This window comes from Hevea brasiliensis, chromosome 16 (genome assembly GCF_030052815.1).
Source record: "Hevea brasiliensis isolate MT/VB/25A 57/8 chromosome 16, ASM3005281v1, whole genome shotgun sequence".
In the NCBI taxonomy this organism is placed as follows: Eukaryota; Viridiplantae; Streptophyta; class Magnoliopsida; order Malpighiales; family Euphorbiaceae; genus Hevea; species Hevea brasiliensis.
In genome coordinates this window covers 61,938,687-62,082,865 of record NC_079508.1, presented here as the reverse complement: position 1 = coordinate 62,082,865, position 144,179 = coordinate 61,938,687, and the positions used below count along the sequence as shown (strand labels likewise).

Below are 144,179 nucleotides of genomic sequence, written 5' to 3'. Positions count from 1 at the left end.
TATAAAAGTTATTAAATTTTAATTTTTTTATAAAGTGTACTGAATTTTAATATAGTTTCATAGAAATTATTGTCACAAAAAATTGAAGACTTTCAAGTAAGATTAATCTAAAAATCTTTAATTTTCAGTTATAGTGATTTCTATAAAATCAAATAAAAATTCTGTGAGTTTTACAGAAAAAATAAAAATTTGATAATTTTTACACAAATACTCATAAAATTAAATGAACACATGTGATAATTATAATCCTTACTTTGTCTGGCTTTAATTATTTTTTGTATATGTATTGATGTATGCCTATCTTTTGCTTTTCTTTCAAGTGAAATTTATTTTGATGCTCATTATTGTTGCTTTGATAGCAATCAGAAGGTGATGATAATTAGAAGAGCAGGCATATTGGTATGAAGAAAATGTGGCTTAATTCAGGTTAAAATCACACTCCATATATTATAAATTAATGTAACAAGTAACAACTAACAGGGTAAGCTACACTTCACCACCAAAATTAAAAATAGTTAGTCAATTATTAGTTATTATTCTCATTAAAGCAACCCGTTTTAATTAATTTTTACAATCTTTTCTATTATAAAATAAATCCTTGTATTCATTTGGTAGGATACTTTTTTTCTCAAATGGAAGGAATGTTATTTGACATTCAAATCATCATTTGGAAGAATTTTTATGAGGGAATTTCTTTTTCATCTTATAAATATTCTTAAGTGCGCAGTCTCAATAAATTAAATTTAGATTTCTTATTATAAAATAAATTCTTATTATAAAATAAAAGTATTAGAATGATAATTTTCGTTAATTGGCTCAAAATAAGGCTTTATCGAAACGCCACCAATATGTATTTTTTAGAGATAACAATAAGTAGTGTATCTGTGAAAATTAACCTATCCGAACCCGAACCCAATCAATATTATCAAAACCCTAACCCATCCCAAATCCGTTTAAAATTTATTATCAACTACCAAAATTCGTCCCAAACTTAATTATTATTACCCAAAAAAATTTGAACCTGTTTAATTTTATATATTTTAATTAATATTTTGTACAAAAAATATTTTAATTAATAATTTATATTTTAAAAATTTAATAATTTCATAAAAAATGTAAATTCCATTTGATATAAAATAAAATATATACAAATTTATAAATATTATTATAAAAATATATATTTTATATTTAATTAAGTATTTATATAAATAGGTTCGAATAACGGATACCTAATGTATAAAATCTGAAACCGACCTGAACCCATCACGAATATTATTTTTCAAACTCAAATTCGTCCCGAACTCAACTATATAATATCCAACATGTCCTATTAGAGTTTAATCAGATTGAATACTTGCAAAAACTCGATCGTTTGCCATCATAGTATTTTTCAAGGCAATGGCATTGGGCTTCATCCATGCACAGCAAAATTGACCCAAAACCTGCAACTCACTCTCCACAATCCATCCAATTAATGCACAGAAGACTTAGTAAGTGCGTGTTTGATATTGTAGTTAGAGAGTCAAAATTATCAATTTTTTTAAATATCATTGTAAAAAATAATTTAGAATTTTTTTTATTATTTTAATATTTTTATAATTAAAATTTATTAAATTTAATTTTTAATAATTTTTAATTAATATATTAAAAAAAGTGTTTTTCTTATCGATAACAACAATGTAAAACAGACCCAACAAGTACAACAATACAGGGCAATTGGAGATTATATGGAAAGGAAGGAGGATCGTACCACAATTTATTTTTACAGATTGTGCCATAAAATGTGGATATTTCATTTAACTTTGGATTATGATTTTATGATAAGTAGAACTCAAAATTTTCAACAATTTAGGTTTTGATAGCTGGCATTATGACAGAAGACACTCTCTTAAAGGATAATGTTACTGTCAAAAGTGTAGCATATAGAGAATTGTACAACAAATTATTGCAGACTGTACAAGCAACTAGTGCTTTTTCAAGCTGCAACACTTTTTAAACTGGCAGTATTACCGTTCATTCCACATTGTAAAATTATTTTATTAGAGATTGAGCATGCGCAATTATCAATTTGACTTCCATTATGAATTCAACAGACGGGGCATGTGGCTCTCCCTAGACTCATCGAAACTTCTTCTAAGATATGTATGACAGCAGAAAATGAAGGCCTTGATTCAACATCTTTGCTTGCGCAATCCTCTATCAGCCTGCAAATAATACCATGCACTTAACTTTCCTCAGATAAGTTTGTTATAGTCCTCACACCAAAGAGCCGGACAGCAACTAAATATCAAAATAACACAAATACATAAATCAAGCTGCCCCTTCTCTCAACCCTGTTGTCTTTTGCAGGTATGCAAGTGCACAAACATACAAGTTATTTTAAGGCTTGTGATGTGATTATTTGAAGATTTAGAGATGAACAGTACTCCCAGTGTAGAATGAGGGGAAAAAAATATAAGCTCTTATTTTTCTTTTCCACCAAATGAAGCATAAGAAAAGAAGTAAAATTAGTAAAATGAAATTTTAGATTAAAAAAAAGAGAGATTCACTTACTGTTGAATTCTTTTAGGACAACGGCTGATCTGAAACTTTGGTTCAAAATTGACAGATTTGAGATTTACGAAGTCAAAATTCATGTCAGTCAGGTGTCTTCCCTCTAACATCTGTAAAGTATTTAAGGATCATCTTCATGAAATTCTTAAGAACTTACACAATGGTAATAGTATTATCAACTTTAACATAAGGAAAGAAGAAACTGACAAAAAAAAAATCCTTTTATTGCTCCATTTTTTTGGCAGATGAGTAGAATTGCAAAATAATCATCCAATCCAATTGATAAAGAACTTTCTGAAGTATCCCCTTTTTGCCGCGGATAAGGAGCACATATGCAGTTCGTATTGGTTTACTTTTCATTTCACTATTTTTGAACACAAAAATAGTATCAACTAAGGTATAATTTGCAGTAATTTTCCAGATAACAATGTTATATATAGACAATTGTTGACAATTTTGTTCACAAGCGCGAATGGATGGTTTGGTGACAATATCAAAAAGTGTCATTAGATGAGGAGTCATCAAGAAGCAAGAACAGGATGGTTTGGTGACAGAGTAGCATTCAGATTCACTGCTATTTTCATGGTCAAAAACAACCTATGGGTATGCTGCTCTTACAAGATTTGTATAATTTTGAAATACATATATCTGTAGTAAGCTAAGATGAAATTTCCTCATTGCTGGTGTACGAGTGAATAGAATTGTTAAAAAAGAAAAAAAAAAAAAAGAAAGAAAAGAAAAGAATTTATGAATAGAATAAATCATCTTCAGAACTATAAAATGATGTGAAATTTCACTAAATTATTTACGTACGTACCTGATAAAATATGAGCCCAAATCTGTAAATATCTTTCTTGGTGTCATTTGATTGGTAAATGCTGGTACCACTGGGATCATCCTTTTTTTGGCCTTTGAAAATTAAAAGGATTCTTAAGATGCAGTAGCAATATTAAATGTGTGGCTGGCAAACAACAAGATGGTGATAACATACACATGTCTTGATTAGGATGAATTTGTTCATAGAATATTTGAACCCAATATTCACCAATCTTCAAGTGGTCACCTTCATCCTGTAACAAGTTTCTGCATCCAAAAAGAAGAGGCCCATAAAATCATTTCCGGATTAACTGTGTGTAAGCAAATATTAGTCTGTTATTTCTTCTTCAAGTATGATATATTGAAGTATTAACCAAAGAAATGTATGAGAGCATATTACATATACAAGAAACCCCCAGGGTTTTGATTAATCAACGCTTTGGATCTTACTATTTAATAAAAAAAGGACTTCAGGTTTTGTGTTTTGTTAATAGCATAATGCCTTAATCACTGAGGTAAAATAATATCCGACTTTTTATAAAATTTCAGTCAATAACTATTAAAATTTCACTACTACACTTTAGTCCTTGAATTTTAAAGTTTTTTTGTTCTTTGGCCCTTGAATTGTAATGTTCTCATGTTTTATTCTAATGGCAGCACAAGATAAAAGTGTATAATTTTGAAGCTGCAAGGATCTAAGTGTAAATTACACGAAACTGCAATGGTTTTTAATAATTTTCCCTTGCATAAAAGCATACTAGAGATTAAAAGCAAAGTTCTACTTCTCAACCGTAAACTCCTACTTTAGTCTGTTGATTGCTATGACTTTTAACTTCTTTATTACATCATCACTATAATCATTAATCCAAGCCTCATAAAGTAAATCAAAATATGGATTCACAGATTCCAGCAACCATTTTTTTGGTTCTTTTCTACCAGTGTTACAATGAAGTCTTCTGCCCATCCAACTAATACATCTTGCCACCATAGCTTATTTATTAAGTCAATAATTAGGAGAAGATGAGACCATGTCATTCAAATTCATCTCATCAAAGTATACCAGGGAAAAGATCAAGGAAATCACATATGGGGAATGAAGCTAACCTGGGATCCAAATGATTGTGCACTATGGGTAAGGGCTTGTGCTCATGAAGATAATTCATTCCCCTGCCAATCATCTTAGGCATTAAAGCAAATCCATTTTTGGTCTCTAACCCCAAAAAGATAAGCAAAAAGGGAAAAAGCAATTAATAATTGAGATAACTTGAAATTGCAGAATGTCATGATACTTGATATAGACAGAAGATGGGTCATAAGGACTTTGTTTGCTCTGAGCAAGGTCTAATCCATGTATTATTTACATTTAAAGAATATCGCTAATTAACATAATTGAAGATAATATTTGTCAATGTAGATGACAATATGGAGCAACTACAAAATGAAAAGGACATTATGAAGTAATGTCTGTGGCTAAATTATTAGGTGTCAAAACTATATGTGATCATAATTATACACAACTGCAATGAGAAAATTCTCTCAAAGTAAACACTGCCTGATGGTGAGGTAAACATGATAAAAGAAAATGAACCTTGGGTTTAAGAGAATTTTTGGACCAGAAAGTGTCTATCAAAAAATCTCTTCCCTTTTGCCTTCTTTTCTTTCTCTTTTTCTTGTCTTTCATTTATTGTGTGCGGATAAAATTGATAGGATGAAAATAAAATGCTTGTTCAATACAAAGAAAGCAGATATTGAATATATGAGATACACGATTTGGTTTAAAAGTTTCAACACTGGTCAAGCAATCTCTATAACATGAATGCAGAGCAACAAAACCAAATTACTTGGCAATGTCAAGTGCATAGCGAAGAGCCGCAGGTAGGTCAAGTCGACCTTTTCGGCACAATATATCTTCTAAATTCCCCTACATCAGTGTAAGCAACAAAAAGTCAGAAATCAGAACCATAAGCTCAAAAAGCTCAGCACTATATGAAGAACAGAGACTCTCAAGACCTAATAATAATTGGGTATGAAAAGCTGTTAATTTCCACATCAAGTTACAGATCAGTTTTACATTACATAATAGCCATTAGATGACTCAGGCATGGTTTCAAGTGAATGCCATTGAAATAAATCCCATCCCTTTCCAATTTTCACTCATGAAAAGCAAATCTTCAATGATGACAAACTACTTCATTTCTGTTTTTATTCATGCAATACAATAAATCTTTTAAACTACCTATCACTAAAATTAAGCACTGGAAGTCTGGAATATTCATTTACCTTGTCCAAGTTTGAAAACAATTATATGGAATACTAGTAAGACATCATTAGGATTTGTAAAGATTTTCTGCAAGATTAGTGAAAAAAGAAAGAATAAATATGTTCATAGTGGGAAATACTTTTGATAGATACTCTGTGATCAGAACCATCTCCTCTCCATGAACAATTGAACCAAGAAACTGCAAAATATTAGGATGTCGAAGTTCTCGCAATCGAGTGTTATCCTTAGCAGATAATTTCCTGCATTATGCTCAAGAAGAAATTTTCTCATAGCCTGGAATTGCACAAATTGATTCTTATCCTTGATCATAATGGAGTAAAGAAAATAATTTAAACAAAAAAGAAGTAAAGGGAAGGTATAGTTAGCACACATTTTTACAGGATGGTAAATCTGACTCCTAATAACAGTTTTAACAACCCACGTTCCACGCCACTTGACCTTGACTGATTCACCAAAGACGCCCTGATGATCATCAGAAGAAGAATTTCTGACTGGTCAATTTCACAAGGAAAAATACAATATAGATGCCTTGGGAGGAACAATTAAGCAACACTTATTACATTACATGAATTCTTAGCTGGCTAAGGATATAAAATGAAAGCAGGAAAATTGAAGTGGAAACAATTATGCAACCCATATTATATTACGGCCATTGCTTATCCAGTGGTTGATTGGCTTAATATATGGCAACAGCATAAAAAGGGTTATTTCAATTCAATATACCTATTCTCATCCACTTCCTAAAAAGTGAAACAGTAAATTTTCTCAATCAACTTTGAGCATTGCATATGGATGGAAACAACACTTTAATTTCATTATCTTCGAGCATCAGTAAAATGGTTTGCTTAGTGCATTTAGGAAAAATCCATTTGGAAAAATTTCAACCATCTTTTATGATAGGCAAAAGGCTTATTTTCAGCCTTAAAGTATAGTCCAATAGTAAGTTCTTTAAGTGTTTTGGGGTCCAAACAAGCGTTTAAATTAAAAAAAAAAAAATCAAATATGTTCTTCAAATTTAAAAATAAATTAAATAAGCTTTTTTTATTTTTTTTATTTCGGGGATAAATAACCCTCTAACTTTTAAAAATAGATAAAAAAAATATTAAGCTATAATTTGTCTCTAATACAAATTTAGCCAAGGCTGTGCACAAAGGTTTTCTAGTGCACAAGGTCCTCATCAATAATTCTGCATATCTGATTTGCAATATTCCGATAAGTATCTACTATATTTTGAAACATATTGATAAGTTATTTTTAACCGAACGATTCAAGAAGCTTCTCTATAGGTTTATCATCTTCCTCATAGTTTTTGTAGAGAAACTTCTTGAACCATCAGATAAAAAATAATTTATCAATTTACTCTATGATGCAATAGATATCCACCAGATGCTAGCAAATCAGATATGCGGGATTGTTGATGAGGACCTTGATCTTTATGCACCGCCTTGGCTGAATTTATATTAGATGTAAATTATAATTCAGTTTTTTTTTTTATTTATTTTAAAAGTTAAAGAACTTATCTATCCTAAAGGGCTTATTTGATCTATTTTTAAAAATTTGAAAAATTTATTTGATCTTTTTTAAAAGTTTATAAACCTAATTGAATCATAAAATACTTTAAGGAGTTATATAACTATTTCGCATAACTCTAAGGACCAAAATAGGCCTTTTGCCTTTATATTATCCATCTAGTTTCGAAATATTTCACAATCTTTAGAAGAAAATATATTTGATTCCCAGGCCCAGCAGTGGATTCAACTCTTCTCACATGGGTTGAAGGCTTAAAGAAGCAAAGCAGTTTTCAAAAGAGTTCCCCTTTTCAAATATAAAGATCTATTTATCAGCAGTGAAACAGTAATGAAAAAGCAATGACTCCACTGCAGTTGCACACAATGAAATAACTTTGTTATCTTAGAAATTTATAGTACTTCTAGCTCTGAAATTTTACTATTTAAAGTCGCAAGTCTGTAAGCAAAGGTTACTGAACCAGAAGGCCACAACTAAAATATTATAAGCAGACATTTAGTTGAAGTTACTCTGTGCAATGAACTTTATTATGGTTGAGAAGGATATCTCTAAAACTAACCATCATCTTCATCGGGAACCAAGGGTCAGCTTGAAACTGATACCTAGTTGACAGAATGATCTACATGTAGCATCAAGTACTTCATGTTCAATGGTGGCATCTAATATTGAAAATCTCAAATTGATTGTATAGGGTACCTTTTATGAAATTTTGTTCAAGCATAAGGGTTTTAGGATAGTTTTCTGTTTATCGGTAAAATAAATAACATTCCCACTTTAGATGATGAAATTTCTTATATGTGCATTGGAATGCTACATCTAAGGATGTAAAATGCTAGATCAAGCTACTTGAGGATGATAACCTCAAACAATCTTCTATAGCATATACCTGTTCAACTGTTGATGACCGCTCTGTGTTCAGTTCTGAAATATCAAAGTTCAGTTCATCGGAGTCTTGTTCATGTCTAACAGTCTGCAGAGGTGGAGAACAAGTAAGAAATAGAACAAGCATCTCATAATGTTAATAGCCTTTGTGTTCTTTTGATACAAGTAATATAATATCTGTAAATTAATAAGGAATGCAGCAATAGTGGGAAAATAGTGAGACTTTCTGATTGAAACCATCTATGTAAGAATAGGATCACATTTGCACCCACATAGATTTAATTGGAGTAAGTTCTAAAGTTGATGTTTGAACACTTTTGATGAAATTACTTGAATTCTTTATAAATGCATTAATCCTTTCTACATTGACAATTGAACTCTCTAGGTCCTCTCAAGTCTAAACCTCTACCCCACCACACTCCCCAACATACACACATTCACCATCTTCTTTTAATTACTTCTTGACAAAAGGAAGATGATTTGATTACCATTGGTTGATCGTTGATAAAATCCTTGCCTCCATGTACTTCTAGGATTCTACATATATCCCGATGTCCATACAGTCTCGCATCTGTCAAGGGCTTGATAAAACAAAAAGGAGATTGAATTAATGCCTGTCAAATTTCCATATAAGTTTTCATATGAATTGATTAATAGCTGTAAAAAAAAAAAGGCTGGCTTCACTGTATAAATAGACAACATTATGTTGCAATGGCAAAAAAGAAAGGAAAATTTCCATAAACTTGAAAGATATATTCCATGCCCATGTAATTTGAATTCGTAATGAAAAAACAGTTTATTAGTAGAGTAACTGCTACTGGATTTATATAACCTGTTTGGTTCTCATTGGAAATGGAAATGAACATCTAAATGCCAAGAATCATGAATATTCGGGTTAGTCAAGTTATTCAAATATAAAAATTTATAGAAAAGTTGGATTCTGAACAAAGAAAAAAAGGGACTCTATTCCAAGAATTGCATCCCACCCAATCTCGGAGTGAACCAACTTGGACGCTAATTTTTTTCAGACAAAATAAACATAAAAATAGGTTGAGCATGGGGAGGGAGAGCTTACAGTCCGTTGCCAGCGGTCCTTGAGATTGACATTAGCTTTGTAGTGAAGAAGAAGCTCAACAATAGGAGCATGGCCCTCACTGGCTGCAAGATGCAAAGCAGTCCGTTTGTCATAGTCTTGCACATTAGGAGAAGTACCAGCCCTCAACATCTGGTTCAGCCCAACCCTATCGCCCCTTGATGCGAAACTCAAGAAATTCCCTATCAGTTGCATGTCAAAATCAACTGAACTGTTGTCATCTTCTATCTGATTCATCATCTTAACCCGCTAACAACCTGTCAACCATGATAGGAAAGAAATTAATAAGTTGAATAGAATTTGAAAATGCAGGGAGTGGATTCATGGTTGGTGATAGACTACCAATTTCAAAATCTTTAAGAGAGAAAGAAAGAGAGGAGCGTTGTTGATGGCTTGGCTTCTACAGAGACGTTTTTTGGTGGGAAAATGAGCGGCTCTCTCTATGGCAACATTGTTCGGGCTCAACGGCCTCACTTGTTTTTAATTAGATTTTTTTTTTCAATATAATTCTGAACTAAGTGTAATAGTGTTGGGAATATCGCCAGGCAAAGCATTCATCGTGAAACCTCATCGTAAAGTAAGCACAGTTCAGGCGAAGAGTCCAACATTGTCCCCATCCAATAGAATTTTTAACAAACACAAGATGCAACTTATTTGAACTAATTGGAGCAAGCAAGTGCACGGACAATGTAACTAACCAGATGAATAATTGAAATAAACACAGATCAATGGTTCTAAGTCGACACAATTTGCATTGAACATGGGCCCCATGGCCCTAGCAAAGCCTTGGGCTCCAGATGTAGAATCAACATCAGCTTGTTAATGTGCCAAATTACAATAAAATATTTTAGATTTTAATTTGTTGTTTTCCTGATAGAATTTCATAAGCACTTTCTTCGCCTTGATGGATGGGTACATTTTTTTGGCGTTTTCAGGAGTTCCATAATGGATTGATCCCTTCTTTTTGTTTGTTATGGGTATGGAAGTCTTTTAATGTGTTTTCTTCCAGTATCCCTTAGATCACTGTAGTTATAGATAGTCTTCTTCAGGATTAGGACTTGCAGAGAAATCTACAAGAAAGAGACTATTGAGCGACAAATTCGGTCCCTTCGGTAAGCTTAATTAAACAATGAACTACCTTCTGGCCCAAGACTAGATGCAAATTCTCTGTTCTCCAAGTTCATTGCCATCTTGATGCATCGAACTGTGAATAATCAAACCCTGGTTAGATTATGGAGTCGTCAACTGTTCTGTAAATTGTAATTCAGAATAGGATGAACAAGGACGACGAAGAGAGGGAAAGATAAAATAAACCTCCAAGTTTCATGGAAGAAGACCCATAAATATCCTAATACATTAAAGAAAAACTTTTCATAAGATCAGCCGACGTCAATATTTCATGTTGTTTGTGGTTTGTCTTCTGAAAAATAGTTGATTCTAAAAAGAAAATTAACAGGACATAAAGTTTCAGTTAAAAAAAAAAAGGACATAAAGTTTCCGGCGGTTCCTTGACGGCAATAAAATTTTTAGCTGTCGTTGATAAAGGACAGGTAAACTTTTCTATCTCCTATAAAACAAAAGGGAAAATATCACAGCTCGTTCACGGAGAAATTATATCTCGCAGCTCCAAGCCATTTTCATGTTGGTCAAATTCACTGATTTTTAAATTTAAATTTAATTTATTTTAATTTAAATTTATATAAATATGTAATTACTTTACGTTATTATCTAATTACTTATATATTACTTTTTTACTTAATATTCTTTTTTTAGATTTCTCAACGTTAATCTACAACAATCTGTCAGTCCATCCCCGCCGCATGCTACCTGGCCAAATTCCACCCCCAATCTCCTGGAAATACTTCCATAAAAAACATTTCCTAGCGAGCTTGTGTCTTAATCTCAGTGGAATCCTAATTCTGTTTGTATTACTTCAACTTGGAGAAGCAAACAGGAATCATAAGCAACAATACTGGTAGACATCTTAATTTTCCAGGAACAAATAACCCCAAAGTCATTATAAAGCTTGGGTAAGAGTTCCTGCAAATTTGACTGTCAGACCAAGGCATACTATTTCGACATGATCGAGGCATCGCATTTTTACATTACATTTATACATTTAAATTGTTCAAATTTGTGATTCCATTTCACTCTTGCACTTATCTGTATATTAGGAAGAATAATCCCACATCAGGAGCACCGAGCATGCAGAGTCTGCCACTTGAAAAGTTGACAACAATAATATTGTAATTTTGGGGATGTTGAATTAAGTTCAAAATAATATATTTTTTTTATTTAGTTAATTCACATATTTCTATTTAATTTCAGGTAGACCAAAATTTCTTGCTAAAGAATTATTTTTTTTTTTAATTTTTAACAAAAGCATATCATTTTTATCATTTTTAAATATTAAGTGAATGGATTAATGAAGATTATATTTAGATAAAATGAATATGATTACCCACATGAATATCATACATTTACCATATACATATATACTTATTACTTTTATTTTATAATAAAAATTAAGACTATTGCGAAGTCATTTTTAAAATCTACGAGATAAAATGTTAATACTTTTCTATGTATTTATATAAAAAATATAACATTTTATTTTAAGACAAATTTAATATTTTTTAATTAATTTAAAACAAAATATTTTTGTATTTTCTGTTTTATTAACTTCACATTTTTAAGGTTTGACTATGTCAGTGCGTCTGCACGGTCATTCCCCTGTCATCACAGTCGAAGTGTCTCTCTCTCACAGTGCCACGCAAATCTCCAAAGCCGTCTGCCTTACGGCTCCTCCTCAGATTAACCATACACTTTGATGGCGGGAATACGGTTGCAACCGGAAGAAGCCGACCTCACGCAGCACCAAACCCGAGCTGCCACTGGTGATCTGGTTTCGGATGACGAGAGGTCTGTGGCTGCCGATTCCTGGTCCATAAAGAGTGACTACGGAAGTACTCTCGACGACGATCAACGCCATGCTGATGCTGCCGAAGCTCTATACTCCGCCAACTTCCGTGCCGCTTCTGATTACAAGTAAGTTCATTTGGTTAGTTCTTTTCCTTTCCTTTTATTTATATATTTATTTTTCATTTGGTCGTGCTGAAGTTCTTGGAAAGCTGTGGAATTAATTGGATATTTGTGTTCTAGGTTCAGGAATTGGGAGGATTAGAAATGGTGCTGTAGGTAATTAGATTGGTTGGGCAAGGATTAGGGATTTTATGTGTTGCTTCGTAGGTTAAGATTTGAATAAAAGTTCAGCGCATAATGCTTAATTAACTCAATTTTTTGGTTGAATTTTTATCGATCCTATGAGAACTTAAAACGTAATTAACTTCCTTTAATTTTTTATTGTTATTAGTTTTTTCTGTTGATGTATATGTTATAAAATTTTTTAACCTTTGATTGATTACTCATTGTATTTGTAAGATTCATGCACCTTTTTGCCTGAATATTCTGACCTTCTCAATGCGGATTTGCCAGTTCCTAGCACAGTGGGGATGTAATTTGTATAATAAGTATTTAAAAATTTTGTAGAGCTGGAAAAGGGAGCTAACTGGTGATGCTTATATGTTTATTATGCTCACCTCGAAAATTTCTTGTTGGATTTGGGTGCTTCTGTGCTGTTCACCTTTGCAAAAATTTGGTTCATTTGTGTGCAGCTCTGACAAGGAGGAAGCAGATGGTGAAGGGGTGGCATCAATGCTAGGTCTTCAGAGTTATTGGGATGCTGCATATGCAGATGAGTTGGCAAACTTTCGGGAGCATGGTCTTGCTGGTGAAATATGGTAACAATTCCTTTATTCATGTATTTTTTATGTTCAATAAGTTACTTTCTCCTGTTCTTTGAACATGAGAACAGAGAATGAATATCATTACCTATCAGAATGGGAACATAAAAATTCCCTAGAATGTGCATTATCTCTTCAGCATCTTTTGGATTGCTTCATATGCAGTTTTAGTTTCATGAGCGGAGAAAGTTCTTCCAAAGAATGATTTCACATAATCTAAGATTAATAGCTTCGGCTTCATCTCTTCGACGCATATTAAGATTATACTTAAACAGTAAATTTTCATAAATATATTGCTATTATTGAAGGACTAAATAAAAGACTTATGCCTGCTTTTTTTTTTAGTTTACCAGTTAGAAGATCTTAGGATTGGCAACTCATTATGCAATTTGTGACTCTTATCCTCTTTCAGTTGTTTACTGGAGTATTAAGCTAAGAGCCTCTGATCCAACACTCTCTTGCAGCATGCCATATTATCAATTGTTATGTTTTCATAATATAACTTTATCATGGGATTCTTATTAGAGTTTTTTTGGCTCTTAAAGTGTCTCCACAAGTGGTTTTTATTTGTTTTATTTGTGAGGATGTTATAAGATAAACGTTAGCACTTAATCAGATAAAAGAAGAAAAAAATTCAATTTATTTTCAATTTATTTGTACTTTTCTTGGCATTGGTTTGAAGTTTAAAACTCACCCAAGGGCCCAGCCCCTGGAATATTCTTTTGGGTTAACCTGTCCCAAATGATAAGGGCATTTGGATGCATCTTTGTGGTCATCGTTGCCACCAAAAAAAATCATTAGTAACCAGAATAAAGTGACAATTTCCTTGAATTTTCTCAATAGATTAGTTTGGTCTCACTTTCTTCAGATGAGAGCTCCGCGCTCATATCTGTGAAGATGTCATTTATTGGATATGCACCCATTTAAAAGAGTGATTCTGGGGAATATTGATTATAACTTCTATTGTTGGATTTGATATAAAAAGAAGGGTAAGATATTCAAATTTCAAAGATTTTGTCATATTTACTGTTATTATGGTGTATGATTGCTGTCCAAAACTCATGTATTTGTTATTTTTCACGTTTTTCCATAGGTTTGGGTCTGATGTAATGGGTGTTGTTGTTTCTTGGACCAAGAGCTTGTGCATCAAGATTTCTCAAGGTCACATTCCTTATCATTTTGATGATATCAAGTCTGAACCTGTTGACCAGGATGATAAATATTTGTCGAGCTGGAGTGTACTTGACATTGGAACTGGCAATGGTTTGCTCCTTCAAGAACTTGCTAAGCAGGGGTACACTTTGAGATTTTGCATGTAGTTCTGGTATTATATGCTAAATCAATCAAAATATTTTAGATTAGTTTATAAAGATGCAATATTTAATTTGCAATCATGTTTATTCAGATCAAGTTTTCCCTCTATATGAGAACAATATACTTATCTAATTTGCACTTTGGAGATTAATATTGGACAGTCCTAAAAGTCATGCCTAAGATTTTGAAAATTATAATTACTAGATAGCTTTGCCTTAGTAAATGAATAACCTCTTTTTTACATGTCTGCTAGTAAACTGCAAAGCTTAATACAAAGTTGTTACAGAACTGTGATTCAATTTTGACTATATTTTTTGTTTTTTTAATTTTTTTTATCGATTTTTTCATTTAACTAGAATAGTGAAGATATGTAGTCTTGGTGTCTTTGGCTATAGGTTCTCTGATTTAACTGGAGTTGATTATAGTGAAGGGGCAATTGATCTGGCCAGGAACCTTGCTGATCGTAATGGTTTTCCCAACATTAACTTTTTGGTATGATACAGCTTTGAGAGTTTCATGAAATAATGGCTTATTCTTTTATGAATATATGTATGTACACAATTATATGTATTAGGTGGCATTTATGAACTATACGGATTGAATAAGTTAATTAGACGTCCTAATCTACTAAGACTTTTGGATGTGAATTTAACTTTAAAAATCTGCTGACTTGATGAGGTGGATTGAATTTAAAAAATCACTTGGTAAATTGAATTTGGATGTGCCTTACTCTAGTTGGAATCATTTCAGTACTTCAGTTGCCAGCTCAGCATGAGTTATGATATGAATCTATAATTAGGTTCAAATTAGGCTTTGTGTTCTTTTTTGTTCTCTAGTAAATAGGAGATATTTCCAAACAACTATTTTAAAAGGGAGATTGCCTATTTCCTTCATTATGTATATGTATAACGATGGTCAGGGGAGTAGGATATGCAAGAATAAGAAAGTGGCATGATTCAAGATAATAAAATCAATTATTTTTTTACTAACTTGATTGATTTGTCTTTGTTTCTTGTGTTTTTACTTGTTTCTCCAACATCATCTGCTTTTGCCTGGAGCAAGTTTGAAATCCTAGCAACCACCATGCCAAAGAAAAGAGAAAAAAGGCTCCAGCAGTCTTATGTGTAATTTTTTTTTTAATGATTTTTATGCTTGTTAAATAATTATAACTTTTTCAAATTAAAAAACAAACAAGATAGAATAAATGAATTTTAACAAGATATGTGCCTCTTGAGGTGCACTCTTAATTAAGGGGGAAAGCAAGAACCTTGTTAAAGGAACCTGCCTGGCTTGTAGGGTCCTAAGCACTAGATCCATATCTCACAGTGCTTGTGCTACTAGGCAAGTGCTATGTGAGCTTTTGACTACATCGGTAACACTTGAATGAATACTTTGATAAATATGAATTAACACACAATTGACATGTTCACTTGAGTGATGTGTGCATTATTTAATGCTATTAGGTTCTAAATTGTGAACAACATTAATAATGAATCATGATCCAATCTATGTTGAACAATTATTAGAAGTTGGACATGGTTGTTGTGTATTGCTTTAGTTTTTGTGGGTGTTAGTGCTGCCAGCTACTTTAATTATGGGGTTATGGTATTGCTAGTTGTTGCTTTTAACTTTTAAGTCTGATAATTTCCCTCAAGCAAACTAAGAGATCTTGAGAGTTTATGCTTCATTACATTGTGATTTCTATTACCATTCACTAAATGTTCTGATAGCAAGAAAAAGTTTTATCAATAAACATTTGATACCTTAATCACAACATAGTTGCCTCTTTAAAGGTTTTATATAAGAGGTCTTAGTTGCTCATCATATGCATTTAGGCATGAGTACAAATTATGTTGCAAGACTTTGCATATTACTGGACTCCTGATCATTATATGTAACATCATATGTAGTAAGCATATGGACTATCATGATATATATAAACCTAGGAGTGTAGATAACAGTGATAGTACATAATGCAAAGCACAGTGAGCAAACGAAGTTCATGCATCTTAGCTTAGATGTTATATCATGTGATTTAATTTTAAACAAGCGTGTCTACTTCCAACTCCAGTGTGTCCTTTTGGTTCCCCTTGCAATAATGTATATTTCAAAGCTAGTAGATTTTTTTTTTTCAAGTCCATTGTTTTTTTCCCCAAAACTGTCTTAGAAGTTAGAACTGAACATTCAGACAATTGTATTGAAATTGTTATTTAATTTAATAAACTTTGATTTTTTGTGAATTTGGGATGGCATTGGTAATCACAAGATTTCCTATAAGTTGAAAGGAAAATTTTACCGTATAGCCATATGACCGGCCATGTTATATGGTAGTGAGGGTTGGGCAATGAATGAGTCGTACGTGTCTAAGATGAGAGTTACAGAGATGAGAATGTTAAAGTGGATGAGTGGCCATACTAGACTAGATAAAGTTCGTAATTAGAGTATTAGAGAAAAGTAGGAGTGGTACCAATTGAGGATAAATTTAGAGAAGAGAGATTGAGATGGTTTGGTCATGTGAAGCGTAGACATACAGAGGCTCCAGTTAGACAAATCGAGCACATTAGATTAGAGGATAAAAAGAAAAGAAGGGGTAGACCTAAACTGACTTGGAGGAGAGTCGTACAATATGACCTGAAAGTATTACACATTTCCTAAGATTTAACCTAAGATAGTTTAGAGCAGAGAAAGATAATTCATATAGCCGACCCCAATAATTTTTGGTATAAAAGTTTAGTCTAGTTGAGTTGAGTTGAGATGGCATTGTCTTACATTTTTATGAGCTATGATCATACTTTGTCTTATATTTGACACAAGTATTTGTTTCAAACTTTCAATCAATGACTTTCTGCGTTACTTTTGTTTAAATTTATCTTTGCCACTTCCGTTTTGTCTTTAGGTTGATGATGTTCTCGAAACAAAGTTAAAAAGACAGTTCCAGCTTGTCATGGATAAAGGAACTTTAGATGCGATTGGATTGCATCCTGATGGTCCTATCAAAAGGTAACTAATGACATTACCCACTTATCAAGGAATCCTGGGCTTTATGTTCGAATATATTTCATTGCTAATATGAGCAGATCAAATATTTTTCTTTGGCTAGTAAGTTTCCATTTCTACTATTCACTTGTTCCATAGTAGAAAATTAAATGATTTTCCTCCTTCCTAATTTTAGGATCATGTATTGGGATTCTGTTTCAAAATTGGTTGCATCTGGTGGAATATTGGTAAGCATCCTTGTTGAGGCTTAATTATTGTAAAAGTGACTCCCTGTTGCATAAAATCCAGCTGATATTCCATCCCTTTTTTTCCAACAATTTAGGTGATCACATCGTGTAAGAGTACAAAGGATGAACTGTTGCAAGAAGTGGAAATTTTCAACCAGAGGACTAGTATGTCCCAAGGATTAGAGACTCAGAAGGATCAAGTATATGGAGATCCTTCTGCATTCCAGTATCTCAATCATGTTCAAACATATCCCACATTCATGTTTGGTGGATCAGTGGGATCACGTGTTGCTACTGTGGCATTTCTTCGGAGATAAATGTTAGCTCATATTCTCATGTTTTCTCATGCTTTGAAGGTGTTAAATGTATTCGCATGATGGAAGTCATCCCCTTTCAAGAAACATACTAATGTGTTTGAAAATGAATTATTGAATCCAAGATTTGACTCGTTGGTGATAGTTTGACTAAATTTCATGAAACATTCAACAAAATTTTTCACCAACAAACAATGCTGAAATTGTGAACTGTGTCTATATTTGAATTTTATCTAGCATGTTTTTGTATTGGGTGCTGATTTGCGTATGTTGATAAGCCAAGCAATAGAAGAGAAATTATTAGTTGATTTTGATGGTGGCTGGCATAGCTGGCCCTTCAAAAATTGAAGGCGTGAGGTCTCATGCTGTAGGGTGGGCTGGGCACCACTTTGTACTAAACTCAAAGCTTGATCCTGGCTCAACTTAAAAAGCTGGCGAATTTTTTTTTTTTGGTAATTTATAATTAAGCCCCCAATGTCTAATAAAATTCATAAGTTTAACTCAAAACTCAACTCAACTAAGCATTTATCCCAAGAAATTGGGGTCGGTTATATGGATTCTTTTTCTCCATTCTAAACGATTTTGGATTAAATTTTTGAAAATGTGTAATACTTTTAGGTCATATTGTACTATTATTCTCCAAGTCAGTTTAGGCCTACCCATTCTTTTCTTTCTATCCTCTAACCTAATGTGCTCTACTTGTCTAACTGGAGCCTCCGTATGTCTACGCTTCACATGACCAAACCACCTCAATCTTCCTTCTCTCAACTTATCCTCAATTGGTACCACTCCTAACTTTTCTATAATACTCTCATTACAAACTTTATCTAGTCTAGTATGATTACTCATCCACATTAACATTCTCATCTCTGCAACTCTTGTCTTAGACACATACGACTCCTTCAATGCTCAACACTCACTACCATATAACATGGTCAGTCGTATGGCTGTATGGTAAAATTTTCCTTTTAATTTATTGGGAATTTTGCGATCACATAAAACTCCGGTGGCACTTCTCCATTTCAACCATTCGGCTTTAATCCTATGACTAACATCCTCCTCACGTCCCCCATCTACTTGAAGGATTGGGCCAAGATATTTAAAGTAATTACTTTGGGGTAGTACCACTCTATCCAAACTAACTCATTCCCTATTACCAGTTCGGCCTTCGCTGAACTTACAATGCATGTATTATGTTTTCGTTCTACTTAACTTAAAACCCTTTGACTCCAGAGTACTTCTCAAAAGCTCCAACTTTATAATAATCCTATATTAAGCAGTCTGTGCATTCTACTATTCTGGTAACCTGTGTCTGTCCGGACAGCTAGGATGTCTGGAACTACACTTAAATGATAGTGAAGAGACATAAAATGATGAAATAAATGATAAGAAAATACAAAAAAAATTAAGGAAAAATAAAAGAGATGAAATGTAACTAGGTTAAATGAGCCAGAACTGTAGCGATGGGTGACCGTACTGGAAAGTTACGGCGAAGACAGTTGTCAATCCTTGGACCGCGGGGAACCCCGAGAAATATTTTCAGGACTTAATTAAAAGTCTATTGAGGTATAATTGACATTAAAAATATCAAAAAAAATTTTAGTAAATCGATACAAACGAAAACGAAAATTTAAGAAATTGACGGATCAGGGATTAAATCGGTATTACTGAAAAAGTCCGAATATGACCCGAAGAAGGGCATTTTGGTCATTTGACACCTAGAGTTGACTTTTGATCTAAATGTCCATTAAAAATAAGTGGTATTGAATTTTGAAAATCACATGAAAAATGAAATTATGTATAAAATATAATTAGGAAAAAATAAGAGATGATAAATGGAAATATTGAAACTTGATTTAATTAATTAATTAATTAAAGGATTAGTGGGGTATATAAGGCCATTAGAGGACAGATTTCTCCACTAAGTGTCTTCTTCTTCTTCATTCTTCTTCTTTGCTGAATTGATTCTCTCTCAAGCTTCCTCCATGGCCGCACCATGCAAGAGCTTCATCTACCCATCTTCAAGCTGTGATTCTTGCAATTGTCTTCATTAAAGTTGATCATTACACTTGGGGAAGGATATTGGTAGTAAAAAGGAAGAGATTTGATGAAGTTTTTAGCAAGCTCAAAAAAGGGTAAGTGTCCATTTTCTTTTTCTCGCTTAACTAAGCCTTCAATTAAGGTTATAGTGAGTTGAATTATTGAGAAATTTGGGAAATTTGATGAATATTGGGTGAGACTTAATTTCGGCAGCCATGGAAGTTCAAGGTATTTGGTTTATTTTTACATGTAATTGATGGGAATTAATATTGATTAAGGTAATTAGATGTGCTAGTAATTTAACTTCATGTGTATGTTGAGATTGATCATTTGAATTAGGGTTTTGAAAGAAGAGTTGAAGACTTTGGGAAATTGTCCAATTCGGCAGCCTTGATGAAGTTAGAAGATTAATATTTCCATGAATTTAAATATTGAATTATGGTATTGATGCATTAGTGGAAGGGTATTATATATTACTTATTGAATTTACATGTACTAACAATTTGTTCCATGTGTATTATGTTGACTTTGATCATTGAAATTAAGGTTTTGTATTGATATTGAGGACTTGTGTAAACTATTGGAAATTGACCAATTTGAGGTTTGATGAATGACATTAGAATGCTATGAATGTAGAATTGTAATATGGGAGATGGTGAAATTCAATTAGAAGTGTAAATGTGTATGTAAGTTGAGTAATTCTTGAGGGCAGTATGTAATTTGAGCTATAACCTAAATTGTGTGATCCTAATTGGTATGAGACCAATTGGAGGTAAAATTAGAAATATAATGGACCAACTTTCATGTAGAAATCTTGCCAAAATTCTGCTTAAAAAGTGACCAATAATTTGACCTAATCCGGAATTGGCAATTTGCAAACCCAGAATTTGACCATATGAACAGTATTCAATCAATTGGCCATATCTCACTGTAGACAGGTCCAAATGGCATAAAATTTATACCATTAGAAAGCTTAGACATTGGACTACAATTCTTGTGAAGACACCAAAGCCTAGAAATGTCATTAACCAAGTCAAATTGCTTGCCCAAATTGGGTTACCAAAACTGTCCAGTCCCCGATGCTGCCCAGAAATTCTGGGTAGATATGAATCCGACCAGTCATATTAAATTTAGCATAACTTGAGCTATAAAACTCCAAATGGAGTGATTCAAAAAGAAAATTAAAGAAGACACAATAAGGAACAACTTTGAAGAGGAGAGTTTAGCCAAATTTTTACTGTAACAATGACCAATGGAATAGTGAATTTAAGGCATGAAATCTAAAAAATTGAAATTGTAACACCTCTTATTTTTTTATATATTATTATTGGGCTTCGTGTAGGTATCCTCAATTCGCGAAAATTCGACAGTTGTCCGGATCTGTGAATTTCCGGCCAGACAGACCAGCTACCGGAAAAGTCTCCGAATTGGATCGAGGTTTTGGCTACCCCACCATTGTCAGGCATCCCGAGCGCGTTCCCGAAGTCGGAATCGGCAAAGGTGAGCCGGGACAGCCTTCTTCCTCCGCCCAGCCGCCACAGTGATTGCCGTCAAGTCTGTGAGTAAAATATTAATTTTAATTGTAATTTCGATATTATTATATGTTCAGCATGCCCATGCATCACTTATATGCATATATTTATGTAGTTAAACTCTAGGCACGATTTATGATGCATTGATAACTGTTAAAGTGCCATGATGTTGTTGCGGTAATTTGGAGCAGTGTGCGTGCGTTGGTGTGCGTGTGATGTGGTGTGGACTATGGATAGGACGGGTAGTCACGGCTTGAGTTCTTCGCTGGGACCCGATCCTTCGAGGGGTAGTCACGGCTTGAGTTCTTCGCTGGGACCCTCGATTTGGTTTATTAAGCGAAAGTCCGGCTTGAGTTCTTCGCTGGCACCAGGTTGGATTTAAGAGAGCTGTATAGGGGATCAGCTCCCATATGTTATGATTGATGCTACAGGGTGCGTGAGTGCTCCAAATTACCTTTTTGATGCTATGATGTGAATTTATTGCTGATGTTGCATTTCATTCCACAGGTTGCATTAGTTTTAGATAGTTATAGAGATTATGGTTAAAATTGATATTTTACTCTCTGAGTCGAACGCTCACTCCTGTTCAATATTTTTCAGGCCACAGGAGGATATTTTATTCTGGGTTAACCTGCTTTTCTACCTCGCAGGTTGTTTATCAATATTTGTGTAATTTTATTTACTCCTAGAATTTCCGCATGTGTTAGCAGTAATTATTTGAATTTGGTCTGTAATATTATTATCATGTTGGACCTGTAAACTTAATATTCTATGTCTGTTTGATGGATTGGATGAGGGAGCTGAGCTCCCATTTCTTTTATGATGCTATGAGTATGTGGAGGGTGAGCTGAGCTCCCAAATTGAGTATTTATTATGTTTACAGGTCGGGTGAGTCGAAAACTCCCCGTTGGAAAGTCCATTTTATGGCCGGACTCTGTCCGTTTGTTTTCTTGATATTGGGCCCAAATGGGCCTTAGAGTTGGGTTAATGAACAGTTAGGCTTACTACGGGCCTCGGGGGCTTTAGACTGGCCCAGGTCCTAGTGCCGGTCCGGCCCATAGGTTGGGTCGTGACAGAAATAAAGTGCAATAAATTTAGAAATGGAATTGGTAACAAATGCCAACAAATGTGAAATGTAAAATGTGACATATTGTGATATTAGAACCAACTTACCTATTATATATGAAAAGTCAACATTTTACCCAATTAGTCAAATGAATAGTAATTCCATAACCCTAAATACAAAAATTCAACTTATAAGACCTAATAGGTAAATTTAGTATGCAAAAATGAAATTATTGAAATTAATTATTAGAAATGGTTCGAATGGATATTGAAACACTTAAAAATTATGTGTTTCAGTTGGAAAGGGATCTTTGAAGAAATAAAAAAAATTGGATTAAATCAAGTCAACAAAAGATGTTTGTGCACAACTAGCCTATTTCTACGTTTTAAATTTATAATGGGTTTGAATAAACTTGACAATTGTACTTTCTCTTATGTATGATTTAATTGTGTTTTCTCCTATACATTTAAGGATTTGTTGCATGGTTTTGACAATTACAAATTTTGAATTATACACTTGATGTATTGACAACCTTATGCATGAGTTTACAATTATTAAAAATGTTTAGGGATTTGTAAAGATGCTTATGAGTAAAAATTGTTTGAAATATGTTTTGAAACCATAGTCAGCATGGCAATGTGATTGAATTCCTTATTGGCTTGTCTAATGGAATGAATTGAATTCTCTCTCTAGCTGAAGTGTTGAAGTGTGTGCCAGTTGATGAAGAATTGAATGAATACTCATATTTGCTAGCTAGCCCGTGTATATCCCTTTAGCCTTTGGTTATTGGGAGAATTGGCTTTGTCGTGGTGTACAACCCAATATTATTTTAGTGTCATGCTCTAAGCTATGTGAATGTTTTCAACATCCTCAAATTATGCATACTTGATAAAATGTGATTGAAACAAATATTTGTTAGTGGTTGAAAAATGATATATTGTTTCATGGTTCAAGAAAAATATAAATAATACAATTGTTTTATTATGAATTGGATAAATTGTTATTACTAGATCAAACACTATTCATCAAATAATTTGTATGATTGAAACTATCAATTTTTATTTTATTGGGTTTTGAAAAATTTAAATATTATGAGCCTTTTTGCTTTGGTTTGTCAAAGTATATTATGTATTAAATTTTAATTTATTTGTTGTGCACCGCTGAGTTCACCGCTCAGCGATAGTTTTGTATGCTATCGCAGGTGAAAGAAAAGATAGAGCAGTTGAGTAAAATCACTTGAAGCTGTGACTTGAAGATAAACTGGGATTATATTGGGTACAATGTAGATGTATTTTTAAACATTAGATTTTGATGTAAGCATGTAACTATGTGTATGTAAGTGCTTTTGAGCAGTTGTACAAAAACTCTTATAATATTATTTTATTATGTAATCAAATTCAAATAATTGTAATAGTATCTGGAGATTTTAATTATCTGTATATTTTTGTGAAATAAATTGTATTATCCCAATGAATACAGTACTTAAATTTTCTTTTGAATTTTCAAATTAATGAATTATTTCTTTTATGATGAGTTTGTTAAAAATGAATTGAGATGATTATTGGAAATGATTTATCAATTGTTGAGTTAGATTGGGACATTTTTTTTTGTAAATTGCTTTTGCAGGTAAATTGAATAACTGTTTTAATCTAATTTTAGCCGTAACCACACGAATTTTCTATAAAATTTTAAAAATGTCAAATTATTACTAAATAAATTTATGACACATCCTTGAGTTTAAAATACCCAAGATAAATTTTTATCACCACGTTAGACTTAAAAACGAAATTTTTTTGCCAAAATCTCTTGTAGTATATTTAATAGATTATTGGTAGGCGAAGTACGGTAATTTATTAGGTATACTACGTATCATGTTACATCATACGAAGGGGTAGGGTGTGACATGTTTTAGTGGTATCAGAGCAAGTTTTTATGTAAATTTAGAATAGTGAATTTGGAATATTTTTCGATAAGTATAACAGCTCAAATGTTTAATACATATGGTACAATTATATCATGAATATGAATTGACGGGGAGAAATCTCCTTGTGTTAGTTGTACAGGAAACAGAAAATCTTGTGAAAAAATGTGAAAGAGAAAAATAAGACAATAAAACAGTTAATTGCAGTTGAAGTACAAGGTGAGGCCCCAACTCCTCAGAGTGTTAGAGGCCCGGCGGCACCAGCCCCACCTATACAAATTACTGCACAAATGACCCAGCAAATGGCCACGTTTTTCAATAAATGGCTGATAATCTGTCGACCCAAGCCTAAGTACATACCCAACCCTCACAAAGGTCGCACGAAAAGGGGAAGGGTGTGAAGCCTGCTAGCCAAAGTTCAGGCAGTAGTTTGGGGAAAAGAAAAGATTTTGGGGGACCCCAAACTCATAGATATGATAGAGATGAACCAGTAGGACAGAGGCCACCAAGATCTAATCGACAGGTAACCAGGAATTTCTTTCCTATCCATACCTGTGGCATTTGTGGTAAATTACACGGGGTATTTGCTATAGGGCCACTAAAGCCTATTACAATTGTGGTAGAATCGAGCATTTTGTCAGAGATTGTACTGAAGCACATCGACCTGTGCCACATACTACACCAGAGGAATCAGTCCAAGGTTCTGATTCTAGAGGTACATCGATAGTCAATAAGAGTAGAGACAGAAGTAGAGACAGCACTTCGGGTAATCCTAACACAATGGACCAACCCGAGTAGAGGAGTACACTAGACAGAGTGTACGCCATGTCTCGTGGGGAAGAAGCAGAGATTTCAGACATAGTTGCCGGTATGTTCTCAATTTTTGAAAAGAATAATTATGTACTATTTAATTTCGGCTCTACTCATCCGCATGCTAGTATTAAAATTATATGTTTTACTGCTATCCCCTTGAATGGAAATAAATTTTGATTTGTTAGTGATGAATTCTTTAGGATAAGAGCCACGACAATAAGTGTGATTGTAATTTTTTTTAGAAAAGTTGGCTAGTTAGAGACATCTCTTAGAATACGGTAAAATTGTAGAGCTAATTAGTGTGCCTGTTTAGTGTAAGGCAAGAGGACCTAAACATGAGTTATAGCAATATAGCTACCTAGAGGAGGGCAAAGGTATTACTGTTGATAGATATCAGTGGATACCATAATTAGAATAAGTTTAAGATATTAGTGGACTTGAGAAGGAAAAAAAATAAAATAAAATAATAATAATAAATAAATAAATAAAAATAAGGAAGTGTGATCTATTGAGATGTATCGTAGTAACTATGAAATGTTCTTGATGTTTGTGCTGTAAGCTGCAGATTACAGTATTGACTTGGGATTTATTGTGTAGAGCTACGTATTACCCGATAGTACACCAAGATAAGAATAGTTGCAAGTGGCTTCTGCTTTGGTACAGCTATGCCAGAGCGGAATTCTATTAATGGAAATGAGTTTGAAAATCCTAATTTAGGATTTAAAACTCTATAATTAGAATATTCAAAGATCATGGTTGGAAGGTAGCGAGAGTCAATGACTTAGTTACCCTAGCACGAGTTACAATGCATTAGGAATTGCTATAAGACTAGAGATTTCAGTATAGTCATAAATTAAAGATAACACCTATAGGGTGAGGTCATCCGGTCTCTGATATGGGGTTTATAATTGTTTTGGTATTGCAATGGACATTTTGCCTAAAGTCTAGTGAAAAGTAGTATTCTATTTGTGTAGCAGTAGGACACAAAATATGATTTTATTCCCCTGAAGGAGACAAGATGCTATGGATGATAATTATAACTTATAAAATGATTAAGAAATGATGTTCTAATGAGAACAGTAGTGTGATAGAAAATCGTTAACTCAGATATTCCTTATGAAGAGCACAACCCCCATTGTACAGATTATAATGGATTAGATCATAATCATGCAGAACTTTTGAATGGTAAGAGAAAAAGGACAATTCTGTAGACTCCCTTCTTAAGATATTAAATGATAGTTTATAGTTAAGTAGAAGAGAAAGTAATGATTACAAAATGGTGAAAAATAAGCTATAGAATATCGGTAGATAAAAGAAAATATAGAAATGAAAATTTGAATAGTAGATTTAAATGTGATAAAGAAATATCACGAATATTGAAAGTATTGGCCAGAGTGGTTAGAGGACCAATCCAGAGTAATATTGTAGTGTAGTTAATTTATTGGGAATGGTAAAAAGGTACAAACTTTTGATATGACAGTTAGGCTAAGGAATAACATTTGGGAATAACAATTATTGTGACATAGAACCCAGAAATTATTCAGTAGACAGAGGAGAAGATTAAGCTTATTAGAGACTGACTCAAGGCTGCATCAGACCGACAAAAGTCCTATATTGATTTGAAGAGGAGAGACATCGAGTACACAGTAGGTGATAAGGTATTCCTTAAGGTTTCCCTTTGGAAGAAAATTATGAGATTCAGCAAAAAGGGAAAATTGAATCCTTGCTTCATTAGACCATATGAGGTTCTGGAGAGAGTGGGTCCTCTGACATATTGATTGGCATTACCTGAAGTGCTAGAAAGGATACATAATGTCTTTCATGTGTCCATGTTGAGGATGTATAGATCAGACCCATCTCATGTTCTACCTATTGAGGAGATTGAGGTGAATCCAGACCTTACATATGAGGAAGAACCTATAGAGATTCTGGCATATGAGATGAAGTAGTTGAGGAATAAGCAGATACCATTGGTTAAAGTGTTGTGGAATCATCACTCCGGCCAGGAAGCTACTTGGAAGCGTGAGGAGGACATGAGGAGACAACACCCACAACTATTCAGAAACTAAAATCAGGTAAAATTTTAGGACAAAATTTCTTTTCGGGCGAGAATTATAACACCTCCATATTAAGCAATCTATGCATTCTACTATTATGGTGATCGGCATCTGTCCGAACAGCTAGGATGTCTAGAATTACACTTAAATGATAGTGAGGAGACATAAAATAATGAAATAAATTATAAGAAAATACAAGAAAAATTAAGAAAAAATAAAAGAGATGAAATGTAACTAGGTTAAACGAGCCGTAACCGTAGCGATGGGTGATCGCACTGGGAGGTTATGGCGAAGACAGTTGCCGATCCCAAAACCGCAGGGAACCCTGAGAAATATTTTCAGGACTTAATTAAAAGTCTATTGAGGTATAATTGACATTGAAAATGTCAAAGAAAATTTAGTAAATCGATATAAACGAAAATGAAAATTTAAGAAATCGGCGGATCAGGGATTAAATCAGTATTATAGAAAAAGTCCGAATATGACCCGAAGAGGGGCATTTTAGTCATTTGACACATAGAGTTGACTTTTAACCTAAATTTCCATTAAAAATAAGTAGTATTAAATTTTGAAAATCATATGAAAAATGAAATTATGTATAAAATGTAATTAAGGACAAATAAGAGGTGATAAATGGAAATATTATAACTTGATTTATTTAATTAATTAAATAAAGGATTAGTGGGGTATATAAGGCCATTAGAGGACAGATTTCTCCATTAAGTGTCTTCTTCTTCTTCTTCAATCTTTTTCTTTGCCTAATTGATTCTCTCTCAAGCTTCCTCCATGGCCGCACCATGCAATAGCTTCATCTACCCATCTTCAAGCTATGATTCTTGCAATTGTCTTCATTAAAGCTGATCACCACACTTGGGGAAGGATATTGGCAGCAAAAAGGAAGAGATTTGGTGAGGTTTTTAGCAAGATCAAAAGAGGGTAAGTGTCTATTTTCTTTTCCTTGCTTAACTAAGCCTTGAATTAAGGTTATAGTGAGTTGAATTATTGAGAAATTTGGAATATTTGATGAATATTGGGTGAGACTTAATTTTGGCAGCCATGGAAGTTCAAATTATTTGGTTCACTTTTACATGTAATTGATAGGAATTAATGTTGATTAAGGTAATTAGATGTGCTAGTAATTTAACTTCATGTGTATGTTGAGATTGAGCATTTGAATTGGGGTTTTGAAAGAAGTGTTGAAGACTTTGGGAAATTGTCCAATTCGGCAGCCTTGATGAAGTTAGAATATTGATGTTTCCATGAATTTAAATATTGAATTATGGTATTGATGCATTAGTGGAAGGGTATTATATGTTGCTTATTGAATTTACATGTACTAGCAATTTGTTCCATGTGTATTATGTTGACTTTGATCATTAGAATTAAGGTTTTGTATTGGATATTGAGGACTTGTGTAAACTACTGGAAATTGACCAATTTGAGGTTTGATAAATGACATTAGAATGCTATGAATGCAGAATTGTAATATGGGAGATGGTGAAATCCAATTAGAAGTGTAAATGTGTATGTAAGTTGAGTAATTTTAGAGGGCAGTATGTAATTTGAGCTATAACCTAAATTGTGTGACACTAATTGGCATGAGGCCAATTGGAGATAAAATTAGACATATAATGGACCAACTTTTATGTAGAAACCTTGCCAAAATTTTGCCTAAAAAGTGACCAATAATTTGACCTAATTCAGAATTGGTAATTTGAAAACCCAGAATTTGACCATATGAACAGTATTCAATCATTGGCCATATCTCACTGTGACAGATCCAAATGATATGAAATTTATACCATTGAAAAGCTTAGACATAGGGCTATAATTCTTGTGAAGACACCAAAGCCCAGAAATGTTATTAACCAAGTCAAATTGCTTGCCCAAGTTGGGTTACCAAAACTATCCAGTCCCCAATGCTGCCCAAAAATTCTGGGTAGATACCAATCCGGCCAATCATATTAAAATTAGCATAGCTTGACCTAGGAAACTCCAAATGGAGTGATTCAAAAAGTAAATTAAAGAAGACACAATAAGGAACAACTTTGAAGAAGAGAGTTAGCTAAAATTTTACTGTAACAATGACCAATGGAATAGTGAACTTAAGGCATGAAATCTGGAAAATTGAAATAAAGTGCAATAAGTCTAAAAATGGAATTAGCAACAAATACCAACATATGTGAAATGTAAAATGTGACATATTGTGATATTAGATCCAACTTACCTATCATGTATGAAAAGTCAACATTTTACCCAATTAATCAAATGAATAGTAACTCCATAACCCTAAATAAAAGAATTCAACTTATAAGACCTAATAGGTAAATTTAGTATGAAAAAACAAAATTATTGGAATTAATTATGAGAAATGGTTCAAATGGATACTAAAACACTAAAAAATTATGTGTTTCAGTTGGAAAGGGATCTTCGAAGAAAGAAAGAAAATTGGATTAAATCAAGTCAACAAAAGATGTTTATGCACAACTAGCTTATTTCTATATTTTAAATTTATAATAAGTTTTGAATGAACTTGATAATTATATTTTCTCTGTGTACAAGAATTTTAATTTATTGAATGACTTTATATGATTTAATTATGTTTTCTCCTATACATTTAAGGATTTATTGCATGGTTTTGACAATTATAAATTGTGAATTGTACACTTGATGCATTGACAACCTTATGCATGAGTTTACAATTATTAAAAATGTTAATGGATTTGTAAAGATGCTTATGAGTAAAAATTGTTTGAAATATGTTTTGAAACCATAGTCGGCATGGCAATGTGATTGAATCCTCATTGGCTTGTCTAATAGGATGAATTGAATTCCCTCTTTGGCTGAAGTGTTGAGATGTGTGCCAGTTGAAGAAGAATTGAATGAGTACTCATATTTGCTAGCTAGCCTGTATATACCCCTTTAGCCTTTGGTTATTGGGAGAATTGACTTTGTCGTGGTGTACAACCAGACATTATTTTAGTGTCATGCTCTAAGCTGTGTGAATGTTTTCAACATCCTCAAATTATGCATACTTGATAAAATGTGATTGAAACAAATATTTGTTAGTGGTTGGAAAATGATATATTGTTTCATGGTTCAAGAAAAATATAAATAATATAATTGTTTTATTATGAATTGGATAAATTATTATTACTAGATCAAACGCTATTCATCAAATAATCTGTGTGAATGGAATTATCGATTTTGATTTTATTGAGTTTTGAAGAATTTAAATATTCTGAGCCTTTTTGCTATTGTTTGTCAAAGTATATTATGTATTAAATTTTAATTTATTTGTTGCGCACCACTGATTTCACCACTCAGCGATAGCTTTGTATGCTGTCGCAGGTGAAAGAAAAGATAGAGCAGCTGAGTGAAATCACTTGAAGCTGCAACTTGAATACAAACTAGGATTATATTGGGGATAATGTAGATATATTTTTAGACATTAGATTTTAATGTAAGCATGTAACTATGTGTATGTAAGTGCTTTTGAGCAGTTGTACAAAAACTCTTTTAATATTATTTTAGTATATAATCAAATTCAAACAATTATAATAGTATCTGGAGATTTTAATTACCTGTATATTTTTGTGAAATAAATTGTATTACCCCAATGAAAGCAGTACTTAAATTTTCTTCTGAATTTTGAAATTAATGAATTATTTCCTTTATGATGAGTTTGTTAAAAATGAATTGAGATGATTACTGGAAATGATTTACCAATTGTTGAGATTGGATTGGGACATTTTTTTTTTTTTGTAAATTGCTTTTGCAGGTAAATTGAAGAACTGTTTTTATCTAGTTTTAGCTATAACCACACGAATTTTTCGTAAAATTTTAAAAATGCCAAATTATTACTAAATAAATTTATGACATATTCTTGAGTTTAAAATACTCAAGATAAATTTTTATCACCACGTTAGACTTAAAAACGAAATTGTTCTGCCAAAATCCCTTGTAGTATATTTAATAGATTATCGATAGGCGAAGTACGGTAATTTATTAGGTATACTATAGGATCATGTTATATCATACGGAGGGGTAGGGTGTGACATGTTTTAGTAGTATCAAAGCAAGATTTTATGTAAATTTAGAATAGTGAATTTGGAATATTTTTCAATAAGTGCAACTGTTCAAATATTTGATACATATGGTACAATTACATCATGAATATGAACTGACGGGGAGAAATCTCCTTGTGTTAGTTGTGCAGGAAATAGAAAATCTTGTGAAAAGATATGAAAGAGAAAAATAAGACAGTAGAACGGTTAATTGCAGTTGAAGTACAAGGTGAGACCCCAACTCCTCAGAGTGTCAGATTCCTGGCGGCACCAGCCCCACCGGAAGCAGAACAGTGGTTAGAAAGGATGGAATGGGTATTCAGGAAACTACAATGTGCAGAAGAGTTGAAGTTTGAGTACTCTATTTCTCTATTGCAAGGGGATGCTTATGAATGGTGGAAGATCATCCTCCACAGCCTGACAGAACCTCTAGTCCTTACCTGGTCAGACTTCTTGAGGGAGTTTCGACAGAAGTGGGTCTCTGATGCTTATGTGGATATGAAGTTATAAGAATTTCTGAGTTTGAAACAAGGGGACAAAACCATAGCAGAGTATGAGAGAGACTTCTCTCAGCTGAGCCACCATGCTAGAAGCTTAGTTTCCACCCCCAAAGATCGGTGTAAGTGGTTTGAGGCCGAGTTAAAGCCTAATATAAGAATGCAAGTTGTGGGGTTTCGACATCAAAATTTCTCCAAGCTGATCTCACAGACTTTGGACTTAGAAAGAATTGAAAAGGAAGGATCAGTTAAGAAGGATACACAAGAGAAAGAGAAGACTGAAAAGGCTACTGGCCAAGCCCCGGATAGTGGTTATGGGAAGAGGACGAATTTTGGGGGACCCAGCTCCCGTAAATCCGGCAGGGATAGATTTTCTGGCCAGAGACCACCCCGATCTGGTCAGTAAACCCAACAGACACCCCGAGGTGCACTTTTGGTCCATCTATGTGAGAAGTGCTGCAGAACACACGGTGGGGTATGTTATAAAGCCTCAGGACCATGTTTTAACTGTGGAGAGACCGGTCACTTTGCTAAAGATTGTACAAGTGCATGCGGCTTTGGACCATCTGCTACTTCAGAGGGATCAGCCCAAGCCTCTACACTGAGGGGTTCATCAGCAGTTAGCAGAGGCAGAGGTAGAGGTAGGGGTGGTATCCCAGGAAGCCAGAGCATCATGAATCAGCCAGAACAAGCCAGTGCTCCAGCCCAAGTCTACACAATGAGATAAAGAGATGAGGCTGAGACATCTGATATTGTGGCTGGTATATTCTCTATCTCCGATCAAGATGTATTTGTGTTATTTGATCCGGGTTCTACCCATTCGTATGTTAGTGCTAGCATCGTTGATTCTCTTGCCGTTCCTTGTGTAAAAATGGATTTTGAGGTGCTAGTAACTAGTCCACTAGGTTAAGAGGTCAGAGTCAATAGAATGCAGAGGGATTCTCCCTTGGTGATCTAAAGACACACCTTTCTGTTCGATTTGATAGAAATGCCCTTAAGAGATTATGATATTATCTTCGGCATGGATTGGTTGGCCAGGTATCATGCCATAATTGACTATAGATTAAAGATAGTCACTTTTGATCTCCCTTAATATGATGATGTAGTGATACATGGGGAGAGGCAGCTCTTGCTATCAAATCTCATTTCAGCTGCACTAGCTAAAAAAATGATAAAAAAGGGGTGTGAAGCATACTTGGCACATGTGGTAGACACCCAAGTGGGGAGTCCAGCATTGAAGGACATCCCTACAGTATGTGATTTTTCGGATGTGTTTCCTGAAGAGTTGCCAGGATTATCTCCTGAACGAGAGGTACAGTTTGAGATTAATGTTATGCCTGGTGTGGACCCAATCTCTATAACACCTTATAGAATGGCACCTGCTGAATTGAAGGAGTTGAAGGTGCAGTTGCAAGAGTTGCTTGACAAGGGCTTCATTCGCCCTAGTGTGTCACCTTGAGGAGTGCCAGTGTTGTTTATTAAGAAGAAAGATGGCACCTCCGTTTGTGCATTGATTACTAGCAGTTGAATAAGGTGACAATAAAGAACAAATATTCGTTGCCTCACATAGATGATCTGTTTGATCAATTGAAGAGTGCAGCTATGTTCTCCAAAATCGATTTGAGATCGGGCTATTACCAATTGAGGGTGCAAGAGCAGAGCATTCCAAAAACTGCTTTCAAAACTCGATATGGCCATTATGAGTTCCTGATTATGCCATTCGATTTAACTAATGCTCCAGCTGCATTTATGAACCTGATGAACACCATCTTCAGGCCATATTTAGATCAGTTTGTGGTGGCGTTCATTGATGATATCTTGGTGTATTCGAAGAGTACAGAAAAGCATAATAGACATCTACGGATTGTGCTACAGATTTTAAGGGAGAAACAATTGTACGCCAAATTATCGAAATGTGAATTTTGGCTGAATAAAATTGCTTTCTTGGGGTACATAGTATCGACAGAGGGCATTAAGGTAGATCCCAATAAGATTGAAGCTATCCTTAATTGGAAGCCACCCAGAAATGTTACAGAAGTCCGTAATTTTCTGGATTTAGCTGGATACTTCCACCGATTTGTGAAAGGTTTTTCTATGTTGGCTTCTCCACTGACCAAGCTGCTTCGTAAAGATGTGAAATTTCAGTGGACGGATAAATGCTAGCAGAGTTTTGATGAGTTGAAGAGATGTTTGACTGAAGCTCCAGTCTTGACTTTACCTACTCCGGGTAAAGAATATACAGTTTATAGTGATGCTTCTCACAATGGGTTAGGCTGTGTACTTATGCAAGATCGAAATGTCATTGCATATGCATCACGCTAGTTGAAACCACATGAGAGAAACTACCCTACACATGACTTGGAGCTTGCAGCTATTGTATTTGCTCTGAAAATCTAGAGACATTATCTGTATGGGGAGAAGTGTTATATCTACATAGATCACAAGAGCTTAAAGTACTTGGGCACCCAGAAAGAGTTGAATTTGAGACAGAGGAGGTGGTTAGAACTGATTAAAGACTATGATTGTCTGATAGACTACCAGCCAGGGAAAGCTAATGTAGTGGCTGATGCTTTAAGTCGTAAGATTATAGTAAGTCTAAGAGTTTCTCCTTTGTCCATGGTACATGAGTTGAAAGCACTATAGGCTAGTTTGGAGGTTAATGATGAGGGACAGACGGTAGTTGCATGGCATGTACAGCTAGTGTTGATTGATCAGATTAGAATGGCTATACAGAATGACAAGAAATATCAAAAACTGATAAAGGAAGTTTGGTAGGGCAAGAAACCCGAATTTTCTGTGAGAGATGATGGCTTATTGCTACACCAGGGCAGGATGTGCATTCCTAATGATATTGATTTGAGACAAATCATTATGAAGAAAGCACATGAGTCTCCTTTTGCTATGCACCCTAGTGGCACTAAGATATATAGAGGGTTAAAGGAACACTATTGGTGGATGAGAATGAAGAAGGACATCGCTGAGTACATATCCAAATGCCTAACTTGTCAATGAGTGAAGGCAGAGCGTCAAGTACTAGCTAATTTGTTACATCCATTGCCAGTGTCTGAGTGGAAATGGGAAAGGATAACAATGGATTTTGTGATGGGACTTCCGAGAACACAAAAGAGCCATGATGCAGTATGGGTCATAGTCGACAGATTGACCAAGTCTGCTCATTTTCTGCCAGTGAGGATGGACTACAGTCTAGAGAGATTGGCTAAACTGTACATTAATGAGATAGTGAGACTACATGGAGTGCCAGTATCGATTGTGTCAGACAAGGATCCTAGGTTCACTTCTAGATTTTGAGGTAGTCTTCAGAGAGCCCTAGGAAATAGATTGAACTTCAGTACGGTATTTCACCCACAGACAGATGGCCAGTCTGAGAGGGTAATTCAGATATTGGAAGATATGCTATGGGCTTGTGTAATTGAGTTTGAAGGTAGTTAGGACACACACTTGCCTTTGATTGAGTTCACTTACAACAATAGCTATCAATCAAGCATAGGCATGCCACCATATGAAGCTCTGTATGGCAGAAAGTGCAGAACTCCTCTATATTGGGATGAAGTGGGTGAAAGAAAACCGATTGGCCCAGAGATTGTTCAGCAGACAGAGGAAAAGATCAGACTTATTAGAGATCGACTTAAAGTTACATCAGACCGTCAGAAGTCCTACATCGATCTAAAGAGGAGAGATATTGAGTACATAGTGGGTGATAAGGTATTCTTCAAGGTTTCCCTTTAGAAGAAAATTATGAGATTTGACAGAAAGGGAAAATTGAGTCCTCTTTTCATTGGACCATATAAGGTTCTGGAAAGAGTGGGTCCTTTGGCATACCGATTGGCACTAACTCCAGAGTTGGAGAAGATATATAATGTCTTCCATGTGTGTATGTTGAGGAGGTACAGATCAGACCCATCTCATGTGCTACCAGTAGAAGAGATTGAGGAGAATCCAGACCTCACTTATGAGGAAGAATTTATTGAGATTCTGGCATACGAGGTGAAACAACTGAGGAACAAGCAGAAACCCCTGGTAAAAGTGTTGTGGAACCATCATTCAGTCCAGGAAGCTACTTGGGAACAAGAAGAGAATATGAGGAGGCAGCATCCACAACTGTTCAGAGACTAAGAACAGATAAAATTTCGAGATGAAATTTATTTTAAAGAGGGGAGAATTGTAACACCCTTATATGCATAGGTCTGTGTATTTTACTATTCCAGTAACCGGTGTCAATCCGGACAATTAGGAGGATTATAACCATATTTAAGACACTTAGAAAAGCTCTGAATGAAAATTAATAATGATTGCTAGAAGGTCAAGAATAAATAAAAAAAACAAAGCATTAAAGGTTAAATGAGCCGGGGGTCACAGCGATGGGTGACCTTACTAGAAAGTGACTGCGAGGTCAGTTCTAACCCTAATTTTAAACAGGACATTATGATACTGCAGTCCTAGAAATTATTGCGAAGCTAGTGGAAAAGAGAAAATCATAGAAAAGAGTTAATAAATAGGCTAAATAATTAGATCAGGGTTCCGGAAGAAGCACAAAATTATTGGCAAACCGGATCATATCGGAGAGGGGCAAATTGGTCAATTCACCCCTAAAGGTGACTTATGGCCTAACTGTCCAATAAAATCTGAGGAATTAAAATTATAAAATATATAATTAAATTAAAGAAGTGGAGAAAAAGAAAGGAAAATAAAAGATTAATAACATCACCATGACACCACTTAAGTGATGCAAGCATGAGACAAAAATTAATTTAAATTCTAACTTATTTATTTTGAGGATAAGTAATACATAAAAAGCTAATAAAAAGAAAAAAAAATAAAAATGCTTTTACCTTCTTCCTTGGCCAACTTCTTCTCTCTCTCTAAATTTTTCTTTGTCCACCATTGAAGCTCTCTTGTAAGCTTCTTAACCCTTAAATTCCACTCTCAATCCATTAGAATAATTATAGAAACCTTCAAATTGGACCTTAAGAAGAAGATTGAAGGAGGAAGAAGAAGAAGAAATTGAGGAATTAAGGAGTTCAAAGATTCACCAAAGAGGTTAGTTATAGATCACTTAATTTCTCTTTAAATTCATGCACATATGCTTTAATGAACTTAGAAATTGTGTAAAATCAAACAAATTAAGCATGCTAGAACCCTTGGAGAATTTCGGCCAGCATAATATGGGTTAGGGTTTGCATGATTTTGATGAAATTAAAATGGTATGTAAGCTTGATTTAGTGTGTAGGAGATGATTATACACTTTAATTGCATCAATTGAACAATTTGCATAATTAGGGTTCTTGAACCATTGAAATTGGGGAAAAATTTGGGAAAAATTAGTAATTGATGCAATTGGACCTAATTGAGACTTGAAATGGTCAATTGGGATCATTTAGAGTTTGATTGAATGCATAGATAGAATTGAAAAAGAGTGTATATATGCTGCCCCAATTAGGTAGTTTGACCTTGGTAAACTCAAGAGGGTATAACTGAAAATTAGTTGCTCCAATTGGTGTGAGGTCAATTGGGAATGAAAACTAAGACCCAAAACTACAATTTTCATGGAGAAGTCCAACCCCAAAACTGAACACAAAGTGGCGTAAAAATTGGTTAAATCCGGATAATGCACACTGCAACTGTACAAAAATGATCAAATGAACAGTATTTGTTCATTTGGCCATAACTTGGTGTAGGAAGGTCCAAATGACCTAAATTTTATACCGATGGAAAGCTAAAACATAGCACTACAACTCTCATGAAGAATATAAACCCAAATTCTAACCATAACCTATCCGAAAAGTGAGCTGCAGTCGGCACACCAAAACTACCAAAACAGAATTGGTATCCAAAATTCTGGGTTAAAACCAATCCGGCCAGCCACCTTGAAATTAACATAACTTGAGTTACAAAACTCCAAATGGAGTGATTCAAAAAGAGAATTAAAGTTAAGACAATAAGGAACAACTTTGATAAAGGAACTTAGCCAAATTCCTATAATAACTAGACCAATGGAACAGTAAAAAATAGTGAATCAAAATTGAAAAATTATAATTTCTCTTAGGAGGCTTAGAAATTGAAATGGCAACCAATGCCAACAAATTAGACATTAAAAATGTGGTATGTGGATATAATGGGAATTCACATACCTATTAAGCATGAGAAAGTCAACATTTTGACTTGAATAGTGCCATAAATAGTAACCCTAAAATGCAAAGTCTAAAGAATTCTATTTTTAGCAATTTTAGGGGTGCAATTAAATAGGCATGAAATTATTTATTGGATTAATTATGTGACTTGATACTGAAACACTGAAAATTGTGTGTTTCAGTTGAAAAAGACATTGAGAAGGATAAGGAAAAGTGAGTCAAAGCCTAGAGGCGACTCAGTCCAGCTTTGTGCACAATAATTTAAATTATCATTTTCCCATTGAAAACTTGATTAGTATGCATTGTGTTAATTATGGGTTTCGATAACTACTGTGTTACCACTTTGTGAATGGAAAATTTTACTTTGTAAATTGATTGTGTTTTGCATGAAATATTTGAATAACTTATTTTAAATTGATTTTGAATTCACACTTAGCATGACAATACCATTATATTCCTCCTCTGTTTACGGGGTTGAGATCGACTATATTCCTCCCTCTCTGGTTTGCTAGTTGAGGTCGAGATCGGATGAGTACTCATATAGCTAGCTAGTCACCTCCCTCATTGATTTCCATTAGTGGGGTTGAGATTGCTTTGTCGTGGTGTAAAACACGACATTGATCAGAAATTTTGTGTCATAACCTAAGTTGTGTATGGATTGGTAACACAGTGCTTTATAAATTATTTGATAAAATGGTATTATAAATGTGATTTGAAATTTGTGAAATGTAATTGTGAACTGCTTGAATTACTATTTATCAGTGAATGTTTTATTGTCAGCATTTTAAATTTTTATTATGCACCACTGAGTAAATCATACTCAGCGATAACTTTATTTGCTATCGTAGATAAGGGAAAGGAAAAAGCAGCAGAGTGAGTTGCTGAATTGATGAGGACTCTGCTAAATTTTTGTACGGGTATTATTTTATACCCAATATAATTTAGTTTGATGTAAATAAATATTGTTCATATGTATTGATGTAGTTTGAGTAATTGTACAGTAAACTTGTAATAATATTATTTTTTAGATTTTCTTTCTGTAAATTAAGATTTGTGTATGTAAATTAATTTTAATATAACGTTTTATGAGTTCGTGAAATTATTTTGACAATATTTTGGAATGTGAATTTTGAATTAAATTGTGGTTGACTGTGTTGATTTGAGATGTTATTGGAGGTTGGGGTTATGAAATGAATTTATTGGAAGTGCTTTCACAGGTTTTGAAGTTTTAGTTTTTTCCAATTATAGACGGCACTCTGCCGAAATTTTTATAAAATTTGCGGAAACTTAAAAATTATTAAATATTGAGATATGGTTTTAACTTCAATTAAAAGTTTTTAATACCCATCAAAAGTGCTAATCGCCTTTAAAAGAAAATAGAATTACTTTAAAATTCCTTATAATGTATTTAATAGGTTATCAGTAGGTGAAGTTCAGTAATTCATTAAGTATACTACGGGATCATGTTATGCCTTACGGAGGGGTAAGGTGTGACAGGTAATTTCTCATGCCATTCCCTCTTTCTCTTCACTGCCTTTTGTACTTCCTCATTCCATCACCATCTCTCTTTTGAGGGTGGTCCATATCCTATAGACTCTCCAAGTACTTTTCTAGCTACTTCTCTAATCTTTGATGCCATCTAGATCCACATATATTGGCCTCCACATCCAGCTTCCATGCTTCGGATTCGAGAAGCTCATTTTTGAACTTCACTTGCTTTACTCCTTTCAACTCCCATCACTTTGTTCAAGCTACACTATTTCTTCTAACCTTACTTGAATTGTTCCTAAACTTGATATCCAAGACCACTAACCGATGTTGACTTGTTAAAGCCTCTCCTAGAATGACCTTGCAATCCTTACATAGAGCTCTATTTATCTTCCTGGTTAAGAGGAAGTCAATTTTGCTTCTATGTTGCTCACTTTTAAAAGTCACTAAATGTGACTCTCTTTTTACAAAGTAGGTATTTGCTAGTATTAGGTCGTATGCCATAGCAAAATCCAGGATTCTTTTTCCCTCCTCATTTCAGCTGCCAAAACCAAAACCCCCATGAACATTCTCATAACCTTGCCTATCACTTCCTACATATCCATTCAAATCTCCACCGATGAAAACATTCTCTTCATTCGGTATGCTTTGTATTAGATCATCCATATCTTCCCAAAACCTTTGTTTACTCTCACTATCTAGTCCTATTTGTGGGGTATAAGCACTAATTACATTTATTATTTCTCCTTCTAGTACTAGCTTTACTAGTTTAATTCTATCTCCTACTCTTTTCACAGCTATTATAGCATCTTTTAATGTTATGTCTATGATTATACCCACTCCGTTCTTGTTTCTCTCCTTTGCGGTAAACCACAGTTTATACCCTCAATTACCCACTTCCTTACTTTTCTCTCCTACCCATTTAGTCTCCTGAATGTAAGCAATATTCACCCTTCTTCTTTCCAAGGAATCCACGAGCTCCATTAATTTTCCTATAAGTGATCCAACATTCCAAGTACCAATCCTGATTCTCCTCCTATCCTGTTCATTCCTAATTGATCTCTTTCTATGATATCTTCTATTGTTCTCTATGCCTATCTTGTGTTCTGTTCCACTATATGTTATACTATCTATTCTATGGACTAACTTTTTATTTTTAGTATATCCTAGAGCATATCATTTTGCATGTATCTTGTACATATTTTATTAGTAAAAGGTAATTTTACTTTTCTGTTTACATAATATATTTATGTGAAATAGAAAAGGTCCATTGATATTTTGTTAGAAATCCTATTCTTAAATTGTTAATAATATGAATGATAGTATTTCTAGCACAAAGTATCATAAACTGGTTCACAATCGAGGATACTTCACAAAGGACATGACATATCCAGAAAGATTGTAATCATGTTTGTTTCCAAGGTATTTGTATGAGATATAAATAAGGTGGAGTGGTGAGTCTCATGCTACAAAACAAACATGATAGGCACTTATACATGATAAGAAGGCCGAACCAGTGACGCATATGATAAGCACATGGAGTTTACTCTTATCAGTATATTATCATATATCATATCAGTACATATAATTTTTAGACCTGAGATAACATAGTTATCTTGTATATAGGTGATTTGAGTTTGATACTGCTTTCATACTTATACTGTGTATGGGTATATGGGCATGTGATGACTCCTATTAGTTATATATGGAGGTAGGTGTTGATCAAGATGGAATCTATTATAATGATTTTGGGTTGAGAACTCAAAATTAAAATATAAGAGTAATTTGGTCATTTCACATGGTGACATGTGGCACCAAGAGATGGTGACACATTACATCATATAAGTTTACCATTTGTCTTCCTATCATGCAAGATGATCAAAGTCAAGATTAAGTCTAGCTTTGACACTTGGCTTAATGAGATTAAGTCAATTAAAAATAAGATGCAATGTGATAGTGACGTGTAGCAAAGGGTTTAAGTGATTATTTGACCTAATTATAAAAGGGAAAGAAAGAAGAAACAAATCATTCTTCTTCCTTCTCCAAAAGTGGCGGCAGCCCATTCTCTCCGTCTCCTCTTCTTGCTTTCTCATCAATTCAAAGAGAATCACTCCATTCCCTTTGAATTAAAATTGCTAGAAATTATTTCTAGTGTCTTATATATATATATAACCTCTCTAAAAGTAAAACCCCAAATTATAATTGGTTGGCAAGGATTGAGAAGCAAAATTGGGGGTGATCTTGGTGTGGACAAGCTAGAGGGACAAAACTTGGGGTCCTAGGAGTTTCCTAAAGGTGTCAATTGCATCCATAGCGCATCAAAGAGGTTAGTGTCCAAATTCCTCTATCAAATTAGGGTTTAATTGAATTAATTTGTTAATTCACAATCTTAAATGGCAAATGAAAATCCTAATACATATTAAAAGTGTTTTAATATGCAATTGAGTATTGAAATTAATTAGGCACATAAGAGATGTGGCATGATGCATGAAACCCTAGAAGAAAAATTTTGAAATTCAATGCTCCAATTACCATGCTTCCGCTCCTTCACTTCTTTACCACCCGTCTATGATGTGGGAACCCTTGCTCATTTAACACCACACCCGAGCGCTGGCATGGCGTGTCGCTTTCGGTGAACGCCCTATACCCTTGCATATTTCTCACTACACCCAGGCTCTGATGTAGCGTGTCATAAGTAGAGGACGTCCCAACGTTTATATCATTTGAATCCATATCATAGGGTATGACGAAATTTTTACGCTAGTTGTCACCTACCGCAACCCTCCTTCTTTATCAGGGCTTGGGACCGGCTAAGTACAAATTACTTAGGCGAAGTTAAAATTCATAAGTTAATCTTGATTTATTTTTGAGTAATAATTTATTGCTAAAAGTTTAATTTCATTAATAAATTAGTCTTACATTTTAAATTGATAATTAATTTTATCAACTAATTTTTAATTTAAAACAATTTAGGGATTAAAGTTTTTTTTATTAATAAAATAGTTTTTTGAATATAATCATTTAAATATGAAATAAATAATTACTTAAACCTAAAATATGAGGATTATTTTACTAATAAAATAAAATTATAAAGATTAAATTATTTTAAATTAAAAAGTAATTAACAGCAGAAATTAAATTTAAATTTAAGAATTAAATTATTATTTAAAAATAAATCTGAAATTAATCTGTGAGTTTTGCTATATCTTAAAGATTTAATTATAATTTTTTTTTTATGGAGGTGAATCAATGGAGTTTTATGTTTATTCGATCAATATTAAATTCAATTATAGTTTAAATTCAAAAATTCACAGATTTAAAAATAATATCAGCATTGTTAAATTAATTTTTTTTTATATAATTTTATAGTTATTAAAAAATTTATTTTATAAATCCCATTAATATAAATTAAAATTATTTTCCTTAATTCTTACACATCCAAATGGAGCCTATAGAGTAAGATCCAAGGAAGAAGAGTTGCTTCTTTGCTCAAATCGTACAAAAGCACCGATTGAAGGTTTGAAAATCACACTTCTTCTCATGTCACTTCTCTCGGAATTTGCTGAAACCTTTTTTTTTTTTTTTTTTTTCCTTTCGTGGAGTCTAACCGAAGGAAGAGTTCTAACTGCCAAGTTTCCATCGGTTCAATCTATAGTTGCTCCTGTTTGACGAAGATGTATAAGAAGACAACGAAGAGGACAATTTTGTTTATATCATTTGATTAACGGCTAATATTAGGTCAAATAAGCCCACAGCGTCAAACAAAATACATGCCATCCCTAGATTTTCTATTAAAAAATAAAAAAAACTGGGTTGCTGTAATCCAGCATGGAAGATAACAATTCTGCAATTAAAATAAGACTCTTTCTCTTGTGTGTTTTAGTTTTATGGTGCTTTCAATTTTTCAAACTTCTTGGTTGAGCGCATAACAATTCATTTTATAATATTTAAGTTCTTGAAAATTAGTTCTTCTCCGAATTGGTCAGGAACTTGGACATGTCTTAGTACATTGTAGTTTAAAAAATTGACTATCTAATTAATTAAGACGGCTAATTCTGGGGTCAACAACAAATTCACTGGCTGCTAAATATGGGATCAATAAATTAATTTACAAATTAATTATATATCTTAAGTAATTACTAATGGAATATATCTATCATGGCTTATTCATCCTGTAATTGAAATGAATATAATATAGGAAGGGATGGATGGAAGCAAAATAAATTTTGAATTCTTTTAAGAGAAAGATGAATACCCACTTGTAATAATTTGGTGTCATTTGGAGGGAAGCTTTTCAACTTCTTTCCTTACAGATTTGGCAAACCATTATATATTTATTTATGGCTTTCCACAGCATCAGCCTTTCTCTATGATCTGCCCGAAAGTTACATTTGGCAAAACAAAATAAGCTTTTTCTTTTTCCTCATTTTCTTCAGCCATACTTAAAAGTCAGAACCCGGCCGTCTGAACCTTATTTCTTAAGCAAGGGGCAGATGCCATTAAACTAAATAATTAATTATGAACTTCTAAATAATCTTGAAAATTACAGTAGCTCAAGTGTCGGTCGATGATGATTTATACAATAGGAATAAAATGCACAAATAATCACCCTCATCATTGATTCAAATGAACTATGAGAGAAACAAGAACAAGAATCAAAGAACCACTAACACAGGTGAAACCAATAGTTCTGCAAACCAATCCTATAAGATCAAAAACCTGAGATAAACCCACTTGTTTCTTCAGCTTGTAATTATACCCAGATGGATAATTCCATCCATACTCACATCTGCAACACCTCTCAAGTCTTTCCTTGTTCTTAACTTCCTCTATCCTCTCTCTCAGAACCCTCAAATTCGCTTCAACCATGTCACCCGAAATCCCTAGACAAGCAAAAATCCTGTACTTTAGCTAAAGCACATCAAAGGTGGTGAAAACACCATATATATATATAGATATGTACAACTTGAATATGTATAGCCAAATGGATGCGGGGATATGTACCTTCATCTCTAAAGCTCCGGGCTCTAACTTGCAGCGCTTGACGAGTACTGATCAAATTGAGAGATGCAGGCTTGAACAGTATTGTGCAAGAAGGTAGAGAAGAAGCCATTATGGTTATAAATTATCAGTAAAAATGCCAAACCACGAGATGGAATTGCTTATGGTGAGTTGGGTTTCTCTCCTTTTAGCAAGTATTAATTTGATTATAATGTAATGTTATTGGTAGTGATCTGTATGTGCTGCACATCAGCTTACTTTCCGATGCCCTCCTTCTTATAGGGCAAGGCTACCTAAGCTACGCGAGTCTTTCAAGTGATGAAACTTCCAAACAAAGAAATAAATAAATGAATAAATGTTAGCCTTTTCTAGACCGACCATCCATACAGTTGAACTTATTGATAACTTTTAATATAATTATTTAAATTTAATTTTGACCAATAAAATTACTTAATTTTTATTTTATCTCAGGTCACTCTTATTTTTTTTTTATAATAGGGATTAGCTAAAATTTTTAAGTATTAGCTCAATAAAAAAGCTCTATATCTTATTTTTAATTAATTGCAAAACTATATTAAAAAGTTTTTAGTTGTAGGAAGTTGCACCGAAATTTAGCTTATGAAAACAAAAATTAAAAATGACTAATTTGTATAAAAAAATAATTTTGTGTTTTACTGATGAAAATTAGTAGAAATTTTAATTTTTGCGGGTGAATGTATTAATTAATCAAATATGAACTAAATTTTTTATCAACAGATGTTACAGTATTAAGATATTATAAGAAAACAATACATTTTTTAAAAGAAAATTATGACAAAGAAAATAATTAAAAATAATAAAAATAATAAAAAAATTGTGATAAATAATATTTTAACAAAAAAAAAATTATCATGTGATAAACGTTATCATGTCATTTTTCATATATATATATATATATATATATATATATATATATATATATATATATAAAGGCCATGATACCGCCATGTGATGCTGAAAGGATTTATGTGGTATTACATTTTATGTGCTATATAAAAAAAATTGGATTATTGTGGTGCTTAATTTTTCATCAAAATTTGTATATATTTTTTTCATTACATAATATGTGCGGGAAAGGGGAGTTGGGTATGTATATATGTCATTGGACTGTGCAAAGTCACAGTACAATTTCTCTAGAAAAAAAAAAAGTCTTTAAGATAAGGATAAAACTTAATTTTATGAGAATTATTTTTCATATTTTAATTGATTTATTATTTGCATGTAATTATTTTTATATAAAATTATCTATTATTTAATAATTTCTTTTATTTTTGTGCAATACTCCGATTATACCAATTAGAATGTTGATTTTCATAATAAATTACTCAAATGTTAATTAAAAAAAATTAAAAGAAAAAAAAAGATAATGGTAATAATGTGTCTCTTTAAACGATATGTGTCTCACTTGCTGCTATTTAAGAGAATTTGATTTTTTTTTTCTTTTTTATCATAAAATTATTAAATATTTTATTTTGTTATTTGGATAAGAGTCAAAAATATAGATTTTATGATATCAAAATTTAATGGTTTTCAGATATGATTTATATAAAAATCATAAAGTGAAATTGTAATATATTATCACCGATTAAAACGTATTTTCGCTAGATGACCAAATCAAATATTTTATTAACACGGTTAGGTCCTTAAAATTAAAATAATTGTCATTATATTTTATTTAAATAATTTATTTTAAATTTTTTTATATAAAATTATAATAATAGCATGATAATTTCAGAATTGTATTCTTCCTTCATTGAAGCTCAAATTATTGTTATACTAACTAGAAATTCTAGTCGTTTCAACCTATAGTTTTATCTATTTTGGAGTTCAAACAAAATGCTAACAAAGAAATGGCTAACAGAAAACAAAAATGCTAACAAAGAAACTGGCACGTATGAAAATCAACACGTGTGCACGAAACTCCTCAAGTATCCAACCTCTCAAATTGTGTAATTTTTGGAGGAGTAATGGAATTTATCTCATTTAGAGTAAGCATATTATTATTATAATTATTATTATTATTGGGTAAAGGAGTAAGCATGTGATTATATATTATGTGATATTGTGATTATATATTATTTAGCTGTTATCCATAATTACTATTAGCATATGAAGTTTTCAACCTCTATGGCTAGTGGTCTACTTTTAAAATCTTTGTAATTTTAGGGTAAATTATATCAACTGTTACTTAATTTATGTGATTATTTTATTTTAGTTATTTAATTTTAAATTATTAAAATAAAATCTTTTAATTTTAATTTATTTTAGAAAAATTCTTCTATTTGTAATAATAAGTTTTTAAGTTAAAAAAATAAAATTATTCTTTTATTTTATTTTTTTTTCTTTCTTATTTTTATGATTAAATTAATTACTAATTACTACTAATGTAATAATTTCATTTTAATTAAATTTATTAATTAAATTATTAATTATATATAAGTTGTTTATTATTAATTAAAATTTATTTTTTTAATATCCTATAATAATAATAAAAAAATATATTTTCTCAGTATTTTAGCTTTATATAAAAAATAAAAAATAATAATTTATAAATTTATTTTAATTAAATATTAATTTAGTATTGATTTAAAAAGAAAAAAATGAATCTGAAAACCTATTATTATATATTAATGGGACTTTTTTAAAATAAAATTAAAATTAAGATATTTTATTTTAATAGATTGAAGTTAAGTAACTTGTAACACCCCAAAATTTTAAATTTTATTATTTTATGAGTATTATTGATATTTTAATTTTATTTAAATTTTAAGAAATTATTTGAGATTTTTTGGATTTTAAAAATCGGGTTCGATTTTCCGAAAATATAAACTTTGATGATTTTTAAAAATTAATTTAAAGACCACGTGGTAAAACTAAAAATATATTTGGAATCTACGAATTTTTCTGAGTTTTATGAAATTTTTTCAGAATTTTTGGATCTCGTTTTCGGTCCCTAGGCAGAGTAAAAATTCAAAAATTTTGTATCCTGAATCGAACCGGTCGAATCGACACCGGTCGAATCGGACCGGCCTTTTCTTTTTCTTCTTCCCTTCCCCGCGCGCGTCCGACCTTCTCCCCTTCTCTCTCTCTTTTCTCTCTCCTCCCTCCTTCCCTTGCCGCGCCGCCACCTCCCCTGCCTCCCCACCTCGCCGGCGCGCCGCCTCAACCCTCCCCCACGGCCGGCCGCCGCCTGGAACGCTGGAAAACGGCTCCAGAAGCGACGCGCAGCGCGCGCGACCGTTCACCTTCCCGGCCAAAATCCGGCCGATCCGGCCACCAATCGAACCGGGTCTTGTATCTAAACTCATCTACTTGTCGAGAGCTTTCCATAGACACCAAGAACACCGAAATCCATCGAGTGGTTTGTCCAATTTTTTCCTGGGAAGTTTTAGCCCATTTTGACTTTCGGGCTAGATTTCTCGCAAACCGTGAATCCCACGAGAAAACCGAGAGTACCAAAGCGCTCCACTTGTCGAGAGCTTCGCGGCGACATAAATTTCGAATTTTTCCGACACCATTTTTCGATGGGTCCCACGGAACTTCGCAGTGTCTTTCCGAGCATTAAATGAGCTTAGAAAATTCTAAAAAATTTATGTACTAACCCCCGTGTTGTGGGCTTCGTGTAGGTATCCTCAATTCGAGGAAATTCGACAGTTGACCAGGTCTTTGAATTTCCGGCCAGACAGACCCGTTACCGGAAAAGTCTCCGAATTGGACCGAGGTTTTGGCTACCCCCCCATTGTCAGATGTTCCGAGCGCGTTCCAGAAGTCGGAATCGGCAAAGGTAAACCCGAACCTTGCTTTTTCCTAATTTTCTAGTGCTTAAATAGGATTAAAAATTCATAAAATATTCATGGTAGCTCAGAAAATTATGATTCTTTTTGCAATAGCCTAGTAATATTGCTAAAGACCGCGGGGCAAAGTTTTAGAATTTTTAGAGCTTGTTTGGGTAATTTTTGCAAAAATGATCAATTATAAGGACTAAATTGATATTTTACATATTGTGATAGATGACTGATTTGATGGGTCCAGGAGGGGCTGTGTGATGTGATTGAGTTGTGGATATATGGATTGTGAATATAGAAGTGTGTTTTGAGCCATTTTGCAGGTTGGGTAGGTCCTAGGTATAGGGGAGACTCTGCCGGATTTTCGGCACGACTTAGGACGGACTTGGTCTTTTCTTAATTTGTATTGAGTCATTTGTATTAAATAATTGTAATGTAATTGTCAGGTGAGCCGGGACAGCCTTCTTCCTCCGCTCAGCCGCCATAGTGACCGTTGTCAAGTCTGTGAGTAAAATATTAATTTTAATTGTAATTTCACTATTATTATATGTTCAAGCATGCACATGCATCACTTATATGCATATATCTATGTAGATAAACTTTAGGCACGATTTATGTTGCATTCATAACTGTGAAAGTGCCATGTATTGTCACGACCCAACCTATGGGCCGGACCGGCACTAGGACCTGGGCCAGCCTAAAGCCCCCGAGGCCCGTAGTAAGCCTAACTGTTCATTAACCCAACTCTAAGGCCCATTTGGGCCCAATTTCAAGAAACCAAACGGACAGAGTCCGGCCATAAAATGGACTTTTCAACGGGGAGTTTTCGACTCACCCGACCTATAAACATAATAAATACTCAATTGGGGAGCTCAGCTCACCCTCCACATACTCATATCCTCATAAAGATAAATGGGAGCTCAGCTCCCTCATCCAATCCATCAAACATACATATCATTATACGTTTACAAGTCCAACATGATAATAATATTACAGACCATAATCAAATAAATACTTCTAACACATGCGGAAATTCTAGGAGTAAATAAAATTACACAAATATTGATAAACAACCTGCGAAGGAGAAAAGCAGATTAACCAAAAATAAAATCCTCCTGTAGCCTGAAAAAAATATTGAACAGGAGTGAGCGTTCGACTCAGAGAGTAAAATATCAATTTTAACCATAATCTCTATAACTATCTAAAACTAATGCAACCTGTGGAATGAAATGCAACATCAGCAATAAATTCATATCATAGCATCAAAAAGGTAATTTGGAGCACTCACGCACCCTGTAGCATCAATCATAATATATGGGAGCCGATCCCTATCTGACTCTCTTAAATCCAACTGGTGCCGTGAAGAACTCATTTCGGACTTCCACTTAATAACCAAATCGAGGGTCCCAGCGAAGAACTCAAGCCGTGACTACCCCTCGAAGGATCGGGTCCCAGCGAAGAACTCAAGCCGTGACTACCCGTCCTATCCATAGTCCACACCACATCACACGCACGCCAACGCACGCACACTGCTCCAAATTACCACAACAACATCATGGCACTTTAACAGTTATCAATGCATCATAAATCGTGCCTAGAGTTTAACTGCATAAATATATGCATATAAGTGATGCATGGGCAGACTGAACATATAATAATATCGAAATTACAATTAAAATTAATATTTTACTCACAGACTTGACGACAATCACTGTGGTGGCTGGGCGGAGGAAGGAGGCTGTCCCGGCTCACCTGACAATTTTATTACAATCATTTAATAAATTTGACTCAATACAAACAAAGAAAAAGACCAATACGTCCTAAGTCGTGCCGAAAATCCGGCAGAGTCTCCCCTATACCTAGGACCTACCCAACCTGCAAAAGGGCTCAAAACACACTTCTATATTCACAGTCCATATGTCCACAGCTCAATCATATCACACAGCCCCTCCTGGGCCCATCAAATCAATCATCCATCACAGTATGTAATATTTTAATTTAATCCTTATAATTGACCATTTTTGCAAAAACTGCCCAAATAAGCTCTAAAAATTCTAAAACTTTGCCCCGCGGTCCTTAGCAATATTACTAAGCTATTGCAAAAAGAATCATAATTTTCTAAGCTACCACGAATATTTTATGGATTTTTAATCCTATTTAAGCACTAGAAAATTATGAAAAAACAAGGTTCGGGTTTACCTTTGCCGATTCCGACTTCGGGAACGTGCTCAGGATGCCTAACAATGGTGGGGTAGCCAAAATCTCGATCCAATTCGGAGACTTTTCCGGTAGCTGGTCTGTCTGGCCGGAAATTCACAGATCCGGACAACTGTCGAATTTCCGCGAATTGAGGATACCTACACGAAGCCCAATAATAATATATAAAAAAATCAGGGGTGTTACATTCTTCCCCCCTTACAGAAAATTCATCCTTGAATTTTACACAAGGCAGAATAAAGTACATGATTACACATTGAACAGATAAGGGTACTTGCTACGCATGTCCCGTTCTGACTCCCAGGTGCACTCTTCCACTGACTGGCTCCTCCACAAAACCTTAACCATAGGGATCTGTTTTGATCTTAGCTGTCTCACTTGGTAGTCCACTATGGCTACAGGTTGCTCCTCAAATGTCAAGTTCTCTTTTAGCTCTATTACATCTGGTTGTAGTACATGAGAAGGATCTGGAATGTATTTCCTGAGCATGGAGATGTGAAACACGGGATGAACATGAGAAAGGTTGGGTGGTAGCTCCAACCGGTAGGCAACTGCTCCAACTCTATCAGTAACCTCAAAAGGTCCAATATACGGAGGTGCCAACTTGCCCTTCTTTCCAAATCTCATGACTCCCTTCATCGGAGAAACCTTCAGGAATACATAGTCGCCTACTGCAAACTCCATATCCCTCCGTCTGGGGTCTGCATAACTCTTCTGCCTACTGAAAGCTGTTTTCAATCGTTCCCTGATTAAAGGAACTATCTCTGAAGTGTACTGCACTAGGTCTACATCATGCACCTTCGCTTCTCCCATTTCTGTCCAACACAGAGGAGACCTACACTTTCTTCTATATAGTGCCTCATAGGGTACCATCCCTATGCTGGAATGGTAACTGTTGTTGTAGGCAAACTCCACCAAAGCTAGCTGATCATCCCATTGACCTCCAAAATCCAAAACACTCATGCGAAGCATGTCTTCCAGTGTTTGGATTGTCCTTCAATTTGTCCGTGCATGCGAGGGTGGAAAGCCGTACTGAAGTTCAACTGTGTGCCAAGTGCCTCCTGCAACTTTCTCCAAAATTGAGAAGTGAACTGGGGCCCCCTGTCAGATATTATGGAAGCTGGAACTCCATGCAATCTGACGATTTCTCAAATATAGAGTCGGGCGTCTTGTGCAGCGAGAATATGTAGTCTTCACGAGGCAAGAAATGAGCTGATTGGTTAGGCGGTCTACAATTACCCATATCGAATCATAACCTCGCATGGTACGAGGCAACCTACCACAAAATCCATAGAAATCATTTCCCACTTCCATTCTCGGGATAGGAGCTCTTGCAACTTCCCCGATCTACCGTGTTCAAACTTCACCTTCTGACAAGTCAAGCACTTGGACACAAAGTCTGCTATGTCTCTCTTCATGCCATTCCACCAATAGCTATCTTTCACATCATGGTACATCTTGGTGGAGCCTGGGTGGACATTGTACAGTGTATAGTGTGCCTCTCGCATGATTTCATCTCTGAGATTGTCCACATCGGGCACACATATCCTAGAACCTTGCACTAGGGCACCATCATTGGCAAATCCAAACTCACCACCTTCACCTTCTTTGTACTCTTTCTATGATCTTCATTAATTGTTGGTCTCTGTGCTGGGAAACTCTAACTCTGTCCTGCAAGTCTGGCCTCATTGAAAAATGAGCCAACAATACCCCCTCATCTGAAAGATCTAGGATTAAACCTTGATCCATCAACTTATGTACTTCCTGAATCAACGGTCTCTTCTCTGCTGAAATGTGAGCCAAACTGCCAGAAGATTTTCTGCTTAAAGCATCTGCTACTACATTGGCCTTCCCAGGGTGGTACTGGATGGTGCAATCATAGTCTTCCAGAAGCTCCATCCATCTCCTCTGTCTCAAGTTTAAATCCCTCTGTTGGAAGATGTACTTCAAACTCTTATGGTCGGTGTATATCTCGCACACTTCACCATACAGGTAGTGTCTCCAGATTTTTAGTGCAAAGACTACAACCGCCATTTCCAAATCATGGGTGGGATAGTTCTGCTCATGCCTCTTCAGCTGCCTTGAAGCATAAGCCACTACTTTTCCATTCCGCATCAAAACACACCCTAGGCCAACTCTGGAGGCGTCACAGTACACGGTGTATCCTTCACCGCTCATAGGTAGTGTTAACACAGGGGCAGTGGTTAGACACTCCTTATCCTCGTCATTATAACTGACTCTATCGAGCTCTCTTCCTGTCCTTTGCATCTTATCCACTTCCCTTTTCCTATTTTTTGGTATTGTTGGTATCTTTTCAACCTGCTGTATTTATTCCTTAATTTTAGTCCTATCTCATCCTTACACCTTTTCCTTCAAAGACGTCTATCCCATCATCAACTTTAACTTTCTTTTTATTTCTTAGTCTTATCTTGATTACTAGTTCCATTACTTCGAAAATTCTAACCTTACGGCTTACTCCTGCCAGCACATTCTTCACCTTTTGTAACACTTATAATTAACCATAGAAAATTCGTTTTTGTAACCCCTTTCCCAACTTAACTATCAGAACATTATCATTCCCTACCAGCCTTAGTAGGAAATTGCTCATCCTGGATGGATAGGAGCTCCAGAAACTATAAGTTCCATCTGAACTAACACGGCTGTGGGAAATGTGTGTCATGCCTTAATTCTAAATAAGATACTTCATGTGTTTATTCTTTTTAATATAATCACATATCGCCCACAACTTTCCAAACTTCAACCTCAAATTACCCATTAGCAATAATTTCATCTATTGAAACTCATCCACAATTACTATTTCCTCTAGCTCATAGTTTAAAACAGTTGCAAGCCTTAGTGGCTAACTCAATTTAACTCCTGTCATTACTATGTTTGTCCTTTCATACTTAATACTAGGTATGCACTTACTGTCATTCTCATATCAGGAAATTATGTATGAATTTGTGCCTACCAAACTCTCAATAACTAGGTCTCCTTGACTCGGTTTACATTCCTTATATAACCTTCTAGAACCAAAAGCACAAGCTAAACTTGAAAAGAAAGAAAATATCCTCTTATATTCAACTACACCCGATTGTCATATTATAACGTTTCACCTAAGTTTCTTGGTCTTTCTCTCCAAATTTCATCATCTCCTAGCACAATTATGCTCTACCTATAAGGTATCATCTGTATGAACCCTTTACCGTACCATTTTCCTTCTTGACATAATATTTTATAATTTATTAACTTTACTTATACTCGACCTATGATTCATATCTATCATCGTTTTTTATTGTGCCCTTAACTTTTGTTGATTCCTGAAAGATTTCTCTCACTAATAAATTCTTCTAACACTAATTCCACCCTTATCTAGGGTCATTAATTTGATCCTTGAACTTTCTAGTGATTTATAACCATCCAGACTTGTCACTTTTCATTCTACCCCTACTATTGTCACATCGTTATTGCTTCACTACAAAGTGATTACATTGATCACACTAAAAATGTTTGCCTGACATTCATAACGAACCTCTAACTACCTTCTCACTATCTCAAAAGTCTAACCTAAAACCTATGTGTCATTATCTATCATTCTTTTCCTCTCATCATACCTATTTGATCCCTTAGACTGACTTTTATTCAACTTACTGCTTACTAACTTCTCTTTCTCTACCTATTTAGGTAGTCTGCAATACCATCGCACACCTTCTAACATTTACTCATTATTATTGTATTCCATACCTCCATCACTTTTCTCACTAATGTGGTCCCATTTTGGGTTTTCCATCCTTGTCATTCTCCTTGCCAAGAATAACACTTAGCCTTTCCTATATCTTAACTTTGTTCCTTTTATTATGCGCTCTTTAGGTTGTCCTTTCATTTATTTTCTTTGTCTTACCCAAAATAGAACTTGACTATTCTATCCCTAGTTCCATTCTTTTTCCTAACATAATAGCTGTACTTGCTAACTATATCTTTCAGAGTCTCTATCGTGTTATCATATGTCTGTGCTACTCAGATTTGGTCCTTTGACCACTCTAGCTAGTACTTCCACTAGCATTTAGATTATATTGCATCTGCAATCAATTGTCCAAACTTTCATTCTGCACTTTCTTTATCCATTGGCCTTCTGTGATTTATCTTCGCTAATTTATTACTCTTAACACTATTATAATTAGATTATACTATTGTTTTGAATAATTTGAAATTAGAAAGGAACTCAGCAAATTACAGTCATACTTTTATTGTATGATCTCTATTCTTATCCTTTAGCTTACATAATACCCTTACTACCTCGAGAACTAATTTTGCAATAATTTTATTATTATTATTATTATTATTATTATTATTATTATTATTATTATTATTATTATTATTATTTTCCATGTTTACTCAACTAGCCAAAACTTAAGATTCCGGGCACCCAAACCTGTCATCCAATTCAAAGGATTTACATCCATCATGATCTGATTATATATGATTCCTATAATGGAACTTGTATCCTCTCCAGGATACCCGAGCCAACTACTCTCTACCACACTCTACAGTCCCATCTGGGACACTATTCCATAAGTCATCATTATCAGTAATAACCTTCGATCCATTCTGAAAAGATAGGACTATATCCTAACTTGCTGCAACAAAGGTACTACATCTACCACCTTGCCAGAACCATGTCAAGTTAATGACTCTTTTATCATATCATAGCTCTATAAATCATCAATTCATAGTTTCGACCTTCTCTAGGTAGTAGAGTTGTACTTTATTCCATACTGATACACACAAGGTATACTATTCTCACTCTATAAGTGTCACCTTTACTTTGCAACTAGTCCGAAACCTCTGGTCTGATGGCAACTCTTGATGTAACTCTAGCTCATGCTGGGGTAACTGAGTCACTGACTCTAGTTATCACCCAACTGTGACCTTTCAATATTCTAACTCTAGACTCTTAACCAAGAGTTCCCAACTCCTCTGCAAATACAGAACTCTGTTCTGGCATAACTGTACCAAAACAGAAGCCATCTCAAACACCCTCATTATGGAGCACCATGGGGATGCACGCAGCTCTACACAATAATCTCATGTCGGTACTGTAATCTGCAGCTTACAGAGCAGACATCGAGAACATTGTATAGTTACTACGATACGTCCTGACAGACTAGGTCTCCTAATTTCTTATCTCTCCTGAATCTTCTATTATCACAAACTTATTACATTGGGTCATCTACGATGTTGCCGATGAGTGGTATCCTCATCCTTATCTAGGGCAACTGTACTTTTAAGACTCACTTTTATGTACTCGTGCCTTACACGAAATGGGCACACCATTTAAACCCATACTGACAAAAATATAACATTTCTTGGAGTACGTATCCTCATGATAGACCTCACATGTCTACTAACTCTATTTCACATTTCTATGTACTCCACGAAAATCAAGACACTAACTGAGGTAATCTTATATTTCCCGAGGTATAACGTAGAATCTAGAAACAAAGAATTACAGGAAAAGACGCAAAGAATCCTATACTCCGCATGTGACTCCTAGCACTCTTCCCAACACTTAGATGATTTTTCCCTATGAATCGGAGCCTAAGTTCGATACCACATTTGTCACGACCCAACCTATGGGCCGGACCAGACTAGGACACAGGCGACCTAAAGCCCCCGAGGCCCGTAGTAAGCCTAACTGTTCATTAACCCAACTCTAAGGCCCATTTGGGCCCAATTTCAAGAAACCAAACGGACAGAGTCCGGCCATAAAATGGACTTTCCAACGGGGAGTTTTCGACTCACCCGACCTGTAAACATAATAAATACTCAATTGGGGAGCTCAGCTCACCCTCCACATACTCATATCCTCATAAAGATAAATGGGAGCTCAGCTCCCTCATCCAATCCATCAAACATACATATCATTATACGTTTACAGGTCCAACATGATAATAATATTACATACCATAATCAAATAAATACTTCTAACACATGCGAAAATTCTAGTAGTAAATAAAATTACACAAATATTGATAAACAACTGCGAAGGAGAAAAGCGAGTTAACCAAAAATAAAATCCTCCACCTTTGAAAAAATATTGAGCGAGGAGTGGCGTTAGACTCGAGAGAGTAAAATATCAATTTTAACCATAATCTCTATAACTATCTAAAACTAATGCAACCTGTGGAATGAAATGCAACATCAGCAATAAATTCACATCATAGCATCAAAAAGGTAATTTGGAGCACTCACGCACCCTGTAGCATCAATCATAATATATGGGAGCTGATCCCTATCTGACTCTCTTAAATCCAATCTGTGCCAAGAACTCATTTCGGACTTCCACTTAATAACCAAATCGAGGGTCCCAGCGAAGAACTCAAGCCGTGACTACCCCTCGAAGGATCGGGTCCCAGTGAAGAACTCAAGCCGTGACTACCCGTCCTATCCATAGTCCACACCACATCACACGCACGCCAACGCACGCTGCTGCTCCAAATTACCACAACAACATCATGGCACTTTATGATTATCAATGCATCATAAATCGTGCCTAGAGTTTAACTACATAAATATATGCATATAAGTGATGCATGGGCAGGCTGAACATATAATAATATCGAAATTACAATTAAAATTAATATTTTACTCACAGACTTGACGACAATCACTGTGGCGGCTGGGCGGAGGAAGGAGGCTGTCCCGGCTCACCTGACAATTTTATTACAATCATTTAATAAATTTGACTCAATACAAACAAAGAAAAAGACCAATACGTCCTAAGTCGTGCCGAAAATCCGGCAGAGTCTCCCCTATACCTAGGACCTACCCAACCTGCAAAAGGGCTCAAAACACACTTCTATATTCACAGTCCATATGTCCACAGCTCAATCATATCACACAGCCCCTCCTGGGCCCATCAAATCAATCATCCATCACAGTATGTAATATTTTAATTTAATCCTTATAATTGACCATTTTTGCAAAAACTGCCCAAATAAGCTCTAAAAATTCTAAAACTTTGCCCCGCGGTCCTTAGCAATATTACTAAGCTATTGCAAAAAGAATCATAATTTTCTAAGCTACCACGAATATTTTATGGATTTTTAATCCTATTTAAGCACTAGAAAATTACGAAAAAACAAGGTTCGGGTTTACCTTTGCCGATTTCGACTTCGGGAACGTGCTCAGGATGCCTAACAATGGTGGGGTAGCCAAAATCTCGATCAAATTCGGAGACTTTTCCAGTAGCTGGTCTGTCTGGCCGGAAATTCACAAATCCGGACAATTGTCGAATTTCCACGAATTGAGGATACCTACACGAAGCCCAATAATAATATATAGAAAAATCAGGGGTGTTACATGTATGTTGCTGTGGTAATTTAGAGCAGTGTGCGTGCGTTGGCGTGCGTGTGATGTGGTGTGGACTATAGATAGGACGGGTAGTCACGGCTTGAGATTTTCGCTGGGACCCGATCCTTCAGGGGGTAGTCACGGCTTGAGTTCTTCGCTGGGACCCCCGATTTGGTTTATTAAGCGAAAGTCCGGCTTGAGTTCTTCGCTGGCACCAGGTTGGATTAAGAGAGCTATATAGGGGATCAGCTCCCATATATTATGATTGATATCACTGGGTGTGTGAGTGTTCCAAATTACCTTTTTGATGTTATGATGTGAAAATATTGTTGATGTTGCATTTCACTCTACAGGGTGCATTAGTTTTAGATAGTTATAAAGATTATGGTTAAAATTGATATTTTACTCTCTGAGTCGAACGCTCACTCCTGTTCAATATTTTTTTCAGGCCACAGGAGGATATTTTTGAGATTAACATGCTTTCTTCCTCGCAGGTCGATTATTAACGTTCGTATAAACTTGTTAAATCTTAGAATTTCCGCATGTGTTAGAAATGTTTATTTGATATGGGTCTGTAAACTAAATTATTATTTTGAACCTGTAAACTTAATATTCTGTGCATGTTTGATGGATTGGATGAGGGAGCAGAGCTCCCATTTATTTTTATGCTGATGAGTATGTGGAGGGTGAGCTGAGCTCCCCAATTGAGTATTTACTGTGTTTACAGGTCGGGTGAGTCAAAAACTCACCGTTGGTAGGTCCATTTTATGGCCGGACTCTGTCCGGTTGATTTCTTGAAATTGGGCCCAAATGGGCCTTAGAGTTGAGTTAAGTGAATAGTTAAGCTTACTACAGGCCTCGAGGGCTTTAGGCTAGCCCAGGTCCTAGTGCCGGTCCGGCCCATAGGTTGGGTCGTGACATAACTGAAATGAAATAATCACTTAAGTTGAGGGATGGTTAATATAATTTATCTCAATTTTAAATGATAATTAATGTGGTTGTTAAACATATTGAATTAAAATAATTTTAAATTTTTAGATGAAAATATATTAAATCAAATTAATATATGTGTTGCGATTTAATTTCTTTTGAAAACAAAGGATTGAAATTGAATCAAATTATTTAAAATCAAATACAGTTGACCCTAGATGGATAGAGAGTACAAAATTGTTTTCAAATGTTGTAACATTTGGCATTTGTTTGTGATTCGTTCAAACAAACAATAAGCATTGATATGATATATTGATTAATTAATTTTATAGAAAAGATTCATGAGGCAACAGTAATGTAAACTCACAATTTTTTTTTCTTTTTCAATGAAGAGGACACAAAATAAGTTAGCACAGGGCCAAGTTGTACATGCCTACTCCTACGAATGGCAATGGGGTAGGGGATCGCTCTCCTATTCTCGCATTATAGAAGTTTTGAAATTGGAGTAAGGACTTGCTTACCATCAAGCATGGCGAGATGAGTTTTTTTTTTTTTTTTTTTAAATCTTTTTTTTTATTTTAATTATTATTATATAATATAAATTTATTTACTAAAAATAAAATATAAGTTAAATACATAAGTTTTAAATAAAACTTTAATAATATATTTTTTTAACTAAAATTATAATATTTAAATGCATAAATACATAGAAATAAATTATTTTTTAATAAAAAATAATAATATATTATTATATGAAGCGAGTTATAGAAATTTAAGGCGGAAAAATGTTTTATCGTTCTTTCTTAGCTGCTTGCACAATATTAGGATTAAGATGGAGTTAGGAAAATTAATCGAGCTTTAAGCGGGTCGGATCAGGTTCGTAAACTTTTTTCATTCCTATTTATTCCCCAATTGATAGTGATCGGTGATTAATCCTTTTTTTTTTTGTTAAAAAAAATAAAAAGGTTTTGACATCATTGCTCTCTAGGCTCAAGGGATGTGGTTGACGGTTAATGCCTTGATCTAATTCCTATCACTAAATCTGAGATAAGTTTCAAGGTGCCAAGAGTAAGCACAATCTGAGCGAATCAACATACTCACTCAAATGGAGACAATATTTAGTCTCATGCCAATGCGAAGAATCGAACTCAGTTTAGAAAGTTTCAACACTAAACGCCTATCACCAAGCCACCACATTTGGTGGTGACTAATCTTCCATCAACATAAGACATTGAACCATATATATTTATAAAATGAAAATTTAAAGTTAATTTATAATAAACTTAAAATATAAATATACTAGCATCTATTTTACATATGAGTCTATTATATACTTATGGTTTAAATCTAAGACAAAAATTTCCCATTTATCAAAGGCAAAAATACGCATGAATGCTTCACACCTACAATAGGAAGCTACTACAAAAATTTCAATTACAACAGTGGAAGAATTACACATATTATTCCTGCCTAAAAAAGAATGACATTTTAAATGTAAGTTTCAATTACTGATATAATTCAAATGAACTAGAAGAGAAACCAAAGAAAGCAAAACTGTTCCAATAAGGCATGTAATACCGAAAGTCCCACCTACAATACCTGCAAGCTCAAACTATCCTAATAAGTCCATCTCCTTCTTCACAAGTTTGAAATTATACCCAGCTTCATAATTCCATCCATATTTGCATCTGCACCATTTCTCAACCCTTTGCTTTCTTCTGATCTCCTCTATCCTCAGTCTTAGAACTCTCATATTTGCATCAACCATGCCACTTGCTTTTCCTGCCAAGGCAAAGCAATAACATTATTACTTGTACAAATAGCTTTACATGTTATTTTTAATTGTATAGACTTGTGATATCACCTTATCATAAAATTTTAGATTATGTATACACATACCTTCATGTCTATAGCTTTGAGCTCGAACTTTGAGGACGAAATAAAAAGCCTGCTTGGGAGATGGCTTGATTATTGAAGCAGATGATGAAGAAGGTAGATAGGAAGCCATGCTTATAGCTTAATCGTACAACTTTTGAGATTTAAGAAAAGAACAGCCAGGAAATCAATTAATGTTATCTTGTCATCAAACAGGAAATATATATATATCTGGTCATCAAACAGATATGTATATAGCATAACACAGAAGTTTAACCTAATTCCAAAGAATAAAATCTGATTGCAGTCATAAAATCCAAAAGAAAAAATCAATTAACAATGATGTCGGCAATATGTTGCAACACAAAGTAATTACATCTGCATCACGACAACTTTTAGTAACCATTTTTAATTTGTTTTGATTTGATTTAATTTGCTGGCTGCCAATCATAGGTTAAATGATCAAGTCAATCATTGAACCCATAAATATTGGATTATTTACTACTGAGTTTTTTTAGTAATTTTTGTTGAATCAAAATACTAAAGAATAGTTTGTTTTTTGATGTTCTTTGAAAGGATTCAATACGTATGGATGATCTATTTTTAATGGATGAAATAAATAGATTTGATATGATATACAGATGCCAAACATGATCTGATATGTGCATTAGATAAAAATAAGAAAAAGAGTGGGTTTTTGGGGGGAATAAGAGGTTTTACTGGTGATCAAGTTATGAAAATCCAGCATCCAGGGTGTTGTTTGGATGATAATGTTGATGTAAGAAAATTGTGTACTTTATTCCCTCCTCCAACTAAAGTTGCCAGAAATTCGTGTGCTGACCATGTCCATTGTCCAACCATGTGCAAGCTCAGGCTGAGAAAAATCCAGCAAATGTTGGAGGATCCGTAATACTTGTATAGATACACAAGTATGCCTCTTTTTTTATTTACATGGTATACCTCTCATAATTTTTATTTTTCTTTGGAAAATGGAAGAAAATGTGAGTGAAAATGATAGATTTATTTCAAGAATTTTGAATTTTAACGCATTTTTTTGTTTAGCAAAGAATTAAAGTGAAAGAAAAGCTGAAACTGCCCAATGATTTAGCAAGAAATTTACAAGGGAAGAAATAAATGAGCGAATGTTATTGTTTATTAAAGCAATATAGTTTACATTGGTATTTTAATAAATAAATTTAACAAAATAAATGCGTATGCTACTGTTATTTTGATATTAAAAAAAAAAAAAAAAAGTCTAAAACCTAATCGGCATAGTTCAAAATAAAATAGCATCTCTCTCTCATTCTAACTAAGTCTTTAAAATTATAAAAAAAGGAAGATATTATAAAATTACAAAAATCAGATTTTTTTTTTACCATTGGGTCAAAATATTATTAAATTTTACTTAATAATTAAAAAAAAAAAACTTCAAACATAATTCTGACGTTGTCCATTTTATTTTCGAGACAAAATAAATAGGTCAAAAACTGATAAATTTCTCATGACATATCACACAATAAAATCTCCAATTACCAGTAAAATGCCTGGAATCACAGATTTGGTATTCAAATGTAGAGAATAGTTTACGCTCAAGTGTCAACCCTTTAACCCTTAAGCTACTATACACTACATTTTTGGTATTTTATCGCTCCATTTGATTTGGGTTAATTTTTAGTACACTGCATTAATCGAGTGCTGGTAATACCAATATGCCATTAGCTCTCTTAAAGCCTAATAATGCAGTCACGACTTTGCTAGCATGCTTACCCAGGGACAATAAATTAGGCAGCATTAGCAATATCCATTGTTCCTCTAGCAGTCGATTCTAAGCATTGTGAAGATCCCGATCTAGCCTAGATGTATTTCATGGGACTGATAAAAGTAGTTTGAATCATGTAATGCGAACTACCATTACACAAATCGTACACTCAATGAAATGTCATTTTGTTCTTTTCGGCAATATCCAAACTTTATTTCTCCGAAATAACAGAAAATTACTCATTGCCTATGTAGGTGAATAACAATCAGAATCCCTCAATAGATCAAATGGCCAATAGTAATTTCTCATTCATTTGCAGGTGCATCCTCTGATGGTGAGCTTCCTGTATCTGCATAAAAACAGGAGCATGTAAGTTTCCAATTCTTTCTAAGACAAAACATCACAAAGATTGATCATATATGCACAGTAAATGCAAATGACTTTTGAATTGAGCAACAATGACCTGGAACACCTTCACCATCTGATGGAGCGTAAGGAGACTTTCGATATCGTGTCTGCTGTTGTGTAGGCTAAACCAAAACATGCGAAAAAGAGGGAAAAAAAAAAAAAAAGGAAAATAAGCACACAGAAAAAAAGTAGAATATAAGACACAGATATATAAGAGACTCAGCAATGCACTGTAGCAACAAAATATGATTGCATCAATAACACTACATGGCAAGGATGGAGAGGGAATTATTGATCAGGTTGCCTCCCAATCATGTCTTCTTTTGAGGCCAGCAAGAGAATTAGTATTTAGGACTAAAGACCTCAAGATAGCAGACTAAATGGTCATTGTCATCCATTGCCAGTACCAAAAAACTCAAAGCCTAGAAAGAACCTCTCTCATCCAAACGTGGGATGAATTCAATGCCTTCAAGAATGAGTATAAAATAATAACTAGAAAGGATTCAAGACCCAGTAGACACATGTTGAGTTTCAACTGCACATCTTTCAGGTTCATCCTGCTGCTTTCCCAATCAAAACAGGAGTAGTGGGACATAAGCATCCAACATTAGACAAGAACTTTCTTCCGGGTCCAACCAGGAATTAAGCAAAAAAGTGAATGGATAAATGGCAAGCTTAGCTGAAATTATCAACTCAGGTTCAAATTCAACAGAACTACATCTACACCAAGTATTAAAGTAAATCCCTCTATTCATCTATCACATTCTAAATCATTCAATAAAAACAATGCTACTAAAACAATAAGATTATTTTTTCCAACATCCTCTTCCAGTCTTGAATCACAGTAGAAGACAACCTTGTATAGACCAATATTTGCTTCTTCTTCTTCTTCTTCTGTTTTTTTTTTTTTTTTCAACACTAGGTTAAATGTAATGTTAAAAAGATATATAAAAGAACAAGGACTTTGATTGAAGTTTACTAGGTCATAAGATTTGGCTTTAGAATATAATGACTAGAGACCACATATTAGAACAGGCTATTTATAGCCTTACTCATTAACATTTGGATCAAAGCAGGCAAATAGTCTCTGCATAGACATTAGTTCCCGCATGGTCATCACATTCTACATATTTTTTCATATAACCGACCTAGTTCTCATGAACCCTTTTTTTCAAAGCAGCCACCATGATTAAAAAAAAAATTGAAAAAAATCAACTTCATTAACTTTTAAGTAGTTCATTCCACTACAACTTTATATATACTTTAAATTCCTATCCAAGAAACCCATGTTCCAGTTTTCAAAGTCTCATTTCCACTAATATGCAGCTAGTTGGTTGCTTTTGAATCCATATCAACAATTAATCCCCATAATCAACAAGAATAACCCATTTCATTATCAGGCTCCATTGCTAGATAATAACTCATTGGCAGATACTGAAAACAGCTGTGCAATCCACTGTGAGGGAATCACATAATACAGCACCCATAAAGAAATTTACAAACTACAAACATCTAAAAACCGTTCCAAAAGAAGGATCATCTTAGAGTACCCAGCTGCCCACAAAACCAAGAATATAGAGTTCTTAAAATACCATACCTATTTTCATTAGTAATGATCTACTTCCTTAAGACTCCATTATTTCTCAGTCTTAATTCCCTCACATACCCACCTGATGCCACCCAAAAGAAGAGGGTGATCCATACTCTACTATTATATCCACTTTTCTTAATAAAGAAAAGTTCATCTCAAATTAAATGCATAAACAAGAAATAGATATCTTAAACCAGAATTAATGTCATTTAAAAATTCTCCTCTTCCTAAAGAACACTGAAAATTACCCCCTCTAGCTTCGCTCCATGACCCTACATTTTATCTGCTTCTACTGAAGGCAGTAAGCTTAGTTACAAAATAGCATCAAAGACTGATGAATTAGAATGTGATCTGATTCTTATTTCAATGCACCTTGTTCACTGCCTACTGTGATCCAAGCAAAACCTCTAGCATGTGTGTTTGGCTTCTTTTGATTTACATTGCCAAATGTCAGGAACAGTGACATGTTGCAAAGAGAGTGTTAAGTTCAGAAACGATAATCAGATTTAATGGAGGATTAAGGAGTGTCCCAACTTGTCTGCTATAAAGCTTGTAGAATGAGAGCAATCAGACAAACAGAGCAATTCTTCGCAATTGAAGAATTTTAAAACAGGAGTCCTAATACATTAATCTCTTCGTTTTCAGCTTCTTTTGAGCCTGCATTCTCTTTATACTTTCCAAGGTTTTGGGACGCCAGAGTTTTTGTTATTTCTCTTCTGATTTTCTTTGAAGTGTTGGAAATTTGTCTCCTATACTTCTCATAAAGGTTAATCCTTCCTTTTCTTCTTTTACGCCATTATAAATAATAAATAAAATTTTAGTAAAAGACTTTCAGTGTATACTACTAACCAGAACTCCTCTACGATAATATATATATATATATATATATATATATAGATAGATAGAGAGAGAGAGAGAGAGAGAGAGAGAGAGAGAGAGAGAGAACTAAGCCACCTGCCAAATAGTCATGAGTACTATGTATGATCCACTGACAACGGGAAAAAAAAAAAATGGCTAGGACTAAGCATAATGAAGTTCAGAAATCTAGATTAAAAAGGCAGAGAAAAGAAGGAGCAGGAAATGGGATTTTAAATTAATACCTGTAATTTTGGCCGAAGTGCTTCAAGAGGTCCTTTAGGTTTCTCACCACCTTGCTGTCGATATTGGAAAAACATGCATACATACATATAAAACGTTATTAGGTAACCATCTGTTGAGAAGTCCCACCAACTTGTCCATCTAAAGTAAATAACAGATAAATAGCAATACCTTTCCAAGTGCCCAATCAGCAGAATCAAAGTAAGCTCGTTCATGGTCCTGACATCAAAACCAAAGCTTAAGATGGAAACCAGTACAGCCGCCAAGACTCAATACACAAGTTATAGCGAATTCTAATAAGAAATCACCTTAGAAATGAGTGGTGGTTTCTTGGGCAAGATTCCTCCATATTTTTTCTTTACAACTTCTTCCTAAAAAAAACACCCAAAAAAAAAAAAGCAGCAATAGTAAGATAGGGAAGTTTCCTAAGCATTTCATTCTAGTTCTTCAATAAAAGCATGTTTAAATGAATCAGAACCTCCTCTTTCGATGAGGGCATGGAACTTTTATCCTCGGGGACATTTCCATCCACGTGCTCTTGCTCTTTGACACTCTCCACGCCTGACATTATGTCCTTCTACAGCATTTCCAGCCAAAACAAGTAATTTAAATTCGTTACCATATTAGCACACAAATAACAATGATAATAATAATAATGGAAGTTTAGCCAAATTAATTCCTGCCCATAATTTTTTCCCTTCCCTTATCCCAGCGGACAAAATCCATAAATGACTTGATTAATTAGACCAAATTTTCTTAAATTCACTTTCGAGGGCCAAGATTCTGCTAGATCTAAATGAAAATAAACACCAAAATTCCTCAATCCAAACATGATATATATAAACAGAATTAAGTAAAAGAGGGGGAAAAAAAGATCAAGATAATCGATGGAAAGGAACAGATTCAATGATTGGTATCGAATACAGCATAGCTCCGTACCTCGGATCAAAGTTCCCAAAGAAAGAAAACAAAATTTGGAGAGAGAGAGAGAGAGAGAGATGTGTATTTTTGACTAATTGAGAGATTTTTTCTGATATAAAATAAAATGCTGTGGGTTTGGAGGTGAATGGTGATGATCTGAATCTCATGAAGCGAGAAAAAGTCGCGTACAACAAGGACTATGTTAGAAAAAGAGCGCTGCTGCTTGATTACGTTCGATGAATGAAGGCCGTGATTTTCATCCGTAGTGGTTCGGGTTCACTGATTCCTTTGCGTGTACTTCCTTTTTTCTTTTGTAATAAAAATAAAAATATCTAGTTTTTAAACTTATAATAATCAGTTAAAAATTTTAAATTAAAAATTAATTTAAATATAATTTGGTGAAAACATTTTTTTTTTAGTTTTAACAATTTAATTTAATCTAAATTTGGAGAAAAGACTTGCTTGTACGGTAATTTTGAACAGTAAGCTAACATTCCTATTTTTAAAAAATAGTTAGTAATCGAAAGTAATTTTTCAAAAGCAAAAATATAGCTTTTTCCATGAGTAAAAGCTTTCCTTTTTTTTTTTTCAACTGCTTTAGTAATTCATCAAAAAATTAAAGTTGGCTTTTTCTTTTTAAAATAGTAAAAAGTAAACAACTTTATGAAACAGAATATGCATTCTTAATTTGTAATTATCTTTTCCATTTTGAGTTTCATTATTGTATCTATTGGAAGTATGTGGGGTTATTGTATAAAAGTTAAAGTCTACTTAATTCATTTGATGGCTAGTTGCTCAAGGCTACAAATTTGATCACATATTCACATGGGCTTGACCATTTTGTCATGTGGCCGAACGAGTATCGTTTGTGTTTTATTCCTCCTGTATTAACATGGCATCACTGCCCTAGGTATGGCCTTTCTTTTTTGCTTCAAGACAGTTTTTGTTTAGCGCACATATAAAATTAAGAAAGCAAAACAGTCTCTAGCACATTAACTATAAATTGATATATTTCATTTCATTTTCTGACAACAAACATCCCATTCTTTTTCAATTCTTCCCTCGATTTCTCATAAACAGCAGTTCCCATTTACTGCCTAATAGCTAACTGTACATAGTTTTCATACTTCATGATAATATGATGTTGTTGCTGCACCATTAAATTCCTCTTGATTTTTGCCATATTAAAAGCAATTCTGCTCACTTGCTATGGTGATAAGGGTGCAGCTTTCTTTGGTTACAAATAGAAACTAGAATAACTGAAATTTGATTCCCTCTTCTGTACACTTTGTGCCTTTAGGTGAGGTGGTTGTGGCAATCACTGACCGTGAAAAATGCGCGACTGAGGCTGAAGATGTGGCAACTCATTTTCTTCATCTGATGCAGCAACTGAGAAACGAGGACGCTAGCGTGTTGAAGAACAGAAATCAATGTTAATATTTTGAGTTTTAAATGAAGGATAAACTGCACAGCTTTCTTGAATGTCCATAGTACATGGAATCAAATTCAAGATTTGCACAGTTCAAGAAGTTTGGTAAGAGATGTGTGTGATAACATTAGGCACTTTATACTTCTCTAGTTTCATTACCGAACAGGTATAGAGAACTAGAAAAGCAAGCAGGCATTTCCAACTGCCTCGAAACAGTTTGAAAGACATCCAAGACCTGGCAAGCATTATCAGGACTTGATTTTCTGGAGGGTAACATAGCAAATGCTAAGTTTGGGAGCTTCTACTATGTAAGACAACAGCTTAAACAAATTTATTCAAAACTCAGAAAACATTAACCATCACTGACCTGCTGTTGACGGCGATGCTGGATAGCAGTGAATGCCTTGACCATGACATAAATGGGCAAAAGAATCCCGATGGTCCTCAATATCAGTAACTGAATATAAAAGATATATTCAGATATTTACTCTACAGCGCTTCCTAAACAGAATTTAATCCTTTTAAGAAAAGAACAGACAACATAGCCCCAGCCTCACCATGAACATTGTCGTTGAGTAATCTCCAGCTCCACTAATAATGATTGGAAGAGTGTGGCGCAAGACCAGAAGAACCATAAACTGCAAATTATGAGAATAAATGACTTTGTAGTAGGAACGCCAGCATCTTATCATCAATAAACAAATACAAGACATGGCCACACACAATTCCCACAAAGATAATGTCAAGACTAGATACTTTAGCCCTTCTATGCACTGTTTGGGTATCATACTAGTATCTGTTGTCTTGCCTCTCACATGTATTGATGAAGTCTCTTTGTGTTTTTGGTTTCATATTTGACAAATCGCACTTGATTTAGCACAATCGTTGATCATGTCCCTTAGCTTTAGGGAAAGTTTTGTCCAAACTAAGAGAGCCAAAGGATTTACCTTTGATCTCAATTGTTTATTGGTCAAAATATTCACACGGTATGACATAAAGTAATATGTGTGCACGCATGCACACACACACAAAAACACACACACACACACACACACACACACACACACACACAGAGAGAAAGAGAGCTGTACAATAATAGCAATAATACGACAGCACATCAGGCTTCTAGGAGAGGGAGCTGAATAATCATCAAAGTCAGAGTCCATAAATTCATGGTCCGTGGTAACCATTGCTATAAATCCAGGATTATTTAAGTCCCTTCGGGTTATCTCCCAATTTCCCCTGAAAATAGATATTATTATTTTCTCAAATGAGTAAAGAAAAAATAGAGAGCACTGCATTTGTAAAATATATGAAAATCTAGGATGGAGAGCATATATAGTTAAGAATACATACCTGAAGTTCATAGGAATGCCACCATAATGAAACAATGGAGGAGGTGCTGTATAACCAGGCTTAAATTGCTGCAATTTCACAAATTTTGAGGCACACAAAACTTATTTCAATTAATAGGAAGGCAACATAAAAATTGCAGGGATATATATATATATATATATATATATATATATATATATATATATATATAATGGAACACCTGGTGACAGATCTCACAGACAGTATCACCCTTCTCATTGCACCACCTCTGAACACACTTGCGGTGAGCATACTGCAACATATAACAATAATGGGAAACTAGTGACCTCATTGTTACTATCTGAAATCAGCAGCAAAACTTTAATTTCCAAAAAATGACTATAGTTTTAACCAAAATCTTCATCCAATAGTTACTTAGGCATATTATGGAAAATTAAAAAGTACAAACTATCACCAAAACTCTTCATGCAAGTTCCACAGTCAGGGATTTGCTGGGCATCTTCATCTATAGCATAACAATGCACCTTACTCAGGCTTTAGTTACTCAACAATCTCTTACTCATCATTCTTTCTCTTCTGAGAGAGAGAGAGAGAGAGAGAGAGAGAGGCAAAATGACCTCCGTGGTTCACCCGGGGGAGGGGAATTCATCGAGCCTTCTATTTATATGGCATGCTAAGACCAATTTCGGCTACTCCTTGGAACATTTTCTCAATATGATTTTTATACGCTGCATAATTCCACCTAAGCTTATAATGAACACAATGCTTAATCCAGTGCCAAGCAGACTACTCTATTTTATCTAAGACTTTTTAGTGATGAAGCATTGCCACCGTTTTCACTTAGGATATGTTTGGTCGGATGTATAAAAAAATACAATAATGTATTATAATGCCTATTACATTTTGGGTAATCACCTTTACTTTAGGAATGTAATCCCATTATGCACCAAAATCTCAGTGATTCTGATTACCATAGTCACTTTAATACCTAACTTCACTTCTATCGCTACTACCACCAGCACTCGTCGCTACCACCAATTCTTCTACCAGTAGTCCCCCCACCACCCAATCTTTTCTAACTGCATTACTTCATCGATCTATTGACCAGATTGCATTGCAGCAGTTAAAATCTTAGGCATTTAGGAATTTCATCAAAGGATCAGAAGTACTTAAAAAATTACAAAAACACAAACCATGACAACCATTTTTATTCTTAATAATAATGGTACCATTTCCCAATAATAGTTAGACCGTCAGATTACACTAAAACTGACCTTCAAGCTGCCACAGCAAGAGCATGGCACCTCCATATTTGTGTCTTCATCCTCATCATGGCAAATCCTACACTCTACCAATTTTCTTGAAGATGACATAAAATCTAAATCCATCCTCTGCGATGAAAAGTCAGAGATATTATCTTGGCTTGCCGATGGAGTGGCTTGCTGCCAGCGGTGTTTGTTCTCAATAGCAGCTTCAAGGGTGGATTCAGTTAGCAACCGATCTACCAGTAACACAAAATGATCCCCCATCCTTCAAGTTGCATAATAAAAAGGAGTTTAGAAAGCTTTGCAAACAGAACAGTTATTGATATCCAAGCCAACCATACGTGCAATCTCTTCTCCTTCACCAAAAGTCCAACAGAATAGGTACTGGAAAAAAATCCCTGCTCTGCAGTTAAAATCAGCATAAACTCTATAAAGTTATAAACAGCGTACCAACAAAATAATCAAAGAAAGATTATAAAATCCAAAACTGTTCGACAAAATATATCTGTAACCCATTTCTAGCATTTGGCTTAGTTTCTGAAAGTTAGAGATGTAAAAACGAAAAATTCAGAACAATATTTACTTTGCCTTTCTCTTGTTTTATCAGTAATCGAACAGTGTAGGAAATGAGAAAAGCAACCAACATAGATTAGAAACCTATGGCATGGATAGCTCTGACAAAAAGAGTTATGGTCACTAGTCAAAAGTGTTATACTCTTCAAAGCCAAAATAACCACATGATGGCATAAGATAAATTATACATACAAATCCAAACAACCATGAGATAAAGAGGAAAGAGCGGCACCTTTATCTACAAATGGAAAGATGTGATAAATTTACTTTCAAAGAAGAAAACCCAGAAAGCAGAAGGCACAAATGAACAGAAACAACAACAGATACAACAATGCAAATCAAAATTAAACCCACATTACAAACCATACTTGTGCATACATAGATGTTAGACAGAGGAAATAAGAGAAACCCATATACACAGATACATAAAAATGAAAACCCAGCAAGAAAAAAGTGAAAAAAAAAAAACCCAAATCAGATACGCAGCTGCGATAGCTTTACAAATGCAAAGACAGAGATGGAGAGAGAGAGAGAGACAGAGCTCAAAAAGCTATCACCTTGAAAATGAAAACAGTCACGAAAGTAAACGAATTGACGACATTTCAAGATTAAAGATTTTATATTAGAGAGGGAGAGACGCTTACAAGAATGGGAATTTCTGGAAGGGAAGAAAGCGGCAATCTTTCCCTTTCTTCCTTGCGATTGTTTCTGGAGAAGAAGCAAGAGATTGAGTGTTGTCGTTGTTGACGTCACAAATCCATTTTACCCATATCTCAAAAAACTACACCTTTTTATCAAATAAAAAATTTTCTCTCCCTTTGTTACATGGGAAAGTAGGTGAATGGAGAGGGAAAGATGAGAGATTCCAACGGCAAAACCCACGACCGCCACGATTCGAGATTTTCGAGATTTCTCTCTTTATTTAGGCTTGTTTTATGGGGCTTGTTTTATTTTTTACTCTTTTCTCTTCTTTTCTTTGGTAATTGAAATTTTGATCAAAAGTTAGATGCCAAGCTAAGATATAGATCTCATTTTGACGTCAACACGGGGCCTTTGTTTGGATCTTAATTACGCATGAAAATGAAGAGAAATTGAATAGGATAAATGTAAAGAAAAAATTAGTTTTTATATTGTTTAAATAAGTTATTATAATATAAATTTGTAAAAAAAATATGAAAAATAAATATTATATTTTTATTTTTTATTTTTAAGTTAATTATTTAAATATAAATATATAATAATTGATTTTATCTTTGAGATTTAATAATATTTTTTATCAATATTATAACATAATCATTAGAATCAAATATTGTCATACATATAACAATAAATAAATGATCTAAGTAATATAAATTAAAAGGACATTTAGTAATTTTAATATAAATAACACATGTCTAAATTAATGATCTTTCATAATAATCTTAACCTTGACTACTAGTGTACACTTGATATGCACCTTTGATGTGATTTCAAGTCGTATGGATACATCAAATATGGAGGGGCTCGATGAGCAAGCAAACTTTGATATGGCTATTGTATCCATAACAGATACTGATCTCAAAAAAAAACCTCCACTGACTCCCTCAAGAGAATAAGCAATAATTACCTAATTGCAAGACAAGTATAACATGAGACAATACTCTGCTCGGTACGTGTACCAATCCACAAATACAACACACTAATAAGCCAGGCGGCAGCTCTTTATTGAAGGAACAAAGCTATACTAACTCATTGAGGGGTGAAGTATAAATCCAACTTCAGAATCATGAACTCCCATAGCCTTGCATTTATTATTCACTCCAATATTCGCCCTCTAACTTAAGCATGAGAATGCTAAGTTAAGAAGACTCCACCTTGACTCTTACCTTTTGTTATTTTGCATACTTTACTCAATCCTTTATATAAGACCACCTCTACCTACTAAAATGACCATTATCCCCTAGTTATCGTTTCACCTCTCTCAGTATCATATAAGTCTATCCAGTGATCTCCAAACTACGTGAAAGTAATTCAAAAGTTCATCAAATTTAAAAAATAATTATAAAATTTTCAAGATTAGAAATAATTTTTTAATTAAGAGGTAAAAAATTAATAATTATAATTATTAAACAAAGTCAAATTAATATTAGAAATCAATTTTTATCTAAAAATTAAAAAAAAAAGTTTCAATCCCTCAATAAGATTTTATCACATATTTCATAATTATATCACATTTTTAGGTAAATCTACCTCTAATTTCCACTCCTAATGAAGTGGACAGGGATCATAAAAGGTCAAAAAGATTTTATATGGTAGGTCCATAATCTGTTGAGGGACACCAAGGTGCAATCCGATCCATCATGTGTCTATATCAACAGATTTGATGGTGATCAATGGCTGGTATTTTATTTATTAATTTTGTGGACCATATTCAGATCCACTAACGATATTGTTCAACATAATTCAACTAATACATATATATATATATATATATATATATATATATATATAGTAGGATGAATCTTTGATTGGATTGATTATTGAATTCCGATTAGAATTAAAATAATTGCATTAATTTAATAACAAAAAAAATTTAATTCCATTAATAATTATTATTTTTATTATCAAGTAAATTATATATTTAAAAAAAATAAATTTAATAACATGTAACTAAAAAAAAATAAAAATTCTTCATAAAAAAAAAAAAGAAATCATAAATTTAAAATTGAGGTTTCCCTTTCTATTTTATCAAAACGCAACACTTATAGGCTAATTTTCGCGAACCACCGTACAAGATTCTAATTTCACATGTGAGCTTGGATTTTCAAAATTCTAATTGTAAACTACTACCCTAAACTAATGAATTAGAATGAAGAATTAGAAAAATGGTAAATATATTTCAAATTAGATAGCTTAAAGATTCTTATTCAAATATACCAATTTTTTATTTATATATGTTTGCATGGTGTGATTAAGACATATGTCGTTTCTTTATATGCAATAATTATTGGCCAGTTACTATATTGTATGCGATTATTTATAATTTATGCTTAATTCATGAAAGCTACATGTTCCATATCAATGTTAAGATTATTGTATAATAATAATAATAATGTGTTTTCTTATATGCAGAATGCACGCTTCATTTGTATAGATTTTTTGAGATAATTTCTTTATATTAAACCTCAAATCATTCATTAAAGTCTTGTCAATCATTACAAATTCAATATACTACTTAGGAGCTATTTGAGAAACATGAGATGCAATGCTTTGTAGGCCATTGCAATCTAAGGTAGGTTAGGTTGCAGTCTTCCAGAATGAGATAAACATTACAATTCACAAGTACTTTCCTAATCTCCTTTTAATATCAACTCAACCGGAGGAGAGGCTACATAGACTGCACTTTCCCTTGCAATATATATCCCTTCCCAATTTCATAAAAACTATTAATACTCAATTGAAGGGATAGCAAAAAAGAAAGAAAAAAACTCATTTTAAGAAACATAAATGTGGAAAGGAAATGTAAATTTGTATATGAAATCGTGGGGTTATGCTGTTCATATGCATCACGTGAGATAGTTTTCATGCTGGAACTCACGATTGTCCTAAGAAAGATGGGTTTTTTCTACCAAACTTGTGTCGGTAACCTGCATTATAGAGCAGCTATTTAATGAGCACATGCATCACATCCCATCAGCAGTATTAATCTAACCAGTGGTTGTGAAGGGATTGAAGCTTGTGTGGACTATAGCTACTAGAGAGAGGAGCCAGAGTCATGGCATTGAGAAACCCACATGCGGATGATTGCAATTTGGTAAGCATGTAGCAATTTCACTTGGCAAGGCTACATGCTTATGTAGAATCTTGCTAATTATCCTAAAAATTAAAATCCCTCAAATCGTTTTCACATATATTTTCCTTTTGTAATTCCTTTTTGTGTTGCATAATTGGAATAAGTAATGTGTAGATTTTCTTAAAATATATATAAATTATTAAATTAATTGTATTTGGATTTGATATATAATAAAAATATAAATATGTAAAACTTATATATAAAATAAGTAGATTTTATCGTATATTTCATATCTTAATTAATGATAAACTAAATTTATGTCACGACCCAACCTATGAGCCGGACCGGCACTAGGACCTGAGCCAGCCTAAAGCCCCCGAGACCCGTAGTAAGCCTAACTATTTCTTAACCCAACTCTAAGGCCCATTTGGGCCAAATTTCAAGAAATCAACCGAACAGAGTCCGGCCATAAAATGGACCTTTCAACGGGGAGTTTTTGACTCACCCGACCTGTAAACACAATAAATAATCAATTGGGGAGCTCAGCTCACCCTCCACATACTCATATCATCATAAAAATAAATGGGAGCTCAGCTCCCTCATCCAGTCCATCAAACATGCATGTGATAATAATTTTACAGGTTCAAAATAACAATTTACATTACAGACCCAGATCAATTAAATACTTTTAACACATGCAGAAATTCTAGAAATTTATAGAATTACACAAACATGAATAGACGAACTGCGAAGGAGAAAAGCAGGTTAATTTCAAAAATATCCTCCTGTGGCCTGGAAAAATATTGAACAGGAGTGAGCGTTCGACTCAGAGAGTAAAATATCAATTTTAACCATAATCTCTATAATTATCTAAAACTAATGCACCCTGTAGAGTGAAATGCAACATCAGCAGAAATTTCACATCATAACAGCAAAAAGGTAATTTGGAGCACTCACACACTCAGTAATATCAATCATAATATATGGGAGCTGATCCCCTATACAGCTCTCTTAAATCCAACCTGTGCCAGCGAAGAACTCAGCTCGGACTTCCACTTAATAACCAAATCAGGGTCCCAGCGAAGAACTCAAGCCGTGTCTACCCCGAAGGACCGGGTCCCAGCGAAGATCTCAAGCCGTGTCTATCCATCCTATTCACAGTCCACACCACATCACACGCACGCCAACTCACGCACACTGCTCTAAATTACCACAACAACATCCATGGCACTTTAACAGTTGTGAATGCAACATAAAACGTGCCTAGAGTTTAACTACATAGATATATACATATAAGTGATGCATGAGCATGCTTGAACATATAATAATATCGAAATTACAATTAAAATTAATATTTTACTCACAGACTTAACAGCAGTCATTGTGGCGGCTGGGCGGAGGAAGAAGGCTGTCCCGGCTCACCTGACAATTTTATTACAATCATTTAATAAATTGACTCAATACAAACTTAAGAAAATACCAAATACGTCCTAAGTCGTGTCGAAAATCCGGCAGAGTCTCCCCTATACCTAGGACCTACCCAACCTGCAAAAGGGCTCAAAACACACTTCTATATTCACAACCCATATATCCACAACTCAATCACATCACACAGCCCCTCCTGGGCCCATCAAATCAGTCATCCATCATAATATGTAAAATTTCAATTTAGTCCTTATAATTGATCATTTTTGCAAAAATTGCCCAAATAAGCTCTAAAAATTCTAAAACTTTGCCCCGCGGTCCTTAGCAATATTACTAGGCTATTGCAAAAAGAATCATAATTTTCTGAGTTACCACGAATATTTTACGGATTTTTAATCTCATCTAAGCACTAGAAAATTATGAAAAAGTAAGGTTTGGGTTTACATTTGCCGATTTTGACTCTGGGGACGCGCTCGGGACGTCTGACAATGGTGGGGTAGCCAAAATCTCGATCTAATTCGGAGACCTTTTCGGTAGTCAGTCTGTCTGGCTGAAAATTTACAGACCTGGACAACTATCGAATTTCCTCGGATTGAAGATACCTACACGAAGCCCATAACACTGGGGTTAGTACATAAATTTTACGAAATTTTTTAAGCTCATTTAATGCTCGGAAAAACACTACGAAGTTCCGTGGGACCTACCAAAAAACGGTGTCAGAAAATTTCGAAATTTATATTGTCGCGAAGCTCTCGATGAGTGGAGCGCTCTGGTACTCTTGGTTTTCTCGTGGGGTTCACGGTTTGTGAGAAATCTAGCCCAAAATTCAAATGGGCTAAAACTTTCTGGGCAAAAATTGGACAAATCGCTCAATGGATTTCAGTGTTCTTGGTGTCTATGGAAAACTCTCGACGAGTAGATGGATTTAGACATAAGACCCGGTCCGATTGGTAGCCGGATCGACCTTGAAGACGAAGCAGCGCGCTTGCGCATCGCGTCCCTTCGGGAGCCTTTTTCCGGCGTTCCAAGCGGCGGCCGGCGAGGGGAGGTGGATGGGAAGGCGCACCGGCGGGCTAGGGTGGCAGTGGAGGCGGTGGCGCGGCAAGAGGAGGAGGGAGGAGAGAGAAAACGGGAGAGAAAAAGAGAGGGGTCGGGACGCGCGCGGGGAGGAAGAAAAAGGAAGAAGTCGGTCCGATTCGATCGGTCCGATTCGGTCCAGTTCGATTCGGCAGGTTCGATTCAGAATACAAAATTTTAAATTTTTACTCTACCTTGGGACCGAAAACGAGGTCCAAAAATTCTGAAAAAATTTCAGAAAACTCAGAAAAATTTGCAGACTCCAAATATATTTTTAGTTTTGCCATGTGGTCTTTAAATTAATTTTTAAAAATTATCAAAGTTTTATATTTTTCGAAAATCAAACCCGATTTCGAAAATTCGAAAAATTTCAAATAATTTCCTGAAATTTAAATAAAATTAAAACATCAATATTTGCTCAAAAATAATAAATTTAAAAATTAAGGGTGTTACAATTTAAATAAGAAATTTCATAAATTACTCACGAATTTAATTAACTAAATGATTCTAAAGTCATTAGGTTTCGAGTTCTTATCTCAATTAGAGTAAAATGAATAAATTAACAGAAAATAGCTCTATGTGGTGAAAACAAAAAAACATATATATAAAAAAAAATAGCATCCCTTCTCTCTTATATATATGCATGCTGATGGCAAAATGAAGAAGGAAGAGAGAGGCTTCATTTTGAGTTTTCCTGTGCCAGTGTCAGCATATTATCCTAAACCCTAATGTTGCATGGTTAGGGTGTCCTTGCAAGTGAGGTTGGGATTTGGGACCATAAGATCTTTTGCAATGCATGAACCATCAACAAGGTGCTAATTTTTCAAGGTGGGAACTTTATATGCCCCCCCAACAACCGACTAAGCAAGTGAGGCTCTTGTGTTTTGACGAGGTACGTCCTAATAATCACCAGTCACATCCCTTGTGGTCATCATTTTCTGGGTTTGTCTGTTTTTGTTCAGGGATTCCATTATTCTCCCTCTCCGCGGCAAATTGGATTGGATGCTTGGGTCAAACCTCTGCTTTCTGAATTCTGAACCTAGTGTTTTACCAGTGTTGAGATTTGTGTTGGGCCTTGAGGGAACTATGAATTCTGGGCCTAATTGTGATATAAACAAGGGTCGCTGACGCTGAGGCTGATACGAAGTTTCAGAGCTTGGTGATTAAAATCACATAAGAAAAGATCCAAGAAAATTTAGGTTCATCCTATTTAAAGTAGTTTTAATTTCTTCATATGGTACACCATTTGAAGCCATTTTTAAATATTTTTATACATAACATTTTCTTGGTAGAATTTTTATATATATATAATCTAATTATTATATGTAATTTTCATTTCATCCTACTATAATAATTAATTAAGAAAATAGTTCTTTATTTGAAGTAAACATTTGATAGATTGATTCTGGATAGAGTAGGGGACAAATTAAAGAACTTAACTACCTCACAATAAAAGTCGATTAGTTGTAATTTTATCCATTTTATATCAGGCCTCATAAAGCTAATAAGATGCCTTCACCACCTGATAAGATAATCTAATTATTTAACTACCACAAAATAGAAGGAAATTAGTTGAAGTTTATCCCTTTTATCAGGACTATCAACCATATTCTTAGAACACTAATTACCACTGCAATATATATACTGTCCTTAATTAAATCACCTGCCTGCAACTGTCAATCACAAGAAAAAAAAAAAAAAAAAAAGGCAACAACAAATTTCTGAGAGTTCAATTAACATATCTATCTCAAGTCTCAACTTTCTGAGATAGAGACTTGAACTCCTGCTGTTTGTTGTTGGAACAAAAATAATATTCCCCTTCAGAAGAAGCTTTTCTAGCTAGTTCTTCCTAGACTCTTATATACAAACACAAAATTATAACAATGGTTTTCAGTGGAACGACAGAGAAATGCAAGGCTTGCGATAAGACTGTTCATTTCATCGAAATGGTTACAGCTGGTGGCATTCCTTATCATAAGACATGCTTCAAGTGCAAGTACTGCAATGGACTTCTCCATCTCATTTTTATGTCAGTTTCAATGCATTCTGATAAATTCTGGTGTTTACAATTTTGTTGCAGATGAGCAGCTATTCCTCAATGGATGGAGTCTTGTACTGTAAACCTCACTTTGAGCGATTATTCAGAGAGACTGGCAAATATACAAACAAATACTCATCATGTAAGTTCTCCTCCTTTCTTTAATCTTTTTCTTTTTTTTTTTCCCCTGTGCTAATAATTTTTCTCTTCAATTTGTGGCTATTCATTCAGCTGGGAAAAAGAAAATTGGACAGGTGAAGATTCTTTTGTTTTCATATTCCTGATTTTTCTTATGGAAATGTCCTGCATGTTCCTTACAATTGAAGCAAATTTCTCTTCTCTGCAGGCAAAGTCTCCCACCAAATTTTCCACCATGTTCTCTGGCACTCAGGACAAGTGTGCACGCCGCAAAAAAACAGCATACCCATTAGAGAAGTTGCATATATTAATAAAATTTCTCAATAGTTTTGTGCAATATATGATAAAAAACAAAAAAATAGACAATAAGAAATTTAAAGATGCTTATCGTTTTAATAAAACCAAATGTAACAGGTGAGTGTGGTGGGAGAATAGACATGCTTCGGGTGCTCTCATGGGGGTTGCTACCTCACATCCTCATCTTATGCTGCTCTAGATGGGATTCTTTACTGCAAACTGTAAGGAAACATTAATTCTCAATTAAACAAGAACAACTTTAACTAAGTATGGAATGGTGATAATTAAATAAAATTAATTTAATAAATTACCTCAAACAGCTTGTGAAATTTTCTAACCACCGGACCGGGTTGTAGCAAATCACCAGCCGTTCAGATGTCCGGCCTCTGATGGTATCCACACAGACCGATTGTGAGGAAATTCTACAAGACACTCTTAGAGAATATATTGGGAGTTTTTATGAGTGCTAGCTCTTTTCTAACTTATGTAGAATGGAAGACAAGCTTCCCTATTTATAGGGAACAACCTCTTTTAATTATAAATTTAACCCTTTAAATTTGTTAATTATAAATTGACCCCTTATAGAAATTATAATTCACATAATTAATTCCTATAATTTTAAAAACTTTAAATTAAGTCTATACTTAATTATTAGGACATTAAGGAGTATAAATAAAATTTATGCTTCAGTCCTTAAGTCTCTAGAATTATTTTTATCAAGTCCAACTTGATAATCCAATTTAATTCCTCACTTACAGTCTTTATGTGTGTGACCTATTAGGTTCCTAATATGTTGGCAACAAATATAATTAAATAAAATTAATACTTTAATTTTATCATCAATTCACAATTGATTAATTATATTTATAGATCATTATTGACATCTAGCAATGTGTAACGACCACCCAAATATTAGAACTTGTCAAAGTGGTTTGACTAACCTTTCTATGATCAGTCTGTCAGTGTAATTAATATCCCTTCAACATAATATTTCGATTTATACATTGATGCATGGAATGTGTTTGCTATATATAAATCATTTCTGTCCTCCAAGTATGATTGATTAATTAAATAAGATCTCAATCTTATTTTACCTTGCGCAAGGATTTAATAATACATACTGACTAAGAACAATTGAAATATTTTCCTTAATTACCTAAGGTGATGAATTCTATTTTGACAAATAAATATCTCCACATAGTTCATACTATATCCAACAGCTGCCACATTCGTTATCTTTATATAAAATGACATGTGAGCAGTATCAAAATACAGTAATTCCTATATAAGATAACTTAATGTCTCAAGTCTAAGGATCATTTACACGACTGTCACATGAGTTTTCCATAGACACAGGTAAACTTCCATATGGAATCCTCATGCGGGTCAGTTCAGTAAACTTGTCACCACAAGTACTTACACATTGGTTCTAAGTATCTCACATACCTCAGCTTAATGAGAACTGCTGCTTCCTTTCATAAAAGAAAGAATGCAACGTGTATTGGTCTCAACAGTTATATCAATGTCCAATCTTGATATAACATTGACCAAGAACATTTTTGGAACAATGCTATAATGCAGTCAGAATCTCATAATTATAACAACATTATAATTTTCACTGCTATGCATATAAGTCCCATGGACTTTATCTTTATTAATTAATATTCATTAAAATTAAATGATATAATTAAAGATAAAGCAGCCTTTTATTAAGAATAAAGTATATATATATATATACACACATGAATTAAGTGATCATACTTGCAATTAACACATTGGCTACAGTGCACATACACTAACAATCTCCCACTTAAACTAAAGCCAATCACCCATGTATCTAATACCATAACCCTACAGGTGGTGATCGTGTCTTTGTTGGGACAATGCCTTAGTAAGAGGATCTGCAAGATTTTCTTCAGTGTGGACCTTTTCTATCATTGCATCTTTTCGCTCAATGATCTCTCTGATCAAATGGAATCTTCTAAGCACATGTTTGGATCGCTAATGAGACCTTGGTTCCTTAGCTTGTGCTATGGCTCCATTGTTATCACAGTATAGAGTTACTGGATCAACAATGCTAGGAACCACACCAAGTTTAGTGATGAACTTTTTGATCCAAACAGCCTCTTTTGCTGCCTCAGATGCAGAGATGTACTCAGCTTCAGTTGTAGAATCTGCTGTAGTTTCCTGTTTGGAACTTTTCCAACTCACAGCACCACCATTAAGTATGAAAATATAACCAGACTGGGATTTGCTATCATCTTTATCAGATTGAAAGCTGGCATCGGAATACCCTTGAACTACCAGTTCACCATATCCATAGACCAGAAACATATTTATAGTCCTTCTCAAGTACTTAAGAATGTTCTTTACTGCTGTCTAGTAACGTTCACCTGGATTAGCTTGGTATCTACTAGTTATGCTTAAAGCATAAGATACATCTGGTTTTGTACATAGCATCGCATACATGATAGATCCAATAGCTGAGGCATAAGGGATCCTATCCATTTTCTCTTTCTCAATCTGTGTCTTAGGACACATATTTTTGGAAAGAAAAATACCATGCGATATAGGCAAGAATCCTCGTTTTGATTCTTCCATGTTAAACCGTTTTAACACTTTGTCTATGTACACAGATTGTGACAGACCAAGGAGCCTTCTGGATCTATCTCTATAGATTTTAATTCCCAAAATATAGGCTGCCTCTCCCAAATCCTTCATGGAGAATTTCTTGGATAACCATATCTTTACAGATTGGAGTAATGGCACATCATTTCCTATTAATAATATGTCATCTACATATAAAATAAGGAAAATGATTCCACTCCCACTAACCTTCTTGTAAACACAAGGTTCATCCACATTTTTAATGAAGTCAAACTCTTTGACTGTTTCATCAAAATGGATGTTCCAACTTCGTGAAGCTTGCTTTAGTCCATAAATGGACTTTTGAAGCTTGCATACTTTGTTAGGAAATTCTTTGGATTCAAACCCCTCAGGTTGTGTCATGTACACATCCTTTTGCAAATTCCCATTTAGGAATGCAGTTTTGACATCCATTTGCCAAATTTCATAATCATGGTATGCAGCTATAGCAAGCAAAATCCTTATAGATTTTAGCATGGCTACTGGTGAGAAGGTTTCATCAAAGTCAATGCCTTGCCTTTGCCTGTAACCTTTAGCAACTAACCTGGCTTTATATGTTTGTACATTACCATCCATGTCAGTCTTTCTCTTAAAGACCCACTTACACCCAATGGGTTTTATCCCTTCAAGTGGTTCAACCAATGTCCATACTTGGTTGATGTATATGGAATCCATCTCAGATTTCATGGCTTCAAGCCATTTCACAGAGTCAATGTCACACATTGCTTCCTAAAAGTTAGTAGGTTCTGCTGGTAAGAATGACATGTCATTATCAGCTTCTATTAAAAGATCCAATCTTGTAGGAGCATGACGTATTCTACTAGACTTTCGAAGTTCCTGTGTTACTTGAGTTTCAGGCTGTGCATCTGATGCTACAGTCTCACTCATCTCACTCATCGGTTCCATTTGGATGGTAATTTGTGGTTCTTGAATTTCTTCAAGATCTATTTTACTCCCACTGCTACCTTTGAGAACAAATTCCCTTTCAAGAAAGGTAGCATGCCTTGAGACAAACACTTTTTGCTCAGTTGGATGGTAGAAATAATATCCAATTGTTTGTTTTGGATATCCCACAAATTTGCATTTATCTGATTTAGAACCTAGCTTATCAGAAATTTGACGCTTCACATAAGCATCACATCCCCAAATCTTTATATGTGACAGTGAAGGTCTCTTGCCCATCCATATCTCATATGGTGTCTTTTCAATAGATTTGGATGGAACTCTATTCAGAAGGTATGCAGAAGTTTGTAGGGCATAGCCCCAAAAAGAAACTGGAAGGTCAACATTACTCATCATGGATCGCACCATATCTAATAGGGTTCGGTTCCTTCTTTTAGAAACACCATTATGTTGTGGCGTTCCAGGAGGTGTCAACTGGTGAAGAATCCCATTCTCCTTTAAATAATCTTGAAACTCCTGGCTTAAGTATTCTCCACCTCGATCAGATCGAAGTATTTTGATACTCTTTCCAATTTGTTTCTCCACTTCATTTCTGAATTCTTTGAACTTTTCAAAAGATTCAGATTTATATTTCATTAGATATACATGCCCATATCTTGAATGGTCATCAGTAAATGTAATGAAATATGTGTATCCTTCTATAGCATGAATAGTCATTGGCCCACATACATCTGAATGTATTATGCCCAACAATTCAGTAGATCTTTCACTCTTTCCAGTGAAGGGTGATTTGGTCATTTTTCCCATTAAGCAAGCTTCACATGTTTCATATGATTCATAATCAAAAGGATCAAAATATCCTTCCTTATATAACTTTGTGATTCTTGTTTCAATTATATGACCTAATCTACAATGCCATAGATAGGATGGATTTTGATTATTTGATTTTAATTTCTTGCTATTTATGCTAAGAACAGGCCTTTCAAGATCAAGTATATACAAACCATTTGCATAAACACCAGATCCATAGAAAATATCATTATTATAAAAGGAACAACATTTGCCTTCAATAATAAATTTAAAACCATTCAGTGCTAGGCAAGATACAGATATGATATTTCTAGTTAGTACTGGAACAAAATAACAGTTATCAAGTTCAAGCAAAAGGCCCGTAGGCAGAGACAAAACACATGTTCCTACGGCTAAAGCAGCAACCCTTGCTCCATTTCCAACCCGTAGGTCCATTTCACCTTTCTGTAAAGGTCTAGGTCTTCTTAGTTCTTGCATATTATTACAAATATGAGATCCACATCCGGTATCTAATACCCAAGAACATAAATTTGACATAGATAAATTTATCTCAATCATAAACATACCTGAAGTAGAAGCTTCTTCTCCTTCAGTGCAGTAAGATAATCAGCACAGTTCCTCCTCCAGTGACCTTCTTTGCCACAGTGATGGCAAGTACCTTTGTCCTTTTTAATGCCCCCAGTAGGCTTGAGTGCTTTAGGGAAAGTCCCTTTCTTCTTATTGTTCTTTTTCTTGGACCTTTTGGATTTGGTCTTAGAAGATTGAACCATAAGAACAGGGGACTTATTCTTCTTAAGTTCCCCTTCAGCAGTAGTTAGCATCCCCAACAGTCCAGGCAATGTAGTTTCCAACTGATTCATGTCGAAGTTCATTATGAACTGTGAGAAGCTAGGAGGTAGAGACTGTAAGACCAAGTCAATACTTAACTCATGATCCATGACAAAACCCAATTGGCCTAATTTTTCAATATAGCCAATCATCTTCAGAACATGAACATTCACTGAAGATCCTTCTGTCATCTTACAGCGGAACAATTCCCTTGATACCTCATACCTTTCATTCCTGCATTTTGAATCAAATAACTCCTTGAGATGCAAAATGATTGTTTGAGAATCCATATTCTCATGCTGCCTTTGAAGTTCAGGAGACATGCTAGCCAACATCACACATGTGGCTTGCTCATCATCATCTGTATGACGAATGAAATCACTTAGTACCTCTTCAGGAGCATCAACAGGAGGAATACTGGGTTTGGCATGTTCAAGGACATATAGCCTCTTTTCTTGCTTGAGAACAATTCTCAAGTTTCTATACCAATCCAAGAAATTTGGTCCAGTCAACTTATTAGCATCCAGTATGCTACGTAGGGAATGGTTGTTACTCATGGTGATATTAGTGATCTACAGATACAAAGATAAAAATTGTATTAATTTCATGTATATGATTTTCATTAACCAAATTAATATAAGCTCTTTAATATCCATTTGGTCTCCCACTATTTTACTCAAATTAATAGCCCTCACCATTAATTCGGGAAATTTAACGCATTAATTTCCTTAGTGGGCTAGGACCCCATTTAATTTTATTTGACCTTGAGTGTGCTCAACAAATCAAAATAAAATTAAATTAGGTAGATAACTATTTATCAATCACATCTCTATGTGACTCCTAGATCAGTTAGGTGACAACTATTTGTCTAAACATAATTTTATGTTTCTCCAAACTATGCCTCTGATTCTACATGATCATGAGTGTGCTCATCCAAATCATGTAAATCAGTTAAGTAAAACCCATTGTTCACAAATATCCAATATTTCATAGCCATAAACATGTTCGAGAGAAAAGCAACCTTGAGTGTGCTCAACAAGTTAACTTTAATATAGAACTCAGATTTATACTATAACAATGGAAGGCATCATGTTCATAACATGTACTTAATATTTGAATGAGGGATTTTGGGTCTATGCCAATTTTTAGGTCTCATTAATTAACATGCTAGCAATATCATACATCACATATATATAACATACACCCTTAGCATGCATTTCTAATTGGATGATTATGGACTTTACTAAATAATTTTCTCGAGCCATTTGAGAAAATTATAGGGTCAAAAACCTAGGTAGTAGCATTGTAGGACTTCACAAGTCTTCTTAGCAGCTCCTTGAAGTATATTCATCAGCTCCTCTTTCTGCTTACATTCATAAATAATTTTCTCATCTACTCTTTCTAAAAACTATATAACGTTTACATATTTCAGAAATTGAAACCTCGAGTTTCATTCGAGGGGAGTAAGATGAGAAAAGAATTTACAACACAGAATATAAGAGAAGGCAGGGAACACAGTCCCTATTTATGAATATACAGACATTCAACCATATAAAAAGCAATCGCATTGGTCTTTAGTCCATAACCATCCATCATGCATTATAATCAAATTAAAATGCATAAATAAATTTAATCATCCTTATTGTTATTGTTGGTTTCATGTGTAATTAAAATAATATTTCTAACAATTAGAAATATTAAATAAAATATATATATATATATATATATATATATATATATATATATATATATATATATATTGTCACGACCCAACCTATGGGCCGGACCGGCACTAGGACCTGGGCCAGCCTAAAGCCCCCGAGGCCCGTAGTAAGCCTAACTGTTCATTAACCCAACTCTAAGGCCCATTTGGGCCCAATTTCAAGAAAACAAACGGACAGAGTCCGGCCATAAAATGGACTTTCCAACGGGGAGTTTTCGACTCACCCGACCTGTAAACACAATAAACAATCTATTGGGGAGCTCAGCTCACCCTCCACATACTCATCAACATAATAATAAATGGGAGCTCAGCTCCCTCATCCAATCCATCAAAACAGACTTAAAATATTGAGTTTACAGGTCCAACATGAATATAATATTACAGACCAAATTCAAATAATTACTGCTAACACATGCGGAAATTCTAGGAGTAAATAAAATTACACAATTATTGATAAACACCTGCGAAGGAGAAAAGCAGGTTAACCCAGAACAAAATATCCTCCTGTGGCCTGTAAAAATTTTTGAACAGGAGTGAGCGTTCGACTCAGAGAGTAAAATATCAATCTTAACTATAATCTCTATAACTATCTGAACTAATGCAACCTGTAGAGTGAAATGCAACATCAACATCATATTCACATCATAGCATCAAAAAGGTAATTTGGAGCACTCACACACCCTGTAGTATCAATCATAACATATGGGAGCTGATCCCCTATACAGCTCTCTTAAATCCAACCTGGTGCCAGCGAATTACTCAAGCTCGGACTTCCACTTAATAACCAAATCGAGGGTCCCAGCGAATTACTCAAGCCGTGACTACCCCTCGAAGGAACGGGTCCCAGCGAATTACTCAAGCCGTGACTACCCCGTCCTATCCATAGTCCACACCACATCACACGCACGCCAACGCACGCACACTGCTCCAAATTACCACAACAACATCCATGGCATATTAACAGTTATGAATGCAACATAAATCGTGCCTAGAGTTTAACTAAATAAATATATGCATATAAGTGATGCATGGGCATGCTGAACATATAATAATATCGAAATTACAATTAAAATTAATATTTTACTCACAGACTTGACGACAAATTACTGTGGCGGCTGGGCGGAGGAAGAAGGCTGTCCCGGCTCACCTGACAATCATATTACATTTATTTAATACAATCTGACTCAATACAAACAAAGAAAAGACCAATTACGTCCTAAGTCGTGCCGAAAATCCGGCAGAGTCTCCCCTATACCTAGGACCTACCCAACCTGCAAAAGGGTTCAAAACACACTTCTATACTCACAATCCATATATCAACAGTTCAATCATATCACAGCCCTCCCGCCCATCAAATCAGTCATCCATCACAATTCGCAAAATTTCAATTTAGTCATTATTATTGATCATTTTTGCAAAAACTGCCCAAACAAGCTCTAAAAATTATAAAACTTTGCCTCGCGGTCCTTAGCAATATTACTAAGCTATTGCAAAAAGAATCGTAATTTTCTAAGCTACCACGAATATTTTATGGATTTTTAATCCTATTTAAGCACTAGAAAATTACGTAAAAACAAGGTTCGGGTTTACCTTTGCCGATTCCGACTTCGGGAACGCGCTCAGGACATCTGACAATGGGGGGCTAGCCAAAACCTCGGTCCAATTCGGGGACTTTTGAACGGTCCGTGCATCGACCAAATTTGCGAACTTGGCCAATCGCCGAATTTCCGCGAATCGAGGATACCTACACGAAGCCCATAACACGGGGGTTAGTACATAAATTTTTCAGAATTTTCTAAGCTCATTTAATGCTCGAAAATACACTGCGAAGTTCCGTGGGACCCACCGAAAAACGGTGTCGGAAAAATTCGAAATTTATGTCGTTGCGAAGCTCTCGACGAATGGAGCGTGCTGGTGGCCTCGGTTTTCTCGTGGGATTCACGGTTTTCGAGAAATCTAGCCCAAAAGTCGAAATGGGCTAAAATCTTCCCGAGCAAAAATCGGACAATCCGCTCGATGGATTTCGGCGTTCTTGGTGTCTATGGAAAGCTCTCTCCGAGTAGATGATTTTGGACACAAGACCCGGTCCAATTGGTGGCCGGATCGGACGGATGGCCGTGGAAATCGGCGCGCGCAGGGGGGGAGATCGCGCGCGTTCCGCTCGCGTACCGGCCGAACGGCCGGAGGCGGGCCGCGGGGAGGACGCAGGCGGCGGCAGGGGTGTGGATGAGAGAGAAAAGAGAGAGAGAAGGGGAGAGGGACGCGCGCGCGCGGGGAAAGAAAAAGGAAGAAGGAAAAGGGCCGGTCCGATTCGACCGGTCCGATCCGGTCCGGTTCGATTCGGCCGGTTCGATTCAGGATACAAAATTTTGAATTTTTACTCTGCCTCGGGACCGAAAACGAGGTCCAAAAATTCCGAAAAAATTTCATAAAACTCAGAAAAATACGTAGACTCCAAATATATTTTTAGTTTTGCCACGTGGTCTTTAAATTAATTTTTAAAAATCATCAAAGTTTATATTTTCGGAAAATCGAACCCGATTTTTAAAATCCGAAAAATCTCAAAAAAATTTCTAAAATTCAAATAAAATTAAAATACCAAAAATACTCATAAATAATAAAATTTTGGGGTGTTACATATATATATATATATATATAATGTTCCTCCCACTAAATAATTCTATTTAATTGTCTTGGAAACAATTTCCTTTAATTAATAAGTAATTTAATCACAATTAAATACCTATTAATTTAACCAAACAATTAAATCAAATTTTATACTACCCAATGCAATATATAATTTAGAAACAATTTTCTAATATTATATATATATGAGTTAAACAATTTAATTCAATATCTAATCTAATTAGATAAGTAAAATCTAAAACAATTTTAGACGCTACATAATTTGCCATCAATTTTAGAAAACACATTTCCAAAATTGATATTGAATTAAACAATTTAATTCAATAAATTCCTTTATTTCAAACGCCCTAAATTAATTTTAGAAACTAATTTCCAAAATTAATATTAAATTAAACAATTTTAATTTATCTTCCAATTGAACTAAAATAAAATCATAATTTTATTTATTTTAAAAAAATAGAATTAATTTTAATAAAATAATATTATGTAATTATTAATTTTAGTCAATAGGAAATTCAAGGGCAAAACTGGAACAAGGAAATCTTAATGGCATAATTGCAAATTCTGCCAAAACAAGAACCTATTTACAGCCACATGACCGGTAGCAATTTTGTAAATAATAGCAGTGGCAGTTTTGCAATTACAAGCAAAAGTAATGGCAGTATTATACAATGGCAAAACTGTAAATATCATGAAACAGAGTGGCAGCAAACTGCTCCTTTCTCCTTCCTTGTCTAGTCTGGTTTTCCAAAAACCAGCAGCCCACACTTGAAACCACCAAGTGCAGCAGGTTCAGCAGCCATCTCCATGGCTGTTTCTGGCCACAGGAGTGTCGTTGACATTGCCAGAACCAGCCAGCAGCAGCATCAAGCTGCCATTCTCCTGTCGCACTACCAGCAGCTTCGCATGGCTTTGACGGCCATAAATCTGCTGCATTTGAGGCGGCTGGACGATGCATCACCACCATGAAGACCACCGGACGTCCAACATGCATTCCGAATGGTCCTTTGGCAGAGCCAATCTCCAGCAAACGAGCTTCCTTGCTCGATCTGGAAAACCCTCAAATGGGTTTCAAAAACAAAAAAAAAAAATCCCAGATTTTTCCTTCTTTTTTTTTTATTATTATAGATTAAAATCTATAAGAAACAAAACCCAAATCTTCAAAATTTTCAGATCCAAATTTGAGCAGAAAAAAAATTTTTTGGAAGAAACAATATATAATCACATGAATTTAATACTCAAACTAACACCAACAACAACAAACCATTCCATAATTAATTAAAATGGCTCTGATACCACTGAAAGGAAGCATTAATTCTCAATTAAACAAGATCAACTTTAACTAAGTATGGAATGGTGATAATTAAATAAAATTAATTTAATAAATTACCTCAAACAGTTTGTGGAATTTTCTAACCACCGGACCGGGTGGTAGTAAACTGCCAGCCGTCCAAATGTCCGGCCTCTGATGGTATCCACACAGACCGGTTGTGAGGAAATTCTCCAAGACACTCTTAGAGAATATATTGGGAGTTTTTATGAGTGCTAGCTCTTTTCTAACTTATGTAGAATGGAAGACAAGCTTCCCTATTTATAGGGAACAACCTCATTTAATTATAAATTTAACCCTTTAAATTTGTTAATTATAAATTGACCCCTTATAGGAATTATAATTCACATAATTAATTCCTATAATTTTAGAAACTTTAAATTAAGTCTATACTTAATTATTAGGACATTAAGGAGTATAAATAAAATTTATACTTCAGTCCTTAAGTCTCTAGAATTATTTTTATCAAGTCCAACTTGATAATCCAATTTAATTCCTCACTTATAGTCTTTATGTGTGTGACCTATTAGGTTCCTAATATGTTGGCAACAAATATAATTAAATAAAATTAATACTTTAATTTTATCATCAATTCAAATTTGATTAATTATGTTTGTAGATCATTATTGACATCTAGCAATGTGTAACGACCACCCAAATATTAGAACTTGTCAAAGTGGTTTGACTAACCTTTTTATGATCAGTCTGTCAGTGTAATTAATATCCCTTCAACATAATATTTCGATTTATACATTGATGCATGGAATGTGTCTACTGTATATAAATCATTTCTGTCCTCCCAGTATGATTGATTAATTAAATAAGATCTCAATCTTATTTTACCTTGCACAATGATTTAATAATCCAATAGCTGTTACATTCGTTATCTTTATATAAAATGACATGTGAGCAGTATCAAAATACAGTAATTCCTATATAAGGTAACTTAATGTTTCAAGTCTAAGGATCATTTACATGACTGTCACATGAGTCTTTCCATATGGAATCCTCATGCGGGTCAGTTCAGTAAACTTGTCACCACAAGTACTTACACGTTGGTTCTAGGTATCTCACATACCTCAGCTTAATGAGAATTGCTGCTTCCTTTCATAAAAGAAAGAATGCAACGTGTATTGTTCTCAACAGTTATATCAATGTCCAATCTTGATATAACATTGACCAAGAACATTTTTGGAACAATGCTATAATGCAGTCAGAATCTCATAATTATAACAACATTATAATTTTCACTGCTATGCATATAAGTCCCATGGACTTTATCTTTATTAATTAATATTCATTAAAATTAAATAATATAATTAAAGATAAAGCAGTTTTTTATTAAGAATAAAGTATATATATATATATATATATATATACATGAATTAAGTGATCACACTTGCAATTAACACATTGGCTGCAGTGCACATACACTAACACAAACCCCATTTTGCTCAGTTGTTTAAAGAGAAAGGCTCCTACAATCATATCAAAGTGAAGAAAAATGAGGCAGATACAACAGAAGAGATAAAGAAACCTGAAGAAGAAGAAGAAAAAGAAGAAGAAGAAGAAACCAAAGCGACACCAGTATCAGAACCAGATATTGAGGAAGTTCTTGCACAAGAGCAATCATAACCTGTATGAATCTACAAAAGATTAGCTCCATGTCAACCAATGAACATTTTTGTTTGTGTCCAATAGGGGCAAGGTGAAGGAATTATTGAAGTTTAGTTATTTAATTTCTTATGGCTAGGGAATTCAAAATGCAGTGCATGTTGGTCCAATAGTATTGCAAGGGATTGGCCTGCACTGTGCATTTGGAGGACCTATTGTTTGTTCATGATTTTGCATTGTTGGATTGAAATGATTTTTTAATACATATATATGTTTTGATTTTTTTTTAATAATTCAAATTATTCAAATATAAAAATATATTAAAAAAATAGTAACTTCATGAATAAATAAATAAATAGCATCATAATTGATCAGCTCTCCTTCAAGCTTTCACTTGCCTATCATTATTAATAATGATTAATTGATGTTTAGGGTTGTAATTGGATCTTAAGGCCAAGGTGAGTTCTGGGCCCATTTTGATACTCAAGATTGTAGACCCAAACAGTATCAACCCCATTAGTAAGAGCATGTTCAAGTTCTGCAGCCCCATAATACTCAGTTACCAATTGTTTCATGTTTCAAACTTCAGAGGTAGGTTTTTTTTTATCACAATTCGTGGCATCAGGCTTCAGGTCCAGGGGCCCACGCCTCATAAGCAATACTTTGTATCTGTAGTTTGTCCCTGCAAGCAGGGGTGTACGGTATGGTTTCGCTTAGGACAATGATCTGAAATCGAAATTTAATCAAAATTTTAATATAATTTCAGTTTAATTTTTTATTATTTCAATTTCCATTCGATTCAACTCCTGATTTTTTAATTTCAGTTTGAATCTTTAATTTTAAAATAATTTTTATAATTATTTTTATGAAAAAAATTATATTTGAGTTATAAAATACATATATAATTAAAAATTAAACATATATAATATAATAATAATACATTTACAATTAAAATTATTAAAATAAATAAATAAATAAAATATAATATTAAATTGTATGTAGCCCCTACACACATACATATATATTACAATTTTAATTGCACATAAATATAATAATATTTAAAGTATATAATATATTAATATATATATAGTTGATTTTTAATTTAATTCTGATTTAATATGAGTTTAATATGATTTCAATTTAATTTTTAGTAAAAAATTAAAATTAAACCATAATAATAAAATAAGTTGGACTTGGTACAATTTTTATATTGATTCCGTATAATTTTTCAATTCCGATTTGGATGTAAAAACTATGCAACCCCTAAAATAAAACCATTGAGGCCCAACCTAATTAGCTGTTAGGACGATGATTGATGAGGGCAATCTGCTTTTGGAGGTAGGAATCATATTTTTTTTAATTGGGCGTCCTAGAATTTAAGCTCTGGCCTCTGTTAGGTTTAATTTTTCAAATTTTCTTTTATTTTTTAAAATATATTTTTAGATTATATTTGGAGGATAGAAAATTTGAAAGTTCGAAAATCTGAATTTAGCTTTTACTTTGAACTAGTCAATTTGAGTGAAAAATTACACTTTTTTAAAGAAAAAAATTGCAAATTTTATAATAATAATAAAAAAAAACTAGCTTCAAGAAAATAGCACGGCAAAAGGCAATTTTCAAAGGAATAATATCATTTGTGATTTCATATAAAATAATTGATGTGAAATGATTAATTAATTATATATTATCAATAATAGTGAGTCTTATAAAATGTTTTTTTTTTTTAAATAAATAAATAAACTCTCAGTTATTTTCTTATGCATTAAGAACAATCTAAATATCAAATGTGGGTAATAAAATTATAGTATCAAATGATAAGTTAAAAATATTATTTATTATGTTTTTAGTAAAATTTTTAATAAATATATCATCTCTTTTATGTGTGTTTTATACCAAAAAAAATTTATACCTTTGAATTAATATTAGCTAATGAAAGGACAAATGACTTACTTACCTGAACAACGAATCTGATCAAAGCAAAAGTTCAAATTGGTTAATTAAATTGATTTTTTGCTTTTATTAATTTTTTACGGTAAACACATGTAAACAACTGTTTAGAATTGATTTAATTAATGACACGATTCGTCATTGCCAAAATTCTTATTTATTTAAGACCATAAAACCATTGAAAAAAAGAACACTATGCTCTAATAATTTTTGTTTTAATTAATGGTAGTCTTATAAGTAAAAGATAAAGACTTTTTTTTTTATAAATATAAGAATTTTTATTAATATATTTTCAGAAAATCCTTAGTATGAGTCATCATTCAACTCTAGTGGCATTATGTTTAAAAGATTAAAATTATTTTTTTGAATGAAAACAGCATTTTAAATGTTATTAAAAAAAATAAGTTTAAAAAAATTATTTTATTATTTTAGTGTTTTTATAAATAAAATTTATTAAATTAAAATTTAAATTATTTTTTAATATTCTCTAACTGTTATATTTAAAAAAATATTTTTTTTAACAATAATTTTAATAATAATACCAAATAAATCCTAAATAAATAAATAAATAACCCTGTTGAGGTACATCAACGGCATACAAAACAGAACAGACTGGATACAAAATAAGTCGAGGACACAAGTTCAAACAAAAGCAGAGTAATAAGATGCAACAAAGCCCAAATAATTTGGTCAAAAAAAAAAAAGCCCAAATAAAACTGATTCAAAACAAAAATCATTAGACCGAAAGCAAAATAGATCCCCAAAATCGACATACAAGCTAAAAAAAAATTTAAAATAACGCAATGAAATCAAATATGCGATTCAAGCCTTACTTTGCCGAGGAATCTGCCACAGAGTTACCTTCACGAAGTATGTGAGTCGCTTTAACTACTGGCAAGGCATTTATTATACATAACGCAGCCAAGTGCAGTTTTATATATATAATTAAAATAACAAAATTTTATGTTTAATTTCAACTTGAATGTCAAATAAAAAAAAATCAATTTCGACTATATAAAAAGAAAAAAAAGGCAATGAGGAAAATTAAAAAAAAAAAAGTAAATATAATAAATTTATTTTTATTTTTTATAAAAAAAATTTTTAAATATTATTTTTTATTGTTTAATAGAAGAAGATTTGAACATTAATAACTTTTATTACAATAAGTGGTTGTAAGTTAATTTTTTAATATGATTAAATATAATTTCTAGTTACATCATAATTGAAAAAATTTACAAAAGAAAAAAAAATACTTTATGGTTTCGCCCAAAACATTAGCGACTTTATAGAAAAGCAGAGAAGCTTTGCCTTAAAAGGACATGAAAGTAATTATCATTTGCTTAATTTTGTAATGAATGAAAAGCAAAGCATCCCTATCTTTTTGCACATCACTTATTCGTCTTCCTTCTTCCTCCTAAATACGTCTCGCACTTCTTTTAAGTAAAGGAATTGTGAGACCATCATTGCTCATAAATGTTCCTTAAAAATCATAACTTTCCAAACATAAATGAGGATCTAATAATACACCTTACCATATGTTAAAATTTAATTAATAATATCATAACAAGAAACCATTGAACTTAAATGGAGTTTTTTCATAGGTACATGGATATTAGCCAAGATGAAACCCAGACAAAATTCTCTTAGTGATCTCTATGGCATGGGAGAAAACCACCCCAGTAGAGATGAGCACACAAGTGGAAAGAAGTGCTAGAATCCCTAAAGCCAGACTTGGCCTGATATTCATCAAGAAATTTTGTAGCAGACCTACAGCTTCACAAATATCAGTATTGTAGTTATGGTGCGCATAATATTGCTTCTCCCACTCCATCCAATGGGAAGGTGGATAATCAAATTCCTCCATCATCTTCATCTCCCTCATACGTACTCTCAGTACAATCATGTTATCATCCACAAGGCTACCATGATCGTTATGGTCTCGTTTATTAAAGGCCATGGCTATGCTTAGTCGCCGACAGCACGGTTTCCTGGTGGAAAACTGTTGCCGTGGAGTTTGCTGTGGGGAGGAGAAAAGCTTTGTTGATTCCATTAGTGAAAAGGTGCTCAAGAATGGAAAGATTGTACGAATTGAAAGAGAAGAATGAACGGGGGTATTTATAGCCTGCGCAAAACCGAGTTTGTGGCATTACTGTTATTTACGCGCATTGAAGTGCAGCACTTGGCAGCAAGCAGAAGTGCCGTGTGGCTCATTGCATAGAGACGAAATTTCTGCGGATAAGCAAAGTGGTTTCTTCTTTTGGAGAAGAAAAATGAAGAAGAAACAAAGTAGTTTCTCTAGATACTTCATCGGGAAGAAATGGAAGTGTAACTTCTAAAGATGATACACCCATAATCGCATTAAATACCTTTACACAATTGCAGCACAAGTTTTTAATTTTATTAATAAAATATATGATCAAAATATTATAGCATATAACTAAGCCTCCTGACTCATCACTTTTGTTTTTTTAAGGTAAATACACACAGATGATTCAATGAAAAAATATTTTTTAATAAAATTATGACAATTTTATTAAGATATGCTAATTTATATAAATTATCTTTCAGTTGATCATGCTATTTATAACTCAAATGGATTTTAATTTTTTTTTAAATTGTTTAATATTGATTAATTAATTATTTATTACACCAAACACAGAAAATAATGACAATTATTATATCTATTAGTATTTTACAATGTCTTATATTATTCTATCGCTTCTCACCAAGCAAAACACACACTTGGCATTTTCTTAGACAAGTATAAAGTCGGTAATAAACGAAAAAAAAAAATAATAATAGTAGTAAAAGACAAGACGAATTATTCTAGTTTATAAGTTAGGTGTTTGGATTGGGTCTGGCCTTAGTTTATTTTATTATCTCATTTAGAATATTTGTGAAAGAAAGACATTTATTATTTGCTTTAACTTAGATGAAATGAAACCCGGATTTGATTCCCTTAGATATCTCTAGAGCATGAAACAAAACCACTCCAGCAGATAATAGCACAGAGAAAGTGACAAGTGCTACGGTTCCTAAGCCCAAACTAGGTCTAACATTCATTAACTAATTCTGCAACAACCCCATTGCCTCACAAACATCTGCATTATAATGCACGTAATATTTCTTCTCCCAATCCGAACAAGGATCCTGATGATCATCATGATGTCTCCCCTCTAATAATTTCATATCCTTGATACGCATTCTTAAAACGATCATGTTCTCATCCACAGTGTGACCCCAATAATCTCCTCCATTTAATCCTTCTCTTTTTGCCTTGATGACAACGGCCAGCTCACCGTGAATTTTCCGGCGTGGACTGTGGCTCTCTTCCTTTGTGTTCTTTGTTTGCTGGAGCGGTAAAAAGGGTCTCCGAGAAAGCATGGGAGATGAGAACAACTTGGTTGCTTCCATTTTTGATGATGGAAATCAGCTGAGATATGGAGATGATTAGATGTGGAATAGAATTCGAAGGACATTAATTTATAAGAGAGAAGGTGGCAAATCTTAGCGATGAAGGGTTGATCACCTGCGAATGCGTGGTGTAACCGTGTTGAGAATAGTACGTGGCAATGGCATGGTGCAACGCAACGTATGATTTTCAAATTTATTTTTGGTGATGTGGAATTGCTTTTTTTTTTTAAAGAAAAGTGTTTTTTTTTATTAAAAAAAAAGAAAATAAAGTGTTTAATTAGAGAGGAATATATATCTTTTCTGTTTATGGGGAGAGAGTGATTAGTTGCATGCCAATATTTATATGCCATCATCTGATTAATTCATATGCCAATCATATTGACATCTACTAATTATCATATAAACAGGAATTAAATACAATTAAGCTTTAGCTAATTAATTATATTGTTTATAGTTAAAATAAATAAATAAATAAAAGATTCATTCAACTGCTTGATGCACATTTTCCACGTCACTTGTCTGGCTTCCCACTAAGCATCGAAAAGTGCATCTCTTTCTCATCAAACGGTCAAGATTTTTTAAATATTTAGACTAAAATTGCCTCTATTTTTTGCGGAAATTGATAGGAATGCCCGGAAAATGGTTTACAGATAACTGTAATTTTAATTTTACCAAACTCTAATAATCATATATGTGTATATATATATATATAAAATAATGGGAAACCCCTTTTTCGCACATTCTTCCTCTAAAATGCTCTCTTTTGCCGAGATTTTTTATTGAAGACAATGTCTGTGTGCCAAAAGCGGATTGTTGTTCTATGTGCTTTAATTTTATTTTCACATAAAATCCTTTAAATCCGATAAGTAATTCAGACTTCAGAACTGCATAAGTTTCAATCTCAAAGAGTTCTTTTCATAGAGGCACAATGGACAGGACAAGAAAAAGGATTGCCAATTGCAGACCGGCAGTAGAAGGCTTCAGTGTTATGTGGCCACGTCACATGAGAATTTCAAGTAAGAAAATGTTTAACTTCAAGAAGCACACCATTTCAAGGGGCATTGCTAGTTACAGATGCTTCGTAAACAAGGGAAAATAACTGATAAAAATGCATGGTATATGATTTCTTAGTAAAAGAACAAAAAGTTGACCACTTACATGAAGAACTCGCATGTAGTAGACCAGTGAAAGAGGACATGTTTTCAAAAACTCAATGCGCTACTTTAGTTTTGTCATGTGTTCTAGCAATTATAAAAATTCATAACAAAACATAACACGTCTCCAAGTAGCATCCAGAGCTAAGCCTTTCAGTCTCAGCCATACAAAATTCTTCAGCCTAAAACTCATCAGTTTATAGCTTATGCAGTTGTTGAATCTGATTAGTTTTACTTCCAAATTGGTAAGTTCACAATATAGAGCAATCATTCATGTTAGAAAGAACATATATGGCCAATTTGAGCATCTAGGTTTTTAACTTTATTTTGTTACATTTAATGGTACGAGGGCAGGCAAAAAAGTATATGCCGTTGAGCATTTACAAATGGAAAGCACATGTAAGCAACAATGGAGAGTTTCATACCAAAGAACAGAACTTTGTTTTGTTTGTAGAAAGATTGTCAACTATATCAGTCATCATAAGAGGAGTAAGGAGCAGCAGCACACCCAGGGTCAAAAGGATCTTCAGATCCACAGCAATGCCAATACTGAAAAACGAGTCAGGAGTATCCATTATGCCACCAGTGTACACACTCTCAAACTTCCTCTTTGTTTCCCCTAAAAAAGGTAAATTCGGAGCAAGGTACAAACATTAGTAAACATGGTCTGTAGGAAAAGCAAAATTACAGGAAAAAAAACAAAAAAAATACATCTTCAAGATATTCTTTATACTGGAAACAATCGCAGAAACAAATTCATCCCGTGTCAACAATCCAATGCCCACATGCAAATCTTGAAAAACTGAACTCAACTCCACCTAATTCAGTCCTAGTGCCAATGCAGATGGGATTACTATATCAATTCCGGTACATTGCAATTTGCATGCATTCAATCCAATCCCCTTCCAACGCAAGATTCTAATTAATATCCGCTTACAGAGCGAGGAAAGCGTTAATTAATAGATCATCTGACATCACCCTAGTCAATTAGAAACTACTGAAGTCTTGAGAGCGGATGTGGGTCACCTCCAAAATGGGCAGCATGGAAGCGACAAGCGCGAGGGTGATTGAGAGAAGGGTCGAATTGGGTTTTGCAGTTCTTGCATGTTTTGAAGGTTTTGCCGCCGTTGGAATTTATTGCCGAGCACCGAATTACAGGCAATCTTGGCAATTCTGCACTCGGAACTAAGGTGAGACTCCGGTGGTGAAATTGGAGACAAAAGGATGCTTTCCGATTGGAAGTAGACAAGCGAGTGACTCCACAGTCGGAGATAGCGAAGATCGGGTGTAGAAGAAGGCAGCAACATTTTCTAATTCACATATTTAACAAAAATTTATGCCAAAGCGTTTTTTTTTTAAAGAAAAATTAAAATTAAGATTCAGATAATTTCAAATATACCAAAAAAAAAAAGGAATCGGATAAAATGTTATCTGAGCTTTAGAAAATTCTCCACAAAAACACAAGTATTTTGAAGGAAATTTGAACGTTCTTATAAATGTGTTAAATTTATAAAGATCATGTTCCCTACATTTCTCTCAAAATTTATACTCAGAAACTTCACTAATTCCAAATCTTGCAAGGCAAGACTGCTTTGAGAGGTAAAAGAAAAGTCAAATATTACGTAGAAGTAGGTTCTTCCCTTTCCTGGTCCGTTCCTCTATCCTCATCACCTCCTTGAACCCCCACATATCCATTGTCCAAAATTTTCTGCTCTGAGGGCAGATTTTTCCTAGCTTTCTTGCTCCCTTCAACTTTCCAAAGATCCCACACCCGTGTCTTTGGTGGAGGTGAAGCATCTGCAAGAGGCGCAACCAGTCCTGGTTTTCCATCATCGATGACTGCATCTACCAGCCCATATTCTTTAGCTTCCCAAGCATCCATGAAATTATCACGATCAGTGTCAACTTCAATCTGTGGATAACAAATGAAAGGTTTAGTTTAAAACAAACCAGAGATACAATTGGAGGATGAAAGAGAAGGCAATGTCATTTCATGCTTAACCTGCTCTACAGGCTTCCCAGTAGCTCTCGACAGTATCTTGTTAAGCTTAATCTTGTGATAATTCATTTCTCTTATCCGTATGCTCATCTCTGTTGCCTGAGACCAAATAATACAATTGCTCAAGAAGACATGTCAAGAAGTTTTGAGAAACCACCTTAATACCATTTAGCATTCTTCCAACACCAACATATAAACCCATATCGTGCTGAAACCTCTGAATACTACTGAAATAAAGCTTATGCAAAAAAGCAAGGATAAGTTCAGAATCTTTTAAAGGATCAAATTGTACCAGGATGACACAATGTAAATCAACACTTGTTAATTAAAAGATACAAAAATCAAGGTTATTCAACCCCCAAAAATCAAGGTTATTCAACCCCCAAAAATAATTATGAGTTTTCATCTTTAGCTATTGAAAATCTAATGATTCCAAAGGTCTAAAGTTCAGGGAAGTTTCTTCATCTTTTCTCTCTCTCTCCTTTTCTTTTTGCCCCATTATCAAATCAAAGCAGTAGCCTATAAAAAAAGTATGCGTGAGTTGGGCTTAATTAGGCATTCATACATAAAAGATAGTTCTATAGCTTGAAAATCTAAATAGGCCAACCTGATCGGAAAGAATGCAAAAAGTTCAACATTTTTCTAATGTTCACATTTTCTTAAAAAAACATTGTGTTTAATACAAAGAGATTGGTTCCTAATGTCACAAAATTATTTACTTAAACCAAGGTCAAGAAACAATTTTGGAAACACAATATGACCAAAGACCAACTATATTGCCACCTAACCTAACCAAAGTGCTAGTGGGTTGGCATGGCAATTACCCTTTCAATTTACAAGCACAACAAAACATAGCAAAGGGATTCAATTCTGGAAACCTACAATGCTCTTATTCAAATCCCAAATCCACCACATCAAAGAGCAAATCTTTAACTGAGATTAGTTATTTGCCCAAGAAAACAACAGAAACAGCACAAATGAAGACCTGTGAGAGCCAAACATCAAAGAAAGTTATCCACCACCCATTCCACCTCTATCAACTCATATGAATCATGAAAAAGAACTCAAGAGTGACAACGTATAAACTCCAACCCTTTGAACCAATACTTGAAAAACATCATAAGACAATGGAAGAAAAAATTTTTTGATACCATACAACTGAGCTTTCTAAAAATAATTGCATCAAATGGCAACATTCCTGTTTCAAATTCTTCTCATGGGAGCTTAAGATACCAAATAGAAAGGCATCATTTTGGTATAGCATTCATGTACGTAAAAGTAGTTGGAAATAGCCTCATCCTCATATAATTCACTTTCTGAGACTGAGAGTCAAGTTTTAGGTTGAATATCATAAGAGCTCTTCGCTTGGAAGGGAAAGGATTTGTAACATTATCACTGCTTTGAATTTCAAATTGAAGAAATTGAAATATCAAGTCTATGGATTGTAAACATTTGCATCTCTTAGTATAAGGACTCCTAGACAAAAGAATAAAAACACAAGCAGCAATTAAATACTTACTTTGCCTCCAGCAGTTCCAAGTGGCTGATGGATCATCACTCTCCCATTGGGCATGCAGAACCTTTTGCCTTTGGAACCAGAAGCAAGAAGAAATGCTCCCATAGATGCAGCAAGCCCCAGGCAAATAGTTGAAACATCAGCCTTGCACAATTTCATTGCATCATATATTCCCATTCCTTCATGCAGAACAAATGAAGAAAAAAAGAGTTAGAACGTAATCAGGGTACTCGAGACCCAAATATAGCTCACATCCTAATCTCAGATTAGAACATATTAATCTTGGTTGCCATATAACTCTATTTAGGGCCTTTACAAAAAGTTGTCGTGTTAGATTGTGGAGTTAAGGTGTTCATGTTCATGAAGGTTTAAGAAATGGCTTTTCACTGGCTAGGCTGACTATCCAACACAATTCTTCTCTACTAACAAATGTGAATGGTTGATTACTTGATTTGTTGCTTGGCATTTGAAACTTTCAAGTGCAACACAGAGTGCAATTCATAGTCTATGGAAGAAGCCCTATCTCCAAGATGAACAACTCATCCCTACATTATTTTTCTTCCACTAACCAGATACTTTCCAATGCTGATGTAGTGGCTGACAGTTATTTGAAGAAGGAAGTTGACTTCAAATCCTAATGATTCAAATGCATTGGTTAAACCTCCTTACCAAAAAGATTGCACAAAAATTTATAGGCATTGATTCTGTACAACTTCCTAAAAGTAATTGTGCCCTTTTGATCTGTCAATAAATCAGCTAGAGATAAGGGGATTGGAAAATTATTTTGTTTTATTACCATCCATAATGCATAGCACGAGGAAATAAAATTTAGAAGAAGACAAGAAACAATCTCAATATGTTCACCATAGTCACACACACAAAAAATTTTACTCTGGGAAAGATCTGCCTGATTTTCAGTTTGGCTGCTAAAATGAGAGTAAAAAATGCATGAGCAAGGATGCATACACACGGAAAAATGAGGGGTCAAAATAATTACCAAAGAAGAAAACAAGTAGAAGAGAAAATTTCCCCTGATATTAATTATTAACAAAAAGAAGAAATGATTATACAGGCTATAGTCACTATTTACATCTTGAAGCTGCTGCTACATGTGAAAAAGTTCCGTTGGAATTGATGAGATTTTACTTTAATTTATGGGATATGCTTATGAAAAAAATCATGTAATTGATTAGCTTAATTAGTGCTTATATTAAGGAGTGATTTAAGAAATGCCATATATCTTGTATCTTCCATTATAAATATGGACTCTTATATATTATGCCAAGTACAAGTAAATGAAAATGTAATCCTTTAAGGTTTATTTCAATTCTCTCTCTCTCTTTCTCTTCCTTTTCTTCTTTCTTTCTAAAAAATCAACATGGTATTAGAGGCCGCAGAATTCTAGGGTTTCTGCTTTCTTATTGTCCCCCTTCTTCACAGAGCAATGGGTTTTAGTCCCTAAGCTATTCATCTTTCTCTTCTTCTCTTCATGATTTGAGAGTCTTGAATTCCTACTCTTTTCTTCTCCTTCATCAAAGCCTAGGGTTTGAGTCTTGGCTATTTTTCTCCAATATTCTCAGTCTTCTTTATTTTAGCCTGGGGTTTGAATCCTAAAGCTATTGTTCTCCCAAATTCTCATTCTTGATGATGCATCCGTAACTTCAGGAAAAATCTCATCAAGGGAGAGTGTGGAATTGATGAGATTTTACTTTAATTTATGGGATATGCTTATGAGAAAATTATGTAATTGATTAGCTTAATTAGTGCTTATATTAAGAAGTGATTTAAGGGATGCCATATATCTTGTATCTTCCATTATAAATATAGACTCTTATGCATTATGCCAAGTACAAGTAAATGCAAATGCAATCCTTAAAGGTTCATTTCAATTCTCTCTCCCCCTTTCTCTCCCTTTTCTTCTTTCTTTCTAAAAAATCAACAAGTTCCATTCCCTATGGACATTCACTTGCTCTCATATTAATAGGAAGATTGGAAAAACCTATGAGAAAAGAGCCCAGCTACAAAATTAACCAAGTCAAACCAAATCAGAGACACAAACTGGCAGTTAGTCCTGAGATTCTTCCATCTGGAGATCCTGCAAAGCCTAACAACAAAATACTTGGACTATCCTTAAATTTCATGACTATTGATGAGATGGTAAAAACATTGTCAGTAAAAATTATCATTTTCTGAGGTGTATATAAATATATCGATCATTTTCCTCCATTCTACATGGTTTAGGGCTACATCTTCATAGGCCACTAAATCCGCTTTCCCTATTCTTCCCCACAGCATCTTAGGACTGCTGTCACTTTCTTCTCTCCTAAAATTCAGTGTGCACAACCATCTGTAGTGGCACATTTATTGATCTACAATGTGTGTCCAAACCATCTAAATCTTCCTTTATCAAATTTTCCTTTCAGGCGCCACTTGCATTTTCCTAATTGCATTCATAATTGAAGCCTAAGACTAATTTAGTTGATTCTAGAATCAATAAAAAGGATATTATGATGGATGACTAATATCTAACTGCACAATTTGCATACTCTCAGTCTGATTATTTTAAGTCTTCTTATCTATTAGAAAATATACATGTTTACTAATCTTTATTTCAATGTCTAGAAAGTTTCGAGTCCTTTCTCCTTCACAGACAGCTCCAATTTAAACATCAAAGCCCTGATATATGCACCACCATCTAAGCTGATATATAAAGGGGAACCACAAAAATGAGAGAACCACAAAATCAACCATGCCACATAAACTTAAGAGCATACCTGCAGTGACAGAACCACCAGGTGAATTAATAAACAACTTGATGTCTTTTGTTGGGTCTTCAGCATCAAGGAATAAGAGCTGGCTTATGATAAAATCTGCTGCCACATCATCTACCTGCCCAACATCAACGCAAGTAATTCAAACAACCTTTTTTTTTTATTATTATTAAAGCATCCATATACACCAGAAGAATTCAAATTTCACCTATAAATTTAAGCTTTTAGGCTATCATTTACACATGTAGTAGCATTTAGAAGATCTGATAAAGGACAGTCACAAAGAAAGGTCCATCTAAAATCTCAGTTTTTTAAAATAAAAACTATTATAGCAGCAGTCAACAATAAGGAAAACCCACAACCCAAACTCTGTATTTAAGGCTCAAAACCACCTATAAAATAAAGGGAGCCCCTTAGAATATATCTCTTCCACTATCAGTAACAAAAAATGTGCGGTGCAAATAAATGATACAATAGCAGTCCAAAATATAAATATTATTCACTGAGAATCAGCATCTCTATTTATCTAGATTCTTAATCCCACTATAATTGGACTTCCTCTAAGATAGAAACCTACTATAATCACTATAATCATACTCATCATCCAAATAAGAGTCTACTTGATGCCTATATAAGGGGCTCAAGCCTCCATAGTCAAGTACGCAATTCTCTCTAGTCAATTATTTTCAATCTCAGTTCCAATCACCCACTTAAGTATAGGAGAGGTTGCTTAAGGTAACCCATCTAGTGTTTTTTCTTTTGTTTTGCAAGTTCATACCCGCATAAACAATCCACGAAAAGCATGCCATTTGTGAGAACGACAAAAAAAAAAGTTGTGAACGACACAAAAAAAATAAGTTGTGACTCTTTCTCATATTATTTATATTCTAAACACGGAACAAAGGAAGAAATTAAGTGAGTGGATTGTTTGCGACAACCCAGCAAAAAAATTTTATCACTGTTGTTCAAGAATTCCTTTAAAGTATTTGTGAAAATCTCCAAAGGATATGATGCCTACCAAAGAGCAAAGAACTCAAGGCGTCTATTCGCTTGTAAAGAACCTAAGGTATAAGTCTGACCTAAAAGGCGTCAACAAGCCTATTATGGCACACATCCACTCAAATAGGCATAGGCGTCGACAAGTCACAAGTCCGCCCAAAGAGGCATCAACAAACCACTTTTTAAGGCGATAGTAGACCAACAAAAATGTTTAAGGCAATGGTTCGTCCAAAAATCTCAAAAGTCTCTATCATATTGCTAGAGTTCTATCATCTAATAAACCATTTGATATCAAACCTAAGATTTGTACTCGAAGGGGACTAATGATGCAATAGCACTCCAAAATACAAACAACCATTATTCACGGGGATCGGCATCCTATTTATCTGGATTCCTAATCCCACTCTAATTAGACTTTCTAAATAGAGGTATGCTATTTTCTCTAGTCAATTACTCCCTATCTCACTTCCAATTACTGACTTAAGTATCCAAAGGGTTAAAGCAACTCACCCAGTGTTTTCTCTATTAACTTGAAGAATACCCGTAGAAAAAATCAACAAACAGCATCAATACACAATAATGAATTAACTAAATATTTTACAGATCCAACAATTTGCTCCAAAAACCATAGTTTCATGTTTATTCTCAATGAAAGACTATATTACAAAACTAAACCAAAATCTGGAAACTAGCTGCCTGTATCTCTAACAAAACAAGTATGCTGAATAGCTCAAAAATCCCAAGCATACGTTCATTTATACATAGCATATAAAAGGGTAAAGCCCACCTCAAAAGCCAATAATCAATATTTAATAAACCAATAAAAACAAATAATATCTACAGATTAAAAAGCAAAGAAAAAGGAGTGAAACCAACCTCCAAAATCATAAATGAGTCCCAAAAAACTGAATTGACATAGAAAAACAGTTCAATATAATTTAAAAACAAGTGGAAAAAAAAGAACAAGAGCAATACCTGAGAACCCAAGAAGATGATTCGTTGACGGAGGAGCATGTTGGTCATATCTAGCTCCTCGAATCTTGGGAGCGATGAAGCGGAAGTAGCAAAAGAATAGAAATTTGCAACATCCCAATTACCTGATAAGGTCTGTCTTCTTGTACCAACATTCCAGGCCCTAACAGCTAAGGGCTTCCTTCTTGTACTGGTAATGGTAGCTTTCCCATCAGTGGTAATGACAGGTAACAGAAGCTGCTTGTGGATGAAAGTGTGACTCGAGAAGCAGAGGGGGCTTGTTGATTGAGATGCTGCTACACATGTTAAACCTCTCTCCATTTACAGTGTCCGTAATTGGTTTGATTGATGAGGGTCCTTGTAGAAAATTTCCTTTCTCTTATTATCTCTTTCCTCGGCAAATGGCCAGTGACCGAATTCATTTTAATGCAGGCCGCAATTAGGAGAAGCTGATTGGGAGAGTGCGGTACTTAATGAGTTTAAACGATGCCGTTTCATGCCTTTATTTTTTTTTTCCGAATAGTGCTGCACGGGAAATTTCCACAGTTTTGAGTTTTTTTGAGTTAATAATTAAATTTATTATTATTGTTATTAATTATATTTTTTTAAGACAATATATATATGGAGGTGAATAATCTAAAATAGGTGGCCAAATTATCCTATTGGCATTTTATTAATTATAATTTTTTTAATTGTTTGTTGATCATTATAAAATTTTATTATTAATTAATTAATAAATATTAAAAATTTTAAAAAATATATTTTTTATTTTTTTAAAAGTTAATTCATCCTCTAATTAAGATTTTATTTTCCTATTTTCTTTAGAATTTCTACATCAATTTGAGAAATTAATTTTTATTAACTTAGAGAATTCATTTCTCTAAGAGAGCAAGTGCACGACTGCTGACAGCGAAGGCTGGAAGTCGGAAGAGAGAAGAGGGGCCATGACATAAAGAGGGGATTGGGAAGAAATTGAGGTTGGGATCCACAATGGTAATGAGGTAGAGTTTTTGGAAGGAAATTTGCAGGAAGAAAGGCTTGATATGGAGGTTTTTATTATTTTTTAATTTTAATTAAAAATAATGAATATTTTTAATATTTAAAATATAATATTAATATTTTATTAATAAATTTCAAAAATATTATTATTTAAATTAAAAAAAAAAACTACTTTGAACTTAAATATAAAATTCTGTCTTTAATTGATTAAAACTGGATTTTAAGGTTTTTTTTTTTTTTTTATTTTCTGCAAATGAGGGACCAAAACTCTCATGAGACACAGCCTCATCATCTTAAGAGATATCACCATAGGCCAATGGCCCCTTACTCACCAGTCCTTAGCAACTCAATAACCTCAATAGGTGGAACATGCTCCCAACATTTGCCAAAACAGCCAAATTGGCTAGAAAATCAGCTACCTGATTGCCTTCTCCACAAACACGATGTAATCGCATTGAGGAGATTTCAACATTAAGATAACATATATTTAAATCATAAATTAGTAACTAATCCACTAAGAATCAACCCTAAAACAATTTTAGAATCCATCTCTACACAAATATTTATACAGCCTATTTTTCACGCTAACTTCAGCCTAAGAATGAGAGCCTGAAACTCGACTTGCATTTAGGTGTATATTCTCAAGTGAACTACATACTCAACAACCCACTTTCCAAGATAGACTCTAATCACACTCCCTCATCCCCCTCTACCTAGGTTACCCTTACTAGCACCATTAGTATTGAGCTTCACCCAACCCATATTCGACAAAAACTAATAAATTTCAACAACAATCTTGGCAATAGAATAACATCGTAGATTTCCTTTTTCATACCATGACATTACTACTCCATTGAAAATTTAGCATAGCCAACTTTAATTGCAACAATAACATATCCCTATTAAAAATATAATCATTTTGCCATCACCATAGCCACTATAACGTTAAATAAATAACTCAAAAGGCTATCAAAATTACTTAATTTATGACTATGACTCTCTAATTCCGATGTATATTTAAATAAATCAACTAAAGATAGTTATCAAAACTTAGTACATGAAAGCACAATCCAAATTGCTTCTCACACTATCATGGCACGCAGATAGTCCTTAAAAAGATGGGTTATCAATTTCATCCTTACACTACACATCCAATAACTTTAGTCATATTTAAACTCTCTCATCGACTAAAGTACACGAGCTCATTTAAACTTTTTTCTTTTGATTATTAAGTTTAATTTTTAAAAAAATAATATTAATTTATTCAATGATTTAAATATATTTAATCCATTAATATTACAAATTACAATTTTAATAATAAATACATTTCACTAAGATGGGAAAAGATGTATTTATTATTAAAAATATATTTTTTCATCCTAGTAGGATATATTAAACGAACCTACGTTAAATAAAGTTAATAAGTGAATATTTACTATCATTAGACAGATCGTAAAAATATTAAACTTGTAAGATATTTTATGCTTTGTTTTTTAATGGAAAGCTTTTATAATTTTTCTAAGGCTAAAATCAATGTGCATCTAGAAATAAAAAAATAAATAAATACCTTAAAAATAGACCCAAAATTGTAAAAAGTTGAACGCCGCGTTTTTGCCCATATGGTGAATGGAGAATCCATTAAGAGCGTTTTGAGTGCTGATGGGACGTGAGCGGACAGTGTCGTGTTGGTAGGAAATCAAAATTTAGAGAGACATGGCGAGATTCTCAATTGGCGGAGAAGCAGATGAAGGGCCAAGCAGTCGAAGGCAAAAGAGACAGAAGAACTGTGATTCTTCTCAACAAGCGTCTTGGCATGATACAGAAGATGAAAATGTTGAAATAGTAGAGGATGAGGATGAGGTATTGGAGGAGGAAAATGACCAAAGTGAAGAACAACAACAAGAACGAGATGAGGAAGATGACGAGGACGAGAAAGATGACGAAGAAGAAGGAGAAGAAGATGGCTTCTTTCCCTCACCGATCTTCCGACCTAGATCATCTAATCGTCCTGCCTCAGTCCTACCCAGCAGAAATGGGGCAATTTGCGTGACCCTAACAGATCCAGAAGTGCTTGATTGCCCCATCTGCTACGATTCGTTGACCATTCCCGTCTTTCAGGTATTCTTATATCTGCATGCGATGGATTTCTCTTTTATATCTTTATTGCATTCTGATGCTATTATGTTAAAAGTGTGGTGATTGATTGTTCATTGTTAGCTTATCATATTCAAGCTTGGTATTTGTGTTTGCTTTTCTTGTGCATTTTGATGATTATATAATTTTATTTTGTTTTGCAGCATCTGTGTTATATGTGAAATACTTGAAAGTTCAGGCTGGTTTATTGAATTTGTATCTCGTTTTTAGCTGTTTGTTGTGACTATTTGGTATGAAAAGCTTTGAAATTTAACTTAGCTTCTTGCAAGTGTTGAAAACATATTGAGAGAGGGGCAAAGGACTATTTAAGATCTTAAAGTCATGCTAAATAGTAACGTAAGTCCTTAAAAAGTTTTTTGGGGTCTAATTAAACCTTTCAACTTAAAAATCAAATAAGTCTTTTAAATTTTTTAAAATTGTATCAAATAAGCCCTTGGAGAAATAAGTGCTTTAACTTAAAAAAAGAAAGATTAAACTATAATTTGCCGCTAATACAAATCTAGCTAAGGCCATGCATAAAATTTTCTAATGCATGAGGTCCTAGATTTCAGTAAATATTTGCTGCATCCAAGAGTAGATTGATAAGTTGTTCTTCGATGAATGATTCAAGAGTATTTTCTATAGAAACCATGATGAAGATGATGAACCCATTTGGCAAATTACAACTTATCGATCTACTCTAGTATGCAATATGTAATTGCCAGAATGTTGCAAATAAGATACGCAGAATCACTAATAAGGACCTTATGCACTAAAAGATCTTCGTGCACGGTCTTAGCTAAATTTATATTAAAGGGCTCTGCAGCTTTTTATCAGAGAAAGAGTCTTTGGAAGAGAGTTATTGCTATTAAGTTGAAGCATGTTATGGCAAGAGGTGACTGGTGTAGGAAAATTTTCTATGGTTTATGTGGGTGATTTTGTGGATAGGTACTTAATGTGGCTGTGATACTTCTATTACGTGTTTCCTGTAATGTGAAGGATGTCAAGCTGGTCCTTTTATGGGAAGAAGTATGATGCAGAAATGTAGCTCCAGGGCATGGTTTTTACTTTTAATAATGAGGAAAATGCTGAGGTTGTTGGTTATATGGGATTGGTATAAACCCAAGTTCTGAATCTCCATTATGCATATTCAGTGGTGAACAGTTGGATTTGCCCTATAGAGCTAGGGTGAGAGTTGAAGAAAATGCTAAGCTTAAGAAGTTTGAACTCAAATTGTGCTAAAATAAGAATATTTTGCAAGGGGAGTTGGAGGTGTTATTCCCATGGATATATTTATCATTTGTGTATGAAAGCAGCACCTAAGCCAATTCAAAGGATATTATAGAGCAAGTAATGGAACCTTTTACCAGGAGAGTTATACAAGCTGGTGATATATGTGTAAATTTGGTAGTGAAGCTATGATTTACGAATCAATCTTCTTGTTTAGTAGCCAATTGCGAGGGGCAAAGGTGTCTTGCATTTTATTTGTTTGGAGTTACATGGGCAAAGAGGGTATCTATTAGGTATATACAAGTGTTGAAAGATATGTATGAAGAAGCAACTACTATTGTGCGCACAGTGGGAGGGGACACAAGAGATTTTCTGATCTCAATTGGATTACACCAAGGATCAGCTATAAGCCCTTATCTTTTTACATTAGTTTTAGATGAATTGACGAAACATATACAAGAGAGTATTCCTTGGTGCATGATGTTTGCGGATGATACTGTTCTGATAGATGAGACGCGAGAAGGAGTCAATAGAAAGCTAGAGTTTTGAAGAAGTACTCTAGAGTCAAAGGGTTTAAGTTAAGTAGAATGAAAACAGAATACATACATTGCAAGTTCAGTGAAGACCAAACTGGTGATAGGGAAGGAGTTAGTTTGGACGGAGTGGTACTGTTCCAAAGTAATCACTTTAAATATCTCGGCTCAGTCATTCAAGTAGATGGGGGATGTGAGGAGAATGTTAGTCACATGATTAAAGCCGGATGGTTGAAGTGGAGACGTGCCACGGGAGTTTTATGTGATCGCAAGATTCCCAATAAGTTGAAAGGAAAATTTTACCGTACAGCCATACGACCGGCTATGTTATATAGTGGTGAGTGTTGGACATTGAAAGAGTCGTATGCGTCTAAGATAAGAATTGCAGAGATGAGAATGTTAAGGTGGACGAGTGGCCATACTAGACTAAATAAAGTCCGTAATGAGAGTATTAGAGAAAAGGTAGGAGTGGTGCCAATTGAGAATAAGTTGAGAGAAAGGAGATTGAGGTGGTTTGGTCATATGAAACGTAGACATACGGAGGCTCTAGTTAGACAAGTAGAACACATTAGGTTAGAGGATAGAAAGAAAAAAAGAGATAGACCTAAATTGACTTTGAGGAGAGTAGTATAACGTGACCTAAAAGTATTACACATTTCTGAGGATTTAACCCAAAATGGTTTAAAGTGGAGAAAGTGAATCCATATAGCCGACCCCAAATTTTTGGGATAAAGGTTTAATTTAGTTAAGTTGAGTTGAGTTGGAGTTATATGGGCAGTCTTACATTTAGTTATTTATTTACTGGAGGGTTTGTTTGGAAAGTTTGCAAGAAGTGAATCTTGGATATTTATTTACTACAGATCCCTGAATCATTAGATATTGATGATAGAACTTGGTGATATTTTAACTTGTAGAAATATTGGATTTGGTGCTATTTTACATGTAAAGGTAAATTTGTGGTTTTGGTGCTTCAGCTTCAATTTATCTATTTTTAAACTCCTTTTAATATATGTGATTCATTTTGTATCCTATTTCTCATGTCATAACTATTTGGGTGTTTTCTGGGCAACTCAGTGTGACAATGGGCATACAGCTTGCTCTTCCTGCTGCAAAAAACTTGCAAATAAATGTCCTTCCTGCTCTTTGCCTATGGGATACAATCGTTGTCGGGCAATTGAGAAGGTTCTTGAATCAGTTAAACTACCGTGCCAAAATCTGATGTACGGCTGTAGAGAAATGGTTATATTAAGCAAAAAATTTGACCACAATAAGACCTGCACCCATGCACCATGTTCATGCCCCCTATCAGGTTGCAATTTTGTTGGCTCATCTAAACAGTTGTACCAGCATTTTAGCCGTAAACACAAGGGTTCTGCTACGCACTTTCAATATAATAACACCTTTCCTGTATTCTTTACTCTTAATGACAAATATCGTATCCTTCAAGAAGAGAAAGAAGGTGTTCTATTTGTTCTGAACAATAAAGCAGAAATCCTTGGAAATGTAATCACTATTAGTTGTATAGCTCCCTCGGCATCAAATAGGGAATACTTTTATGAGCTTACAGCAAAAATGGAGGGAAGTAATCTCAGATTTCAGTCTTTTACAAAGACTATTCAGAAGGGTAATGATGAGGATGTTCATGCAGAGGAGTTCCTTGTAGTTCCAAATAGTTACTTTGGTTCTTACGGGCAGATCAGCTTGGATCTGGTCATATGGCGTTGTGATGCATATCCTGCGAATATTCAGAGAAGAACCAGAGCAAATGCTCAAAGTATCAGTACAAGCACTGGTGCAAATGCGCAAAGAAGTACTGGTGGTGTTTAATATAATTTTTAATGTTGTTCTAAAGTAGCATATGCTATCCACAATGGCTTTGGTTGAAGTTGGGTTTAAATCTTGTGCAGATGCTTTGAATTGGTAAATAGTTTTTGTACATTGCTTAAGTTTTATTGCTAGTATTTCGTTGATGTTATGTGTGCTTTTGTTTGTGTGATGAGAGAGTAAACAAGATAAGCCTAATAAAGTTATCAGTGGAAAAAGATATCCTAAAGCATAGGGGATATATTTTATGTGCCAATATATTAAAATCATGAAAATGTATTTCTTAGCTCCTTTCTACATAATATTAGTGGATCATAACCAAGTGTTATTGGCTGTAGAATATTTTCCAAGTGAAATACACCTAACTTAGCATTATTACTTAGTTTTCATTTTTGGATCATTGTTACAAGAGTTAAAAATGAATCACATCTAACGTATCATTTTGAAAGTGATTCTTTTAAATGTGATCACATCTAACCCGTTTCTCAAAATGATAAATAATTTTCTCCCTGTTGGGCTTGACCCATCTAAATGTAGGTGGTCTTTACAATGACATTCCTGTTAGAATTTAATCAGTTCATCAAATTTAACAGAGGAGATTGCAAAGTCACTCTTTACCAGTTTAACTTAACAGTGATGGGAGTCTCTATCTCAATGTTAGAGAGAGAAAATTCTCTATTTTGGAGTTTCATTTTTATCAGAGAATAGCTCTTGTTTTTTTGCCAGTCAGTGGTCATCCTCTGCCCCTTGCGGGTAGTGGACAACTCTCCCTCAACCAGACATTGATTCTCCCTCCCCTCTTCCAGGTGGGGTTCTGTACATATTTTTTGGGGTTTTCTTTGGTTTTAGGTAGAGCTTATGGGTGAGGGTTTCTTTATTAACTTGCTGGGCATGTTTAGTTGCAGCTTTGATCTTATGTGGAGTGTAGGTGTTCTCAGGAAAAAACGGTGCCACTTTAGTAGCCATCCGGTCCTTTAAAGCCAATAAATGATGGCCAGAGCTCTACCACCTCCTCTGTTTTCTTGGCTTCCATGGTGAAGTACTCTTCAATTTCTCCTTGAACACCTAGTTGCTTGCTCGTTTCCTTTGAGTTGCTGTGAGGCCTGAGGACACTCTCTTTCAAGTGATCTTACCGTGCATGCCCCAATATCGCTTTAGCATATTGCAATCATCCTTTTGGTGCTGATTCGATCAATCAAGTTTTTCAATTGAGCGGTAGGATGAGCCAGATTCTACCAAGTTATGGTTTCAAGTTAGACCCAAGTCTGCAGGGTTTCTTTGTTTGTGGGGTTGGGCTTTCTGTTGTGCTGGGGTTGAGGTTTTGTTTAGGCTTAGGTCTGTTTGTTGACCGTGTAGGTCTTTACTTGTATTGAGCCTGAGAACCACTTTGTTATCAATAAAATATCCCAATCTTCCCATTAAAAAAAAAAAAAAAAAGGACAGTTTTGTTAGCATTTTTGCCCCACTTTGTTGTATGAATTACTAATTTGGTCTATTTTAGATTGCAGCAATTGTTACTTTGCCAGCTGTAATAAAGGGTAGGGGTAAAAGGCTTATGCCTTCGCCAGTTGCCAAGTATGTACTTAAACAGAACCTTCCTCTCTGCCCTCATTTCTACACCAGTCACAAATCCTTGAATGCGTAATTCACGGCAAGTATAACTTGATGGAACTTCATCGCTAACCTTTTATCCGGCTGTGCGAAGGATAATATTATTATATTGGGAGCTAAGTAATACTTTGCGTACAACATTTATTTATTTATTTTCCTATGAGAAAGTTTTATCCATCCTTTGCTTTTCAATTACGCATTAAACCAACCACTACATTGATTAGCCTCGTATTAAAATAATTAAAAGAATCGCAAAATGCATGTGATATCTGTAAAAGGTGGAATTAATTGATCCTTCCTTATTGAAACACGTTTAACCTATACTTAATAATTATTTTATAATATATTAAAAATAATTATAATCAGTTTCTCCATGTTTTGAAGGAACACTTTCATTTAAATTTGCTTTTCCGAACTTGAATGAATAAAATTCAAGAGTATCGTTTAATTCAATGTAGATAATTATAGATGGAATAAAATTCAAAACCTTTATGATAAATGTTTCTAAAGAATAATCCAATTAGTAAAAAAAATAAAAAAAAAAGATTTTGTCAAGATATCTCATATTTCAAATTTTATTATAATTGAATTTGAAAAGCATATATATATAAAAGAAAAGAAGAGGAATTGCTCTCATGGTGTGTGGGTCATAAAAAAATACTTCAAAACTTTGGGTATAATAGACCAATGATATGAATAGTTGGAGATTATTTAATGTAGATAAATGGAAAGCAAAGCCACAATCATTGAACAAAAATGAAAGCTAACACCAAACAACTTTACAATATTTCCATTAACCAGCTTAGACAATAAACAATCAAGGAAACCCAAAAGCATGCATGGTTTGTGGGCTCTTTCTCCTTTGCACCTAATAATTAAATACATATATACATATATGTATATATGCCCATTATTTATTCCAGTAAAAAATACACTAGTTTTTATATTATAATGAGCTGGTATCATGAATCTCTTTTTCCCATTATATATATTTGATGTCCCAAAATATGTCCAAGAGGGGGGTGAATTGGACTTTAAAAACAATATTTCGGTTCTTGTTCAAAACCTTTGAAAAATTGCAGCTTGGTTCAACCAAATTTTCTACTGTGAAATATGTGCAATACTGTTCAATTGATAAATTGATACAAGGTTGGCTCATAAGCATTCAGTATACTGATTTAACAGAATATATTGGCATTCAGTGAAAATTTAAGTAATCTGAATAAGATCACAACACAGCAAACAGAGCAGTACATCAAATATATTAGTTGACAGCAGATATAGCAATAAGCAAATTATATCAGATATCAGCAGATTCAACAGTAAACTAGTTTTCTCAGTTTGCAGCAAAGTTAACAGTAAATAGTATCAATTTTTTTATCTCAGCAAAATCACTTCAATCAGAAAGTTAAAATACATAAATGTAAGGAGTAAGGGTTGAGAAAATTGAACACTAAATTTTTATAGTGGTTCGGCTCAACTAGCCTACATCCACTCTCTCAAAGATCCCACTTTGAGTCTTCACTCCTCTAATATTCTCTTTTAAAGGCAAGAGACAAAAGTCCTTTACAAATCTTCTCACCAAAGCTTTCACAAGTAGCTTCACACTTCTACCAAGTGTTATCCCAAACACTTTTCACAATCAAGCTTCAATAGGTGCTTGAATGACCTCTCATAAATGATAAGAAAGTGTTTAAAACTCAATCTCACTCAATACAACAGAATCTATAAATAAGAGATGAGTAGGTAAGCCAATGATGAGCAATAAAAACAATTTGAGGACTTTGAATAAAAGCTTTAATGATCTTAAAAGGTTAGAAACAGTAGAGAGACTTTCATTTTTTGTGCAAAATGGCCAAGGATATGTGTATTTATAGCTTTGGAACGTTTCTGACTGTTTGAGAACTTATTTGAATATTACAATTTTAAATTTCAAGGAAATAGCTGTTATTTTGTCTTTTTCTGTAATGTTGTGCAGAGTTGAGACAGTTAGCATAACAGAAAAAATAGCAAACCAGTTAGCATACCAAAACAAGTAGCAAACCAGTTAGTATACCAAGAAAACTTTTCTGCATAACTTTGAAAACTTTAAAACTTTACACCAAATCATAATCAAATGCTTTTAGGCCATTTATGATATTCAAAAGAAAATAATTGAGGGATTAAAAATAAGTGTCATTGGCTTCTACTTCTCAATTCTTTTCACAGGTAATCCTAAAAATTAAAACTAACTTCTATACTACATGTACCTTCAAATTTGATCTTCAATGCAGCTTTGGAAGGTAACATTTTCTTCCTTTATCTCCTTTGATTCATCCTGTGTTATCTTAAAATGTCATCCTTTCTTTAAAAGCATGAATCCATCATGAATTTCTTGAGTCTTTTTCTTTGTTCTTTGAGAAGTACAATACTTAAAACAAGGTTAGTTTGATTCTAGTTGAGTTTTGGTATTATCAAAATCTATGCTCCTTTGAGCTTATGGGGTCAACAATCTCCTCTTTTTTGATGATGACAAAACTCAATTGAATCACCATGTAAGAATCAAGTGTGAGTATGTGTATGAATGTATATGTGTGAATAACTTCCCTTATGTATGTGCCTATATCAACACATATTAACAAATAACTCCCCCTTAATAATTTCAATGAAATATTCACAAGCATTTTCTGTCACAATGAGTTTTAGGCAAGTGTGACTAAAATAACTAACTAAATATGCACAATATATTTTCATAAGCTATATCAACAATATATTTTCATAAGCTATATCAATAATATATTAATCACAAGCTATATCAACAAGATCACTCATTCATTCAACAAGATATTTTCATAAGCTATATCAATAATATATTAATCAGAAACTATATCAACAAGATCACTCATTCATTCAACAAGATCACTCATTCACTTCTCCCCCTTTTTGTCAGCATCAAAAGAACATGGGAGAAAACATGCACATGTGTATAAATCAAAATTCAGTTTAAGTGCAGTGAACAAAATAGTCAAAACAGTAAATAATATAGCAAACTAATTAAAGTCCAGAAAACTAAAAATAGCAAACAAAGTAGCAAACTAAGAGACAGACTGTCAGACAAAATAAAATTAGTAAACATCCAGTATGGGGATTTATCCTTTCAGCCTAGAGCTTCTTCTGATTTGTCTTGGAGCAGCCATCTTCATCCTTTTTGGCTTTATAGGTTTATCACTCAAGATTTGAAGGATTTCAGCAACCATTGCAGTTCCAGGTGTTAAGGGAACAATAGGGCCAGCAACTAACTCAGATACAGCAGTAGTAATGGATTCTGCAGTAGGCTTTTTGCCAGTTTTAGCCTTTTTGCCAACTGGTTTACCAATTTCTTCTTTCCGCTTGCTTCTTTATTTCTCTTTAGCTGTTTTTGTCTTTCCTTTTGTAGGTGCAGCAGGAGCAGGAGTCTGTGGTTCTGGCTCAGAATCAGAGTCACTCATGTCATTTCCATTTCCTTCTTTGCTGCCTCTTTTTCAATTTCAATCATCGGAATCTTCTTCCTCTTTTTCAGTTTCCTCTTCTTCCTCTTCTTCCTTTTCCTCTTCTCCTTGTTCCGTTTGCTTTTCTTCTTCTTCTTTTTCTATTTCTTCTTCTTCTTCCTCTTCTTCTTCTTCTTCCTCTTCTTCTTCTGTTTGTGGAACAGAACCAGTAGCAGCAGCCTTACTGGATTCTCCAGCTTCAGTGCTTGAAATACTCAAATGAACTTTGATTTTGAATAGTTCTTCTATAATTTTATACATCAACATCAAAGTTCCATCAATCTTAGAATCAAGTGCATTCATAAGAATAATTTGAAAAGCTCTAAATTTCTGTATTTCTCCAAATTCAATCTCAATAAATTGCCTTAAATTATTCACTTCTTCCAGAATTTTTTCAATATCAAAAACACCTCTTGCACTATCCTTAGAACTAATTCCTTGTTCAAACCTTAGTTTTCTGCCATCATCATCTTTCTGTAGACTTGTAATTGGGATCATATTTGTTCTAAGTTTCTCAGTTTCCAAGGGTATCCCAAAGTCTCTAAATAGACCATTAAGAAGATGGGCATAGGGTAGTTTATAAGGTGGTTTCCATTTCATAATTTGTTTCAGCATAAAGTAGGTAAGATTAAACTCAATATCATTCACAATATGCCAAATTATGCAGAGATCAAGTGTGCTTAAATAGTTTAGACTACCAGTTCTAGGATTTAGCACATAAATGATGAAGCTATGAAGGATTTTGATGTGTTGGTGAGCATGGGTGATGCTAGTCTTATCTTTCACTTCTCCTTTAAATATTTCTGCCTCAAAATCTCTTTTATTGAACCCTCCAACAGCAAATACTTCTTTGTGAGAACAGATTCTATTCCCACTGTTTGGGATGCCTAGGGCTTTGGCTAACCTTTCCACTGTCACCTCATAAACTTTTCCTTTCATTTTAACCTTAAAAGATTCATCTCTTTCAGCATCATCAACTCTTAAATTTCTATAGAACTCTTGAACTAAATCCACATTTACTCCTTCAGTATTAGAGTATAATCTGTCCCATTTTTTATATTTAAATAGAGACTATAAAGGAACAGAGACCTCATTAAAAGCAGGCCAGTGAATGTACCTTGGTTCATGAATGGCCCTTTCAATAAGCGCAATTGGAGCTTTTGAAGTCTTTTTCTTCTTAGAACCTTTTTCTTGGACAGGCTCACTGGTCCTTTTCTTGGACTTTTCTTTTGATTTTCCAATTACCAGAGGAACTTCTTTATGTGGAGGAGGTGATGCAGGGACACTCGCATCAGTAGAATCTGAAGATGATGACGGTGTGGTGACCTTTCTTTGCCTTTTCCTTTTGACCGTGCCATGACCAAATCAGAAAAAGTTGGTAGTAGGGATAGAGAGCCCTAGGTTCACAAAATGAATAATGTGAACAGTCAACGTATAACCATTAGAAGCATATCAACACATTTTTAACACAATGTCATGTATTATAAAAAAAAATTTAGGACTGATAGTAAGAAATATTCGGATTGTTGAGAATCAACAATAACAAATTCATGATTTTGTCATATAGCGCATTTTGGCGTAATGTGAATACTCAAAATAAGAAAATCCATCAACTAATTTCAAGAGTGAGAGACGAAAGCGAAACAAACAAAACAGACACAAAAAAAAATGTAAAACATGTTTCCATTAATGTTTCGAATTCAATACCTGAAACTTGTAGAGAGAGAATACGAATCGATGATGACAGGAGAGAATGCGTCGGAAAATTTTAACCCAATGTGAATCAATATGAATGATTTCTTTTGGCAGATTGAGGGAGATGTCGGGGAATGAGTAGGAAGGATTTAGGAATTTTCTAACTTGAAGAATGCGGAACGATTGCTTTGTTTTAGAGCCAACGGGTTTCGAAAATTTTAAAGAATACGAAGGGAGATAATGGTTGAGAGGGTTGTGAGTGAAATGGGTTTACAATGGAGAGAGGATGCATTCGATTAAATTTCGGGAGGCGATGAGTCCGAAAAGGAAACAATTTTGAATTTTAAACTTGAAAAGACATAAATGGAGATTTTGCAGAGTGATGGATATCGTGTACCAGTGGAGAAGCAGAGAAGACTGATGGTTCTGTAAAAATTTTTTAGTCCACCGCTAGTTAATATGTAAAAGGTCTATTTTGCCCTCAAAACACATAATGAGACATTGCTTTAAATAAAGGGGTATTTAAGTAATATGCCTTGTAAAAATACAGAATAGGCGCTCAGAAAAGAAGAATAATCTTAGATTTTTAGTACAATCAGACCTGACTATTAGTTTGCCAACAAAGAATTAGGAGCAGTGGTAAAGCACTTAGCAAATAAGAAAATTAGCAAACAGATTAGTATGCCACTGCAATCAAATTCTGCAGAATACTGTTCACATCAGATCAGACCCAGAAATTTTCAAATTGCACCAGAAATATCAGAACACATTTTTAACACCACAAACCAACATATATCACTTCATTTTTATATAGGAACATGAGAATGCATCAAAGGTTAAGCAAGAGCATCAGTCATACTAAGTTCTCTTCTTATTTTGTAAAAAGTTTTCTCATTAAGTGGCTTTGTAAAAATGTCAGCAAGCTATTTTTCAGAAGGGACAAATTCAATTTGAATATCACCATTTTGAATATGATCCCTAATAAAATGATGTCTAATTTCAATATGCTTGCTTCTAGAGTGTTGGACAGGATTTTTTGACAAGTTTATAGCACTAGTGTTGTCACATCTTATGGGAATGTGATCAAATTTAATTTCAAAATCTTCAAGCTGTTGTTTCATCAATAAAATTTGTGCAACACAACTTCCAGCTACAATATATTTCGCTTCTGCTGTAGAAAGTGCAACAGAAGTTTGCTTTTTATTGTGCCATGAAACTAATGCATGACCTAGAAATTGATAAGTTCCAGAAGTGCTTTTTCTGTCCAATCTACTACCAGCAAAATCTGAATCACTATAACCAATAAGATCAAATAATTCACATTTTGGATACCACAAGCCAATGTTGTGTGTGCCAATGAGATACTTTAAAATTCTTTTAACTGCTACAAGATGAGATTCTTTTGGACATGATTGAAATCTTACACATAAACACACACTAAAATGAATGTTTGGTCTGGATGCTGTTAAGTAGAGTAAAGAACCAATCATACCTCTATAGAGTTTATTATCTATTTCCTTACCTTTTTCATCTTTCTCTAATTTAACTGTTGAGCTCATGGGAGTTCCAATGCTTTTCATATCTTCCATTTTGAATTTCTTTAGCATATCTCTTATGTACTTGGACTGATTTATAAAAATTCCATCTTTCATTTATTTGATTTGCAATCCAAGGAAGAAAGTAAGTTCACCCATCATACTCATTTCAAAATAACTTTTCATCATATTGGAAAATTTCTGACAAAAGGAATGGTTAGTAGCATCAAAAATGATATCATCTACATAAATTTGCACAATAAGCATGTCTTTTCCTAGTTTCTTAATGAAAAGAGCAGTATCCACTTTTCCTCTTTTAAAATCATTTTGAAGTAAAAATTTACTAAGTCCCTCATACCATGCTCTAGGAGCTTGCTTTAAACCATAGAGAGCTTTAGTAAGCTTATAAAGATGATTTGGAAAATGAGGGTCTTCAAAAGCAGGAGGTTGAGCCACATAAACTTCTTCATCAATATATCCATTTAAGAATGTACTTTTAACATTCATTTGATAAAGCATGAAATTCTTAAAACATGCAAATGCACACAATATTCTAATAGCTTCAATTCTAGCAACCGAAGCAAAGGTTTCACTAAAATCAATACATTCTTATTGGTTGTATCCTTGAGCTACTAGTCTAGCTTTATTTCTAATTACATGTCCTTTTTCATCTATCTTATTCCTAAATACCCATTTAGTTCCAATAATAGAATGCTTTTTAGGTTTAGGAACAAGTGTTCACACTTTATTTCTTTCAAATTGATTTAATTCCTCTTGCATAGCAAAAAGCCAATTTTCATCATTTTGAGCATCATCATATGTTTTGGGTTCAAATTGAGAGACAAAAGCAACATTACCAAAATATCTTCTAAGTTGAGCTCTTGTCATCATTCTTTGTGATGGACTATCAAGAATATCATCTTTGGAATGATTTCTATGGTACCTCCATTCATGTGGAATGTCTTGATGTTGAGGTTCCTCAATTTTTAATTCTTCCATATTTGGTTGAGAGTCTTCTTGAATTTCAACATTTGTGGAACAAGGAAGTTCTTCTTCTTTGTCATTTTGATCATCCTCTTCTAGTTGTTTTGGATCAAGCTCATCTTTATTTGAATTCTTTGAATTTAGAATCTGCTCAATTTCATCATCACAAGAATCTTTCCTTTGCAAGAAAGTGGTAGCATCATCAAAAAGTATATGCATTGATTCTTCCATGGTCAAAGTTTTTCTATTAAAAATCCTATATGCTTTGCTATTTGTTGAATAACCTAGAAATATTCCCTCACAAGATTTAGCATCAAATTTCTTGAGATTGCTGTCTTTGTTATTCAAAATGTAACATTTGCAACTAAAGACATGAAAATATGCAATATTAGGTTTTCTTCCTTTCCAAAGTTCATAAGGAGTTTTCTTTAAAATAGCTCTAATGGAAACTCTGCTCAAAATGTAGCATGCTGTATTTACAACTTCTGCCCAGAAATATTTTGGTAAACTATTTTCATTCAACATTGTTCTTGTCATTTCTTGCAGATCTGTTTTTCCTTTCAACAACTCCATTTTGTTGTGGAGTTCTAGGAGCTGAAAATGTATAATAAATACCATTTTGAGAATAGAAATTTTCAAACAAACTATTTTCAAATTCTTTTCCATAATCACTCCTAAAAAATGTAATGCAATAGCCTTTTTCATTTTGAATTCTTTCGCAAAAAGCTTCAAATATATCAAAGGTTTCATCTTTATGAGCAAGAAAGAAAGTCTATGTGAATCTTGAAAAATCATCAACAATTACAAATGTATATGCCTTGCCTCTTAAACTTCTAGGTGTGATTGGACCAAAAAGATCAAGATGTAATAACTCCAATGGTCTAGATGGAGTTACAACATTTTTTGATTTAAAGGAAGATTTTGTATGCTTACCAAGTGCACATACTTTGCATTGAAACTCTTTTTCAAATCTTAACTTTGGAAGGCCTCTAACAAAATTTCTTCTAGAAAGTTTAGCAAGTGTACTCATGCTAGCATCTCCTAATTTTCTATGCCACAACCATGCACTATCATCCGAAGTCATAAAGCATATTTCACAATTTTCTTTAAGACTTGTTAAATCAAGTAGTTAAATATTATCTATTCTAGCACCAGCAAACATAACATTATTTCCATGAATCTTACAATGTGTAGAAGTAAAAATGACTTTAAAACCATTATCACACAGTTGACTAACACTTAAAAGATTATATTTTAATCCTTGTACTAATGCAACATTCTCAATGCAAGGATTTTTACCAATAGTTCTACATCTAATAATTTTAGCTTTACTTTTATCACCAAATTTGACATAACCTTCTTCTTTCAAAGTAAGAGAGGAGAATTTGCCTTTATTTCCTGTCATGTGCCTAGAGCAGCCACTATCTATGTACCAGTGTTCTGTTTCCAGCATACTCTTTAGGCAGACCTGAAATCAGTTAACTGTCCTTAGGTACCCAAGCAGGCTTGGGTCCTTGTATGTTAGTAATATTAGTATAACGATCGGACTCCAACCACTAGAGGAATTGTTCCCTTTGGCTGTAAGCCTCACGGTTTTGTCCCATAGGTAGAATGGAGAACTTCCCAGGAGGTCACCCATCCTAGAATTTCTCTCAAGCGAGCACGCTTAACCCTAGAGTTCTTCTAACTCTCCAGACCATTCCACCAAAAGGCGCCTCTAGTGATTAGTTCCCCCATTTTATATATCATTACTTTTTGAACCCAAGACCATCTCTGTGCTTTGCAGATGTGAGATTTGCCTAAGGGACCTTTCTCCCCCCCTTTTGGGACTCAGCGTCCTCGCTGAGGTTTGCCCCACCATCGCCCAAGAGGACACGCGAGCAGCTCTGATACCAATTGTAATGACCGGGCTCCAACCACTAGAGGAATTGTCCGCTTTGGCCATAAGCCTCATGGTTTTGTCCCATAGGTGGAATGGAGAACTTTCTAGGAGGTCATCCATCCTAAGATTTCTCTCAAGCGAGTATGCTTAACCCTGGAGTTCTTTCAACTCTCCAGGCCATTCCACCAAAAGGCGCCTCTAGTGATTAGTTGGAAGAACTCCAGGGTTAAGCGTGCTCGCTTGAGAGAAATCTTAGGATGGGTGACCTTCTGAGAAGTTCTCCATTCCACCTATGGGACAAAACCGTGAGGCTTATGACCAAAGTGGACAATTCCTCTAGTGGTTAGAGCCCGATCATTACAATTGGTATCAGAGCCGCTCGCGTGTTCTCTTGGGCGATGGTGGGGCAAACCTCAGTGAGGACGCTGAGTCCTGAAAAGGGGGGGAGAAAGGTCCCTTATGCAAATCCCACATCGACAAAGCATGGAGATGGTCTTGGGCTCAAAAAGTAATGATATATAAAATGAGGGAACTAATCACTAGAGACGCCTTTTGGTGGAATGGCCTGGAGAATTGGAAGAACTCCAGGGTTAAGCGTGTTCGCTTGAGAGAAATCTTAGAATGGGTGACCTTCTGGGAAGTTCTCCATTCCACCTATGGGACAAAACCGTGAGGCTTATGGCCAAAGCGGACAATTCCTCTAGTGGTTGGAGCCCGATCATTACAATTAGGTAGGGTTCCTTTAGGCACCCATACTTTCTTTGCCTTAAAGGTTCCTTTCCTAATAGGACAAGCATTAATCATATGACCTTTATGATTACAATAAAAGCATGTAATATTTGGTTGAGAAGAAGATGAAGCTTTAACAAAATAATGTTTGTATTTTTCATATTTCATAAATCCATCATAAGCAATTCCAAATTTTTCATTTGTGGATCTTTGATTCCCAAGAAGTATATCAAGTGTTTCTTTTCCTTTTATAAATTTAGTTAAATCTCTTGTCAAAGATTTAACTTTTGCTTCAAGAATTCTGTTTTTCTCAAGAAGTTGTTCACAAACTTCTTTTGATCTTTGAAGCTCATCATTGACTTCCTTAAATAATTTCATTTGAGATTTGTAAAATTCATTTTCCTTTGAAGCCATACTCAAAGAAATATTTTCTGATCTTAAAGCACAATTTTCATGTATCAAAATTTTACATTTCTTTTTAAAAGATCTATATTTATCATATGTTTTTACAAATGTAAGTTCTAACTCATCAACATTAGAAGGTTCAAGATTTACCTCATTTTCACTATCTTCAATGTGTGAGCTTTCACCTTTTTCTTCAATTGTCATCATACAAGTATTTGAAACATTTTTGTCACTTGTTTCATCATTTGATGAAGAGTCACTATCACTCCATGTTGTCGCCATTGCCTTTTTACTTTTATCTTTTCTAAACTTGTTTTTCTTCTTCAATGTAGGACACTTTGGCTTAATGTGGCCTGGTTTGTTACACTTATAACAAACTATTTCACTTGAATGATTTGGAGTCTTTGGAGCATATTTCTTTGTGAACTTCTTGTATTTGCTTCCACCTTTTCTAAATGTTCTTTTAAATCTCTTGACTATCATAGCCATATCTTCATCATCATCACTTGAAGCACTTGAATCATCACTTGAACTAGCTTTGAAAGCAACACTTTTCTTTTTCTCATCTACCTTTTCAGATATGAAGGCTATACCTTTCTTTTTCTTTTGATCACCTTCTTTTTCATCTTTCTTGTAGATCATCTCATGTGCAATGAGAGAACCAATTAGCTCATCATAGGTGTACTTTCTGAAATCCTTGGTGTCTTGAATAACAGTAGTCTTTGCTTCCCATGACTTTGGAAGAGAACTCAAAATTTTCTTTACAAGTTATTGTTCCTCAAATCTCTTTCCAAGAGCTTTAAGAAGATTAACAAGATCTGTGAATCTGGTACTCATTTCAGTAATAGTTTCACCAGGTTTCATCTCAAATAACTCATAATCACGGATGAGGAGGTTTGCCTTTGACTCTTTCACCACATCGGTTCCTTCATATGTGACTTCTAGTTTGTCCCATATTTCTTTTGCAGTTTGGCACCCTGAAATACGATTATACTCATTAATATCAAGAGCACAATGGAGAATGTTAATAGCTTTGGCATTTGTAGAAATTTTCTTCCAATCATTATCATCATATTCAACTTCAGCTTTAGGAATTTGCACAGTTCCTTCACTGGTTTTATAAGGAATATAAGGACCATCTTTAATTATTCTCCAAACATCAATATCAACAGATTGTATAAAGTTTCTCATTCTAGTTTTCCAAAAAGAGTAATTTGTGCCATTAAAAAGTAGTGGTCTAGTGATTGAATAACCTTCAGCTAAGGGAGTAGGTATACCAGCCGAGTTTCTAGATGAACCAGCTATGTGTATGGATCACTCTAAGGTGTTTAATCCTCAAGCAAGAGAGACAAGCTCTGATACCAAATTGATGTCCCAAAATATGTCCAAGAGGGGGGTGAATTGGACTTTAAAAATAATTTTTTCGGTTCTTGCTCAAAACTTTTGAAAAATTACAGCTTGGTTCAACCTAATTTTCTACTGTGAAATATGTGCAATACTGCTCAATTGATAAGTTGATACAAGGTTGGCTCATAAGCATTCAGTATACTGATTTAACAGAATATATTAGCATTCAGTGAAAATTTCAGTAATCTGAATAAGATCACAACACAGCAAACAGAGTAGTACACCAAATATATTAGTTAACAGCAGATATAACAATAAGCAAATTATTTCAGATATCAGCAGATTCAACAGTAAACCAGTTTTCTCAGTTTGCAGCAAAGTTAACAGTAAACAATATCAATTTTTTTTATCTCAGCAAAATCACTTCAATCAGAAAGTTAAAATGCATAAATGTAAGAAGTAAGCGTTGAGAAAATTGAACACTGAATTTCTATAGTGGTTCGGCTCAACTAGCTTACATCCACTCTCTCAAAGATCCCACTTTGAGTCTAAAATCTTCACACTTCTACCAAGTGTTATCCCAAACATTTTTCACAATCAAGCTTCAATAGGTGCTTGAATGACCTCTCATAAATGATAAGAAAGTGTTTAAAACTCAATCTCACTCAATACAACAGAATCTATAAATAAGAGATGAGTAGGTAAGCCAATGATGAGTAATAAAAACAATTTGAGCACTTTGAATGAAAGCTTTAATGATCTTAAAAGGTTAGGAACAGTAGAGAGACTTTCATTTTTTGTGAAAAATAGCCAAGGATAGATGTATTTATAGCTTTGGAATATTTCTGACCGTTTGAGAACTCATTTGAACGTTACAATTTCAAATTTCAAGAAAATAGCCGTTATTTTATCTTTTATGTGATGTTGTGCAGAGTTGAGACAGTTAGCATACCAGAAAAAATAGCAAACCAGTTAGCATACCAAAACAAGTAGCATACCAGGAAAACTTTTCTGCATAACTTTGAAAACTTTAAAACTTTACACCAAATCATAATCAAATGCTTTTAGGCCATTTATGATATTCAAAAGAAAATAATTGAGAGATTAAAAATAAGTGTCATTGGCTTCTACTCCTCAATTCTTTTCACAAATAATCCTAAAAGTTAAAACTAACTTCTATACTACATGTACCTTTAAATTTGATCTTCAATGCAGGTTTGGAAGGTAACATTTTCTTCCTTTATCTCCTTTGATTCGTCCTGTGTTATCTTAAAATGTCATCATTCCTTTAAAAGTATGAATCCATCGTGAATTCTTTGAGTTTTTTCTTTGTTATTTGAGAAGCACAATACTTAAAATAAGGTTAGTTTGATTCTAGTTGAGTTTTGATATCATCAAAATCTATGCTCATTTGAGCTTATGGGGTCAACAATATTGAATTTATTTCTTTAATTTCATTATAAGTAAATCATATACACTCAATTGAAAAAATTAATAAAAAATATCTCCTTTATAATAATATTATTATGAAATTTACAATATCAATCAACAAATTAAAAGTTTTAATTTTTAATATAAAAAATAGGAGTATAATTAAGGTATATCCTAATAATATTAATTATATTTGAAATTAATATTTAGATCAAAGTATATTATTAAATATAAAATAAATAAACAATCAATCAAATAATATGAAATTAACAACATAAAATAATAATTGTTAGACTATAAAACTTAAAATATCCTTTTATTTTAATTTTATTTAATTTTATCACTAAATTAAGACTCATTGATATCATCTTAAACCCACTTGCCTGAGTAATTTTGGGGTTAAAAAATAGACACTGCTTTGTTCATTCCTCTGGTTAGACCCAACAAACAACTTCCTATATATACACCATGTCTCTCACTCTCAGCGTGTTCTTCATCTCTCTCTCTCTCTCTCTCTCTCTCTCTCTCTCTCTCTCTGGTTTGCTTGCTTTCTTTCTGGCAAAGAGAAGCCAAAATGGGTGCTCTTGATTACCTCTCTAACTTTTGCACTGTCACCAGCACAAGAAGCAAACGCAAACCAATGCAGGTACTAATTAGCAGCTTCCAACCTTTTTCTACCTCCTTTGGCTTATGATCTGTAAAAGAGATGATCGTTATTCTCACTCTGTCTCTTGCCTGTCTTGCTTCTTCAACTCCGTATCATGAACCTTTCTTTAAAATATATGGGTTGCCTGAGTCTTTTTTCCCCTGTTTTTCAGACTGTTGAAATCAAAGTGAAAATGGACTGTGATGGCTGCGAAAGAAGAGTTAAAAATGCTGTTACCACTATGAAAGGTTCGTCCATGAAGTTCTCCATCTCTTTCTCTCTGTCTGTCTTTCTTTGTTTGTTCTTGTTCCTTCATTTAAGTTTACTTCTGTCTCTCTGAATCATACATTTGCAGTGACCTGTCAGAGAAGCAATCACCCAATTAAAAGAAAAAAAAAAGTATCTAAGAAAAAACAAAAGCTTCTTTTTTGTTTGATGTATACAAAATATCGAAACTGGAAACAAATGAATCTGCTGTGACCCTTAAAAGAAAAGATATCTTCAGTTCTTTTAGCTTTAAAAATATTTATCTTTTTGTCAATATGATGACAACTTCCAATTCAATCATGTAAGAGTGGGTGAGAGTGCTCTTAGATAGCTAACAAAGGGTTAGAAAGGTAAGTCCGTTAATATTGTTATTGTCTTTACTGTGAGTAGGCTAGAATATTTTGTTGTTAAGCCTCTCATACTCCAATATTTTGAAATACAATCTCTATATATTGGGGGAAAGAAAAAGAATGGAAGGAAATTTTATGTTTTGTTCGAAAAACGAAGCCTTTGAATCTCAATATTTGAAAGATACATATCAAGCTTTCCCACATTCTTTTCGCTAGTGTTCGGTCAACTATTTTCATATTCATTTTCCAGCATCTATTGAAGACTTTAAATATTACAAAATTACAAATTTTCTTTTATTTTGTTTATAACATCACTAATTTAATCACTAGCTAATTACATATAACCCATGTCCATGCATAAGCAGGTGTAAAGACGGTGGAAGTGAACAGAAAACAAAGCAGGGTGGTAGTAAGTGGATATGTTGATCCAAACAAGGTGTTAAAGAGAGTGAAGCGCACTGGAAAGAGAGCAGAATTTTGGCCTTATATCCCTCAACATCTAGCTTACTACCCTTATGCATCTGGTGCCTATGACAAAAGGGCACCAGCAGGCTATGTTCGCAATGTTTTGCAAGCTTTTCCAGCCTCTAATGCTCCTGAGGACAACATTGTCTCTGTCTTTAGTGATGATAATGTGCATGCATGTTCTATCATGTAAGCAACTAATTTTAATTAGTCTTATGAATTTCTGAAAAATGGGTTGCTTTTCTTTTTGTAATCAAGACCAGTTCCTTGTAATAATATATGTTTGCATTGCCTTTTCTTTTTATATGTGTGTTTGAGTTGATGGGAGATGAAAAAAAATAAATTTGAATCCAGACGATTTCCTCATTCGGGATAAATCATTTATAATAAAATAATTGAATTGAATTATATTATTGCATAATCTTATGTATCCCTCTAATATGAATTTTGATTAGAAATGCATAATATTTTCTTTTTTATTTTTTTAATGGAATTAAAAAGAATGAGGTTATTTGTAAGCTTTAATTTGCACTATTTTCAAATATTATATATGATATATTTTTCCCCTTCTTCATTAAAGAGGCTTCAAAAAGAAGAGAATTTGAGTGTTGGTTAATATTTTTGTGGTGAATTATATTCAAATGGGAGACATAATTTCTAAGATCGGATACTTTGAAGAATAAGGTTCTCCTTTTGTCCACCACAAATACACGAATAACGCCATGTAAATCATATTTATGACTCCAAATTAGACGGAATCAATTCAATTTGCTATGATTGTTTGCTAATATCATATAGAGTCCCCTGTATATGCATCTCCCCATTCAAATTAGGCCGAAATTATTGATGACGACCCAAAAAAAAAGTCAACTTGATATCTTAAATTCATTAAATTCGTGATGGAAAATTTTAAATAAAATAATAATTTATTATATCTTAATTTTATAATGAATAACATATGAAGATATAAAATGCATCGATTTTGGTGGCCTTCAATTTTCAGCACAATCCCTCAAGTTGTGGCTTTAAGTTGAGTGGAATGATGTAACAACGCATGAAGAAGGGACTGGTAATTATGTTATCCTTAATTTTCTTTACAATATAATTTTAATTAATTAATTAATTAATAATTATCATATAATTAGACGACGACAACAAATCACCTTTTAATCTTGTCCTTATTTTTTTTTTATTAATTACCGATGTATATATTCTTGTAACTTTATATCATATTCAATCCCCATTAATTAAAGTAAAATAAAATTTAAAATCTTTGTCGAGCCGCTTGTCGCCGCTAACTCCTTTATAATGTTGTAAAGCATTGCAGCGTTATGGGGTCTCTTCAATTAATTTTTTAACAAAAATCAAATAAATTATTTAGTGAAAGGTTAACTAGCGGATTAATTCAATTTAATATGATAGGGAAACAATTTTATTTTGTTTAATTTTTATGTTATTAATTTTTAATATTCTTTAAGTAATATATTTAAATCTTTCAAAAAAATTAATATATATATATATATATATATATATATATATATATATATATATATATATATATATATATATATATATATATATATATTTTATTTTGTTTAATTTTTATGTTATTAATTTTTAATATTCTTTAAGTAATATATTTAAATCTTTCAAAAAAATTAATATATATATATATATATATATATATATATATATATATATAGGGAAACAATTTTATTTTGTTTAATTTTTATGTTATTAATTTTTAATATTCTTTAAGTAATATATTTAAATCTTTCAAAAAAATTAATATATATATATATATATATATATATATATATATATAGGGAAACAATTTTATTTTGTTTAATTTTTATGTTATTAATTTTTAATATTCTTTAAGTAATATATTTAAATCTTTCAAAAAAATTAATATATATATATATATATATATAACATCAAACAAATCTTTATGTCATAGCCGTTTATAATATAGTAATCATTAATGTTAATTAATTCTTGTTATATCCCTAAAGAGGGAGAATGATTATTGGAAGCACCACCCTTGGTTAGGAATAGGATTAATCCATTTTTATTATTGCAAAAGAAGCTTCTGCATTAGCTTTTCAAACCATTTTACAACCCTGCTTCTGTAGTTTACTTAAATTAAACATAAAATTGAACCCACTAATCCAAACGATAATATTTTATTATTATACTGATTAATTAAAGAAATGTATGTGTCGTCCTTGCCTTGGGATTGTGAAGAAAAGGACTAAGAGAGGAATGATTAGGCATTACCGTCCAATTGTTTTGTTGATTATGGCGAATTTTATTAACAAAAAGTCATTTCAATTGGAAGATCCTTCATTTTGACTTAAAGTCTAATACATGATTAATTAGATCTTTTTTTAAAGAAAATACCACAATTTTGTGCCAACTCTTGATTCCTTACCATGACCATGAACCACAAATCATAGCTTAATACCAAGACGAGGCTGGGAGCCCTTATTATACGTATAAAGTATTCATGCTATGCCTATTCCCTTTCTATAGGTACTCTCTGGCTGTGCCCTTTTATAACTTTATATGCATGATAATGGGATCATCGCATCTAGTGTCATAACAAAGATATTTCTGATACACAGGATCCTCTAACGAGACAAGTATAGAGCATACGTGTCTCTGACTGTACAAGAATAATACACCTTCTAGGGTTTTCAGGAGAAGAAAGAATTAGAATGTCATAGATGAAAACAGAGAGGTTTTTATTTCTTAGAGAAAAGCTTGAATACAACTGAACTGAGAGTCTCCTTATATTGACTGAGAGACTCTAACTTTTACAGGTAACCGGGTAGCAACCTGTTACCGACACTCTTACAGTAAAACACACATTGATAATAACACACTTATTACATGATAACATGGCTGATAAATTTTAACTTTACTTATGGAGTTGTTGACAAATTGAGAGTCTGATAGTCAGAATCATCCGAGTCATCAATTCCAAAAAGTCCTTGGGCCATTGTCCATATTTTGTGGGAGGAGGTGGGTCAGCATTCTCGATAGCTTCACGGGCTTCAATGTCCATTAGATCTTGGGAATCCTGCCAGATTGGATTAGACCAACTTATTGGTTCATTTTCAAGGGATTGGATGGGTCCAAGGGACGTGCAGTTCACATGAGGAAGAGTCAGAGACTTGTAATTATTTATCTCACAGAGATGTTCAGCCAATTGTCTTCTTAGAGGTCCCATAGCATCTTTTTCTAGGATTGAGCCATCATACATCCTCCATTCATATTCAGAATTTTGAGACCAAAGGAGTCCATCAGGCCTTCTAAAAAAGGGCATGTGCATGATAAACAGGGTTTTTATAGTAGGCTTCATCCTGATGGGCCTTTCTTTAATTTCATGGACCTCTATGAGTCGTTTGAGACTGTATTACTATGCAGAGATGGGCTTGAACCATTCAAGGAACCTGAACAAGAGAGTCCTGTTTGTGTTGTTGAGTGTATATTGATAAAGTGCTAAAAGAGGAAACTCTATACTCATAGAGTACAGAGTGATCATATACCATAGGAGCCACAGTTCTTCGAGAATGAGATCTCTATTAGGGTGAATGCTGAAACAGGTTAGAAAGGGATTGTCAGGGATGAAGAGAGAGGAAGAAAGGAGTAATCCCCTCAGAGTGATTCTGGTACTTAAGTAGTGGAATAAATGATCTTTTGCAAATTGGGCTATTTTTGGAATGGGTTGATTGGGAGAGCAACCTGGAGGAAAATTGTCTGGTGTGGGGATAAGCCATTAAGATCAAAGGAAATGTAAAACGGGAGTTAATGAGATGAAGATCTCTGGGTCTAGATAGGAGGTCTAGGATCAAATTGTGTTTTCCCTTTATGTGCTGAACTGTGAATTTATACTTGACAAATCAGTCCTTTAACCTTAACAGTTGTGGTTCAAGAAGGGATTTGTTCTTGAAATCCAGAATCTTTGGGAAATATGAGCTGTCCATGATCACAGTGAAGTGATGTCCAATGAGATGAAACTCAAACTTCTTGATACCATTTTTGACAGCTAAAATTTCTTTGTACACATAGTGATAATGCTTTTGGGATTCTGGGAACTCACCACCGGCATAGCCACAGATGTATTTTTCTCCTTGGATTTCTTCGATAAGGACAGCACCCCAGTGGGTGTCACTAGCATCAGTTTGGAGTGTGCGATGTCCTGTACTGGGAATCTTTAAAGGTGGCGAATTTAAAACCACTGCTTTAATTGCCTTGATTGCCTCTGTTTGTTCTTTTCTCCAAGGAGGTGCAGTTTTCTTGAGCATCTTTGAAAGTTTACAGGTGTACGTGGCGACATGAGAAATAAACTTTTTGATTTAATTGACAATGTCTAAGAATTGCTGTATTTGTTTTGTTGATAAATCTTTGTCAGGAAACTTTAGCAATTCTTCTGTAATATGTGGCCCTTGCTGGTACCTTCTATATTTAAACTGCATTTCAAGGAAATCAATATCAAATTGTGCCAAATAACTCTTCTTTTCAGACAACATTATGCCATAAGACTCCACTATGGATTGAAAAGTGGTCATTTGTGCTTTATGAGTGGTGAGATCTTTTGAGAACAGTAGGATGTCATCGATGTAAATGAGGGCACTGTGGAGTATGAGCTCAAATATCTTTGTCATGGCTTTCTGAAAAACAGAAGGTGCTGTCTTTAAGCTAAAAGGGAGGACGGTCCATTGCTAATGGGTCGTGGGAATGCAGAATGCAGTTTGGGCCTATCCGTGGGTTGGATACCCAAATCCTAAAATTCAGCTTTGAGGTCAAACTTGAAAAATATGTGGGCTTCATGAAGCTGGGTAAACAGGGCTTCAGGCTTGGGCAGTGGAAATTTGTCATCTTGTAAAAAATGATTAAGAGGCTTATAGTCGATTACGAGCCTCTTTTTGCCCCTTAGCTTTTCAGAATGTTTTTCCATATAAAAGGCTTGACAAGCCCATGGAGAGGATGTTGGTTATATTAGGCCCTATTGAAGTAATTGCTTACCTTCTTCTTGAGCTAAAATCAGATATGCTGGATTCATTCCCAGGTGTCAGGCCTTAGTGGGGTTTATGTCTTTATTTAATTTGAATGGTAGATGGACAAAGAACTCTGGATTTTTCCACAGAGGGTGATGGTGATGAAACTGTGCATAAGAGTCTGCACAAGACTTCAAGAGAAGTTCTTTATGTTCTTGGAACTCCATTGAGGCATCTGCTAATGAATATAGTTTAGGAACAGAGGTGAAGGGTTTGAAGTGTCTTTTGTATTTCAAACCCTTTGGCAAAATCTTTAAATGTTTTGCTTGTTGATATAAATCAAACCCAATCAACAAGTCTTTATCAGGAAGGTCGGATCCAATGATTCTGGTCCAAAGGATACAGGTTGGAAAGAACTGAATATCAATGGGTTGTTTGGTAATCAGGTTGGTTTTAAAAATGTTCCCATCTGCTGGTTTGAAATACTCTGTGTGTGGGACCCAATATTCTGGAGGGAGTATGGCTGGGTTTATCATACTCTTATGGGCTCCAGTGTCAAGAAACCCAATAACATTAATGGGCCGTTCATATTTACTGGGCAAGATATGTGATGGGGACTAGAGGAACAGGGATAGTGTTTGGGCTGTAAGTATGGCAAGAGGACTGGATATTTTGGGTCAGGTGAAATGGATAATGGGCTTTAGAGTCGGATTCTGAACTATCTGAGGATGGAGATTGGGCCTGGTCAAGGTCAGCATCATCTTCTCTAAGGGCGAAGATAGTTTCTGTATCAGGTTCATCTTGTTCTGAAAACAGGGACTCAATGTCATCATGTTCCAAGGAGATATGAGAGACTTGTTGAATATGCTATAGAAGCTTAACAACTTTGTTAGAACTTTTGGGACAATTTTTTGCATAATGTCCACGATTTCCACAAATGTAACAGCGATCAGATTTCTTCGTGCCCGTTCTCCTTTTTCTGAAGTACCGAACTGGTTTTTTGCCCTTTCGATGCTTGAAAGGAGGCTTTGATCCTAAAGAACTGGAATACTTCTTGTAATGACTTTTCTTCTTGGGCTTACATTCACAGTTCTTTTTTTTGCATTTAATGGCAAGGTGGGACTTATGGCAGACATTCTTTAATGTTTTACTGTTGCCAACAATGTCTTTGAACAATCTTTGTTGCTTACACATCTTCTCCAAACAAGCTAATGTCATTTGGTGTATTTCTCCAATGGTAATGGCATTCATGGCCCTGCGGGTGGCAGCAATACTACAGTGTAGCTCTTGTTGCAATGCTTCAGGAAGAGAAGCAATAAAGGTATGCCGCAGGTTTATATCATTATAGCCATTCAACAAGTAGTATCGTTGGACCGTACGCTGGTAATGCTTTTCTATATCTGCTCTCTTCAAGGAACAACAATGCATGTCAAAGAATTTCTGGTGTAGTTGCTTGTTGTACAAAGAGGCATCTTCAAGGAATTCTGCGAAGATAGTATTGATAGCTTGCAAGATGGTTAAGTGGCAAAATTGAGCTTGGTGATATTCTCCAAGCGAGGCGAACCAATCTTGAAGAGTACCAATGGCCCGAGAAATAAATTCCCTGAGAACAACATGGGAATCAACGCCTTCTCGAAGCATCTGGACATTTAGCCAAGCTTTGAATTCTGCAAGATGGTCTCTCCACTTTGATGGAGGTATGTCATCCAAAGTGAACCATGAGCCCGAACTGGGCTTAGACTGGTGTTGGGTATTTGAAAGTCCGAAATCCAATATTAGATCGTCTTCAGGTTATCTCTACCAGCGGTTCTTGTGCCTGAGGAGGCCTTGAACCTGTAGGGCCTGTGGTGCCACTGGTAGAATCTGTGGTCGGAGAAGGACCAATTTGGGATGAAGCTGGTTGCTGTAGAGGATCAACCATAAGCAGGGCTGTGACATCCATTTTTTCAGATTCACTATCACTGGAAAAATCAACATCATCATGAGAGGAATTATCTTCTGAGTCAGAGGGCACAGAGATCATGTGCCGAGGCGCAGTGGTTCAGGGTGCATTTTTTCGTTGCCTTTATTAATTTTTCTTTTGGTGGCTTAGGATTTATCAAAAGATGATAAACTGCTAGGTTCATATCTAGTGGGTACCGGAGGAGGTACTGGTCTTTGGAACAGAGGAGATGGGTTGTATGGTGTAACTGTGGGATCATAAAAATAGTTGAAAGGACCAAAAGGAGAGTAGGTAGGTTCAAGTGCTGCAAGGAAAGGATTCTGTGATCTTGGAGCAGAGAAAAGGCTGTAGGAAGTAGGTGCTTTGGTTGGTCTGTGAAGATCTGCTTCAACCTGAGCCAATTATTTCTTTAGTCTTTTGATCTCAGCTTCCTTTTGGGTAAACTTCATACCAAATCTCCTTTGTTGTATCAAGGACTTAAGATCGTTGTCAAGCTGTGTGATTTTTCCTTGTAATTCCCTATACATATTTTGAGCAAACGCAATGAAAGAATCCACCTTCTAATCAATGTGCTGAGTTCTCGTAAGAACTTGATCAATTTTGGAATCAATACGCTGCAAAGTTTTATTTTGAACTGCTGCGTTCTTTGTTTGCCAATTTAGAACTTCTTCAGCTTGGATGATCGGAGTTGCGTGTCCTTCAGCATTAACTTTAGTTGAATGGATTGGTTTGTTGATCAGTCTGTTGAGCTAGCGGGGGGAACTCCGCTTCATATGAGACAGGAGAAAACATCATGCGTGGTTGCACCGAGGGCAATGCAGGAGGTGGAGTTGGAGGAGGAGGACAAGGCCGTCCTTCCTTTGTAATGATTTCCATGGCCAGTTCGTAAATCGAAAGAGGCTTCTTTTGTTTTGTCTCTTCATGGATGCCTATCCATGGACTATTATCAGGATAATCTTCTCTGAGAATTTGAGGAGATTTACAAGAGGCTCTGGAGTGCCTGGTCAGTTTCTTCCAATTCTTATCCGACTGAGGATGATCATATTCATCTTCCTAGTAATTGTCACAACAGTCACAATCTGGGTCACACATTCCAGATCCTGGAAGATCCCAGGGACAATGACCATCTATTTTTATGGGATAGACGTAGTGGTTGTCGAGTGTTACTGCCCTGATATGATAATGCTTTTGCTCCTTCTTTAATGGCTGGACCATCAGGGTCTAGAACACAAGTAAGGAGCCTATGGAGTGTCTGGGTGGCTAGAAGGTAGTTTGTACCGTTCCATCAGCATTTCTTCTAAAAGAGGACTCAGTGATTTGAATCGGCTGAGACGTTGCATGGAGCTTTTCATAGTTGGTTAACCAGGTCTTCGAAATGAGATGCTCAAGCTCACTTCTAGGTAGTTGCCTAGGTATCTGGACTATTGTTGGTGTTGTTTCAATGTCTGCTAGCACCAACAAGGCATCATTTGAAACAGAAAGTTGTGACAGATCTACTGCATGGTCCTGTAGTCTGTAAATAATTTGGTGATGCAAGGTAGCCATCATTGATGACGTCACTTACTATACTCTTGTGAGCTGGACTTGTACCTTTAGGGTGGTGCAGAGATGAGGATCTCACAGAGACATATTATAATTGAGAAAAAATGTCAATACCACACTTCCAGCATGGAGAGTGGTAAGACATGTGCCAATGACCGCATGTTCATACTGGAGGAATATAGTGTCAAAGAGTGACACTCTGGCAGTGACTGAGAGTCCACATCTTCCATGTAGACTGAGGATAGGAATCTAGTGTCAATGAGTGACACTCTGGCAGTGATTGGGAGTCCACGTCTTCCATGTAGACTAAGGATAAGTCTTACTGCTCTAAAATGCAACTGAAATTACCCTTCTTGTCTCCACATGGGAATCAAAGGAGGAGGGATTTCTAGAGTAACATATTGTTCAGCAGAAGAGCTCTGAAGAGAACATTAATCCATCCGGGATGCTTGGACATATTCTTTGGAAAGAGATCTCCTGAAGGAGATGAGAGATCTGATACTCTGGTGAGAGAACTAGAACGTCTTTAAATATTATAAGGACTTAGAAGAGGGAGAAAAGATTCCCCAACTTGAGCATCTTTAGGTAAGGTGGCTATTTCTACAAGATTATCAATCTGAGAAAAAAGAGTTCTTCTTAAGGGAGAAGAGAAAGAAAGAGAAGAGGTAAGGTTTACAATCTCAGAAGGAGTTGGTTGCTGAAGAACTGTTTGAGTAGTAGGTGTAGGTATTTGGCAAGACATATTTGAGAGAAAGTTTCCTCACTCACCTTTAAGGTATGTATAATAAATGTGCAACCAGGCTCTGATACCAAGACGAGGCCGGGAGCCCTTATCATACATATAAAGTACTCATGATATGCCTATTCTCTTTCCATAGGTACTCTCTAGCTGTGCCCTTTTGTAACTTTATACGCATGATAACGGGACCATCACATCTAGTGTCATAACAAAGACATTTCTGATACACAGGATCCTCTGACAAGGAAAGTGTAGAGCCTACGTGTCTCTGACTGCACAAGTATAATACACCTTCTAGGATTTTCAGGAGAAGAAGGAATTAGAATATCATAGATGAAAACAGAGAGGTTTTTATTTCTTAGGGAAAAGCTTGAATACAACTGAACTGAGAGTATCCTTATATAGACTAAGAGACTCTAACTTTTACAGGTAACCGAGTAGCAACCTGCTACCGACACTCTTAAAGTAAAACACACACTGATAATAATACACTTATTACATGATAACATGGCCGACAAGCTTTAACTTTAATTATAGAGTTGTTGACAGATTGAGAGTCTGGTAATCAGAATCATCTGAGTCATCAATTTCAAAAAATTCCTTGGGCCATTGTCCATATTTTGTGGGAGAAGGTGGGTCAGCATTCTCGATAGCTTCACGAGCTTTAATGTCCATTGGATCTTGGGAATCCTGCCATATTGGATTAGACCAATTTATTGGTTCATTTTCAAGGGATTGGATGGGTCCAAGGGACGTGCAGTTCACATGAAGAAGAGTTAGTGGCTGGTAATTATTTATCTCACAGAGATGTTCAGCCAACTGTTTTCTTAGAGGTCCCATAACATCTTTTTCTAGGATTGAGCCATCATACGTCCTCCATTCATATTCAGAATTTTGAGATCAAAGGAGTCCATCAGGCCTTCTAAAAAAGGGCTTGTGCATTATAAACCGGGTCTTTATAGTAGGCTGAATCTTGATGGGCCTTTCTTCAATTCCATGGACCTCTATGAGTCGCTTAAGACTGTATTGCCATGCAAAGATGGGCTTGAACTATTCAAGGAACCTGAACAGGAGAGTCCTATTTGTGTTGTTGAGTGTATATTGATAAAGTATTAAAAGAGGAAACTCTATACTCGTAGAGTACAGAGTGATCATACACCATAGGAGCCACAGTTCTTTGAGAATGAGATCTCTGTTAGGGTGAATGCTGAAACAAGTTAAAAACGGATTGTCAGGGATGAAGAAGGGAGTAATCCCCTCAGAGTGTTTCTAGCACTTAAGTAGTGGAATAAATGGTCTTTTGCAAATTGGGCTATTTTTGGAATGGGTTGATTGGGAGAGCAATCTGGAGGAAAACTGTCTGATGAGGGGATAAAGAAACCAGGGGTATTTTGAGAGGAGGAAGAAGCTATTAAGATTAAAGGAAATGTAAAACGGGAATTAATGAGATGAAGATCTCTGGGTCTAGATAGGAGGTCTGGGATCAAATTGTGTTTTCCCTTTATGTGCTGGACTGTGAATTTATACTTGGCGAATTAGTCATTTAACCTTAACAGTTGTGGTTCAGGAAGGGATTTGTTCTTGAAATCTAGAATCTTTAGGAAAGATGAGCTGTCCATGATCACAGTGAAGTAATGTCCAACGAGATGAAACTCGAACTTCTTGATACCATTTTTGACAACTAAGATTTCTTTGTACACAGAGTGATAAAGCTTTTGGGATTTTGGGAACTCACCGCTAGCATGGCCACAGATGTATTTTTCTCCTTGGATTTCTTCAATAAGGACAGCACCTCAGTGGGTGTCATTGGCATCAGTTTGGAGTGTGCGATGTCCTGTACTGGGAATCTTTAGAGGTGACGGATTTGAAGCCACTGCTTTAAGGGCCTTGACTGCCTTTGTCTGTTCTTTTCTCCAAGGAGGTGCAGTCTTCTTGAGCGTCTTTGAAAGATTATAGGTGTGCGTGGCGACATGAGGAAACTTTCTAATGTAATTAACAATGCCTAAGAATTGTTGTATTTGTTTTGTTGATAAGTCTTTGTCAGGAAACTTTAGTAATTCTTTTACAATATGTGGCCCTAACTGGTACCTTCCATCTTTAAACCGCATTCCAAGGAAATCAATATCAGATCGTGCCGAAGAACTCTTCTTTTTAGACAGCATTATGCCATAAGACTTCATTATGGATTGAAAAGTAGTCAAAAGTGTTTTATGAGTCGTGACATCTTTTGAGAACAGTAGGATGTCGTCGATGTAAATGAGGACACTATGGAGTATGGGCTCAAATATCTTTGTCATGACTTTCTGAAAAAAAGAAGGTGTTGTCTTTAGGCCAAAAGGGAGGATGGTCTATTGGTATTGGGTTGTGGGAATGCAGAATGCAGTTTTAGGCCTATCCGTGGTTTGGATACCTAATTGCCAAAGTTCAGCTTTGAGGTCAAACTTGGAAAATATTTGAGCTTCATGAAGCTGGGTAAACAGGGCTTCAGGCTTGGGCAGTGGAAATTTGCCATCTTGTAAAAAATGATTAAGAGGCTTATAGTCGATTACGAGCCTCTTTTTGCCCCTTAGCTTTTCAGAATGTTTTTCCACATAAAAGGCTTAACAAGCCCATGGAGAGGATGTGAGAAATTTTATTTTGAACTGCTGCGTTCTTTGTTTACCAATTTAGAACTTTTTCAGCTTGGGTGATCGGAGTTGCCTGTCCTTTAGCATTAACTTTAACTGAATGGATAAAAGGTCTTATGGAGATTTTGGTTTGTTGATCGGTCTATCGAGCTAGCGGGGGGAACTCCACTTCATATGAGATAGGAGAAAACATCATGCATAGTTACACCGAGGGCAATGCAGGAGGTGGAGTTGGAGGAGGAGGACAAGGCCATCCTTCCTTTCTAATGATTTCCAAGGCAAGTTCGTAAATTGGAAAAGGCTTCTTTTGTTTTGTCTCTTCATGGATGCCTATCCATGAACTATTATCAGGATAATCTTCTCTGAGAATTTGAGATTTACAAGAGGCTTTGGAGTGCTTGGTCAGTTTCTTCCAATTCTTGTCCGACAGAGGATGATCATATTCATCTTCCCAGTAATTGTCACAACAGTCACAATCTGGATCACACATTCCAGATCCTGGGAGATCCCAGAGACAATGACCATCTATTTTCATGGGATAAACATAGTGGTTGTCGAGTGTTACTACCCTGATAGTATAATGCTTTTGCTCCTTTTAATGGGTGGACCATCATGGTCTGGAACACAGGTAAGGAACCTGTGGAGTGTCTGGGTGGCTAGAAGGTAGTTTGTACCGTTCCATCTGCATTTCTTCTAAAAGAGGACTTAGTGATTTGAATCGACTGAGACGTTGCATGGAGCTTTTCATAGTTGGTTAGCCAGGTCTTCGAAATGAGTTGCTCAAGCTTACTTCTAGGTAGTTGCCTAGGTATCTGGATTATTGTTGGTGTTGTTTCAGTGTCTGCTAGCACAAGCAATGCATCATTTGAAACAGAAAGCTGTGACAGATCTACTGCATGGTCCTGTAGTCTGTAAATAATTTGGTGATGCAAGGTAGCCATCATTGATGACGTCACTTGCTCTGCTTCTGTGAGCTGGACTTATACCTTTAGATCGGTGCAGAGATGAGGATCTCACAGAGATAGATTATAATTGGGAAAAAATGTCAATACCACACTTCCATGTAGACTGAGGATAAGTCTTACTGCTCTAAAATGCAAGTGAGAGTACCCTTCTTCCGATTTACGAACTTGCCTTAGAAATCATTAGAAAGGAAGGACGTCCTTGTCCTCCTCCAACTCTACCTCTTGCATTGCCCTCAGTGCAACCACGCATGATGTTTTCTCCTGTCTCATATGAAGCGGAGTTTCCCCCGCTAGCTCAATAGATGGATCAATAAACCAAAATCTCCACAAGACCTTTTATCCATTCAACTAAAGTCAATGCTGAAGGACAAGCAATTCCGATCACCCAAGCTGAAGAAGTTCTAAATTGGCAAACAAAGAATGCAGTAGTTCAAAATAAAACTTTGCAGCATATTGATTCCAAAATTGATCAAGTTCTTATGAGAACTCAGCACATTGATCAGAAGGTGAATTCTTTCACTTCGTTTGCTCAAAATATGTACAGGGAATTATAAGAAAAAATCACACAGCTTGACTAGGATCTTAAGTCCTTGATACAACAAAGGAGATTTAGTATGGAGTTTACCCAAAAGGAAGCTGAGATCAGAAGACTAAAGAAACAACTGGCTCACGTTAAAGCAGATCATCACAGACCAACCGAAGCACCTGCTTCCTACAGCTCTTTCATAGACCAACCGAAGCATCTGCTTCC

At 34.4% G+C, this 144,179-nt stretch overlaps 10 protein-coding genes, 2 long non-coding RNA genes and 1 pseudogene across 18 annotated transcripts; 5 read left to right on the top strand and 8 right to left on the bottom strand.

Moving 5' to 3' along the window:
• Positions 1 to 1,888: 1,888 nt before the first annotated feature.
• On the bottom strand, positions 1,889 to 9,774 carry LOC110658997 (integrin-linked protein kinase 1). Its single transcript, XM_021816814.2, has 12 exons — positions 9,495 to 9,774; positions 9,135 to 9,409; positions 8,548 to 8,640; positions 8,064 to 8,147; positions 6,021 to 6,112; positions 5,769 to 5,889; positions 5,211 to 5,290; positions 4,474 to 4,536; positions 3,545 to 3,636; positions 3,371 to 3,462; positions 2,554 to 2,663; positions 1,889 to 2,204 (listed from the first exon to the last, which is right to left on the bottom strand). The coding sequence occupies exons 2-12, from the start codon at positions 9,390 to 9,392 to the stop codon at positions 2,087 to 2,089; spliced, it is 1,203 nt and encodes a 400-aa protein (XP_021672506.2). The 5' UTR covers positions 9,393 to 9,409; positions 9,495 to 9,774; the 3' UTR covers positions 1,889 to 2,086.
• A 2,079-nt stretch (positions 9,775 to 11,853) lies between these two features.
• LOC110658996 (uncharacterized) lies at positions 11,854 to 18,002 on the top strand. 2 transcript variants are annotated; one of them, XM_021816813.2, is made up of 7 exons: positions 11,854 to 12,200; positions 12,827 to 12,952; positions 14,049 to 14,249; positions 14,695 to 14,761; positions 17,166 to 17,269; positions 17,442 to 17,493; positions 17,589 to 18,002. In XM_021816813.2, the coding sequence occupies exons 1-7, from the start codon at positions 11,983 to 11,985 to the stop codon at positions 17,808 to 17,810; spliced, it is 990 nt and encodes a 329-aa protein (XP_021672505.2). In that variant the 5' UTR covers positions 11,854 to 11,982; the 3' UTR covers positions 17,811 to 18,002. The 2 variants fall into 2 exon arrangements, with proteins under 2 accessions (XP_021672505.2, XP_021672504.2); XM_021816812.2 differs by having other exon boundaries at positions 11,855 to 12,200; positions 14,665 to 14,761.
• Positions 18,003 to 21,147: 3,145 nt separating this feature from the next.
• On the top strand, positions 21,148 to 22,199 carry LOC131174471 (uncharacterized). Its single transcript, XR_009144781.1, has 2 exons — positions 21,148 to 21,405; positions 21,980 to 22,199. It is a non-coding gene; the product is annotated as an uncharacterized LOC131174471 (long non-coding RNA).
• Positions 22,200 to 43,931: 21,732 nt separating this feature from the next.
• LOC110658969 (uncharacterized) lies at positions 43,932 to 44,681 on the bottom strand. The gene is made up of 2 exons (XM_021816769.2): positions 44,442 to 44,681; positions 43,932 to 44,320 (listed from the first exon to the last, which is right to left on the bottom strand). The coding sequence occupies exons 1-2, from the start codon at positions 44,548 to 44,550 to the stop codon at positions 44,052 to 44,054; spliced, it is 378 nt and encodes a 125-aa protein (XP_021672461.1). The 5' UTR covers positions 44,551 to 44,681; the 3' UTR covers positions 43,932 to 44,051.
• Positions 44,682 to 62,519: 17,838 nt separating this feature from the next.
• LOC110658995 (uncharacterized) lies at positions 62,520 to 66,612 on the bottom strand. The gene is made up of 7 exons (XM_021816811.2): positions 66,433 to 66,612; positions 65,972 to 66,070; positions 65,802 to 65,864; positions 65,665 to 65,712; positions 65,496 to 65,549; positions 62,860 to 62,926; positions 62,520 to 62,745 (listed from the first exon to the last, which is right to left on the bottom strand). Exons 2-7 carry the CDS (start codon positions 66,059 to 66,061, stop codon positions 62,702 to 62,704), a joined length of 366 nt encoding a protein of 121 aa, XP_021672503.1. The 5' UTR covers positions 66,062 to 66,070; positions 66,433 to 66,612; the 3' UTR covers positions 62,520 to 62,701.
• A 787-nt stretch (positions 66,613 to 67,399) lies between these two features.
• Positions 67,400 to 72,014, bottom strand: LOC110658994 (uncharacterized). Of its 5 annotated transcripts, none has more exons than XM_021816809.2 (9): positions 71,804 to 72,014; positions 71,661 to 71,724; positions 70,453 to 70,846; positions 69,399 to 69,470; positions 69,200 to 69,267; positions 68,935 to 69,085; positions 68,401 to 68,481; positions 68,211 to 68,300; positions 67,400 to 67,819 (listed from the first exon to the last, which is right to left on the bottom strand). In XM_021816809.2, the coding sequence occupies exons 3-9, from the start codon at positions 70,705 to 70,707 to the stop codon at positions 67,733 to 67,735; spliced, it is 804 nt and encodes a 267-aa protein (XP_021672501.1). In that variant the 5' UTR covers positions 70,708 to 70,846; positions 71,661 to 71,724; positions 71,804 to 72,014; the 3' UTR covers positions 67,400 to 67,732. The 5 variants fall into 5 exon arrangements, with proteins under 5 accessions (XP_021672501.1, XP_057994074.1, XP_021672500.1 ...); XM_058138091.1 differs by having other exon boundaries at positions 70,453 to 70,841; XM_021816808.2 differs by having other exon boundaries at positions 71,661 to 72,014.
• A 6,967-nt stretch (positions 72,015 to 78,981) lies between these two features.
• Positions 78,982 to 92,487, top strand: LOC110658968 (LIM domain-containing protein PLIM2b-like; annotated as a pseudogene).
• Positions 86,837 to 88,349, bottom strand: LOC131174747 (uncharacterized). 2 transcript variants are annotated; one of them, XR_009144983.1, is made up of 3 exons: positions 88,264 to 88,349; positions 87,762 to 87,820; positions 86,837 to 87,184 (listed from the first exon to the last, which is right to left on the bottom strand). It is a non-coding gene; the product is annotated as an uncharacterized LOC131174747 (long non-coding RNA). The 2 variants fall into 2 exon arrangements; XR_009144982.1 differs by lacking the exon at positions 88,264 to 88,349 and having other exon boundaries at positions 87,762 to 87,991.
• A 3,335-nt stretch (positions 92,488 to 95,822) lies between the features above and the next one.
• Positions 95,823 to 96,260, bottom strand: LOC110658967 (uncharacterized). The gene has a single exon (XM_021816768.2). The coding sequence runs from the start codon at positions 96,258 to 96,260 to the stop codon at positions 95,823 to 95,825; it is 438 nt and encodes a 145-aa protein (XP_021672460.1).
• A 1,016-nt stretch (positions 96,261 to 97,276) lies between these two features.
• On the bottom strand, positions 97,277 to 97,624 carry LOC131174685 (uncharacterized). The gene has a single exon (XM_058138458.1). It carries the CDS (start codon positions 97,622 to 97,624, stop codon positions 97,277 to 97,279), a length of 348 nt encoding a protein of 115 aa, XP_057994441.1.
• A 2,621-nt stretch (positions 97,625 to 100,245) lies between these two features.
• Positions 100,246 to 107,489, bottom strand: LOC110658992 (ATP-dependent Clp protease proteolytic subunit 3, chloroplastic). The gene is made up of 5 exons (XM_021816806.2): positions 107,039 to 107,489; positions 105,068 to 105,182; positions 102,297 to 102,472; positions 100,781 to 100,876; positions 100,246 to 100,690 (listed from the first exon to the last, which is right to left on the bottom strand). Exons 1-5 carry the CDS (start codon positions 107,354 to 107,356, stop codon positions 100,397 to 100,399), a joined length of 999 nt encoding a protein of 332 aa, XP_021672498.2. The 5' UTR covers positions 107,357 to 107,489; the 3' UTR covers positions 100,246 to 100,396.
• A 2,155-nt stretch (positions 107,490 to 109,644) lies between these two features.
• Positions 109,645 to 113,905, top strand: LOC110658991 (putative E3 ubiquitin-protein ligase SINA-like 6). Its single transcript, XM_021816805.2, has 2 exons — positions 109,645 to 110,152; positions 113,005 to 113,905. The coding sequence occupies exons 1-2, from the start codon at positions 109,748 to 109,750 to the stop codon at positions 113,755 to 113,757; spliced, it is 1,158 nt and encodes a 385-aa protein (XP_021672497.1). The 5' UTR covers positions 109,645 to 109,747; the 3' UTR covers positions 113,758 to 113,905.
• Positions 113,906 to 129,393: 15,488 nt separating this feature from the next.
• LOC110658966 (heavy metal-associated isoprenylated plant protein 21) lies at positions 129,394 to 130,911 on the top strand. Its single transcript, XM_021816767.2, has 3 exons — positions 129,394 to 129,525; positions 129,698 to 129,773; positions 130,508 to 130,911. Exons 1-3 carry the CDS (start codon positions 129,454 to 129,456, stop codon positions 130,798 to 130,800), a joined length of 441 nt encoding a protein of 146 aa, XP_021672459.1. The 5' UTR covers positions 129,394 to 129,453; the 3' UTR covers positions 130,801 to 130,911.
• The last annotated feature ends 13,268 nt before the right edge of the window (positions 130,912 to 144,179 follow it).

Bases quoted from the DNA above. Each gene is read 5' to 3' on its own strand.
- LOC110658997 (XM_021816814.2), bottom strand. From the start codon at position 9,392: ATGATGAATCAGATAGAAGATGACAACAGTTCAGTTGATTTTGACATG. The intron at 8,148-8,547 runs GTAATCAAATCA...CCACCTCTGCAG, and splicing joins TTATCAACGATCAACCAATG to ACTGTTAGACATGAACAAGA. The intron at 4,537-5,210 runs GTAATTTGGTTT...GATGATTGGCAG, and splicing joins TATGCACTTGACATTGCCAA to GGGAATGAATTATCTTCATG.
- LOC110658996 (XM_021816812.2), top strand. From the start codon at position 11,983: ATGGCGGGAATACGGTTGCAACCGGAAGAAGCCGACCTCACGCAGCAC. The intron at 14,250-14,664 runs GTACACTTTGAG...CTTTGGCTATAG, and splicing joins CAAGAACTTGCTAAGCAGGG to GTTCTCTGATTTAACTGGAG. The intron at 17,494-17,588 runs GTAAGCATCCTT...CCAACAATTTAG, and splicing joins TTGCATCTGGTGGAATATTG to GTGATCACATCGTGTAAGAG.
- LOC110658969 (XM_021816769.2), bottom strand. From the start codon at position 44,550: ATGGCTTCTTCTCTACCTTCTTGCACAATACTGTTCAAGCCTGCATCT. The intron at 44,321-44,441 runs GTACATATCCCC...TTGCTTGTCTAG, and splicing joins CCGGAGCTTTAGAGATGAAG to GGATTTCGGGTGACATGGTT.
- LOC110658995 (XM_021816811.2), bottom strand. From the start codon at position 66,061: ATGTCAGGCGTGGAGAGTGTCAAAGAGCAAGAGCACGTGGATGGAAAT. The intron at 62,927-65,495 runs GTATTAATTTAA...GTTTTGGTTTAG, and splicing joins CACTTCGGCCAAAATTACAG to CCTACACAACAGCAGACACG. The intron at 62,746-62,859 runs GTCATTGTTGCT...GTTTTTATGCAG, and splicing joins AGATGGTGAAGGTGTTCCAG to ATACAGGAAGCTCACCATCA.
- LOC110658994 (XM_021816808.2), bottom strand. From the start codon at position 70,707: ATGGGGGATCATTTTGTGTTACTGGTAGATCGGTTGCTAACTGAATCC. The intron at 68,482-68,934 runs GTACAGCTCTCT...CATAATTTGCAG, and splicing joins GTCGTATTATTGCTATTATT to TTTATGGTTCTTCTGGTCTT. The intron at 68,301-68,400 runs GTGAGGCTGGGG...TTTTATATTCAG, and splicing joins ACTCAACGACAATGTTCATG to TTACTGATATTGAGGACCAT.
- LOC110658967 (XM_021816768.2), bottom strand. From the start codon at position 96,260: ATGGAATCAACAAAGCTTTTCTCCTCCCCACAGCAAACTCCACGGCAA.
- LOC131174685 (XM_058138458.1), bottom strand. From the start codon at position 97,624: ATGGAAGCAACCAAGTTGTTCTCATCTCCCATGCTTTCTCGGAGACCC.
- LOC110658992 (XM_021816806.2), bottom strand. From the start codon at position 107,356: ATGGAGAGAGGTTTAACATGTGTAGCAGCATCTCAATCAACAAGCCCC. The intron at 105,183-107,038 runs GTATTGCTCTTG...GATGTTGGGCAG, and splicing joins TCATCTTCTTGGGTTCTCAG to GTAGATGATGTGGCAGCAGA. The intron at 100,877-102,296 runs GTAAGTATTTAA...ATTTGGTCTCAG, and splicing joins TTGGAACTGCTGGAGGCAAA to GCAACAGAGATGAGCATACG.
- LOC110658991 (XM_021816805.2), top strand. From the start codon at position 109,748: ATGGCGAGATTCTCAATTGGCGGAGAAGCAGATGAAGGGCCAAGCAGT. The intron at 110,153-113,004 runs GTATTCTTATAT...TGGGCAACTCAG, and splicing joins TGACCATTCCCGTCTTTCAG to TGTGACAATGGGCATACAGC.
- LOC110658966 (XM_021816767.2), top strand. From the start codon at position 129,454: ATGGGTGCTCTTGATTACCTCTCTAACTTTTGCACTGTCACCAGCACA. The intron at 129,526-129,697 runs GTACTAATTAGC...CCTGTTTTTCAG, and splicing joins GCAAACGCAAACCAATGCAG to ACTGTTGAAATCAAAGTGAA. The intron at 129,774-130,507 runs GTTCGTCCATGA...ATGCATAAGCAG, and splicing joins TGCTGTTACCACTATGAAAG to GTGTAAAGACGGTGGAAGTG.